The sequence below is a fragment of the Rhinichthys klamathensis genome, unplaced genomic scaffold, assembly GCF_029890125.1.
Source record: "Rhinichthys klamathensis goyatoka isolate OS25496 unplaced genomic scaffold, OSU_Roscu_1.1 h1tg000123l_1, whole genome shotgun sequence".
In the NCBI taxonomy this organism is placed as follows: Eukaryota; Metazoa; Chordata; class Actinopteri; order Cypriniformes; family Leuciscidae; genus Rhinichthys; species Rhinichthys klamathensis.
In genome coordinates, this window is record NW_026606660.1 from 6,940,001 (window position 1) to 7,056,562 (window position 116,562).

The following is a 116,562-nucleotide window of genomic DNA, read 5'->3' on the forward strand; positions in this document are numbered from 1 at the left end:
CTTTGTGTTCAGCAGAAGAAAGAAACTCATACAGGTTTGCAACAACTTGAGGCTGAGTAAATGATAAAAGAATTTTCATTTTTGGGTGGAGTGTCCCTTTAACATGACAGTTAATTATAATTACCAAGTCGAGCTGCTAGGTGGAGGAGACCTTTAGTATAGTTGCTCCTGAATGAACTGGATCATCAGTAAGCTAAGCGAATGGCAACGCATGTCATGAAGCCAGAGCGTGTGTTACAGTGTGGATGATGCGGCACAGTCGCGGGCCTTCAGGCTCGAGGAGCTCAGTTGTTGTCATGGCAACAGGCATCCAGACCCTTTGCTGCTTCCCATCACATGTTCATAAAACATGCTTCGGTAAAGATAATATAATGTCAGAGGTGGATGGGGTGATGGGATTATAGGCTGCTGGCTGTCATTATATATATACGTCAACATTAACTGTATTATTCAATGAGAGCATCTCATTATGAAATCCTTCCACACATGCAAGATTTTACACAGACACACACACATCATACTAACACGGATATTGTTTTATTTAATCAAAAAAGAGAAGAAACAGCACCGCATTGAAAAAAATTAAGAAATCAAGAAAAAATCAAACGTAAGGTCGGAACGTAAAAGTACAAATTACAAACAAGGTAGGAAGCCTCAATCAGAAAAAAAAGATAGTGCGTAAGAAATGTGTTACTTGTTATTAGGGTAGAGTGGGGGAAAACGCCCCCCTTAAGGAAAATGTGACATTACTGTGAAACAAAACATAAATGTGACTAGAATTGCCATCCCAGTTTTGAGTGACTATGGCAGGAGAATATTACTAAATATTAAAATTGCTCAACCTGCATAATTATACATATTATTGACTGAAAATATTTTTGTACAAAGGGGGCGTTTTGCCCCAGCGGTGGGGTAAAACGCCCCCCAAGGTGGGGTAAAACGCCCCCTTTCTTACCAACCAGTTTGCTTCATAGATCAACAGCAAAATAAATATAGTTTTTTATCTCTAAAAGTAAAAGGCAAGTAATGCAACAACATGTATATATACCTATTAATATTTATTTCAGGAATGAACAAAATAGCCAAATTTCTAACATTTTAATATTTTGATTTCTACACTAGGCCTATATGGGGTTGATAATTGATGTAGTATTTGTTCACCACTATCATCAAGAAAAACAGAAAACCCTAAATAAATATTAAACATAAATTAGTATATTTAAAGTGAAATATATTCAATAAATGCTCTAAAAGTCACTATATTTTATCATTGGGTCACCTAACCACCTTCCATCATTGCATCCACCAAGCTAGCTAGCTAATGCTCACTTGAGGTAATTTTATCATGTTTTGTTAAAATATTTTGATTTTATCGCCTAGTTATACTGCATTAAAGTGTAAAATAAAGACTTTGATAAACAGAAATATGTTACTATAGTAATTATGATAAAGAGAAACTATGCCCCTTGGGGGGCGTTTTACCCCTCAGCATAGGGGGCGTTTTACCCCACAAGCTATGTTTTTTTTTTTAAATTGTTTATTTTTAAAAATATAATTATATTCCTTATAAATAACATATGCTCTCAAACTACAGACTTCACTATTCATCTATCATACATTACTGTGATATCACTGTGAACAATATTCTATTAAACACTTGTTTACTAATATCTGAACATTATAGCATTTTCCATGTAATCCCCTTCTCTTCAAATACGTCGCTGGTGTCTGCTTCTCCATGGAGATTTGTATATCCCCGTTGTCAACGTAGTGCATAGCAATAGTAAAAATGTATCTTGATTCATTCTAGTGGTTATTTTGGGGAAAACGGGTGGGGGGCATTTTACCCCAGGGGGGCATTTTCCCCCACTCTACCCTATTTATGAGTAGCCTATTGAAGAGAGTTTGTGGTATAGGCTATCTTTACTCTTTTTCTTTTTTTTTTAGAAATACAATATTGTTCAGAGAGTAATTATGTTTTTCAGTGAACGATAACATAGGCCTACTACACCTAGGGGGATGTGAATAACATGGGCATAACAAAATGTGAAAATCGCGTTAAGTAGCTAATGTTAACCACAGACTTTATTTTACTTAACATTTTAAAACACATGAACAATTATTGAGGAAATTATCATTCTCTTTCAGGGTTTTCCAGTTGTAATGGCTACATTTAAATGCATGTGTAGCTTGACAGGGGAAGGCCGTCTCAGTTTATGAATATAAATTAGGTCAATCTGACGTTGTTCGCTGGTAGAGCGGAGAGTCACGTCAAAAGTTAATTATTCATGAGTCGTACGGCCCCTTTCACAAAGGGGCCACGCCCATTTACACTGTTCAGAGCGCCCTTTCAATAAAGCTTCCGCAGTTTGAATCATCATGGCAGCCGGTGAAGCGTCCTTGCTGGCGCTTGGAGTTCAGTTCTGTATGAAAAACAAGCTACTTTCGAAGTCAACTTTGCCTAGTATTATCAGCTGTATTAGAAGAGGTAAGGGTTTTCGTGACAAGTGAATGACAGTAATGTTTTTAATGATAAATGTCGTTATGTTGACTTTTGACACTGACAACCTGACAAGACAAGAACACCCAGTTTTTAACTTTAGATAAATAAGAGACATCTAAATCTATGTATGTATGTATGTATGTATGTATGTATGTATGTATGTATGTATATATGTGTATGTACAGTACGTATGTACGTATGTACGTATGTATGTATGTATGTATGTATGTATGTATGTATGTATGTATGTATGTATGTATGTATGTATGTATGTATGTATGTATGTATGTATGTATGTATGTATGTATGTATGTATGTATGTATGTATGTATGTATGTATGTATGTACACTACCGTTCAAAAGTTTGGGGTCGGTACGATTTTAAATACTTTTAAAAGAATTCTCTTCTGCTAACCATGGCTGCGCTTATTTGATTAAAAATACAACAAAAATCAGTTATAGTATTAAATATTATTCCTGTGTAAATCAGCTGTTTTCTGTGTGAATATATAGTAAAGTGTAATTTATTCCTGTGATCAAAGCTGAATTTTCAGCATCACCAGTGTCAGTGTCTTCAGTGTCAAATGATCCTTCACAAATCAGTATAATATGAGGATTTGATGCTCAAGAAACATTTATTATTATTATCAATGTTGAAACAGTTGTTGGTCTGTCAGTTGTACAGTTTTTTTTTTTTTTTTAGGATTCTTTGATGAATAGGAAGTTCAAAAGACTTTTGTAACATTATAAATGTCTTTACTGTCACTTTCGATCAAATTAATTATTCCTTGATAAATAAAAGTATTGATTTCTTTCCTCCAAAAAATAAAAATAAAATTCTCACTGACCCCAAACTTTTGAACGGTAGTGTATGTATGTATGTATGTATGTAACGTTATGTGTGTGTGTGTGTATGTATGTATGTAACGTTATGTGTGTGTGTGTGTGTGTGTGTGTGTGTGCTACAGTTGTCAGGTACTGTTTACTATTTTTATAATACTCTTATCTTGAGGACGTAGTCTTCTTGAACTTCGAATGTAGTTGAACTTGACTGTCATTAATATGTGTCGGTGTGTTTTTTTTGTGTTTAAGCATTTTTTACAAGTAGTCTTACAAGTTAGTCATCCAATTTTTTTCTTCAAGACTGTTCATAACTTTTTAAAGTTAGTTACATAAAAACGTACATTGGTCTAATTTGATACCGAACAGTAAGACTGATTACCCCTAACTAACTGCTAGTTGGTCAAACTAGTTCTTAAGACACGGTCTTAACATAATGGCTATGTTTATGGAACTGGCCCCTGGTCTCTCCTAAAACTGATGTTAAATAAGAAGAAAGTTAACAGTGTTCCTTCAATATTTACATATAACCAAGAGAAATAGACATGTTGCAGTCATGCAGATCAACACATGCACTCTTGTTTATCTCAATCTCATGAAACACTTTTCTATCCTGAAGGTCTTGCCACAAGTGTGCTGTCTCAGACTGTTGAAGAGCCCAGCGCCACGACCTCTCCAAGCAGCAGCAGTTTTGGTGGACCCTTGGAGCATTACAACAGTCTTATTCGAGATGGACAGTTACGAGAGGATCTGCAGCAAAAGGCTGTTATGGAAAAACTGGAACAGATGCAAAAGAATCTTCGAGGGTACAGCAATGACCGCTCATCGTTTTTTTCAAAGGTAAACTGGCCTAAATCCGCCAAAATATACCCTGCAGATACTGTGAAAGTGTTTTTTTTTACTTATACTGTATATGTTATTGATTCTTTTGCAACAGTTCTTCTCCCAGAGAAAGCCACCAAAAGGTTATTACATATATGGAGACGTTGGTAAGTTTTGCAACGTTATGTCGTGGCTGTCACCGTGTCAGATAAACTTAATTGTACTGGAAATAAATTGCTCGGTTCTGATATCAATGTGAATTTCCTCATTTACAGGCACAGGAAAAACTATGGTTATGGACATGTTTTATAATCATGTAGAGACAGAGAAGAAAAAAAGGGTCCATTTTCATGGATTTATGTTGGATGTACATAAACGTAAGTTTGTTATGACTGATCTTTTAGTTCAGTTTTTAATGAGACTGTAGATATACCTGTACTTTATTAATGTTTGTGCACTGATAATTCTGGTCATTTTTTATTCATTCATTCATTTATTGTTTTTACTATACATTTTATGACTACCCCATACCATTTGGCATATATTAAACTGCCAGCACAACATATTTTCACATTTCCATTAATGTATGATATGGACATTATTTTCACATGGTTTATTTAACGTTTTTTTTGGTGTTTTTTTTAAGCAGGAGCTAGAAATTGTTACAAGGTCCATTATGATTATTTAATATATATTTAAAAAAAATAATAATCTTTGAGGGACTGAAATATTCCTGGAGCCCAAAAATAACCCATGTATGATTAAACTGATGCCAAAATAGTAAAGTTCCCATTATTTGCTCTCACTCAGATAGAGTCATGTTTGTGTAGGAATCCATCGGCTCAAGCAAAGTTTACCCAAAAGAAAAGTGGGTAAAATGGCAAAGGCGTACGATCCTATTGCTCCGGTTGCAGAAGAAATCAGTGAGGAAGCCTGCCTTCTGTGTTTTGATGAGTTTCAGGTGAATGTTTCACTTTGAAATTGTATCGTTGCAATCTAATCAAGCTTTGTGATCGCTTCAGTGTGCTGAGATCTTCCCAAGTTATCTTTTAAATCCACGCAGTGACAATCAAACTGGTACAGAGAATAAACTATTGATTTTTAAGATTTCTTTTGCTTTCTCTGTTCATTAGGTCACTGACATCGCAGATGCCATGATCCTTAAGCAGCTCTTTGAGAACCTCTTCCTTAAAGGGGTTGTTGTTGTTGCCACGTCCAACCGGCCTCCTGATGGTATGAAGCAAATAATCAAGAGTCAAAATATTGATATGTTGTCACTGGAGTGTATGTAGGTGTTATACACTTTCATTCGGGTGTGTATGGGTGACATTACATAGTTGCTTGTACTAATCAAGACTCTTTGGAAAGACTATTATCATTTCGTCAGTGTGTTGCGTTTGCAAGTTTGATTTATGAACCACCAATAGCTATGTTTCCATTTACCTATTTTTATGCGAATTTTGGGATATTGCTTAAAAAAAACGGTTGGAAATGCCAAGATGCACATAAATTCGAAAAATGTGTATAAAAACGTATGCGCTCAATTGAGGCAGATAAAAAAAAAATTATCCGATGAGAATACATACGTATAAACTACGATTAAAACACATTTACCAATTAAATCCCTTGATGTGTAAGAAAAAAAACTCATTGGGGCTCATTCATGAAACACGAGCAGAACGAATGTTTGTGTAAATCGTGTGTAAAGTGGTTCTGGCGTAAATTTTCGGATTCATTAAAATGTTCGTATTTTCCAAATGTTAGTTGGTACACAAGAAATCTACACCTGCTCCCAGCCACGCGTAAATAGTGCGCTTAACACCCGAACGTTTTGCTCATTAATAAGGCTGCATTTTAATTCACCTTAATTGGGTACATATTTGCACAGCATTTTGAAAAAATATTATATATAGTAATTACATACGGTTTTTCTTATTATGAGAGCCAGTAATAGCATCTGCGATGGTGGTCCTTCTCCAGTTTGAATACTATTTTTCCGAAGTGAACTAATTCGTTTTTTGCTCTCAAGCTTAATGTCGAACCATTTTCTTCTCACTTCTGGGAATGTTCGATTAACAGATGAAACTCCATTAACTGCATCTGTAATATGCTGCCAAGCTTCCTTTTTTTTAGGACCCGATACGCCACTATGTACGCTTGAAAATAAAATGTGGCGTTTTGAATGAACTTCTGATAAAACTTCAATTTCTGAATCTGAGAATTTTTTTTTTCGCATTCATGTCATAATTTGATGCCCATATAGTTGTCAGTCGGATTTAATGGGCGGGATTTATGGTAATTGAGAATGAACGTGCACGCGCATCCCATTTACGACTGATTGGAATTCATTAACACACACACATTTCACTATCACATCTGACGTTTACGAAGTATTTGTGAATCAGGAGAAGAGTTTTCGGGAAGGTCTCTTTACGCGCAAATCACTCGCATATTTACTCGTATATTTACGAATGCCTCATGAATGAGACCCACTGACTTTGACTCAACAGAGGAGGATGTGTTTGGACTACAGGACTAACCAGCGGATCAATTTCATCACACAGCATTTCAAATGTTGGTTTGGTCACTCTGAAATGCCCATGTCATCAAAATGATTTTGGTATAATACCTCTCAGAACTGTCTCACACGATTGCGTTCCCAAACATCAGGCATCTAAACGAAAGATAACATGACATTGCCTTTCGTCTGTGTGCTCTGAGCCCCAATTCATTTATGATGTACTGTAGGAAAAAAGAAACACAGTGGCTTCCGCGATTGAAGTGAAGGTAAAGTTTGACAACCTATACTTGGAATTTGTCCTCTGCATTTAACCCATCAGACATTAGGAGTAGTGAACACGCGCACACACACACACACACACACACCCAGAGCAATGGACAGACATTTTTGCTGAAGCGCCTGGGGAGCGATTGGGGGTTAGGTGTCTTGCTCAAGAGCACCTCAGTCATTTCCTGCCAGTGTTTAGAATCAAACCCGCAACTTTCGGGTTACAAGTCTGACTATGTAACCATTAGGCCACAACTTCCATTTTTAATAAAAACATTTTGCACGAATTTCCCTGGAAGTGACTATTTTCTTCAAGAGAACACATCAACTGTGCTTTATTCGCAAATATTTTATACTATATTACAATTTTGCACAATTCGCAACTTTAGATGGAAACATAGCTAGTGACTGTCCTAGCATCACAGAAGAGCAGTTTCTTTCAATAACTCTTACCTTCCAAATTCCAGTTTTTACTGAGAACAATATCTTGTTTTACAGATCTGTACAAAAACGGATTGCAGAGGGTGAACTTTGTGCCATTCATCGCTGTGTTAAAGGTAAGCACTTCAGCACTGTTTATTATCTAATACATTTAACGCAGTGTTCATTGCTCTTACTTGCTGTACTTGATGCCCTTGTTGAACTTAGGGTAATATGATCAGAAAAATGATAATGCCTGTTGATTTTGTTCTTTTGTTGGAAGTACTGTATGTAATTCACTGATCAAATGTCATTTAAACAGGACTATTGCCAAACACTACGTTTGGATTCTGGGATAGATTATCGGAGGAGAAATTGCCCGGCAGCCGGGAAACTCGTCTACCTGTGAGTAAATGCATTATGTTGTACAAAATGAGATGTTTCCACATTAGTTTAGAGCAGTTTAGTTATGCAAGTTGACTCATTCTTTAAACACAGACATGCATCTTTAAATTGATTCCTGATTTTTAAAGCTGTTTAATAAAGTGTAATTTCTGCACCACTAGCATTACCAAACAGGGTTTCAAAAATAATCATAGGCTTCAAACTATCCAAAACATTATATGAGACAGTGTTGCTTGGGCCAGTCAGGAAGCGCCACTTTTCGAATATCCTCATATGAATTGCAATCTTATATTAGTCTCTTTATATTAAGATGGAATAGGAATAAGTATTTAACATCCAAAACATGACATGCTTCAGCCTGAACAGTGAGTATTAGCCCTTTGACCAAGTATCTGTGAAAAAAAAAAAGTTGTAGTATGAAGTGATGAATTAATTATCAAATATTTTTATTTTATTTAGTTCCAGTGAACCCGATGTTGATGCAACCCTCGACAAGCTGTTTGATGAGATGGCCTTTAAACAGAATGACAGTAAGTTGGTTGCTGATGTTCCGGTCTTGTTTAAGTAGCTGATAGTGGATCAGTATAAACACCCTATCAAAAGAATTTCTAATGACAGACCATTAGATGTCATAGTTCTACAGATGTGAATGTGAGTTGCCATTATATATTACAAAGTAATTGCATCCAAAATTTTGTGAATTAAGATTTTTTTTTACCAGCCATGTTATGCATATTTGATTCAGGTTCATTTTGTGTATCACAGTTACCCGACCCAGATCTCTAAAGGTACATGGAAGGATACTGACGCTTGACAAAGCATGTGGGACCATAGCAGACTGCACCTTTGAGGAGCTGTGTGACCGGGTAAGCTTGTGTTTTCCACGCCAACTTGCATTCAGTCATTAAAATGAACTAGAATCAGTGAGTCTTGTGTTGTTTTTAACTCTTAGCCTATAGGAGCCAGTGACTACCTGGAGATGTCTGCTGTGTTTGACACGGTTTTCATCCGAAACATTCCTCTGCTTACTTTGAACAAGAAGACGCAGGCCAGACGCTTCATTACTCTCATTGACACACTATATGAGCACAAGGTAAGTCGTGAAACACTTGTGGTTTTTGTTGAAAGGTCTTAAAGGAACCTCTGACAGTTTGGTGGAATATCTCCACAGGTTCGTGTGGTGCTTCTGGCAGAAGCTCCATTAGATGAGCTGTTTGTTTGGGAACATCACGACGATCATGATCATCATGACACTCATGTTTTATTGGATGATCTGGGCATTTCAAGGGTAATTGACAAATAATTTTCTATTAAAAATCTTTGAGAATGAAAAAAGAAAATGATTTTTTTTTTTTTTGCAAGCTGAATGTTGCCATTAGAATTTTATTATAAATTAAATTTTATCTTTATATATATATATATATATATATATATATACACTCACCGGCCACTTTATTAGGTACACCTGTCCAACTGCTCGTTAACACTTAATTTCTAAGCAGCCAATCACATGGCGGCAACTCAGTGCATTTAGGCATGTAGACATGGTCAAGACAATCTCCTGCAGTTCAAACCGAGCATCAGTATGGGGAAGAAAGGTGATTTGAGTGACTTTGAACGTGGCATGATTGTTGGTGCCAGAAGGGCTGGTCTGAGTATTTCAGAAACTGCTAATCTACTGGGATTTTCACGCACAACCATCTCTAGGGTTTACAGAGAATGGTCCGAAAAAGAAAAAACATCCAGTGAGCGGCAGTTCTGTGGGCGGAAATGCCTTGTTGATGCCAGAGGTCAGAGGAGAATGGCCAGACTGGTTCGAGCTGATAGAAGGGCAACAGTGACTCAAATAACCACCCGTTACAACCAAGGTGGGCAGAAGAGCATCTCTGAACGCACAGTACGTCGAACTTTGAGGCAGATGGGCTACAACAGCAGAAGACCCCACCGGGTACCACTCATCTCCACTACAAATAGGAAAAAGAGGCTACAATTTGCAAGAGCTCACCAAAATTGGACAGTTGAAGACTGGAAAAATGTTGTCTGGTCTGATGAGTCTCGATTTCTGTTGAGACATTCAGATGGTAGAGTCAGAATTTGGCGTAAACAGAATGAGAACATGGATCCATCATGCCTTGTTACCACTGAGCAGGCTGGTGGTGGTGGTGTAATGGTGTGGGGGATGTTTTCTTGGCACACTTTAGGCCCCTTAGTGCCAATTGGGCATCGTTTAAATGCCACGGCCTACCTGAGCATTGTTTCTGACCATGTCCATCCCTTTATGGCCACCATGTACCCATCCTCTGATGGCTACTTCCAGCAGGATAATGCACCATGGCACAAAGCTCGAATCATTTCAAATTGGTTTTCTTGAACATGACAATGAGTTCACTGTACTAAAATGGCCTCCACAGTCACCAGATCTCAACCCAATAGAGCATCTTTGGGATGTGGTGGAACGGGAGATTCGCATCATGGATGTGCAGCCGACAAATCTGCGGCAACTGTGTGATGCCATCATGTCAATATGGACCAAACTCCCTGAGGAATGCTTTCAGCACCTTGTTGAATCTATGCCACGAAGAATTGAGGCAGTTCTGAAGGCAAAAGGGGGTCCAACCCGTTACTAGCATGGGGTACCTAATAAAGTGGCCGGTGAGTGTATATACAGTTGCAGTCAAAATGATTCAACCCCCGGAGACTGTAAGAATTTATAAATGTAGGCTTTTCTAAAGGTACAGAGTTTTAAAAACAAAATTGTATCTATAAGTTTAGTGGCAAATTAAGTGATAATGTCAATATATAATGTAATGCTTTTGAGTTATAGGATTTTTTTTTGTAATACAGCTATACATATGTATGTATAATACAGCTAAATATTCAACCCCTATTCAACGCTGCTGTTTTTGATTCACTTATTTATATGCTATGGTACAAAATTGTGTTAAAACACAATAAAGGCTTTGGAAACTCTATAAGAAAACTGAATTAGCTTGTGCTGCTGTTACACACACACACACACACACATATATATATATATATATATTATTTATTATTTAGCCCATGCATGAGCTAAAGTTCAGAAGCAAATATGGCCAAGTCAAAAGAGCTCTCACAAAAGCTATAGAGAACTAATTGTTTTATTACATTAGAAAGTCTGTGGCTACAAGAACATTTCCAAAATTCCTAGAGACTCAGCTGGCAGCCTTATTCATAAGTTTAATATTTGTTGTACCAGAAAACCTTTGAGGGTGTTGAAGAAAATGCACAATATTATTAAGGGGAATAAAATGTTTGATCAGAGCAACTGAGAAAAACCCTCAATTTACTATTAAAGACTTGCAAGATGACCTCATGAAAGGAGGAAGAAACATTTTAAGAGCATAAGAAGAACACTAGACAAGCACGACCTTCATGTTGGGACATCTTGCCAAATGCCACTCTTGACCAAGAAGAACATAAAAGGACAACTTGAATCTGCTGAAATTCATTTGGATAGGCGTGTGGAGTTCTGGAAGAATGTTTTATGGAGTGATGTGACAACTGGAACTTTTTGGACCCATGGATCAGCGGTATGTCTGGTGCAAAAAAGGCAAAGCTTATTAGCAGAAGAACACCATCTCCATGGTCAAACAAGGAGGCGGTTCAGTCTTGTTATGGGGGAGCTTTGCTGTTGCAGGAAGTGGAAATCTTGACTGTATGAAGGACATCATGAATTCTTTGAACTATCAAGCCATTTTGGCAAAGATGATGATGCCTCCGGTGCAGATACTGAAGCTTGATGATCAATGGACTTTCCTGCAGGACAGCCATCCGTATACATCCAAATCTACTTAAGCTTGGTTCAGGGATCAGTCGTAAGATTTAGTCATAAAGTGGCCTATACAGTCTTCAGATTGAAATCTCATTGAAAATATGTTGTGGAATTTGAAGAAAGCAGTGGTGACGTGAAAACCAAAGATTATCTGTGATCTGGAAGAATGGGCCAAGATTGCAGTAGAGAGGTGACAGCACTTACTGACAGCGTTTATTGGCGGTTATAAAGAATAAAAGATTCTCCACAAAGTTTCAATTTTGGGGGTTGAATAATTTTGAACACAAATGTTTAGAGCCAATTAGATTTTTTTTCCCCTTTTCTCAAAAACTTTACGTTCTCAAGAGTCACTCATGTGTATTAATACAATTTCTATAATAGTTTACTGATGCCTTTGTTGAATTGTTTTTAGCAAATGTTGTTCTTGGCAGCAAAATGTCTTGCAGGTCAATGGGATTGAATCATTTTGAATGCAACTATTTCATTTTAATTTGCTTCTCAAGAAACATTTCTTCTTATTATTTATCAATGCTGACAACAGTTGTGTGGCTAAATATTTTTATAGACACCGTAATGCATTCTTTTTTTAGGATGCTTTGATGAACAGAAAGTTCAAAAGCAACAGCATTTATTAAATAGAAATCTTTTGCAATGTTAAAAATGTCTTTACTGTCACTTTTGATTCATTTAAAGTCCCTGTAAAGGCAATTTCAAAAAAAAATTCTAAACACATTATAAATGTTAGAAATGTGTTGCTAAAACATATTACAAAGACTGTGAACTGTGAGGTACTGATTTGTGGAGTTAGACCGTTAAACAGTTTTTCACCATTGCTATTTTCCGGATTTTCTGGGCGGGGCTAAAACAGGGCTTGATGACGCACTGGAGCCCTTGAGCTCCTGGACACGCCCCTACTTGATGACGCACTGTAGCCGCTGAGGCTGGCCGCTCCTAACAATAATAGAGCACATTCACATCAGTTTGCCGCTCAATCGCGAGTTACTGTCAGCACTATTATTAGTAACACAGCCTACAGATTGCTAGCTACTAGCTATGCCTTCGTCACGGAAATGCGTAGGCCTACTACCTGGATGCGATCACCGGATCACGTACAAAACAGATCGGTGTCCTTATTTAAATTTCCGAAAAACGATTACATCAAGAAGAAGTGGATTAATTTTGTGAAGAGCCACCTTGATGGAGAGCTGAGGATCACCGCCAACACCCGCCTCTGTAAGTGATCATTTTACACGGGATAGTTTTATAAACTTTCGTCGGAGATAACTGTCAGGGATTCACTGATAATCCGCTGTTACTGGTGAGGGGCCGAACCGACTCCCGCCTGGCCTTCATCCTCCCGTCGCGCCGACAACTGGTGTCATCGGCAGTGCGTGTGCCCACTGCCCACCGTGCGAGCATCTATTCCGGCTGTAGAGTTGAGTGTGGCGAGTCGACGGCAGCTTTCCCGCGAGTGGGCGTGGTTTCAGCGCAGCCAGTGGACACGCCCCCAGCGTTTGAGAGCAGAGAATACTGCTCATTTCTTCAAGATTTTGATAGCTTATTTTATGTACTTGCTGGCTTTTTTTATCATTCAAATTTGGCTGGGTGACTAATAACTAATTTTTCTGTGGTGTGACAAACTCAAAACACATACTTAATTTTGACTTTACAGGGACTTTAATGCATCCTTGCTGAACAAAAGTATTATTGGAAATTATTAAGGAAAATCTTACTGACCCTAGTAAAACATGTTTTGACCAAATTCCATCCCATTAACTATAAATATGAACAAATTAGCTAAAATAAAATGAGGCCTATATTCGGTCCTAGTACCTCCAATGCTTCCCTGCGCCCCCCCAAAACCACCATTTGTTTCATTAATGTACTCAAAAATACCTCATACCTGTAATACAACAGTATTTTAATGGTAAAATATCTAAACATCATGTAATTTTATGCTAATAACACTGTTGATAACACTGTTGAGACTGTTCAGATTCGTTACGGTTGGTGGCGTGTGATTAATTGTCATTAAAATGTCACTGCATGAACCTACAAATGGTAGACTAGACTTTAGGAAAAAAATATGTAATTGAAAATAATACGTGTAGTTGATCTCTTCACATTGATTTGATTATCTGTTTTAATGTGTCAGGATTCAGGCAGCTCTCTGGCGATCTTCACAGGAGAAGAGGAGGTGTTCGCCTTCCAGAGGACGGTCTCTCGACTCACTGAGATGCAAACAGAGGAGTACTGGGTTGCAGGAGAGCGGAGCTCTAAGTAGCTTTTATCATTACTAACTCCATATACAGCAGCCATCTCAACTATCATAAGACTCAGCCTCTGGTGAGGTCTTGGGATCAACTCCATTTTGATTTGGTTGAGGATTGTATTTTAATCAGAACTGTTTGGTATAATGCTGCACTTTATAAACGCACATGCAAAAATGAACGTGACACTTTTGAAAGATAGGCAGGTTTTTTGGAGGAATCCGGATGCAAATCTGCCAAAGATATGTTTTAAAATCAGCCTGCCTTTCTGGTTTGTAAAAATGTTTTATTGACAGCCGCCTATATTGTCAGATTATTGATATGCAACCTATTTAAGATTAATGCTTGCATTAAAATTATTTTAACTTTTATTTAACCTTTCTATAGTGCTTCTGTTTCAGGTATGTGAATGAATATGGTTAATTCATTATTGTTTGTATCCATAAGAGAATATTAGTCATGTCTATTTAGGTCTAAGGAAGGAGACATGGTAACTTAGACCTTTGCTCTGCAAGAGATTCATTTATTCATTGGTGATACTTGCTCAAGTCAAGCTCATACTTATAATTTGGGGTTTGTTCAAATACATAATTCTAAGTAATATGTTTTGGTGTTTCTTACCTGTAGCACACATCGTGCATGAAGGATACCTCAAATTGTGTGGCTTGTTGATGAGAAGTGTGCCATTACTATCTTTTGTGATCACTCATGCCTACTACAGACTGTGATTTCATTACAAATCACACTGTACAACATGGATCTAATAAACTTGGGTAAAAGTCGTACCCAGTATGTAGACTGTACGATGATGTCACTTATTGAATCGTAGGCTACGACACAAGTCAAGCTAGTATAGAAGAATAAAACATCAGCATGCACTAGTGGTAAACAAATAGAGCAAGATGAATCTCACTTTGGCAATTGTGGTTTGTATGTGCTGAAAAAGAGGAGGAAGCAAAAAGAGAATATGGACGCGGTCATGGTTAGGGAAAAGAGGCCGATTTTGCAAGTGGAGCTTGAGGTAAGTAGTTTTAAGTTTTAGTTCCATGCCGTGTTGATCAATATGTCATTTCGTGTTGCATTTTAATTGGCTAGTCAGTAGACGTAGGTCGTAGCAGGAGCCACGACCACAGAAATCACCACGTTTGGTCATCTTTCGTCTGGGACAGCCCAAAATCATACGATGTGTACCGGGCATTAGAGAAGCAGCTGCATCGCAATGTCTTGGAAACAATTCTCATTTCTATAACGCACCAAATTATTTTTCATTTACTGTTCCTGTTATTTTAAAGATTATCTCTTTATTTTGAAGGTGCAAACAGTAATTGTCCCCTAATTTACAAAAATACCCCTAAGAAAATAAGTTGTACTTACAGTAGTGCACATTTAAATATGTTTTAAATCATGTAAACTTCTGTGAGACAGACTAGAGCAAAGAAAATGTGTGTGTGTGTTTAATTAAAATAAGCATATTGCAGCAGATGAAATGAAAGGTAAATCTTAGATCATCTTAAAATCATATTAGAATTTTCTTTGCTCTAGTCTACATGCGACTGGGTGAATCTCAAAACCTGTCACCAAAACAGAATCTCATATTTTTAAACCAAAAGATAAGAAAAAATTAATTTGATTGTGCATTTAACAAATTAAACCAGTTTTATGGCCATTAAGAGCATTTGTCAGTCATGTAATGACAATTGTTATCTGCTGCAATATTCTTATTTTAATTAAACACACACACACACACACACACACATATATCTCTCTGTGTGTGTGTGTGTGTGTGCATATATATGATATATATATGTGTGTGTGTGTGTTTTTAATTAAAATAAGAATATTGCAGCAGATAACAATTGTCATTAGCTACATGACTGACAAACGCTCCTAATGGCCATAAAACAGGTTTAATTTTAAATGCACAATCTAATTCGTTTTTTCTTTTCTTTTGGTTTAAAAATATGAGATTCTCTGTTTTGGTGACAGGTTTTGAGATTCACCCAGTCGCATGTTCTTCAGAGAATGAAAACATTTAGTTGCAGTCTGAGTCTACTGCAATGCTCTTAGCCTGTCTAGAAGCAAATTATTGGAGAGAGTGTATGAAATAAGAGCTCTTGTGATGGCATATCTGTGTAATGTGCAGATGACGTGCGTGGCAGTGGATTGCGAGCTTCAGCTCTGCTCTCCGGCCCTTTAAGAAGCAGTTCCTCTGACTGGTTCCAGGGGGCGCATGATCCGTGTGTTACTGTTCTTTTCTTTAGTTTGCAGCGGAGCAGCAGCGCATTAGGGGCTTTAGTAGTGCTGGATCGGCCGGGTTGCGGGACGCAACGTCCTGCTCCGACATGGAACAGGGATCATGGAGGTTTATTGGGAAAAGCGGCGTGTTTGTTAGGACTTATTCGTGTTGATTTGCGGAGGGGCCGATGTGGAGGTATGGCTTGGTCATTTGAGGATACTTTCGCTAACGTACAGCTTTTCTGATCGCTTTAAATCAAAGATTTTTTTTTTTAAGACGGCAGCTGCGTTCTGAAACGAAGTATCTTTTACATCATGATGTAATGTTACAATGTAACACGTTTGCAGCGCGACGTCATGCAACAATATAACAAATTCGAGCGTCCGCTCTGTTACACTCTTTATGCTTTTTGAACCACGGAAGCTTCATTAAACGAGCATTTTCGCTGGTTTATTTGTTTTCCTACGGACTCTTAACACTAACCAAATCGAGCGAGATTCTCATACGAATCCGTCTATATGTTGTAAGCGGACATAATGTACTTGAACGCATTTGTAAATATTCCTAAACATCTCATAACATCAATTCGATTCTCGAAGTGTCCCGCATTGAAATGTGGACTCTAGAAGTGATCCATTAATGGCATGCACGAGGGCACTGCTGCCGTTGTGTTCAGAAAAGCCGTCCATTTATCATTCATTTGAAGGAGTCGAGGAAATATGGCAGATGAGATAGATAAGCCCTCGGCTGTGGACGTGGACGTCGACATAGACCCTGATTTCGAGCCCCAAAAAAGGCCCAGGTCTTGCACCTGGCCTCTACCCAGACCAGAGTCCAATGCTGGCAAAGCAGAACCAGGAGAGGTGGGAATCATTCCCGAGGAAGAGGTGGATGAAAATGGCACTGATGATGCGTGTGCATCTGGTGACATTACAGGCGCATCAAAGCCAGTCAGTGTCACAGAAGGAAAGGAGAGTTCTGCTGCTCTTGGCATAGAAACCAATGCTGCTCTCAGTGATAAAGACACCTATGGCTCTCCTGTTTCTTCCCAGCATGCTCTGCCCTCCGCCTGCAACGACTCAGGCATCAATGGTCTGATTCCTCAGCAGCCCAGAAAATCCTCTGCCCGCAGGAACGCCTGGGGAAACTATTCCTACGCAGACCTCATCACTCAAGCCATCGAGAGCACGCCTGAGAAGAGGCTGACTTTGGCCCAGATTTATGATTGGATGGTCCGGAATGTGCCATACTTCAAGGACAAAGGTGACAGCAACAGCTCTGCGGGATGGAAGGTACGTCGGGTCAAAGAGACGGGCTGGATTTTAACCTTGACTTGCTTATCAGGAGTGTTTATGTTTGTAATATGTGTGTCCATTTGTTGCAGGCAGTCTTTTGTAACACAGAGCTTCATGGCCTTATCAAAACAATGCTTATATTTTTACAGGGTGGTAAAATGGCACAGATGCTGGAAATGTGGACTACTAGTCATGTCATGTGTGGTTTGCTGATTAAGTGATGCTGCATTCATGCCAAAGGGCGTAACAGCAGATGCATTGAGAAAGGTGCCACTGATAAACTGGACATTTTAAATGGCCCCTTGCCTTATCATTTCCAAGTATTGAAGCTTGATAACAAACATAGTAGTCATAGCCAATATCTATAATATTTGCAATAATCGTTTATTGTATCATCAATATGATCGCACTTCCATGAATTGATTGTATATCATCTCTCTTTTTTTTTGAGCGTTGGCATTTTCAACGCTCTCTTCTCTTGTCAATGTTTGATTTCAGGGATTAGCTTGGCCTGGATAAACATGGAATCAAGTCTAATGAATGCTCTTGGTATAGCTGCGTTTGAATTAGAGAAAAACCTCAGGAAATCCCTGTGCAATCCTGCAGATGTAAGGCTGGTGAACTGCTGTTGTGCAGATATTACATTTTAGAAAGACGATTCGGCACCTTCACAAACAAGCTATGCCAAGTGCATTATAAATGCTTGATATGTTGATTCAAATGATTCATTCACTTGAATCATTTGATTCAAATGATTACTTGATAATCATTTGAATCCGTTTTGAGTCAATGTTGTACGTTTCATTTGAAATTTGGTTTTCAAATGAAATGACTACAGTCATTCTGTAGTCCATACTAACATGCAAGTTAGTCAGCAAAACCGAATGTTAAAATCCTTTCAGTTTGCTAAAGCATACATTTTGGTTCTTCAAAGAAAAAAGGTCTGTTCTTCCTACCAATCAGATTTTACGAACAGCCAACCTGTTCAGTGCAGATAAAGCCATCCTGCAGAGTGTTTGCATCTGCCTGCCACTGAATGAGGAAAAAAGAGAAACCATAGGCATATCATCAGTTGCAGGGTTTCTATTGGCTGTTTGGTCCCCACCTCCACTTCCTATTGGCTCTCGGGTACAGCATAAGAAGCAATCAGCTGACTGGAAACTATGTAGGTCAGTGTGTAGCAACGTGTGAAGAGCTTTGGTGTTTGACTCTGAGATACAGCATTGTGTGTAAACTGGCAGTGCTCCAGTGCTGTTCTGAGTGGTGCTTTGCTCAAAAGGGACTGCATCATGGCTTTCAGATGATTTCAGCCCTTATTTTCATCCATTATAGTTATTCTTCATGGTCCTGTGTGGATTTAATTCAATAGAAAGCGGTACCACAGAAGTTTTAAGATGATTTTCATTGCTAAATTCACATACCCTGACACTCTATTTAATGCAATGGGTTACTAATATGAGCAGTTTATAAGCGGGTAAATCTGTTAAGAATGTTTTTATCTCACCTCTTTCTGCTCAAATTCATGTTATCGTAATGCTGAACCCTCATTATATATCAATATTGACCTAATTATTCATTGTAATGTGGAAAATGTGAATTATTTAAATTATGAAGTGCATTTGTACAATTGTAAGTATGCACCATGGTGGTATTTGCTGAACTGAGTTGAACTTATTCTGATTTTGAGAGTAGGTTTTCCCCACATTGCTTGTCTGTAAATCAGGGTAAAAATTGTTAATCGTCACAATGCAAAAATAGGCTTAATTTTGTTCATGAAATTATTTTCTTCTTTTGAGGTGAATTATGATATCTGCAATTTTATTTATCTCTTTATTTGTGTGATTTACCCTTTGGCTACATAAAGTCACAGGGAATAGGGGGTTCTGGTGGCCTACTGTTTAATGATCAAGCCTCTTAATGCTAAACTTACAGATTTAGTGCCCAATGGGGGTGAGCCGTGTCCGTTGCACCTGTGCCCTTGTTCAAGTTGCTTAACCTTAAGGTGATTGAGTAGAGCTGTAGCTGAATTTGCCATTTCGGGAGATGGTTTTTGTCCATCATTATAGTCAAGGCAGGTCAGAACAATACTACTTCATCTCGATTTCTTTTTGAAGCCTTAGATGAGAATTTTCATGAACATTAGAACATTATAAACGTAGAATGCCTTTTGATTGCATCTGCAGAAAAAGCTAACATGGATAAAATAAACATTGAAACTGGTTTGATCACTGATTCAGTTTGGCATTGAAGATACTGTTCTCATTGTAAGCCTAGTTTGTAATGATCTGTTTTGTAATCGATGTAGCTATGATTGTCAACAAACAATCCGATGCGTGTGTCTTAGATTAGATTCTCAATCCAATCAATTCAGTTAGCCAGCTTAACAAAGCAAAAAAGGAGAACTGCTTACGTACTTTACGAATGTGTTGGGATACATGTTGTTCTTAGAATAGGAAAAAGTTCTGTCACGGATTAAATCCAGTAATCCAGTAGGCTTGAAGCAAAGGCATTAATGGAAGTGTAGTGTCATGAGGTCTGTCCATTCACTCTTTTGAGAAGTTCAAAGGTCAGTAAAGTGATGTTCACAGGACAATGTTGAGTAGAGACCAGCTTTCTTCAAGTTGTATCAGGCACAGCATTGGTAAATTCACACCATTTTGTCAGACTGCTTGACTATTCATCAAAAAGGAAACCCATTTCTCGCTTGTGAGTTTTATCACATCTCCTGATGCTGCATTATGGATTGCTGTACCTTCTGTGCTGCAGTCCACATTAATGCAGCTTCACTGCGCTGCACTCTTAAACTTTGTACATGATTGAGGAATTCTCGCATAGCTTTCTCTGCACTGGAAAAATACATTGTTAGATGCGAAGCTTGAACTAGAATAATGTCTCATTACTGTCTTGAGAAAATCTTGGTGAGCAAATGTTAAGTTATCCACAGTTTTACATACAGTAGTTGGCTTGTATAGGGTGGTTTGTAAATGTCTATTCAGAGCTCCAAAATGTAACTAGATTTCGTTAGTGATTGCACTGGAGTACCTACAAAATTGCCTGTTTTCTCATGCATGCATATGTGAAATGTCAAAAGCCGAACACTCAAAAGTTACCCAGTTGAACTGCACAGCGCGGACCAATTATCTCGAAAGCCCAATGGACGGTGCAGAGAGGGTTGATTTATTTGAAGTCTGGTCTTGACCACACAGCCCAGACCAATTTGAACAGTGTGAGAAATTCAAATGGGCACTGCCCTTCTTCTATTTTCTGTATTTTCTCTGGACTGGTTTCTTTGTTAAAAGTGAGAATTACAATTGAAAATTATTGTTACACGGTTTTCAGCCGTACACTGGTTACATCACTTGGCCACCGTGGCAACGCCCAACAACACCCTTTGTTATTTTTTTAATAGTAAAAAAAAATAATTTAGTTAATTTGGAGAAGAGCATTGCTCAATTCAGCGTGAACCGAACGAGAGTCACAGCAGGAGTCAGATTTAATTTATCATGGTGAATGCAGTGCTTATTCGTTTTGTTAATAAAGCCGTCTTACTAGTTTTGTTAGTAAAAGTTCTGTTTAAAGGATTAGTTCACTTCAGAATAAAAATTTCCTGACATTTACTCACCCCCCACGTCATCCACGATATTCATGTCTTTCTTTAGTCGAAAAGAAATTAAGGTTTTTGAGGAAAACATTCCAGGTTTTTTCTCTGACTTCAAGTAGACTTCAACCACGTTTTGAAGGTCCAAATTGCAGTTTCAATGCAGCTTCAAAGGGGTCTACAGGATCCCAGACGAGGAATAAGGGTCTTATCTAGCGACACGATCGGTCATTTTCTAAAAAAAAATACAAATATATATATATATATATATATATATATATATATATATATATATATATATATACTTTTTAACCACAAATGCTCGTCTGAATTTTAATTCTGAAGTGAACTAATCCTTTAATATAAGCGAATTGTCTTTGTACTGTTTTGTTGTGTTTTTCATTTAGAATAATAATGAACCCTCCATTCAAGCAAATGTCGCTCCAAATTGCCACTAATTTGAAAGTGAATGTAAAATGCGCATGGCCGCACTGGCATTCATAAGCGATTTAAAAGCGAGGTGGAAAAGAGGGAAAAACTCCAATGTTTTTCACCCTGTACCCATACCGGTATTATTGGTGTTTCACACATCGATTACCCTATGGAAACCACAAATGCCTAGTTGTTAATTCAACACACTCAACAACAGCATTGACATGGAAATAAGGATTGATTGATTGAGTTGATTTTATTTGTTTAACTTGCATAAACTCATTGAAAGTAATTTGAGTTATGCTTTAACATTTTTTTTTAACAAAACACATGGACTCTATTGGTCAGAGGGGTCGCATGACTCATCAATCTCTGAGTAAAGCAATCAAGTTAAAGTGGCATTGTTCCTTACTCAGCATTATGCACTATTGATTCCAAGATTATTTGGCCATTATATAACGTTAGGCCATTATTCTGCTTTTTAATGGCCCTATTGGTTAATGAATAAAGCTGAGGGATTTAAAACCGGCTGTATATATGTATGTTTCAAGCATGTCTTATGATGCACAGCTCACCATCTACTCTTCTCTTTTCACAGAACTCAATACGACATAACCTGTCACTCCACAGTCGCTTTGTCCGGGTCCAAAATGAAGGAACAGGAAAGAGTTCATGGTGGATGGTCAATCCTGATGGCGGAAAAGGGGGAAAAGCCCCTCGGAGACGTGCAGTTTCCATGGACAACAGTAATAAGCTCATCAAGAGCGCCCGTGGCCGTGCCGCAAAGAAAAAGGCAGCTCTTCAGGCTACTCAGGACGGAAGCTCAGAGAGTTCCTCCAGCCTGTCCAAATGGACCGGCAGCCCGACCTCCCGCAGTAGCGATGAGCTCGATGCTTGGACGGATTTCCGTTCTCGCACTAATTCCAATGCCAGCACCCTAAGCGGACGCCTTTCTCCGATTCTGGCCAACCTCGAGATGGACGAAGTTCCTGACGACGACTCTCCCCTGTCGCCCATGCTGTACTCCAGCCCTAGTAGTATGTCTCCATCCACCGGGCTGACCGAACTGCCCCGTCTAGCTGACCTTGCAGGAACCATGAACCTCAACGACGGCCTCTCCGACAACCTAATGGACGACCTTCTAGACAACATCAGCTTGACTGCTTCCCAGTCTCCAGGTCAAGATGAGAGTGGGGCCAACCTACAGGGAAGCCCTGTGTTTACCTTCAGCTGCTCTGGGAGCAGTCTGGCAATTCCCACTGGCAGCTATGGCACTAACTCCATGTTCAGCCCTCCGTGTGTCACCGCCCTGAGGCAGTCTCCAATGCAAACAATCCAGGAAAACAAGCAGGCTACGTTCTCCTGCGGTTCCCTCTTTAGCGAACAGAGTCTGCAGGACTTGCTCAGCTCCGAGTCCAACAGTCACAGCGATGTCCTTCTTACCCAGTCTGACCCGCTTATGTCACAAGCCAGTGCCTCCCTTTCCTCCCAGAATGCCCGTCGTAGTGCGCTGTTGCTGCGTAATGATCCCATGATGTCCAACCAGGCTGGGCCTGGAGGACAAGCAGGGCTCAAGAAGGCGTCGCCATCGGGATGGCGGATGAACTGCAGCGAGTCAGACTACCAAAGCTTGATGAAGCAACATCTCCAACAGTCTCCCTTCAGAAGCACATCTATGCAGCTCAACTCCTCTGATTCATTGTTGGCAGGTCTCAATGGCAGCGTTTCCTCGGTTCAATTGGCATCTCAGGACCGATTCCCATCTGAATTGGATCTTGAGGCGTTAAGTGGGAGTTTCGATTGCGACATGGACACCATCACTCGCAACGATCTGATGGATGCCGATGGCCTGGAGTTCAGCTTCGATTCCCATCTTATCTCCTCTCAGAATGCTAACCTGACTTCAGAGAGCTTCTCCAGAACCAAACGAACCTCCTCCCAAAGCTGGGTACCAGGTTGATCCGGCCAGGCCCAGGAATGTAGGGACGGACAGAACACCGCATTTGAGCCAACTGTCCACTGTAAAGCAACTGTACATTATGCTGTAGAAAAGCTATTTGACATCCATTGGAATCAGTTTGAGTTAACGTCAATGATTTACCCAGTCGGTGTTGTAGTTGTGTGTTTTGTATTGTCATGATTGAGGCTGGTTTAATGGACGTTGTAAAGTGTTTCACCCAATTTAACCTTGAAGTGCTTGCAGGTTAATCTAATTGCCAGTGACTAGGTAATGAACTCCGCTGCTGGAATATGGTAGGTGTAGTATCGTAAACAAAAGGTTGTCTATATATGAAGACTTGAAGGTCAGTACTTCCCTTAGTCCATCTACAAAACAAAATCCCTGAATCCACCACTGTGTATGAGGGTGCCTGCACACTAGAGAAAGCTCTTACAAATGCATTTGAGAGTGCGGAAAGAGTTGGGTCAGTTTGACAACCAAGTAAGAATCTTGAATTCTCTAGTACCTACGACAGAAACTGGTACCTGCGACTGGCATTGCAGTGAAAGTTAAAATATTCTCAACTTTTGGTCGTCACTTTAGCAAACCCTGGCATTTTCTTTGTCGTTGCGATAAGTTATCCCAATTGAAATCAAGTCTAGTCTGTACTCTAGTCTGAAGGTGCCCTTAGTTAATTTATTGTAACCGTAATCAAGATTAATAGATTTCCAGTCCTCACATTGAAACAAACACTTGCCTTTTGCCAAACGTGTCCTCTACTGGACAATTGCAACAATGGCCTGTTTACAATATGAACTATTGAGAATGTTTTTCGTTGTCCGAAAAAATGGCCATGAAAAATCTGTCTGTTTCTCAGATTATTTTTCATAAAACTGAAAAGGGGAAGTTATTGTGTTTTTGTGAAACCAGTGATCATATTGTATCCTTGACTCCTTTTATGGAAAAGTGAAATATGATGATGATAAGCTATGTATTTAGTGTTCTGCTGTATGAAACTAGTTTGTCAGTGTTTCCCATGGATTTCCTAACAAAACCTGCATTTATCCTGCTCGGGGGTTCTTGAACACGAGCATCTCAATCACCCCTAAACCGCTTTTACTTCCGATGTCAACCATTTTAGAATAGATTATGAGCTATATATTTGTATTTTTGTATGTGTTTATACACTCACACACATGGGGCCTCATTCATGAAGTAATTGCTGTATAAATGATTTATAAAATCTGAGTAGTTGAACAATTTAGACATTTGTAAAACAAAATTTTGTTCATTAATTGATACTTTCAATTTGATTAGTGATTATGTGTGCATATACTGTACAGTCTGTATACATGCATGCCACCATTTACTTTAGAATGGGTTTACAATTTCTGCCTAAATCATAGATTTCTGTTGTACTTGTATTTCATAAATGAGGTCCATGGTGCATCTGTGTATGTGCTGTACACTGAATATGTGTGCGTGTGTTCACACATAAATATTGGATTTATTCTAAACATAAGGTATATTAACAATTATAAAATTTGGAACGCTGATTAAGGACCACTAGATGTTTGTGTATTTGTAGCAGGATAAAATTAAGCTAAGCATTTGGTGCTAAGTGAAATTGTGTTGGGTCAGTTCATATGGCTGGCATGTTACTTTCTTAGCATTTATGTGTACATTTCTACACAATGGCTGGTGCTAGTAGAACGTGTCCATCAGTTGTTATGGCAGTGTGTTTGAAGCATCCTAACAGTTTTTAAATGAAAGGCAGCCACATTGTAGTATATGGATAAGCTATGTAAGAAAGCACCTACGTTGTACTGTATTTCACTGTTGGTCTTGAACATGCCAGACAACCAAATTTGAGGCTGGTGAAAAATAATGCAACTATTCAGTCTGATGAAATAGTAGTGCCATTCAGGGACAACTTGCAGGCGGTTCAATAGTTGTAACCTAATGTTGTTTTAACATCACAGTCGAATGTACCTTTTGTTAAGGTCCGTTTCACACCCAGAATTTTTAAAAGCCTCTTATAAGCAATGATTTTTTATAATCTGCTTTTTATAATCAGCTGGAGTCACAGAATTTAAGATGACTATAAAAAGTTGATTGTGCTGTGTTTACCTTTGTTTACTTACTGTAGTTTCACATTGTGTAATCCGTTTCAGCATCATAAATGGCATCCTCAAAATCGAAATGCTTTTAATTCTTGGTTTTCATATTCTTTGGGTAGGATCATCGTACTTCGCGAAAGAACTACTACAATTTTTATTCATTTTGAATTGTAATCTTTAAGAAGGAATTAACATGAATTGTGAAGACGAAACCTCCGTGTGTAGCACCTCACACCACAGTTGGCCGTTAGTTAGCATCCACTCAATGTTTGCTTGACTTTACCTGTGTATTTCCATTTTGGATAATGTAAACAAGGTAGTGCAAGGCAAGGTGCATGTAAATAAAGCTTGTATTACACAATATATATTTTTGTCAGTCTTTATTTTAATATGTCATAGAATAAGCAACTGATATAATGCGTGTGCGTCTGGTCACTAGATATTTGCAAAAAAACATGCAATGTGCCCTAAAATTCTGAAGCCACACACACAGTATATTGAAATTTTGTGTACAATTTAATCTGGATATTTTTGTTATTCCAAGTGAATGTATTAATTTAATCACAGCTACTGCTTTCAGTGGAGTCCATATCAAGGGGCTCTTGTTGGCAAACCTCCTCTCATTTATTTGATTTTAGTGGCACAGTTTTCTGTGGATCATGACTTAAAGATATTTTTCATCCAAAAATGATGACCAATGATTCACCCAATATTCATTGCATACTCACCCTCATGTGGTTCCAAACCTGTATGAATTTCTTTCTTCTGCTGAACACAAAAGATGATATTTTGAAGAATGTTGGTAATCAAACATTTGACGGTAGCCTAGCCATTGACATCCATAGTAGTAAAAAAAATATTATGGAAGTCAATGTCTACGATCAACTCTTTGGTTTTGACCATATCTAGCAGAGGGGCATAGAGATCCATTATTTTTTCTGGATGTGGCTAACTGCTCCTATCACAACTTTTTTGATTATATTTTTCTAATATATATTAAAACATTATAAAATACATTGAAGTCAGTATTTTTGTGAAAGGTTAGAATTTGTTGTTTGAAGTGTCTGTTTTTGCAATAATGCCATACAAATTTGCAAAAATATAACTAAAATGCCACAAAAAAACTAAGTGTCAGATTCTATTCACAAATTATTGATTTCAATAAACCAAATCACTAATTTTAGAATAAGAAATTATAAAAAAATCTATGTAAATAAAACCAATAGCAATTAGCAGAAATGAACAGGAGTTGTGTGTGTGTGTGTGTGTGTGTGTGTGTTAGGTCTCACCCCCTTCGTATCGGCATTTTTTTCTGCATTTGTGGCTGATTTTGTTTGCCAAATTCTATACAAATGCTGTCTGTTGCAGTCACGTGTGTGTGTGTGTGTGTGTGTGTGTGAGAGAGAGAGAGAGAGAGAGAGAGAGAGAGTGAGTGTGAGTGAGCATGTTTGTTCCACACTGCATTTGTGCTCTAGAACCAGGCCTTCATTTCTGTGTGAAAATTTTCAGATTATTCTAGATTGATTGATTATTGAAAAATGAAAAAAAAAAAACTCGAATTTTTTGCCTTTCCCATTCATTTTCAATGTGGGGTCTGTTTGGAACAACCAAATCAAGCTCAGTGTGTGTGTGTGTGTGTGTTTAGATAGATAATGTAACAAAAGTCACAAAATCTTATGCCACTGAGATGAATGGAATTTTTTTTTATTTTTTTTATGAGGAAACATCAAATGGAGTCCTAACCCTATGAGGGTTAATGAAAACCCTGTTTACTTTCCAGGAGAATAGAGATATAGCTAAAATACACTTGAAAAAGAACAAGTCCAATCTATGCTCTAGTCTAGGTTATTTGGCTTAAAGGAATAGTTCACTTCAAAATGAAAATTCTGTCATAATTTACTCACCTTCAAGTTGTTTCAAACCTGTATGAATTTCTTTCTTCTGCTGAACACAAAGGAAGATGTCGGTAACCAGACAGTTGATGGACCCCATTGACTTCCATAGTAGGAAAAAAAAAAAAAGACTATGGAAATCAATGAGGTCAATCAATTGTGTTCAGCAGAAGAAAGAAATTCAACTAAAACAGGTTTGAAACAACTTGAGGCTAAGTACATGATGACAGAATTTTCATTTTGAAGTGAACTATTCCCTTTTTAAACTTGTTTATCAAAGGTCATAAAGTTATCTTTGGTTTTCGTAAACTCATATTTGCTCGAAATATCATGTACATTCACTCTGATTTATCACTCCATTTTCTTCCTGTTACGCCTTAATTTTGTCACTTTAAAAAATAACCTCCAGAGCATGATGTATCCAACACTGTTCTTTTACAGTAAGCATGATGCAACTGAGGTGTTTGATTTACACTGAACAGTGTTTTGCTTTCCGATAATTTCCCCCAAAAGGTTTTGGGTTTTGTAACATGGCTTGGCTTCTAAACACTCGCCCAAAGTGACAAATTCTGTGAATGACAAAAAAAGATTGTTGGTTTCTGGACAGTTTCATTTCAACCCAGACTTAACAAGAGGGTTCAAACCTTTGCCAGTCTTGTTCTTTTTCTAGCTTTCACCCCTATGAAGGGCATCCAGATTGTCTATGGTAACCAAGGAGATGTGTCTTTTGAAAATGTATGAAATGTTCTCTTAAATAAAGTCCCTGTTGTTGTTTGATTGCTGATCTTTTTTTTTTTATTAGTGTGTATTCATGCACGTGTAGCAATCACGCTCATTCATATTCGCTGTACAATCAGTGGGATTGATTGTGTTAAGAAAATCATTCATAATGTTTTACTGCTCTCTGCAGGGAGGAAAACAACCCCCTAGTGACAATAGCTGTAAAATGTGGCCCGAGTCCTTGTGCACTCATTGGTGGGACGGCACCTTGGTGATGATCTCTCATTGGCTACCGGCTGCTTTTACCACGAACCAATCGGAGCTCCTGTATCCAAGTCAACTTGGAATGTTGTGCTATTTAAATCCAGAGAAGGTAAATCTGATTTATTAAATTATACATTGAGAATCGACTGATTGAAAATGATTCTCGCTGTATGGTTTAAAGTGACAATCTTATAAATGTCTATATGTCTGTCTGTCAATCTGTCTTTAAATATGTCTGTCTGTCTAAGGCTTGACTAACTCAGTCAACCCAGACGCTGTTTGGGGTCTTGCAATTTACAAGATCAGTATAAGGACTATTTCATGTGAAATCAAGTAGGCCTAATTTAAAAAGATGCTGTTCATGACTTCAGGTAGAGCTTACATGTCTGTCCTCTTTGTGTCAGCACAATACAAATGACTCACTTGCCTGCGTTTTCATCGCCATCTGCAGGTTAAAAGCCACATGTAGGCCTATAGCTGTATGTAGACAGACTAACACCTTTTGATACAAGCAAAGATATTTGCTGCACAGAGATGTGACACAGTGACACTACAGTACCTACTACATACACACAAGTTAATTTTAACACAATAATATTATTTTGTATCAAAGGAATGCTTATGGAAAAAATAATCAAATAATAGCCTACTCGTTCATTCTTTTGAGGATTCTAATTTGAGCCCTATAATAGCCATATACTAAATTTGTGTGTGTGTGTGTGTGTTTTAACAAACCTAGCTTGGGTTCAGATTTGAAGCTTTGATTTACCGCCATTCATTTGAAGTGCGCGTCTGTTTCTATAACAACTGCGCAACCACCGACCGACACAAACACTGAAGCAAACGTTTGGAACGTATCACACTTTTTTAAAGTTCCAAAAGCTTTAAAAGCTTTTTTTCTATCTATTGAATCAAACTGCTCTACATGCAACCACTACAGTCAGCTTTACAGCTGCAAGGACAGAACGGAACGACAGCATGAGTTTCTGAGCACAAACGGATTGTGAATTGAAGATGTCACAGACATATAGACTTGGCTCCTCGGTGAAGGTGGAGCAGCTGCAAGAAGAACTATCCGCTCAGATTCAGGCTCTGAGGACTGAGATCGAGGACAATGAGATGTTACATAAAATATCCTCAAAACCATACAGGTAACGTTAAGACTAATACAGAGTATAGTTCACCCCAAAATGAAAATTTTGTAACTACTAACTAACCCTCACACAAATAAAGATGTTGTGAAGAATGCCGATAGCAGCTAACAACTTGACTTCTATGGTAGCCTAGGCTACTTTTGGGGTAACAGTTATACGGTAAGCAAGCTTGTTTCCGCCACAGAATAAATATAAAAAAGGTGCGAGTTTTTATCTCACAATTTTTGCTGTTTTTCTCGCTGTTTTTCTCGCAATTGCGAGTTTACATCTCGAAACTTTGACTTTTTTTCTTACAATTGCGCAAAAAGTTTTTCTTACAAAACATACTTTTTCTTACAAAAGGTCGCAATTATCTTTTATATTGTTTTATTCCGTGGCAGAAAACAGCTTTATGGCTACCATCAATTGTTTGGTTACCCACATTCTTCAAAATGTCTTCTTTTGAGTTAAAGAAGAAGAAAGAAACTCATACAGGTTTGAAACAATTTGAGGGCGAGTAGCCTAAATGATGACAACATTTAAAAATGTTTTGGTTGAAGGTGAACTAACCCTTGCTTTCACTCCTATAACTTAAATGAGTCATTAACAAACATTATAAATTCAATTATGTAATGCTTAGCATTAATGTTCATTCTCAGTTAAAAAAATGCCATTGAACTTGATTCACCATTCATATTTTGTATCCAATAGACCAAACTATTACTCTTGCCAACTTTTTCAGCTCTGTCCATATTCCAAAAGATGCGTCTTACTTTCGTATGGAGAGGCAGCAGGTGCTCCTTAAAGCTCTGCAAGTGAGTTTGTACAGTTATTTGAGTTCTTAATTCGTTTTTTAAGCCCCTGCATCTGTTTATTTGACATCCCTTGTTGTCGTTGTTGCAAATGACCTGTGACTTTAGGTTTCGTCCACAAAGCCTGTTGTGTCACAAGCAGAAGTGGCTGAGAGAGAGATGGAGAGCTGTCTGACACAAGAGCACACACCTGACGGTCTACCCTTACTGCTGCATCAGGTCAGTTACGAGCTGTTTTATTGTGCTTCTTTCATAACTGATGGACTTTACACAGTTAATGACATGAACTGATTCAACACTGAACTGACTGAACTCAACACTGGACTCTTGTCTTTTTTTTAGAGCTGCTTTGCATCAGAATTTGAGTTTGCATCTGTTATTCTCCTGTTTATCACTGTAAATCTGCTTTGAACGAATCTGTATTGTATAAAGTCATATATAAATAAAGGTGACTTAACACAATTATAATCTTGTATTAAAAGCATTTCTGAAAATATTGGCTCCTTTCTTAACAGTTTTACACAGATCAAACGTATAAACTGGCACGGTGCAAATACCAGCTGATGCTGAGATGGAGGAGATTCGGTCGCCATTCCACTGTCTTGGAGAAACTATATCCTCAATATAAAGTAATCTAAAATTCTGCATTTTAGAATATTTTCATGCATTCAGTGGCAAAAGGAATCTATTAATCCTGTCCCCAATGCTTTGTGTAGAAACAGATCACACATTTAAGCAATGAATTTGAAGACTCTGTGCACCGGGCACGTCGTCTTGCCGTGTCCAGAGAGAAGGTCCTGGCAGGTGTGGAGAGCCCCGTCGCTGTGCTCACACAGGAAGATGTCATCATTTACCTCCAGTGGCTTATTTGTCATCTGCACTCCATCAAAAGCATCTTCAACTTTCTGCATGTGAGAATACATCAGAACACTGGGTAACACTTTAGTTTGAGGACCAATTCTCACTATTTACTAGTTGCTTATTAGCCTGCATATTACTAGCATATTGGCTGTTTATTATAATAATGTGTGCTATAAAGCACATATTAATGCCTTATTCTGCATGACCTTATTCTACATCCCTTAATCCTACCCAATACCTAAACTTAACCACTTACTATTAAAGGGATAATTCACCCAAAAATGAAAATTGTGTCATCATGTACTCACCCTCATGTTGTTCCAAACCTGTATGAGTTTCTTTCTTCTGCTGAACACAAAAGGTTGGGTTTACATCCAAACGGGAAGCAAATCTTTTCAAAGTTAGCAAAAACAACAACAAAAAAACAAAAACAAATGTGTTTTCATCAAGTTGTTCGAGCTAATGACAGTGGTATTGGTAACCTAGTAACCAACAGTAAATAAAACACCATCAGCAGAAACAGCCGCTACGGTGAAACAGTATGAAAACAATGGCTACGGTCAACTGTTTAATTACCAACATTCTTTAAAATATATTTTGTGTTCAACAGAAGAAAGAAACTATTACAGGTTTGGAACAACTGACAAAAATGACACATTTTTGGGGTGAACCAACCCGATCTCACGGCAATTCGTACGAATTTTACGAGGTGGCTAATTCGTACAAATTCGTACGATTTTTGCTAATTCGTACATATTTTACGACTTACCAAATTCGTATGAATTCGTACGAATGACCTACCCCTGACCCCGCCCCTAAACCTACCCATCACGTGGGTTTAGACAAATCGTACAAATTCGTACGAGTGAGGTCGTATGAATTAGTACGAATTAGCCACCTTTTAATCACTCGTACGAATTCGTACGAATTGGTCGTGAGATAGCGTTGGGTGAACTATCCTTTTAACAAGCAGTAAATTAGGAGTTTACTGAGGCAAAAATCATAATTAATAGTGAATATGTGTTCTCCAAACTAAAGTGTGACCGAACACTGTAAAAAGTGGTAACTTGCAATTTCTACCTGATTTAACCACTCAAAATGAGTTTTGTTGGTATAAAAGGTTCAGATATTGGTTGGTTCAGTGAGGTTATATTATACTTTTAAAACCAGTTCATTTACCAATTTTCAATGAACGTAACCAAATCGTCAAGACTGGGTGTCAGGATTCAGAGAGGGGGGACCCAGACGCAGAATGAGCAGGGGAATGATATTTATTAACAGAAGACACAGTACAAGATAGGTGAGGTGGGAAGTCCGAACAATAGGCCAGGGCAAACAACTGGAGAACAGGCTGGTCTGGGAAGAGACAGCTCCAGACACGACAGCAACAAGGCAGCAGCTTGAGGAGCTAGAGGCTTGGCACAGAGAGATGCAACTGCTGAAGCACCAGAGCTGGCTGCCAGGCCAAAGAGAGTCAACGACCAGGGAGGACACAGGAAGCAGCGCAGGAACCAACACAGGACAAGACAAAGACACACAAGGAAACATTAAACAAAGACAAAACAGACAAGACTGTCAGGGCAGAATCCTGACCCTGGGGGAGAACAAATGTAAAAGCAGTAAGAATTCTGAGTCCTAATACACTGTAAAAAGACATTCAGTTGACCTATAACTTAAATAATTGCATGTTTTTTTTAACATTATTTACTTATTTAATTACAAATTTAAGTTGCAAACATTATTTTGATGAGTTCTGTTGACATAATGTTGATCACTACATAAAGTTACATTTTTACATTTACATTTAGCTGACGCTTTTTATCCAAAGCGACTTACAATTGCTATATATGTCAGAGGTCGCACGCCTCTGGAGCAACTAGGGGTTAAGTGTTTTGCCTAGGGACACATTGGTGTCTCACAGTGGATTCAAACCCGGGTCTCTCACACTAAAGGCATGTGTCTTATCCACTGCGCCATCACCACCCCCCCACATAAATGTAATATTATATCATTTAAACTCAAATTTCTGTGTCATTTGATTTTTTTAATAACTTAATGAAATTGTCTTGATTTCTAGTTAGCATACTTTGCATAGATCTGATGAGGAGAGTAAATGTTGAAATGAAATGTTATTTTATGTGTTTTTTAGGAAAGGGAAAGATCTGTTAGTGTTTCATGCTGTTATGTTTCTGCTATGTTGTGTATGTTTTCGAAGAGTAGTTCTCATGGTTGGGTTGTGTGTGGCTTCATGAAGGTTTACACTACACTGAGCAATGACTCTGCTAATGCCAGTAATAAGTAATATCATACTTGTTCATTAAGTTTTCTTTTCATGCTAAGCTACAGTTAATAAGTTACTGCATGTGCTATGCTAGCTGTTGGTTATAACTGAAATGTAGAAGCATAACTGGTTCTGGTTCTTTTTTGTTTGTAATTAACTTCCTCTAACTTAGTGTAATTTGTTGAACATACAGTAATTACATAAAACATTTTGTTTAGAGTCAGTGTAGGGAGGACATGTCCATTTCAATGTCTATGATGTTTGTCAACTAACAATCAATGATAATTGATAAGAACAATCTGGTTTTCATTTTCATTATATTGTAGGTTCTTCATTATCTCCCTTCGACCGAGTGGAATGAGGATCAGATGTCCAACGCTGTAGAATTGACATCTCCTGCATATTTTGCTGGTAATGAATGTTATCTATCTATCTATCTATCTATCTATCTATCTATCTATCTATCTATCTATCTATCTATCTATCTATCTATCTATCTATCTATCTATCTATCTATCTATCTATCTATCTATCTATCTATCTATCTAGATCTTTTTCATGCTCAGACAGCAACATTACACACTAAAAGAAAGTTTAAAATGTGAAAAAGCATTATAGGTTCTGCTTAAATAAGTTTACATGTACTTTAGATAGAGATCTTTAACTGATAGCTACTGTACTCTGTTTTTGAGTCATCAGGGGTATTTGTATCAATGTCAGAAGTCCCCTTGCACTCGACCAATATAGAGGATTTTAAAGCACAAATGGACTTCCTCCTGTCACATTACAACATCCAATATGATATCAGCACCATCAAGACAGCTGGAGATGAAATGGAGCTTTTTAGTCTGGTAATCCTTACCTTAAAATCTTAAAATGAATTCTACAACATGATGAATTATTGTGCATCATGAAAATTGTTCCTGTCGATAATGTGATTTGTTTCTATTTTTTGTAGGTTAGTTACCTGTTTCAGACTGTTTTTAAAAATCAGGAGGAGATGAAGACCTTCTTGCAGTACGACAGCACTGAAGCGGCAGACAGGAAGTTTGGGAGAAAGAGTCCGAACATGGCGCTCAGAAAAGAGTCCAACTGGATTCCTCATATACAGGTGAGACAAGCCAACAGTATTTTTTTTTTATATGTGGTAATTTATGAACTATGTGATGGAATATGATATCTAAGCTCTATTGTGCCTCATGTGGGAAACAAACAGATGAAACCAAAGCGAGATCCTTGGCAACGAAAACAAATAGCCAAACTCATGGAGCTCAGATCAATGGATGAACTTCTCCAGATGCACAGCAAGTTCTTGGAGGTGAATGGCTGAATTTGCCACTCATATATTAATTATTTCATATATACTCCACTTTTTGTTAGGTTTGCTTTGGTTAATGTCAGTATTAGTTCAATCGCACTGAAGTTTGTCAGAGCACATTATATTGGCAACACTTTACAATAAGGTTCCATTTGTTAACTTTAGTAAACATGCACTAACAATTAAAAACTTCTAAAGCATTTATTATTTTTTTGTAAATGTTAATGACATTATTTACTAATACATTATTAAAATGAAATGTTGTATCTTTAAATATTATTTTTATTGGACCTGAGCTGAAATGAACTAAGAATTGTTGTATTTTTATTAACTAACCTTAAGATGAGTAAATTCTGCAACAAATGCATGGCTCATTGTTAGTTAATATTAGCTAATGAATTTACCAAAGTTACACTACTATACTCCAACATTACAATAATGGTCTTGTTTTGCACTTTCTTTTAAAGGAGTCAGATCTTCATAAAGTGACTGATGCTTTGAAGCATTACACTGCATCTGTCCATCAGCCAGAAAAACCCTCAAAGCCTCCATCCATCAGCACAGAAACTCTCAAAGAATCTTCTGCTATATGGAAAAGCATTTATAACACAACAAACAGGCCTCAGGTGAACATCTGTGTGAATAGTAAATTATATTCTCCAAGTCAACTGTTACGCAACGTAGAGAATTTATACTGTACGTGCGTCACGTTTAGGCGATAAAACTCTTCCGCAAAGGATACACCCGTGTATCCTCACTTATGACTCCTCAGGATGCCTCCTCACTCCGCGTTCCTCGCGGTGCAATTAGAGAATTGAGATGTTAAGATGGCTGAGCTCGATCGGTTTCCTGGTCATAGGACGGAGGACCGAGGAGGGATATTGAGAAGTACCTACAGAGCAAACAAAAATAACTAAATGAGATAATTAACAGGAGACAGGTGAAGGAGATGACTAATTGGATAGACTGGGGAAAACTGGGTTACAGGACTAAACCAAAAACACTATGAAACAAGGGAGACAGTTCATATAACATCAACATGAATCTTACTTTTTAAATACGTGTTCCTGGTCTTGTTATGAACAATTCTTCGGTGCACATTGTTCACAAGTTGGGAAGCGTGTTTTCACCACAAAACAAAAGATAAAAAAGGTCATTGCGACTTAAAAAAAAAGAGTATATTTCTCCCATTACGAGTATATATCTTACAATTGGCTTTATGCACAGCTTCACTACTTCCTGAACTTCAGCCAGCCCTTTGTTTCCTGTCTGACATTATTGGACAAACTGATTAATCCAGGTGTGCCTGGCCTCAGTAACAATAATCAGGCACACCTGGATTAATCAGTTTGTCCAATAATGGCAGACAGGAAACAAAGGAGCTGGCTGAAGTTCAGGAAGTAGTGAAGCTGTGCATAAAGCCTATTCTAAATTTATCTCTTGCAGTTCAGAATTTATAACTTGCAATTGCAAGTTTATATCTTATATCTAAATTCAGATTTTTTTTAAAAAAAAGAGAGTAAATATATAAATTATATAAATTTAAATTAAATTCTAAACTCGGAATTGTGAGAAATAAACTCGTAATTGTGAGAAAATTGTGAGAAATAAAGTCAGAATTGCGAGAAAAAAGGCAGTATTGCGAGATAAAAACCCAGAATCGTGAGAAAAAAGACAGAATTGAAAGAAAAAAGGCATAATTTCGAGATGTAAACTCGGAATTGCCAGAAAAAGGCAGATTCTGACATATAAATGGATTTGCGGGGAAAAAGGCTGAATTGTGAGGAAAAAGGCAGAATTGCGAGATATAAACTGAATTGCGAGAAATAAAGTCAGAATTGCTAGAAAAGGGTAGAATTGCAGGATTTAAACTTGGAATTGTGAGAAATAAAGTCAGAATAGTGAGATATTAACTCTGAATTGTGAGATACAAAGTTGGAATTGCAAGAAATTAAGTCAAAATTGCGAGAAAAAAAGGTAGAATTGTGAGAAAAAGGCAGATTTGCGAGATATAAATTTGCAATTGCGAGAAAATAAACTTGCAATTACCGTTTTTTTATTCTCTATTGAAACAAGCTTCCATACAAAAGAATACAAATATATCTTTCATATTCATTTTAAAGCAATGAGTCTATTTTTTTATTGTGTGCACATTATTTTCCTTTGTTTTTCTCCAGGTGGCCACTGGACAGGTTTCTCATTTATCTAAATATGCAGATCAGAAATGCTCTGAGAAAAAGAATAAAGGGTAATTTTCCAAACGCTAAAATGTGTCTATAATGTATGTTAGGGTTTCTTTTAACAACTCTTTGTCTCCTAACTGTTCTAGTCAAAGTAGCAGTGCTTTTCAGCGTGAGAAGTGTGAAGACACTGAAGAAGTTGCCAAGGAGCCTGTAACAGTCAGAGGAGCTTATGAATCTTTAATCTACCTGAGACACCTCAGGATCAGAGAACTCAAGGTAAAACTCATGAACTGTCATGAAAGATGTGAAAGGTTTGAGAGATTTTGGTCTTTCCTACAAAAGCACCAAAATGTAAATGTAAGTATTACCGCACTTTTTAAGATGTGTACCATGTTTTTTGGGGGTTTTTTTTTTGGACATGTACTATGGTAATACAATAATTTGTTGAAAGTCTATCATGCAAATACATAACTGCAGCCGTTAACGCCGGACAGAAGGGGGAGTCACACTACCATATGGAAAGAAGCGTAAATGGATGGAGAAGCATAGTTTACTGTAAATCTACGTCTTAGTGTTGCTTATCTTGGCGAAAGCCGAGTACAAATCAGCATGAAGTTTTAACATCTACTCTCGTGTAATGGAAATCATGAAGATCTGGATACGTCCAGTGACTGCGGTGAATAGTGCTGCTGGCAACAAGGGAAAGACCTCGTGACAGCCTGGAGAGACAGCTGACAGGTGGAAAGAGACCCCAATGGGGCTGGTAAGGGTTAGCTACCCTTGTCGGCAGTATCCAGCTCCGTGTTTACAGGATGCTGGAGACACCCGCCCAAGGCTTCTGAAAAATTAAAGAGAAAAATACCCCTAGAGTCTGCGAGAGCGGGGGCGGAAGATGACTCAATGTTGGACAACATGGTTAACGACTTAGGAATGGAAACGGATATGAGTATGGAGAGTAAGACTAGTTCAAGATCTGCAGTAAGTAAAGTCATTGAACTCCAAGTTTGTGTCTGTGGCTGGAGTAAGGCGACAACGGTCAGGGGTTTGAAGGTTCATCAAGGGAAAATGAAATGCTTGAGGGAGAAGGGACAAGGGCCTAGCATTGATCAGTACTTCTTACGAAGTCAGTCAAGTCAGTCGAATGAAATCCAGCGACAGGAAGCAAACCACAGCTCGCAGGATATCAGCACCCCTGTCATAGAGGAGAGGAGGGCTTGCACAGTTGGTGATGAACATATTCATACTTGTGAACCTGGTCAGACTAACCAGCATAAGAGAGAAAAGAACCTCAACGGGCATAGGCCTGGAGTTAGATGGCCAAGAGCTTGTGAGAAAACTGCATGGGACACGGTAAACACAGATCTATGCTTTGCATTGGAAAGATTAACTGGTACAGTTGAAAAGAAGCTGGATAAATTTGGGGACATCATTTACACATATGGAAGTGAGAGGTTTGGTGTGGAAAAAAGGAAGGAAAAAGTACAAACTACTCCTGGAATGTCTAGACGGCAGCAGAAAATTGAAGGGTTAGTTAGAGAAAGGAGACAGCTGAGGAAGCAATGGAAAAGAGCTGAACAAAGTCAGAAGGAGGGACTCAATCTCTTACAAAGGGCCATAAAAGATAAGCTGGCAACATTACGCAGAGCTGAGCACCTACGGAAACGCTACAAAAAGAAGGAACGTGCGAGGGCTAATTTCTATAAAGACCCATTCAAATTCCTAAAGAAGTTATTCACCAGGGAGAAGAATGGCACTTTAAAAGCATCTAGGGTTGAGCTAGAGAGATATTTGGAGGAAACGCATACAGATGCAAAAAGGCATGAGCCTATGTCAATTCCATCAGACATACCACCTATCAACCCACCAGAATACCAAATGGAGGTCTGTGCACCTAAGTGGAAAGAGGTAGGCTTCATCATCTTCAGGGCCTAATGGAGTTCCGTACAGAGTGTACAAGACTGCTTCAGGAGTTCTGCGAATTCTGTGGAAATTGATAAAAGTGGCATGGGAAAAACAGGTTGTACCTAGAGCATGGCGCAGAGCAGGTGGAGTCTTTATACCTAAAGAAAAAGATTCTACAAGCATCAGTCAGTTTCGTCCTATTTCACTATTAAAAGTTGAAGGTAAGATTTTCTTCAGCATTATTGCCCAGAGATTATCCACCTACCTATTAAAGAATGGCTTCATTGACACTTCAGTTCAAAAAGCGGGCATTCCAGGGTTCTCAGGATGCTTAGAACACATCAATGTTATCTGGCAACGAATTCAGTCAGCAAAAAAGGAGAGGAAGGAGCTCCATGTGACATTCCTGGATTTGGCTAATGCATATGGTTCGGTGCCACATGAGCTTCTTTGGGCAGCATTTGATTTTTTCAGAGTACCAATGTCAATAACAAATTTAGTGAAATCCTATTTTGGAGATTTGCAATTTAGTTTCTCAACTCCAAAATTCAGCACTGCATGGCAATGCTTAGAGGTTGGAATAATGGCAGGATGCACCATTTCTCTGCTGGCTTTTACCATGGCAATGGAAGTAATCATTAGGGCATCAAGATGGGTAGTAGGAGGAGAGCGCTTGGCTTCTGGGATGCGACTACCACCAATCAGAGCATACATGGATGACATGACAACCATGACTACAACAGTAGCCTGCACTAATCGGTTATTGGGGAAGTTAACAGATAATATTGAATGGGCACGAATGCAATTTAAGCCCTCTAAATCAAGGAGCATCTCGAAAGTTAAAGGAAGGGTAGTAGATAAAACATTCTTCATTAATGGTGAGGCAATACCAACAGTTTCTGAGATGCCAGTGAAGAGTCTTGGGAGATGGTACTATGGGGATCTAAAGGACACAGTTCGAGTGGGAGAAGTTAGACAACAAACAGTGGAAGGGTTGAAGAGCATAAACAGCTGTGCTCTACCAGGCAAACTAAAACTCTGGTGCTTTCAGTTTGGTCTACGGCCGAGGTTGCTGTGGCCACTGACTGTGTACGAGGTTTCTTTGACAACAGTGGATAAGCTGGAAGCGTTAATAAGTTCATACATCAGAAAATGGTTGGGAGTTTCGCGCTGCCTCAGCAGAGTGGGACTTTATAGTAAAGGAATATTGCAGCTGCCAGTCTCTGCTTTAACCGAGGAGTTTAAGTGTGCCAAGGTCAGACTGGAAATGACCTTAGTAGAGTCACGCGATAAATGTTTAAGGGAGGCAGCCCCTGTGTTAAAAACAGGTAGAAAGTGGTCAGCAAAGAAAGCTGTAGGAGAGGCAAAGGCTGACCTTCAAATTGGGGATATCGTGGGACAGGTACAGCATGGAAGAGGGGGTTTTGGGGTCAGTTTAGCTCCTCCTAAATGGCACAAGGCGGGCCCAGCTCAAACGAGGAAGCTAGTAGTCAACGAGGTGCGAAAGCAGGAGGAGAGGATGAGGTGTATAAAGGCCATTTCCCAGGCCAAGCAGGGAGAGTGGATGAGATGGGAGAGTGTGGAACAATGCAAGATGGGCTGGCAAGACCTTTGGTCAATGGAAGAGAATAGGATCAGTTTCCTTATTAGATCAACATATGATGTTCTCCCATCACCGCAGAACCTGAACCTCTGGGTAGGAGAGGATCCCTCTTGTCCTTTGTGTTCATCACCTGCCACATTAAGGCACATTTTGACAGGATGTAAGGTGGCTCTTAGCCAAGGTTGGTTTACTTGGCGCCATGACCAAGTACTGCGATGTTTGGCTTTAGCATTGGAAGGCAAGCATAGTATGAGTTAACAGTGCCATGGGAGGATGCGGTAGATGAGGCATATGAGAGGAAGAAACTGCGGTATGCTCATCTGGCCACTGAAGCAGAACAGCGAGGATGGAGAGTCCAGGTTTATCCAGTGGAAGTGGGTTGTCGAGGTTTTGTGGCACACTCTACAACCCGGTTCCTCAGAGACATCGGATTCAGTGGCCAAGAGTTGCGTCGCACAGTAAATAACTTATCTGAAGCAGCAGAAAGGAGCAGCAACTGGCTGTGGTTGAGACGGAAAGATTCTAGCTGGCTGTGTACAGTCCGCCACGCTACGGTTTCGTAGAATTATTGAAAAACTTGAAAAGTCTGTTGGTTTATTTGTATAGGTTTTATAGTATTTACAGTCATTACGTTCCTGTGTATATTGCGTGAATGATGGGTGGTTGGGCAGAGATTGTGTTTTTGCGGTAGGTGGTATGCCATTCGGAACCGTTGCTACTGAAACTGCATATTAATGCACCAGTGGGGCTCGACAGCCTTAGTCAAACGGGTTGGCGCGTATGGTTGGGTTGCGGAGAGATTGTGAGATTGTGGATAGGTCTCAGCAGCAGGAGGGATGTAGAGGTCAGTAAGCTGGGCTGAGTTGAGTGGGGGACGGAGGGGGGTGACTCTGGGACGCCAGAGTCACTGTCGAGCCCTCTTGAGGTGTCGTGGGCTAGTCGACGAAACACTGAGGACGGAAGGTGCCCACTTGAAGACCCTAGAGATGTCCCCTACTCGGCTCAATCCAGACGGTTGTCGTGCTGGTCCACTAGGGAGACCACACTGTAGTTGCAGCCGTCGTGTGTGCTGACGCGCCAAGTACACTGCAGCCGTTAACGCCGGACAGAAGGGGAGTCACACTACCATATGGAAAGAAGCGTAAATGGATGGAGAAGCATAGTTTACTGTAAATCTACGTCTTAGTGTTGCTTATCTTGGCGAAAGCCGAGTACAAATCAGCATCTACTCTCGTGTAATGGAAACCATAATACATAATAAAACTTGTTTTGGTTTTGGCACTCTACTGATACTATGGTTTCCTGCTTTTTTTTTTTGGTAATATATAATTTTATTATTATTACAGACAAAACATACAAATGAGTACTTTCTGAGATAGGAAAAACATTATTTAGTATATAAACTATGAATTATTATTATTATTAAGCTGTTCAATAGGTTGGTAAGATTTTTTTAATGTTTTTAAAAGAAGTCCTCAATCTCATCAATCAGTTTTAATTGACTGCTTTGTATTGTAATTTATTTTAAATTGTAATTTATTCCTGTGATCAAAGCTGAATTTTCAGCATCATTACTCCAGTCTTCAGTGTCACATGATCCTTTAGAAATCATTCCAATATGCTGATTTGCTCTTCAAGAAACATTTCTTATTATTTATCATTATCAATGTTGAAACCTATGTAAGCTTTTTTCCGGCATGGAATAAAAAAATTTCTTTTTATTTGACGTGTTTATATCTCCAGAACTGCATTTATTAGAAATTGAATTCTTCTGTAAAATTATAAATGTATTTATTGTCACTTTTGGTCAATTTAATGCATCCTTGCTGAATAAAAATATGAATTTATTAAAAAAAAATATTACTGACCACAAGCTTTTGAAAGTAGTAGGTTTGTGGCTTAAAACTAACGTAAATCAGGAGAATTATGACCATACCCTACTAAATTCTTTGTTTTGGTCAATTTTTCAAGAGGTAAGAAACTTTTTCTGGAGCCACATTTTAAATGCTTTTCTGAAAATGTGCCATATAAATACCAGGGTAATACCATCACAGTACTGTTTTGCATGTGTTATTTCTCCTGTTATAAGGGTTTTACTCACTAAAATACTGTGTTTTATTGAGTCCTGGCCTCTTGTTTGTGTAGCGCACTTGTTTGAGCATGCTGAACTACCTGCGCTCAGTGGAGAGGACTCTGGCGATGGACGCCGCGGGTCTGGAGTTGGTCGGAGGAGATCTGGTGAGAAGTATGGAGGAGACGGGCTGGATGAGTGCTGCTAAAAGACACGATGGCTCTACTGGAGCTCTTGGATCAAATCACTTCATCTACAACAGTCCGGTTGATCATAAGGTTCCTTACTTGCAGATTTACCCAGTGCTTTATGGAAAAACCAATGCAATGTGAAAGGCAGAGAGGGTAAATCTCTGTTCTGTTTAAGGTTCACTTTGCAGAGTTTATGGAGTTTCCCGAGGTGGAAAACCTCCATGATTACTACAGCACAGATGGGAGCTGCATCCACACGCAGGACCAGCGGGGTCTCTACATCATCTATGACGTGGCCCTGGTGGACCTGCAAGAGTTGGAGCAACATCTGCTGCTCACTGCGTCTCATTTCATACAGAGGAGCAGAGGTCAGGGCTCCCCTTAATTATGCTCATTTTCCAATATCATATACAATTCAAGTCAAATTTATTTGTATAGCGCTTTAACAACACCCAGGGTCCTATTTTAACGATCTAAGCCAGGGATAGGCAACGTCGACCCTGGAGTGCCGCTGTCCTGCAGAGTTTAGCTCCAACCCTAATCAAACACCTGAGCAAGCTAATCAATGTCTTCAGGATTACTAATGCTAAAGGCAGGCGAGTTTATATCAAGGGTTGGAGCTAAACTCTGCAGGACAGCGGCACTCCAGGATCGACGTTTGCCTATCCCTGATCTAAGCCCATGGTCTAAAGCGCAGGGCTTTGCTATTTTGACGAAGTGAAAAATTATCTTAATGAGTAATGGGTGTGTTTTGGGCGTAACGTTACGTGATGAACCAATCAGTCTCATCTCCCATTCCCTTTAAAAGCCAGTTGCGCTCGCGCCATGGCGGATTTGCTATTTACATGGCGGAATTTGATAGTGGAAAGACTAAACGCGTCTCCAGAGTGCAAACGGATCTGCTCGTGCGCGAGGTTAAAGCACGCAGACAGACCATCTACGGGACAAGACGGATTCCACCATATCTTTATGTACACAATAATAATCTTTTACAATGTAATCCTTTTATTTTTAATATTTGGCATGTTTGTGTGCCCTGTGTGTGTATAAGCAGAGTGTACGCGTGTTATGGACCCGCCTAGAAGGTGATGATACACAGGGCAACTTTTTGAGCAATGTTTATTCTGTCCTAGATGCGTGTTCCATCTACGCAACACTGACAGATAGCTAACAGGAGTCAGAAAAGGGGCAGACGCAGGAGTAAAGTTGAAAGTTTTACTGTGAAATTCTTTCCTCTTCTTTCTCTTTTTTGTAAAACTGAAATATACAAAGGTTACAAATGTCTTGTTACAAAATGTTCTCAAAATTAACACAAATAAATTTCCGAATATTCTCTGAGCACATATACCAAAGGCTACAATCAGCTCTGCCTAGTGTTATTGTTAACAAATTGCAATCACTACTAAATAGTTCGTTTTTAAACTCAAACTATTGAATTTCAAATATATATATAAACATACATGCATGTAAACACTGAAAAAAGGTAGCAAACTTACAGGCAAAGCCTTTCTGAGGCACAAAAACGTAAAGAAACAGAGAGATGACTTATTGTCCAACCGCATGGAAAGATACTGGAACACTGCGATTATTTCCTGGTTAACCTCTAACCCAAGAGTCATATAATCTCAACCAACCACTAAGAAAATATCTAACAGTCATCAATTTCTTTGTTGTAACGCCAAACTACCACAAGATGGTGCTAAGAAATAAAAAACAAATGTGTGCCATGACACTCCCCGTCTGGTATTGTTCAGATACCACTTTTTAACCTGAGAATGTTCACATAAGACCTCACAAAATATCAGTCCTCTGTTGGCATGAGCAGAACTGTTTCCGATATAGGTCTGAGGAATGTCTTGATTGTCCCATTCCTTGCAACTCTTAGTTCGACTGTTCTGACTCTTTTGTCACTGCTGGTGAAAATCTTGGTTACAAGAGCCATAGGCCATTCATTGGGCTTACTTTGAGCATCCTTAAGAAGGACAAGATCGCCCTCTCTTAGATTTCGCCGTTCTTCTTGCCATTTGCTTCTGCTTTGAAGCGTTGCGAGGTATTCACGCCTCCATCTGCCCCAGAAAGTGTTGGCGAGATGTTGCACCCTTCTCCATTGCTGTCTATGGAGATCGGTTTCCTGGAAGTCACCTGGAGGTGGGAAGAGTGTATGACCCTTTTGAGTTAAGAGCGTGGCTGGTGTCAACAAGAAAGGTGAATCTGGGTCTGTGGAAATAGGAACAAGGGGTCTTGAATTGATAATTCCTGTAACTTCTGCCATCAAAGTAGACAACACTTCATGTGTCAAACAGGAAGGACTGATCTGTTGGAGCATGGAATCTAGTATGCGCCTGGAGACTCCTATCATTCGCTCCCAGGCTCCTCCCATGTGGGATGCGTGAGGTGGATTGAAGACCCATGAACAACCTTCTCCACCCAGGTACTTCCTCACACTAGGCTCTTGAGGATCATTTAGCACAATTTCCAGCTCCTTACAGGCTCCTACAAAATTGGTCCCGCAGTCAGACCGGATTTGTTTGGCAGGTCCTCGTAGAGCAAAAAACCTTCTCAAGGCGTTTATAAAGGTGGATGAATCCATGCAGTCAATCAGCTCAATGTGTATGGCACGAATACTCATACAAGTGAAAAGAACAGCCCATCTTTTGCTTTGAGCTTGTCCTCCCCGCGTGCGCCTTGCGCCGACTGTCCAAGGTCCAAAAACATCCAGACCAACATACGTGAAGGGAGGTTCAGTGCTCAGGCGATCGATGGGTAAGTCCGCCATCTTCTGCTCAGTTACCTTTCCTCGAAGCTTGTTGCATATGACGCACTTGTGTACAATGCTGTTGATAAGCTTCCTAACACCAACAATCCAATACCCTGCATTGCGGATAGCTGATTCAGTAAACACACGACCCTGATGCTTGACTCGATCATGGTAATGCTCCACAAGTAGCTTCGCAGCATGACTGCGTCCTGGAACAACCAAAGGAAACTTCTCTTCGAAATCCAGAGTTGCATTTTTAAGCCGACCTCCTATCCTGAGAAGACCTCTACTATCTACGTAAGGGTTCAATTTTTTCAGAGCGCTGTGCCTCGGAATGTCATTTCGTTTCCCGATGCATGTAAGCTCTTCTTGGTAAGCTTCCCTCTGAACGCTCTTGATTACAACTTCCTCTGCTTGTAACAACTCTTTCACTGTATGAGGCTTAGCACAATAATGCCACGATCTACAGGCACTTTCTCTATCGTCAGACGACTTGTAAGTCTGGGCGACATGTTTGAGAAAAGCTATGGCTCTGACTAATGACCTCCAAGAAGAGAATCGCTCGAATCGTTGACATTCAAGAGGAAAATCACTGGATACAGTAGTAGCAAGAGGACGAACTTCTGTGTCCAACTCTGGCCCGAGGAGGTCAAATTCCTTCTCCTCCGGAGACAGATTCTGATCCATTTGCGACAGGAAGGCAGGTCCTGTAAGCCAGGTAGTGGTGCCCAACAGAGCTGCTGGAACAGAGCGGGTGGCGTGGTCTGCAGGGTTATGCTTAGTAGACACATAGTGCCATTGCATTGGGCTTGACACTCTGTGGATACGCTGCACTCTGTTGGCTACGTATACGTAGAAGCGCCTTGTCTGGTTATAGATGTACCCCAGGACGACTCTACTATCCGTGTAAAACTCCACAGCATCTAGAGTGAAGTCCAGTTCGTTCATGATTGTCTCTGCTATCTCTGCAGCTAAAACCGCAGCTCCTAATTCCAGCCTGGGAATGGTATGAGCAGCTTGTGGAGCTAATTTCGCCTTCCCTAGGACGAACCCGGTGTGGCATGCTCCTTCGCCATTGATGACACGAAGATATGCCACTGCTGCAATCGCTTTGACAGAAGCATCTGAGAAAATATGGAGTTCCTTTCTCAGAGCTGTTGAGAGAGTAGAACAAACATATTTTCTAGGAATCTCCAGCTGTTTGAGATCTTGTAGGGATTTCCTCCATGCATTCCATGCTTCTTCCTTATCTTCAGGGAGAGGAGAGTCCCAGTCAAAAGCCTCACTTGAGAGTTCTCGTAGCAGGAATTTTCCTTCAATGATGATAGGAGCAACAAACCCAAGTGGGTCGAAGAGACTGTTGACAGTAGCAAGTATCCCTCTGCGCGTAAAGGGCCTCTTAATGTCGGTTACATGAAAGGTGAATGTGTCCCCCTTTACATCCCAGCTAAGTCCGAGACTACGTTGGATTGGAGTAGGGTCAACTTCCAAGTTGAGATCTTTAAGTCCTTTCGCATGATCTTCGGTCGGGAATGCGTTCATTACTTCCTTGCTATTAGAAGCAAACTTGTGCAGTCTTAAATTCGAAATGGCCAGCATTTTCTTTGTTCGAGTCAAGAGATCAATTGTTCCTGCAGCTGTGGGTGTCGCCAAAAGTCCATCATCGACGTAGAATTCTCTTTCTACAAAGTGTTTCGCGTCTGAACCATACTCCTCCTCACCATAAGCCGCTGCTCGTCGGAGACCATAAATGGCTACAGCAGGAGATGGACTATTACCGAACACGTGCACCCTCATGCGGTATTCGATGATCTCTTTGCTGGTGTCGTTATCCTTGAACCAAAGGAAACGAAGGAAGTTTCTATCTTCCTCTTTCACAATGAAGCTGTGAAACATCTGTTCGATGTCCGCAGTTACAGCTACCAGCTCCCTTCTAAAACGCAGTAAGACTCCCAAGAGGCTATTATTTAAGTCAGGACCAGAGAGAAGAACATCGTTCAAGGAGATGCCCTGTTTTTGCGCGCTGGAGTCGAAGACAACTCTGATCTGATCAGGCTTCTGTGGGTGATACACCCCAAAGGTAGGTAAATACCAACATTCCTGGCCTTCTCGGAGAGGAGGGGCTACTTCGGCATGGTCACGATCAAAGATGTTCTGCATGAAGGTAACAAAATGAGACTTCATTTCAGGCTTCTTTTCCAACGTCCGCAAAAGGGAGGTTAGGCGTGTTAATACCTGTTCTCTATTATTAGGGAGTCGTTGTCGAGGTGTTCTGAATGGGAGTGGTGCGACCCAACTATTGCTCTCGTCCATGAACATCTCTTTATCCATGATGTCCAGAAAGCGCCTGTCTTCAATAGACAACCCAATTTTATTATCCTCCTTTGTCCTCTCGAAGATGGTATCCCCTATGGCATAGTCATCAAAGATGAAGGTGCCGTGCGCCAGAGATATCTCAGGCAGAGGCTTGATGTCAAACTTCTCCCTGACGTTGAGTTTGTTGGGACATGGAGGAAGTAGAGAAGGACGTCCATTATCAAGTACATGGGTGCGGTAAGCACTAAGTGCTGCAGACCTGTGCACGGCTCCTAAGCAGACATCTCCCACTACAACCCATCCAAGGTCTAGCTTTTGCGCGTAGGGTGCGTTATTAGGTCCATTGCGTTGCTCCCGTACTTTATGAACCTGAAGGATGTCACGACCCAAAAGAAGAAGAATTTGGGCTTCTGGATCCAAAGGAGGTATGCAATGAGTGATGGACTTTAGGTGAGTGTGCCAACGTGCTGCGTCAGGTGTTGGTATCTCAGCCCTGTCGTCCGGCATATTGTTGCATTCGATCAATGTTGGCAATTTCACCTTCGTCACTCCATCTAAAGACTCTATAATGAAACCTGTAGCTCTTCTTCCTGCGGTCTCTGTCACACCTGCACAGGTACGTAGAGTTTATGTTGAGTTCTCTCCTTTGACATGCAGCAAGTCGAAAAACTTGGTTCTAGCAAGCGATCTATTGCTCTGGTCATCCAAGATCACATAAAGCTTGATTGCTCCTTCTGGGTGGCCTTCTGGGTAAACCTTAGCCAGGCAAATTTTAGAGCAGGACCGTGAACATTTGCCGTAACCACAGACTTCTGTACACTTGGAAGTAATAGCAGGTTGAGGTTGTCTATCTCTCCCTCCCCGCCATAATCAAATAAATTTGAAGGCGGCGGTCCTGGATGAAGCGCTCCGATATGAGCATCACTGCCACATTCCTTACATTTAATAGCTGCCTTGCAGTCCCTGGCCAGATGAGTGGTTGTTGCACAGCACCTGTAGCAAACACCTTTCTCCTTTAGGAAAGTCTTGCGCTCATCCAAAGGTTTGATCCTAAAACCTCTGCAACGATTGAGAGGGTGGGGCTTCTTATGAATCGGGCAGGTCTTATCCACATCATCCAACTCATAATTTGAGCTGCGTGTCTGACTCCCAGTCCCTAATGACACTTCTGTCTTGTGAGTGTAGACTGGGCTTTTCATTTGTCTCTTAAATGGCTCCTCTGGTTTCAACACACTATGGATTCCTGAAGACAGAGCAAAACTTGGATCGTTGCGTGTTCGAGCCTCTCTGCAGATGAACTCACAGAAGAAGGAGAATGGAGGAAAGGCGACTTGATGTGCTGTTTTATACTGAGAACCCTGAGCCATCCACCTCTCCTGAAGACTATAAGGTAACTTATCCACGATAGGAGCAACACCACGAGCGGTGTCAAGATAAGTAAGTCCGGGTAGGTAGCCTTCATGTTTCGCAGACTCCACTTCCTGTAGAAGATCTCCAAGTTCTCTTAGCTTTTTTGCATCTTTGTTGCTGATTTTTGGAAATCTATCAATCCTGTCAAAGAGGGATTTCTCAATCATCTCTGGAGAGCCATAGCAATCTTCCAAGCGCTCCCAAGCCCTTCTCAAGCCTGTGCTTGGATTACCTGTGTGCACAGCTCTGATCCTTCGCACATGATGTGAAGATTGTTCTCCCAACCATTTCGACAGAAGGTCCAACTGCTCAGCAGCTGACAGCTGCAAACCTTCAATTGCGTTGACAAAAGATGACTTCCACGCCCAATAATTCTCAGGTCGATCGTCAAACTTGAAGAGACCTGAGTTAACAAGCTCTCTGCGTGCTAAGTACCTGGCGACCTCACTCACATTAGTGTCATTGTTGAACGATGGTTGTGGTGTTGTCTTATATGGAGTAGAAGTGAACGACGGAACTTGGTATTCATGACAAGTTGTTTGCACTGACTTCTGAGGATGCTGTGTTATACGCTCAGTATCAGGTTTATTGATGGAATCTCTGACATCCCAAACTACTGAGCGATGCTGCCTTGGGGGTGTTTCTGGCCCCAACACATGGACAATAGGATTTAGAGGTGTTTGACATGGTTCATCTCCAGCAGAAGACAATAACCTCTGTTGAGACTGATTCATGACGTAATCACGAGTGCGATCAGAAACTTCCCTCACATCAGAAATCCTTTCTCCAAGCTCACTATCTGCTGCTGCCTCCAAAACCTTCGTCTCAGCGATGGCTGCTGCCACCTCACTTTCATGCTTTATAGCTGACAGAGACGCTTCCATGCGTGCCTCTGTAACTTTCAGTTGAGCCTTTTCAATCAAGATTTCAGATTCTTTTTTAAGGAATTCAGTCCTGGCCCGTGCAGCTTCCAGTTTAGCGCGAGCCCTGGCAGCAGCTATGCTAGCCGATGAGCTTCTAGATCTATTAGTCGAAGCAGAGGCTATAGATCTTGTTTCTAATGCTTGACTTCGCTCTGTAGCTTCCTCAACCTCCGTAGCCTTCTCAACCTCCGTAGCTTTCTCAACCTCCGTAGCTTTCTCCGCCATCATGAATTGCTAATACCGTCCAGGAGTACAGAGCGTGATGATGAACGAGGAATGATGGAGTTAGAGCTTGCTTTCCTTGAACTTTAGTGCCCACTGTGCGGCTGCCTTTTTACTATTCTGTCCTAGATGCGTGTTCCATCTACGCAACACTGACAGATAGCTAACAGGAGTCAGAAAAGGGGCAGACGCAGGAGTAAAGTTGAAAGTTTTACTGTGATATTCTTTCCTCTTCTTTCTCTTTTTTGTAAAACTGAAATATACAAAGGTTACAAATGTCTTGTTACAAAATGTTCTCAAAATTAACACAAATAAATTTCCGAATATTCTCTGAGCACATATACCAAAGGCTACAATCAGCTCTGCCTAGTGTTATTGTTAACAAATTGCAATCACTACTAAATAGTTCGTTTTTAAACTCAAACTATTGAATTTCAAATATATATATAAACATACATGCATGTAAACACTGAAAAAATGGAAGCAAACTTACAGGCAAAGCCTTTCTGAGGCACAAAAACGTAAAGAAACAGAGAGATGACTTATTGTCCAACCGCATGGAAAGATACTGGAACACTGCGATTATTTCCTGGTTAACCTCTAACCCAAGAGTCATATGATCTCAACCAACCACTAAGAAAATATCTAACAGTCATCAATTTCTTTGTTGTAACGCCAAACTACCACAAGATGGTGCTAAGAAATAAAAAACAAATGTGTGCCATGACAATGTTGCTGGGCAATGTTGCCGTCAACGGGCAACCAGATGAGACACAGGGCCCACGACCGATCGAAATTATCCAGATAGAATTTTATTGCCCATTTTCAATAGGAAAGTACCCAAGCAACAATCGCTTGGCAAGATTGCCCAGCAACATTGCTCAAAAAGTTGCCCTGTGTATCATCGCCTATAGACTCATTTGACTATAAAAAAAATAAAAAAACTGCACGTAGTATTTTTCAGTTGCCTCAAAATAGCAACGCGCCAACAATGCGCCTGAACACACCTCGTTTTCAGACCAGCACGCCCATGGGCACATAAATGGGCGCAAATGCATTTGCTATTTATACAACGTGGTGCAGGACGTGAAAATGATAACTGCGTCAGGCTGAAACGAGCAAAAAACACTTGCGTCGCGCTTGGCACTGCATTGCGCAGGGTGTATGATAGGGCCCTCACTGTTTCAAACTAGCTTTACAGAAAATCATGATGTTGATGTTTATAATCTTAATATCTTTGTAGTTGCATTTAGCAGATTAGAGCTGGGCGGTAATATAGTTCACATTTTGCAACGATACAAGCAATCAAGCAGATGAGATTTGCAACAAACTATACATTGATTTATGTGAGTGTACTGTACAGCTTGTATGCGGATAAAGTTGGACATACTAATATATCCAACTTTTTAATAAAGAGCCAGGTGATAATATAGTTACATTTTGCAAGGATATGGATATATAATATATATCCAACTCTATATATAGAGCTGTGCCATATAGTTTATATTTTTTGATGATACAAACAATCACGCAACCAAGATTTGCTATATAGTATATTGCTTTACATGAGTGTATTGTATGTATGCATGTAAAGTAGGATGTACTATATATCTAACTTGTTTCAACTGTTTATAACTGATATGTTCACTTACATTGCAAACATAAAAAAATCAATTAACTTAAACTTATGACAACTTATCAATTTTACTTGATAACCAGAAAAATGTCCAAGTGATAAAGGATATTTAACAAGAAAACAATATAGGTCGGGTCTGTTTTTTCATCCTTTGGGAATTCATGGTGAAAAGAGTTTCTATAATGTATGTCAGGTGATTGAAAAGTAAGAGCTGTTTCTGATCCTATACAGGTTGAGGCGACTCATATTTTAATACGATGACACAGAGCTGCCATAACTAAGATGTTTAAAGACACCTTTAGTTTGTAATCTGTGTTTCACAATTGTCATTTCATGTTGTTCTGTCAGAATCACATGCGTCTGATGGATCTGGAGGAGAACTTCACTCTCTGGCTAGAATGGATGTGGATCGGTTGGCTGTACTTTTAGACATATGGACATGTGAAACAGAATTTCTGGAGCACAAAATACAGGTATGTGATGTGTGACTGCAATTCAGTGTAATTTTAATGATAATGTACTCTACCGTTCAAATGTTTGGGATTGTTTCATGTTTTTAAAAGGAGCTCAGCCAGGCTGCATTTATTTGATCAAATATAGATTAAAAACAGTAATAATGTGAAATTGTTTTCTATTGTAATATATTTTAAAATGTAATTTATTCCTGTGATGCAAAGCTGAATTGTCAGTCACATGATCCTTCAGAAATCATTATAATATGCTGATTTGCTGTTCAAGAAACATTTCTTATTATTATCAATGTTGAAAACAGTTGTGCTGCTTCATATTTTTGTGGAAACTAAGATACATTTTTCCAAGAATATTTGATGAACAGAAAGAACAGCCTTTATTTCAAATGAAATATAAAATGTATTTACTGTCACTTTCACAATTTAACTAAAATTAGAATTATATATGTCTTTCAAATGACTTACTTCCCCAAACTTTTAAACAGAAGTGTATTTCAATGATAAAATGGCGTCTTGTATTTACAGCTCTTGAATTGCTATTTGGAGGCGTATCAGCATGTCACAGATCCAGAGGAACAGTTCAGATTGGCTCAGGTCATCACAGATGTCATGCACAGAAGGCCACAGATTGATTTTACTGCTGGATATTTTGTTCAAGCTTACAGGGACACGATCGTCTGCCTCCACAGCCACCAACAGCTTATCAAACTAGTGCTGAACAACCATGTAACCAAGCATTTGCTGTTTAATCATGTTTAGCCCACCTAAGATGTCAGATTATTTTATTCTCTGATGTTTCCTGAACGTTAGATCGATGAGCAGCGGCAGTATCTGGAGAGAATATGGAGGGAGGGACAGAATGGTTGTCCTAGTGAATACGGCCTGCCACCAAACTGCATCCCTAAACATTTGGTATCAGTCGGTGGAAGCAGGTAAAGATCAAAATAATCAATCGTAAATTCAGCATAACTCAAATGTTGTCACTGTTTACTTTATTAAAGAGGACCTATTATGCTTCTTTTTTTAATTTCTTTTTTTTTTTACGATTTCAGCTTTCTATAGTGTGTAATGTTTCTGTTTGAGCATGAAAACAGTCTGCAAAGTTACAAAGCACAAAGTCACTCCAAAAGGAGTTATTACTATATCAGTAAGCACTGTTTCTGAACTTCCTGATTGTAGTCTTGAGTTTTCATCTGGAAAGTTTGTCACAATATTCCTCATTTAAAGAATTCTTGTCCGAGGCCTTCGCAAAATAAATGGGGTGAGGGCTGGTTGAGTTAGTTAGTAGTGTGTTGAAACTTGCAGTCATGGTACATTTCTGAAACACGCTGGAAGAGGTTGACCAATCACAACACACTGGTTCAGCCGACCAATCAGAGAGCATAGACCAATCATATTGCCCTTTTCAGGAGGAGGGGCTTCATAGAGTCCGAAACTAAACAGAGTGTTTCTGACAGACTGGGAAGAGATAGCCTGGGAAAACCCAGACAACTTCCGGCAAATTTAGATTTGCTCTGAAAGTTAGTCTGGCAAAGAGCTCATTCAAGCCCATTTCCAATCCGTCGAAATCGAGGCACCAATCAGAAACGTTGGGGCGGGCTTTACACGATGACGACAGCGCTGGGATTTTGAAGCAGATTTTGTAGCCTACATTACCAAGATGGATGCCGCCGTCGAACATCACTCGTTCGAATCAGCTATCGCGTCTGTTTTAAGCGATTTGAACGTTTCCTTTTAGTTAAAAACCGAGCAAAGAACAACACTCGGAGAAGTTTCTCCGCCGCTCTGCATACGTCATCTCCTTCATCGCTCTGATTGGTTTTAGGTCTATCCGCGTCGTCCGTTGGTGACGCCCCTCTGGAAATGATTTGTCTATGACGCTTTGCCAGACCATAACTCAGTTACAACTGAGAATGGTCTGGTTTTAACCAGGCTAGGGAAGAGAGGTACTACAACAATGTAAAATATGTGACAAACAATGTTTTTTGAACATCTAAGCATGAAAACCAATTCTAGTAGACCCCAAAACAAAATCAAGACTTTGGAAAAGGGCATAATATGGCCTCTTTAATACTTGTTTCTAGTCTTATTTAGCACAATACTTGTAATTCCTGTACTTTAAATAATTGAGCATGGCGCTAGCCATGCCAAATTCATGTGTTCGATTCCCAGTGAATGGGAATGCAATGTAAGTACAGTGGATAAAATCGTCTGCCAAATGCATCATTTTAAATATAAATGACTGCATGTAATGGATAAAAAAATGCAGACCTTTTATTCTTGTTAAATATGACATCACATTAAGGGATGCATTACAAAATGAATTGCAAATGTTGTTTTAAATCTAAATCTAAAAGCATAAAAGGCAAACACTTGTTTTAGGGTGTGTCTTTGTGCCTTCTTTGCAGGCCTTCTTTGAAGAGTGTGTATTTTTTAGAGATACACCCCTCATTGTGTTTGGCGTCTCGGCTGTACGAGGATCTCGAACGGTCCTGTACTGAACTATTTGAGCTGCACAGAGCGAAAACACCATCTCAGAGAGTCAACCTTGAGCAAAGGCTCTTGAAAACGGCCCTGCATCGTTGGCACACGCTTGCAGCTCCTGGCACCACCTACAGTTCTCAGATCCAGAGAGACGTATGTGTCTTTTTTTTTGTTGCTCCAAATACGCTGAGATGCCACTGTCAAACTTGCTGTAACGTTTAGGGGGGGAAATAAAAAGAAAATAAATAGAAGTACTTTATTAATCTTAATGTATTAATGAGAGAAATTCCAGTAGAGCATCAGCCAGACACAGCATGTGTTCTGACTGCAATACTATCATATTGCATGCTCACTATTTATTATTTAAATGTGTGCATTTAAATAAAAATGCATGTTTTATTTAAAGAGAGTCATGAATTGAGAAATAAAAATTTCCATGATCTTTTGACACATAAGAGGTCATTGTACTATTACAAATATCCTGTAAGTTTCAGAACTCAAAACTTCCTTGTTAGTCCAAAAACAGCTTTTATTGAAACCAATCTGCTCAAATGACTCGTTTTACATTTTGTATCAGTATGAACGCTTCTGCTGAAGAAGATCAACGCCTACTTCTACATCATTGCCTCTTTAGCCCCGCCCACCACTTCATGCATGTCATATAGTAGTAAATAGAGACAGACGCAAACACAGGATTACTCCAGCAACATTTTTTTTTTTACCATGCCTTGTTTGTTACAGATCGTTTGATATGTACTCACTTTACTGAAAATGATGAACAATGAATATAAGAACGACAAATGATGGTCATTAATTCATAATTTGTTTACACAAAACACTGTAAGTTATCATTTGTCAACTATAACTGTGGTAACTCCAAGTACTTAAACTTTATTTGCCACATAAACTGGTAAATGTTTCAACTATGTAACTATATAAACAACTTTCTGTAGCGTCTTCGTACAACACTATCTCACAAATACATAAAAAATAGGTTTGTCTTCTGATTCAGGGCCAGACTCTGGCTCAAGCATGTATAGCGAACATCGGAAGTTTTCAAAACAATTCTACAATTGTGATGTTGAAAATAATTTTTAATATGCAAAACTGTAACTCAATCATAGCAATGGGCGTTTACTTTCAAGTCTTTTATGTGACGCCTATCAAAACAAGAGTGTTTCAAAGAGAGGGTCAAAAATAGCCTAATCTAAATCAGGATGTTTTTGTTGTAAAAATTTTGCTAACATTATAAGTGGACCTCAGAGAACATTCAAATTTATTTTTTAAAATGCCGTTCATGACCCCCTTTAAGAGTATGCAATGATTAACATTTTGAGCAGTAGTATTCAACATTGATGTTGCATTTTCAATCCAGCAAGTGGCATCTATTTATCAACTAACAAAGAAATAAATATTGTTCTGCATTATCCAGTTTTGTGTTAAATGTTTATTTGTTCATTCATCCTTTAAGAGGTGCCTGATACAGTCAGTGTTTTATTGTTTCAGTTGTTCTCAGATGGGTTCATGGAAGATCCTGTTCTGGTCAGAGAGCTGGGAATGTCCGTTGTGAGATCTGCCGAGGAACAGGAGAGGAAACAAGGCAAAGACAGACAGTTGTTCATGCTGAAGATGTTCTGCACATTGTTCGAGCTCGTCACACTCCGTCATCGCATTATTGAATCAGCTTCAGAAACTGAACACCTGTCCCAGTTGAGTTGGAAAACAATATTGCTGAACAGTTAAAATTTCTCTTGATTTTTTTTCCTTGATAAGTTTCAGTTATTGCAAAAAATGTTTCATTACTTCATTTCCACAATGAAGGATGGGACAGAAATAGCTTAAGCCTGTTTTGGAGAAACGACAGCATGCAAATGGACTGTTTAATTATTCATTAGTCAGAGAGGTTGGAAAATGATCATGAAAATTCTAATTATGTTTTTACAACATAAGTGGACCTTAGTGAGGAAAAAAGATGAAAAATGTATAATGTGGCTCGTTGCATTTTGACATTGTTTTCATTGTTTTCATGACAGTTAAACCTTTAAATATATATAATAGGCCTATATAAATAAATAAATAAATATATATATATATATATATATATAGTATATAGATATTAATGCTCCTAAAAATGACTAAATAATCGCATATTTGTCTGTAATTAATTGTACCTATAACCTTAATGTTTTTAATATATTTTTATATTGTTATACTTTCACATTGGATCTTCATCAAAGTAATGAAAAAACAACATAAAGATGATAGATTTAAAATATTTTTAATGCCATTTTTTCACTAAGCACTATGAATCACTGATACTGTACTGATACTGTACTGAACTGATAGTGATCACAGTACTGATTCCAATGTCTCTATTAAATGGATGTTTTTCCTCAATATTATCCATTAATTATAGCCATTCAACGTTATGGTAAAATTGAAAGCCATAAATTTAAACGTTTAATAGGCTATTAAAAATAACCTTATTTTTATTTTTTAAACAAATTTAGGTTTCACATAAACCCATTGTAATAAATGTCACATTTAGCTGTACCTTTAATATATCAGTAAGGATTTTTTCTACCTGTTCAGATTTTTGCACAAAAAAGTTATTGTTCCCTTTCGTAGTCACTCCGAGCTACGCCGGATGACGGAGAATGGGGGTTTCGCTAGAAAGCCAATCCTCTTCGAGTATTAAAAAACGAGCCAATGGCAAGGAAATGCCATGGGTCTGCGGAATTTGCATAATGTATCTCCGCCTCACCGCGTGAGTATTTAAGGAGAGACACCTGCAACAGCAGATCATGTTTTCGCTTCGGAGCCAAGAGAACCTCTTCACTCCACAGCCACAAGACCTGAGTTTACAAGTGACTCACCTCTTCGAGACGAGCGAACTCTCCAGTGTTGGTGTGACGGCGGTACCCAGCGAGTCTTCACATTGCCTGCGATCTGTGCAGTGGTCTGCCAGACTTTGTGTTTTCTCCCTGGTCGCCTCAGCATTGCAGAGTTTTCCTCTCCTAAAAGAGCTGCACGTGGCACGTCTTTTTAAAGATGTCTCGCCCGTGTTCTTCTGGTTGCGGTCGATATCTGTCATCTTCTGATGGGCACGAGCGCTGTTTTGTGTGTCTGGGCTTTGAGCACGCTAAAGCAGCGCTCGTGGATGACTCATGTTCCTTCTGTGGGAACATGGCCATCGCAACACTTAGATTAAGACTCAATGATCTTTCAGTGAGAGTCCCCGCGTCCACCACCCGTCCTGCTTCCTCCACGAGAGGTGGTAGTTCGGCTGGGGGACAGGGTGATCTGAGGGTAACGGTGTGGAGCAATCCGACGATGGGTCCTCGGACCACGCCCCCCTCCGCTGTGTTGCAACCCGCGAGTGCCGCGGTGATTCAGGCGGGCGCTTCTTCGGAAGCTCCGCGTGTTTCATTCGGCGCTCCAGAGGAGGACGCGATGTCGATCGCGGCATCACAAGGTGGGCTCGATTCTTCGGGAAGTGAGGATGCGGCTGCGTTGCCTCCCTCGGGAGTCCCAGCGTTGCCCGTGTCGGAACCTGAGATGACAGCCATGCTGTCCCGGGCAGCCGTGAGCATCGGGCTAGAGTGGAACCCTCCGCCCTGCCCCGAGCGCTCGCGGCTGGACGATTGGTTTTTGGGTGCGCCAATTCCTTTCTTCCCGGAGCTGCATGAGGAGTTGTCGAGATCATGGAAGGCTCCTTTGACCTCCCGTGAACGCTCGTCAGCTTTCTCCGCCTTTCCTCCCCTCGATGGCGCAGCTGCCCATGGGTACACTGGGATTCCCCCGGTGGAGCGCTCTGTTGCGATGCAACTGTGTCCTCAGAGCCCCTCCTCTCGTGGTAATCCTAAGCACCCGTCCAAGGCCTGTAGATTCTCGTCATCTATGGTGGCGAGGTCTCACAGAGCTGCAGGACAGGCGGCTGCTGCTCTGCATGCTATGAGCACCTTGCAGGTCTACCAGGCCCAGCTGCTCAGAGACATGCACGAGGGCAGGACTGACCCAGGGACGTTTGACGAACTGCGTGCCGCCACTGACCTCGCTCTCCGGGCGACGAAAGTGGCCTCACGCTCCCTGGGTCAGGTGATGGCCACTAACGTGGTCCAGGAGCGTCACCTATGGCTTAACCTGGCTGATATGCGGGACACCGAGCGGACTCGTCTGCTTGATGCCCCCATATCCCAGGCCGGCCTCTTCGGCGGAGCGGTTGAAGACTTCGCCCAGCAGTTTTCAACCGCACAGAAGCAGTCTGAGGCGATTAAACACATTCTGCCCTGACGGCCAGCTGCTGCCTTCACCCAGCCGTCGGCACAGACGCCTCAGCCTGCTCGCCGCCGAGGGCGCCCTCCTGTGGCTCCCGCCCCTCCCGCACGGCCCCAGCAGCAGCCTTCACCCGGGCCGCGTCGTGGAGGAAGCCGCAGGAAGGCACCCCAGCCCCCTCAGGCCCCGCGCCCCGCTAAACGCCAGGCTAAGCGGCGTTCCTGAGACGGGCTGCTCAGTGATGGCATCGGATCTTTCCCAGGAGGCGGTAGCAGGCCCCCTCCTTCCCCCGGTGGAGGGCCGGGGGAGAATCTTTTGTTCTCCACTTCCCGCTGCTCACCCACGGGTGGGCAGCACCCTACTGTGGTTAAAGAAAGATCTGACACCATCACTGAGCACACAGAGCAGGATGGCAGTGCGCGACGCCCCCGTGCCTCGCCACTCTCGTCCTACTCTGTCCCTGAGGGCGAGGATGACAGTGCGTGCCGTCCCCGGACCACACCGCTCTCATCCCCCTCTATCGCCAGACCCCTGGCAGAGCAGACCCCCGTGGAACGCTGGTCCTTCCCTGGTCTCCTCTGTCAGGGCGCGGAGCTTGGCTGTGCATACGCTCAGGGCCGCTATGCCACCCTTGCCTGTGCCGGTCACTCCGCTTCGCTGCCCCTCCGGGGGGACGCCTGTGGCTCGGATGATTCCACTGGATCAGTTTTTGGGGGCTTGGTTAGAGCTGCCCAATCTGTCCCGTTGGGTCGCCCGAACTATCAGGCTCGGCTATGCGATTCAGTTCGCACGGTCTCCTCCCCGCTTCAGGGGAGTCCGCTTTACTATGGTCGGTGGCAATGCCCCGGTCATGAGAGCGGAGGTTGCTACCCCGTGGCGGAACCTCAGTTTTCTACGGGCCGGAGTTCCCCTAGAACGAGTTTCCAGGCATATTGTTGTCTCCACAGATGCCTCTGCCACGGGCTGGGGCGCCATGTGCAATGGACATGCAGCCGCGGGCTCCTGGACAGGACCCCAGCGCCTTCTGCATGTCAATTGCCTCGAGTTGCTGGCAGTACGCCTTGCCCTGCACCGCTTCCACGCGTTGCTCCTGGGTCAACACGTACTTGTCTTTTTTTCTGATTCCTGATTCTGATTCGCTGATTCTGGTCTGATCGCTGATCGATTGCTCCTGTCTGCCTCGCTGCCTGCTGTCTGTTTGTTTGCTTCGAGGCTGTAAGCTCCGCCTGAGCCTCGTATTTCTTTATGTTTTGAGCCATCATTTACTATCTAGTTGTTTATACTACTAAATACAGCTTACCCAACATCTCAGATTAACCTTACATCTCTAGCTTCCGTTATTGTTAACACAGCACGCTAGTAACTCGCTAACGTTAGCCTGCTAACGCGCCACCCGTGCGCTCATTTATATATTTATTTTCTCTCGCGCGCCCGCGCCTTTTGAGTTCATAAAGTCCAGGTAAGTAAGAAATCAGTCAACAAACACGGTGAGTAATGTCTTCTTGTCCTGTTATTGTCACCTCTGTCACATGTCATATGTTTAGTATAGCCTTCTCCGATGGCAATATAGGATTTATATGTGATAAATGCAAGGAGACAGTCAGGCTGACGGAGAAGATTTCAGAACTAGAGACACGCATCCAAACTTTAATTGAGGATGGTAAGAATGCTAGATCTTTAGATAGTGTTTTGGATGCGCCTAGCATAGTGAACTCTTTACATGATTCAGTTCCGGCTGAAGTAGAGCCCGTGCAGCAGGGCAGATGGGTTACTGTGAGAGATCACCGCTCTAGTCGCGGATCAAAGAACCACTCTTCCGTTCCGATTCCCATAACAAATCGATTTGCCCCACTCAGTGAAACACCCACTGAGAATTCTGTTGATTGTGCCCTGGTAATTGGTGATTCGATCACACGGAACGTGAAAATAGAGACACCAGCCACCATAGTCACATGTTTGCCGGGAGCCAGAGCGCCTGACATCAAAGCAAATTTAAAAGTGCTGGCTAATGCTAATCGTAAATTCTCTAAGATCATTATTCATGTCGGCACTAATGATGTTCGACTCCGCCAGTCGGAGATCACCAAAATTAATATTAAAGAGGTGTGTGAACTCGCAAGTACGATGTCAGGCACTGTAATTTGCTCTGGCCCCCTTCCTGTACGCAGGAGTGATGAGATAGTTAGCCGATTGGCCTCACTGAATGGTTGGCTGTCGAAGTGGTGTCCGCAGAATAATATAAAATTCATAGACAATTGGAAAAGTTTTTGGGGCAAGCCTGATCTGTTGAAAAGAGATGGTATCCATCCCTCCTGGGCTGGTGCTGCTTTTCTCTCTAGTAATTTGGCTCATAGTCTTAGAGTTAAAACATGACAATCTGGGGCTCAGGTCAGGAAGCAGACAGACTGGCTAAACCGACCGTCTGCTAGCGGCCTCACGTCACCAAGGTCAGATAAATCCCATCACATAGAGCCTCTTTCACCTAGATATCATCATATAGAGACTGTGTCTGTTCCCCGAATTTGGAAATCCAAAAAACGTCAGGTTAAAAATTTAATTGATGTTCAACAAATAAAAAACATATATAATACAGATGAGCAAATGATAAAGCTTGGGTTGCTGAATATTCGATCCCTTACTTCAAAATCTCTTATAGTTAATGATATGATTTCAGATTATAATCTTGATATGCTGTTTTTGACAGAAACCTGGCTAAAACCAAACGATTACACTATTTTAAATGAGTCAACCCCACAAGATTACAGTTATAAAAATGAACCTCGTCTGAAAGGCAAAGGGGGAGGTGTTGCTGTAATTTATAGTAATATTTTCAAAACCACTAAGAAATGTAGCTTTAAATATACTTCTTTTGAAGTATTGGTGCTTAATGTAAAAATATAGTGTAAACGATAAATCACATTTGAGAATTCTGCTGGCTACTGTGTACAGGCCACCAGGGCACCATAAAGATTTTATCAAAGAATTTGCCGACTTTCTATCAGATATAGTATTGGCTGCAGATAAAGTACTAATTGTGGGTGATTTTAATATACATGTAGATAATGAAAAAGATGCTTTGGGATTGGCATTTAAAGACATTGTAAACTCAATTGGAGTTAGACAACACGTGTCAGGACCTACTCATTGTCGTAATCATACTCTAGATCTAATATTATCACATGGAATAGATGTTGATGCTGTTGAAATTCTGCAGCAGAGCGATGGCATCTCAGATCATTATCTAGTCTCATGTAAATTACATTTAGCCAAGGCTGCAAAGCCGACTCCGTGTTATAAATACGTTAGACCTATAACTTCTGCCACTAAAGATTGCTTTATCAATAATCTTCCTAATCAGTTTCATCATCTCAGCATCCCGGATAGCTTAGAAGAACTCGATATTGCAACAGAAACGTTTAACTCTCTCTTTTCCAGCACTTTAGACGCAGTTGCTCCGTTGCGCTTAAAGAAGATTAAAGAAAATAGTCCAACGCCGTGGTACAGCGAGCACACTCAGGCCCTAAAGAGAGCAGCCAGAAAAATGGAGCGCAACTGGAAGAAAACTAAACTAGAGGTATTTCGGATTTCGTGGAAAGAGAGCTCAATTGCTTACAGAGAGGCTTTAAAAGCTGCTAGATCTGCTTATTTTTCAAACCTATTAGAAGAAAATAAACATAATCCTGGGTATTTATTTGAAACAGTAGCTAAACTAACGAAAAAGAAAGCTTCAAGCTCAGAAGTGTCAAAGCAACACGGCAGTGATGACTTTATGAACTTCTTCACTTATAAGATTGATAATATCAGGGACAAAATTATAACTATGCAACCGTCTACCACAGTATCGCATCAGGAAGTGCATTGTAGTCTCCCTGAGGAAAAATTTGATTTATTTGTTGCTATAGGAGAGGAAGAATTCTGCAAACTCGTTAATTCATCTAAATCGACAACTTGTATGTTAGATCCTATACCGACTAAGCTACTGAAAGAGATGTTTCCAGAGGTCATATATCCTCTTCTTAATATCATTAATTCATCTTTGTCTCTAGGATACGTACCAAAAACCTTTAAACTGGCTATGATAAAACCGCTTGTTAAAAAACCACAACTTGATCCTACAGAATTAGTCAATTACAGGCCGATCTCGAATCTGCCTTTTCTGTCAAAGATATTAGAAAAAGCAGTATCTTCACAACTATGTTCCTTTCTAGAAAGAAATGATATCTGCGAGGATTTTCAGTCCGGATTTAGACCGTACCATAGCACTGAGACCACTCTCATTAGAGTCACAAATGATTTGCTCTTATCATCCGATCGTGGTTGTATCTCTTTATTAGTGTTACTCGATCTTAGTGCTGCATTTGACACCATTGACCACAACATTCTTTTAAATAGACTAGAAAACTATGTTGGCATTAGTGGAATTGCATTAGCATGGTTTAAATCATACTTAACTGACCGTTATCAGTTTGTAGCAGTAAATGAAGAGATGTCTTATCGATCACAAGTTCAGTATGGCGTACCACAAGGCTCAGTACTAGGACCGCTGCTGTTCACTCTGTACATGCTACCATTAGGAGATATCATTAGGAAACATGGAGTTAGCTTTCACTGTTATGCCGATGATACTCAGCTGTATATTTCTTCAAAACCCAACGAAACTTACCAATTCACAAAATTAACGGAATGCATAGCTGATTTAAAAAATTGGATGACTAGTAATTTCCTACTACTAAATTCTGAAAAGACAGAGATTCTAATTATTGGACAAAAAACTTCCACACGTAATAACCCAGAATACTGTCTAACACTTAATGGCTGCTCTGTCAAGTCTTCGTCGTCGGTTAGGAACCTGGGTGTGCTATTTGATACCAACCTTTCTTTTGAAAGCCACGTGTCTAGTATCTGTAAAACTGCATTTTTCCATCTTAAAAATATATCTAAATTACGCCATATGCTCTCATTGGGAAATGCGGAACAATTAGTCCATGCGTTCATGACCTCAAGGCTAGATTACTGTAATGCTCTACTGGGTGGTTGCCCTGCACGCTTAATAAACAAACTACAGCTAGTTCAAAACGCCGCAGCTCGAGTTCTTACCAGAACCAGGAAATATGACCATATTAGCCCGGTTCTGTCAACACTGCATTGGCTCCCTATTAAACATCGTATAAATTTTAAAATATTGTTGATTACCTACAAAGCACTAAATGGTTTAGCTCCGCAGTACTTGAGCGAGCTCTTAACGCATTATAGTCCTTCACGTCTATTGCGATCTCAAAATTCCGGCCAGTTGATAATACCTAGAATATCTAAATCGACTGCTGGCGGTAGATCCTTTTCCTATTTAGCACCAAAACTTTGGAACAGTCTTCCCACCATTGTCCGGGAAGCAGACACACTCTGTCAGTTCAAAGCTAGACTAAAAACACATCTCTTTGACCTAGCATACACATAATACATTATAGACTTCTATAAATTCAATGTTAGGCTGCATAGATTAGGTCAGCCGGAACTGGGAACACTTCCCTTAAATCTTGATGTACTCGCTACATCATAAGAAGAATGGCATCTACGCTAATATTAGTGTCTTTGTTTATCCCGAGGTTTTCCCGCAGCCTGCCGGATCCAGGCCGTGTCCAGATCTGACGAAGGAGATTCGCCTGGACCCGATGACAATGCAGTGCTGAAGTATCCACTATCCTCTCCCTATGGAGGATCCCTTTCCCACTCTACAGATAAAGCGCTATGAATTCCGGCTCGCGTACCCCGAAGTGATAAAATAAAACAAAATTCTGTATCAAAATTTATAGGCAAGAAAAGTAGTTTGTTTAGGCTGGGTTGTATGAATTACAAACCTGCGCACATATTTTAAAAAGCACATAACTATAGAATTCTGAATGAGCATGTGAACGCCGTCAGCGTTAATCACAGGTTCGCGTTTAAAGTCTGATCATTTCGACGGAGGTGAATCAATCAAAGTTAACTTTAGCTGGAAGTAACATTATTCAAGAACCGCTATAACGGCAAAACAATCTGTTACCTTAAATTATATGTTTATCTCTGTAAAGCTGCTTTGAAACAATTCATTGTTAAAAGCGCTATATAAATGAAGATGACTTGACTTGACTTGACTTGTCCGCTCGGACAATACCGCGACTGTAGCGTACATCAACCGTCAGGGTGGTCTACGCTCTCGCCGTATGCCGCAACTCGCACGCCACCTCCTCTTATGGAGTCAGAAGCACCTGAGGTCCCTTCGTGCTATTTACATTCCAGGAGTGCGGAACCTTGCAGCCGATGAGCTGTCACGGCTCCGGCCAACCTCTGGCGAATGGCGACTCCATCCCCAGTCGGTCCAGCTGATATGGGACCAGTTCGGGGACGCACAGATAGATCTGTTTGCCTCCCACGGCTCATCCCATTGCGCCCTGTATTACTCCCTGACCGAGGGCACGCTCGGCACGGATGCACTGGCACACAGCTGGCCGCAGGGCCTACGCAAGTATGCGTTTCCCCCAGTGAGCCTTCTCGCACGTACTCTGTGCAAGATCAAGGAGGACGAGGAGCAGGTCATTTTGGCCGCCCCATACTGGCCCACCAAGACCTGGTTCTCCGAACTGATACTCCTCGCGACAGCACCTCCTTGGCCAATTCCTCTGAGGAAGGACCTCCTTTCTCAGAGACGGGGCACCCTATGGCACACTCGTCCCGATCTTTGGAGACTCCACGTGTGGCTCCTGGACGGGACGAGGCAGGTTTGAGTACCCTGCCACCAGCGGTGGCGGCTACCATCACTTCCGCTAGAGCATCGTCCACGAGACATGTCTATGCGTTGAAGTGGAACCTCTTCGTCAACTGGTGCTCTTCTCGCCGAGAAGACCCCAGGAGATGCTCGATCAGTGTCGTGCTTTCCTTCCTGCAAGACGGGTTGGAGCGAAGGCTGTGTCCCTCCACCCTGAAGGTGTATGTGGCCGCTATCGCCGCATATCACGATGCAGTTGAAGGTAAGTCTCTGGGAAAGCACGACCTGATCATCAGGTTCCTGAGAGGAGCGAGGAGACTGAATCCTCCTCGCCCTCCTCTCGTTCCCTCTTGGGACCTCTCAGTGGTGTTAAATGCCCTGCAGAGGGCTCCCTTTGAGCCTCTGCAATCAGTTGAGCTTAAGTTCCTGTCAATGAAGACAGCGCTCCTGGTTGCACTGGCCTCCATCAAGAGGGTAGGGGACCTGCACGCATTCTCCGTTGACGAAGCGTGCCTGGAATTCGGGCCGGCATACTCTCACGTGATCCTGAGACCCCGGCCTGGATATGTGCCCAAGGTTCCCACCACTCCCTTTCGGGACCAGGTGGTGAACCTGCAAGCGCTGCCCCTGGAGGAGGCAGACCCAGCCTTGGCACTGCTCTGTCCAGTACGCGCCCTCCGTGCTTACGTAGACAGGACGCAGTGTTTCAGGACCTCAGACCAGCTCTTTGTCTGTTATGGTGGGAGACTGAAAGGAAAGGCTCTCTCAAAGCAGAGGTTGTCTCACTGGATAGTGGACGCCATTGCTTTGGCTTACTAACAGCAAGGCCGACCGTGCCCCCTTGGTGTGACAGCGCACTCCACCCGGAGTGCAGCTTCCTCTTGGGCTCTAGCGCATGGCGCCTCGCTGGCAGACAACTGTAGAGCTGCAGGCTGGGCGACACCCAACACATTCGCCAGATTTTATAATCTCCGAGTGGAGCCTGTGTCCTCTCCTGTACTCGCTTCAGTTAGCTAGTACTGGACCCGCTCAGGTGTCTTCGCTTGCTCGCCATTCCACTCCACGGACTGGATACTTGCGATATTTCCTCAGGTGAGCCTTCCTCTCTGAAGCCCTGAGTTCCTCCAGCGCTGTTGACGCTGGCGCCAGTGTCTATTGCCTGTGCGCCGGCTAGGTGCCTCCGTGTGCATGGTTCCTCCTCTGAGCAACCCCCACATGTGTATTTCCACTGTAAGCCTCTTTGAGCATGTGTCTTTCCCTCGGCAAGCCACCTTGCCACTCCTGGAGTTGAAAGTAGATGCCACCCCACGGGCTGGTCACTCCAGTGTTCCTCCATATGAAGCCCTCCTCGGGCCATATGTGTATTCTTAAGTCCTCCCTACGGGTAGGCATGCTGCGGCATATCTCCCCTGAGATATGCTTCCCAGTGTACCTTGGTATTCCTGTGTTAAGTAGGACTCCTTCGTCCGTGCCTATATCACGACAGGGAGGTCAGACTTCGCAGGGCACTGGAAGACAGCTGTGAAGGTGGCGTGATTACACGGGGACCCCCATTCTCCGTCATCCGACGTAACTCGGAGTGACTACGAAAGGGAACGTCTCGGTTACGGATGTAACCCTCGTTCCCTGAGTAGGGAACGGAGACGTTACGTCTCCCTGCCACTTCCGCTGTACCGCTGGGTAGACGCCTGAGTTCAGTCTCGGCTCCTCAGCGAAGACATGATCTGCTGTTGCAGGTGTCTCTCCTTAAATACTCACGCGGTGAGGCGGAGATACATTATGCAAATTCCGCAGACCCATGGCATTTCTTTGCCATTGGCTCGTTTTTTAATACTCGAAGAGGATTGGCTTTCTAGCGAAACCCCCATTCTCCATCATCCGACGTAACGTCTCCGTTCCCTATTCAGGGAACGAGGGTTACATCCGTAACCGAGACGTTTTCATTGTTTTTGACCCATGTAACCTTGTAAACAGCACTTATTAGGTTTAACCGGTAAATATACAGAAATTGAATAATCAAACACTGCATAAATTATAAATTGAATACAGATTAATCCTTATTAAAGCTTAATAAAGTTATTCAGTCCAGAGCAGTGCTCGTTGCGGGTGTTTGTTCACAGACAGCCCTTTTTTGCATCTTATCGGGCTTGAATTGTTTAATACCACTTGAAAGAATAATAGCGTTGATCATATACTGTAGTGCTGCCAAAGGATAACAGAAAAAAACAGATGCTGTCTTAATTGCGTTTAATATTTTCAACTCGTTAAACTGAAAAAATTGTGTTATTTTTGACTGCCCTCTAATATAATATATATTATTATATATATATATACACACACACACACACAATTATATTTATATTTTATACAATTATATATTAACAACTGAAAAAACAACTGAAATGATCTAACTCTCAGCTGAATGTCTTTTGCTTTCTGTCATGTCGCTCTAGATTATATAAATCAGTGGCCAGAGTGATGGGCTTTGATGATGTTCATTTGTACATGCGGCCGGTGCAGTTTGAGTTTGCTGTGAGGAAAGAGACTCCAAAACAACTTCCCGTCTTCATCACCGCCCTTCAGGACGACAAACAGAATGCGGACAGGTAAAAGTCTGTATATTATAGTCCAATATTGACCTGTCATGCTCATCATCAGAATCTGTTGATAGCGATGACATTGAACGCAGTGTAGTGTGTGTATAAGGTTTGTTGCAGCCTAAATGCTGTAATTAGCGGTTGCTTTTAAGGTTCGCATATCTATTACTATTTATCAATATATTATTAATAAGTTCTCTTGCACCATTGGTTCCGAATGTGTAAAATCTAGTTGATTTTAGTTTATCCCATTCCCGTCCTGTTTCATAGGTTTGTCCCAAACTGCCTGCCTCTGTGTGTTCAGGAACTTGATGAGAGTCATATTGGCAAATTTAGCTTTCAATCTAACGAAGCAGTTCTACAGGTAATCACATGATTTATAATTGCTATGCACATTGTTTTTGTTCAGCATATGAATCCTTTGACTTTTTGTCTCTGTGCATCAGCTCATGAATCAGTCCAGCTTGGAGAACCTACATGTGGTTCTGATGTGTCAGGTGGTTCAGAAGAATGCTCTGATTGGAGCGCTTAAACAAGCGTCCTTGTGCTATAGGATAGAGAAGCTGGATCAGTCCTCAGATACAGACCTGCCACTGCAACATGAGGGATCGGCTTCCTCTGAAACCAGGAGACGTGCCTTAGCTACTAGAAACAGGTCTACATGCATGAAGAAAATTAAACTTTTCAGAAAGTTTTTAGTGTCGATTTAATGCAAAAGATATTCTGATTTTAAATACTATACATTGTTTTATCATTATGCTCGTATTTGTTAATTGAAATAAACAGAAATCACTGTTCTTACAGTTCTTAATCATATTCTTAATAGAAAATACAATGCAATGGTTTGTGAGATTCACCCATGTGTAAAGTAATTTGGATATAGTTTTTATTGAAGCCCTGTGTCAAATGGTTGTTGTAATTCAGGCTTGCAGGTGCTTTTGTGTCCATTCAGCTGGAGAAAGTGGGATTTCGAGATGAAATGCTGAATGCATTTATAAAGAAGAAAGAACAGACGAGTTCGCTGAAGCTAAGCTCTGTATGTAAACGTTAGAGCTGCACGATTAATTGTTAATAATCACAATCTCGATTCAAACACCCACACGATCTTATTCCTAAATGACAACGCTTTGTGTCTATTAAACCTTTGACAAAATCGATTACATCGTTACACCAGTAGATGCTGATAAAAGAAATGTGTTTGTCATTGAATCATTCGTTCAAGAGATTCGTTGAAAAACGCTGATTCATCCAGTAATGAAACAAGTCAAGTCTTTATGAGTAAGTCATTGAATCATTCATTCAAACCATTTTTTTTAAAATATATTTTTTAATATTCTGTAGCAATTAACATTTCGTCAGAACCTCTAGTAAATTACATGTTATTTTGTTTAGTTGTCTATTCAGAATTGTGGGAGAATCGTGATCTCTATTTAAAACTACAAAAAAAAAACATGATTCTCTATCCAGAATCGTGCAGCTCTAAGCGTTAAGAGAAAACTGATTTTAATTGCTCAATTAAATGGAAATGTTCCTTATTCTTTCATTCTTCTCTCAAAAGGAAGAAGTGGCCAGGATCAAGAGGAAACTGATTCTGGAGTTCTGTCACAAGTAGGCTTAGTCACAGAATTATGTTTCCCACATTTTATTTTCTATAAAAGGAGGAAATGACCCCAAATCTTTATATTACAGTGTTCTTTGCTCTAGCACTGGTTATGTCTCTTTCAGATTTAACATGCGCATGTCACAGAGTTGTGTCCGAGGGCAGGTTGTAGCTCTTTGCCACAGTTTCACCTCACTGCTCCACGAGGTGCCACATATCCGCGACCATCACTTTGTGATGGGAACACCCAACGAAACCAGATCAGACCTGAAGGCCGAGGACAGATTGTGTCCTGATCCAAGGTGAAGCCTATAGAAGAAAATACATTCAAAGAGTTCCAGTTTAATGTGATATTGAATCTTAGACGAACGATTTAGACACTGAATTTATGTGCTTAATGACCTTAAAAACCTTTTGAGCTTCTAAACATTTTGATAATTTGGCTTTTGCTGAAATGCTTGAACATTTAGGTTTGTAGACAAATAAATTGTTTAACAAGTCATTTTGTTAATGCATGAGTTGGGCTGAATAGTGAATGATAAACAATCAAGTGTTAAAGGATGTCAAAATGACAAACAGTGGTAACTATTAACAAAAATAAAATGTAAATGTATATGTATATTTCATAGTTTTGATGGATTTTGTATCATAAAAAATTTGGAAAATAGTCAAAATAAACAAACAAAGAAAAAAAAAAGCTCAAATAAATAAATGCATGCACGAAAAAATGCATAAATGCATGCAAAACTAAATGCACAAATAAATACATAAATAAATAGTCATTTCTTTTCACAATGTAAATGCCTTTTTTAAATCAAAACTGCTTCTGGCTGTTCAGGACATTTCAGCCTCGTCCCAGAAGACTGCTATCAGCCGATGGAAAGACTCTAGTAAACCTGTGGTTCATCCCTCATCATACAGAAGTGCTGCTCATGTTCAGGACTCTGGAGGAGAAGGTGAGAAATGCATCTGTGACTAATAATAAACATGGCATAGTGTCCCAGTTCTCATTAAAACACAGGGGCCCCAAAAAGTGTTTGCATATTTAAAGCTGCAGTCCGTAGCTTTTTTTGGGTTAAAAATTATCCAAAATACATATTTGAGAAAATACATAACCAGCCAGTGTTCAAAACTATCTGCTTGCCGTAGCTCAATTCAAAGCGGTAAGCTTGTAATAATGTTTTTAACTCCAGTGGTACTGGTGGATTTCCGCGGGAGATTCGAGCATGTCTTTGCGTCATTATATCACATCTGTACATAAAGAAGAGTCTCGGCTAGTAGGCTATATTGCGTGTGAGGATGTTGGAGGTGGAGATTTATAGCCTTTTCTCACAGCACTTGATATAATTAAACTTATCAATTTGATGGAGGATCCAGAAAGGTTCAAACGACAATCACCAGTGACAACTAGAGATTCACCCGTTGTAAAATGCAAAAGACTTCGTTCGGACTTCGGAGTGGCTACAGAAAAAAAGAGACTGCAACCGGACCCATGCGAAAACAAGGAGACATATCGGAAGGACATTACATGTAGTCACGCAATGCTGACGTTGTTAACATTAACAATTTGAGAACAAAGTATAATTTGCACAGTTTTGCGTGATATGATAACTTATAAGCGATTGTTAGATTTAATCAGCGTGATTTACTGCAATGTCAGAACCAGAACAAAAGTGGATGTTACTTACTTGTTCAGATGACATTTTCCGGTGAAAATTATTATGTTGGTCATACTTCCAAAAAGAATAATCTGTGATTCTGAATGCCAGTATCCACACCGCCGCGGCGACTGACAGCCTCACAGTCTCCTCAAACATTGTATTCATCCGCGCTGTGCCGTGTCGAGGGGGTTGAAGTACTGATAATTCCGCGAATGTCTGCAATTGCAGATTTCGAACAGAGATGGCGACAAAGAGGAAAAACGCCGGACTGCAGCTTTAAAGTTGAAATATGTATTTTTATTAATTGAAAAAAATATACTTTCTCTTAATCCAGTTTATTTTTCATTGTCCATTGACTGCTATTAGTTTGCCATCCATGGGTTTATCCCCCCCAAAATTGTAAACATTGAGGCTCCCAAGCACCATCAGAACATTGAGAGTTTGGGGCGTGGCTACTGTAGCAGGCAGAGTCAGAGGGTGTTTAGCTGGTGTGGGACCACGACTGATGTGTGTTACATGAGAAAAGACATTCAGCTCCGGTTACAGAATTGCAAGCAAAAATGTAAAGATTAAACAGGTCATGAACACGTCAAAGTGAAACAAGGCATTGCAATACTGTGCGCTACAATGGATGCTTCAATACATCATCATGCAACCATTGTGTACCAGTTTATAATGTTTACGTGTCCAGTGTAGAGGTAGAGAGCCTTAAAAGTTGTGGCTCGTCATGTAAAAAATTTTGCCCGGTGCAGATACATACGTTGGATGGGTTTATTATAAGCGAGATGCTTGCGTTCACTATATATATAGAGTTCTAGTCTACTTATTTACTTACTCAGGACACATAGCAACACAGCTACAAATATTTCTAATATGTTGGACCTTTATTGAGAGTAGCCTACTTTTACCTGTTGAGTCATGCCTTCACAAGCACCTGTAAGAGTTGTATTTGTGATGTTTGAGTTGGGGGAAGCGTGATGCGTTTGCAAAATAAGCTGTATTTTTGTAATTCCGTTAGTGCCACTAGTGTCACGGAAACTACATAGTTCACCTTTACACCACAACTTAAAGTGTAACTACAGATTATACTTCCGCATTTTTGTATCCCTGCCCACTGACAGTCAGATCAACAGAGGGTTATTAACAGAACAGTTATTGTAAGGGTAGATTTATCACTGAAAATGTTATCGTACTATGTCTAGTCTTTAAACAGCGTTATGGTAAAATTTAACACTATGACAACCGCTTTCTTACCTGCACACGACTGTCGAGTTATTTTTGGATTCCACACGTCAGTTCTGCCACTAACCCAAAAAAGAGCTCAGTCAACCACGGACACAAGGATCAAATCAAAACTGGCCTTTACTTTAAGTCTTCAATAAACTTGTTGCAGGGTTAGTTGGTTTACAGTGTGTTGACATCCATTCCATTCAATTTTACAAGTGATTAGAACAGCTTTCCAACAGGTGAATGAACTTAGTTTTAAGTTAGATAAGTGACTTGAAACAGTAGTTAGCCATTTCAGTAGAAAAAGTTTGCTTAGGTTCAAATTAGGTTGATAACCTTTAAAGAAATCAGAATAAAATACCTGATTATAATCAAACATTTGACATCATATGCATTAACACATGTATACACACTTTTAACACACTTTTAAGTACACATATGAACCGGATCCACTCTAATGCAACAATAGCATACTCAATATGTTATACATGTCTCTTATGGTTCAAATAACACACAAGATGGCATTTATCTGAAATGGGCAATTAAGCTTGTTCAAACACTGTCACCCTACCAGCAGCGTCTCGGGTTGACTAATCACTGATGTGCATCCGATTTCTGTCATCCTCATTCACTCATAACTCTCTTCAGCCACGTAATCCTTTCCTCAGAAGAGACATTGTGCAATTGCACACTCATCGTGCTGGCTGCTTAATGTGTTTGAATCAGCCGGTGATTTTTAACGGATGTATGGATGTTCTTTTTACAGGAATGTCACCAGGCTCTTCAGAACACACTGCAGATTATTTCAGCTCTTCATGACATTGTCTATTACTTGGTGAGCTTTGCTCGGCTGGGGAATCCAAACACTTCCTTCAGTCCCGACAGCGCTCAGAGGCTCACAGCGGACTGGGGCGGCTTAGAGAGCATCGGTATATGATAATTCTGTACAACAAACAGTGTGGCTCGTAATCAGCTTAAAGGGGTCCTATTATGCTTTTTCACTTTTTCAACATTAGTTAGTGTGTAATTTTGCTGTTTGAGCATAAAAAACATCTCCAAGGTTACAAAGCTCAATGTCGACTCCAAAGGGAGATATTCTATTTAACAGAATCTACTTTCCAAGAACTACAACGAACGGCTCAATTAGACTTTTCTGGAATGCACAAAAAGGGGACCAGGCCTAAGCTGCATTAGAGAAGACAGTGTTGTCATTGCTATGTCAAAGAAACACTGTTTGTTTTTTCACAATATTTCCAAAACTCATTTGTTTGACCTTCCTAAGGCTGACAAACTTAGAGTGGTTAAATTTTATTTTAAACATTCTTCCTGAACATATTAACCCCAATATTTATCTGTGCGCTGCACATTTTATGGAGAACAGCTTGTTTTCTGTTGCTTTTGTTAGCTCTCGCTTTTGTACAATGGTTCAACACTCCTTAGTAAAATGAACCATGGTTTTGTGATCTCTTTGTATTACCATAGTTTTCCGACAAATATCACGATTAAATGGCGGATAACATCGTATTTATAATGTATAATGTATAAGTAAATAACAAAAAACATACCACTCTAAAACGTCCTGTGAAATCCGTGCTTTTGTCTGTGCATGAAATCCGTTCTGCACAATCCTCTTGTTCATTAACATTGTCAGGGTCTGAATCAGACGTGAATTGGTTTGAAATTGACATCATCCTTATTCATATTTACACTAGAGCAGAATTTGCAGTTATGGAGGGGCTGGACATTCGCCAAACATCCGCTAAGCGGTGCCAATCACAACACACTTGGCCAACTAACCAATCACAGCACATTTCGTATTTCAGAAGGAGGGGGTTCATCAAAACCGTAAACTAAACTGCGCGTTCGAAACAGACTGGGGAGAGAGGTGCTGTAATGTAAAATATGTGAAAAATAAAGCGTTTTTTGACCAATCAAGCATGAAAACATGTACACCTACATTCTAATTCTAAACATTCTAAACAAACGCCGTCGGTGTATGAATGAGTGAGTGAATGGGTGAATGTGAGGCAAAATGTAAAGCGCTTTGGTGGCCATTAGGTCTGTGAAAGCGCTATATGAATGCAGTCCATTTACCATTTACATTCTAGTACACCCCAAAAACAAAATCAAGACTTCGTTAAAGGGCATAATAGGACCCCTTTAAAATATACACAGTGCAGTTTTTAGCTGATATTGTGCGACTTCCAGCCCAGTGTTTCCTTACGCTCTGATGTTTGTCCAAAGGGGCTGAACTGTGGGACGTCCAGCGACAGATTGACTCTCTCTGTGAGCCCAGAAGTTCAGAGAATGTCGGGCGGCTCCTGCAGCTACACAGGGATGTGCTCTTCCTGCGCTTCGATACCGCAGTGCGCTACATGATCAGGTGCTTGTAAATGACAGATTTCACAGCATTAGTCTCAATGGCAAATAATAACGTTTGACATGATGTAGAGGAGAACATTTGTGAAAAATCTTAAAATGGACGTTTTGAGTATTCAAGTCTGTTTCTATGTTGGTTTTCTTGTTCTTTTAGTTCTGTTCCCTGTCAGTTTGTCACCATGGTGTCTGATTTGATTAGAGTTTGAGTTCAGGTGTTTCTAGTTAATTAGCCTCATTAATTCCTCTGTTTCCAGTGTACTTAAGCCCTTTGTGTCTTTCTGTTCATTGTCAGTTCTATGTCGTGTTATGTTCGTTGTCCTGTTCATTGTCCTGTTCATTGTCCTGTTCATTGTCCTGTTCATTGTCCTGTTCATTGTCCTGTTATTCTTGAGTGCTCTGTGAACATTTTAGTTTTTTCTTGAAAATTAAAGTTAAAGCTCCGGCACTTAGATCCTGTTTCATCTCTGTTGCAACCAACGCTGACAGTTCAAAATTACAGATGTAACTTTTGTATTCATGTTGGTTTCATACATTTAAAAAATGTTTTTATTTTATTAACATTTTTTTTACTTCCACTGAAGAAATATCCAGTGGTATAACCATAAGGTAAAAAATAATATTATAAAATAATATATAATCACATTTTAATGTATACAGTATTATTATTACAAAAACATTTTAAAATGTTTTCAAGGTAAAATTATTTGTAAAAATATAATTAACATTAGTTGTTTTTTCATTTGACAACCTGAATTAACACTATTCCCCCCCCCCCCTCAATTAACAGTCTCCAGGTAGTTACAGAAGAGAAGATGGTGTTGTTATTTTAGTGTCATTGAGATACATAGCTTTTATTTTTATATTTCCTTACATTTTAATTAGAAAGTTTTAGTAATTTTGTTGTGTGTTTTTGTCTTTTTTTATGTTTTATTTTTTAAAATGTTGGTGTAGTTTTTGCTTTTATAAAGTTAAACTAAATGAAAACAGTATTTCCGTTCTTGTCTCTTCTTCACAAGGGAGGCGTTCCTCTCCTCTGGAAACCTCTCGGCCTATCAGAGCGTGAGTGAAAACATGAGCCACGCCCTCCCTATCATGAGTGACAGCGCGCTGAGAGGAGCCAATTTCCTTCCTGTTCCTCAGCCGTTAGAACCGGCCTGCCTTCAGGTGAGAAACCTCCAGGCCTGTCCAGCATGTACATGCTCATCCATCACTAGTGTTTAAAAGCATCACAGAATGTATTTCATGAAGCTGGTTCTGCTTCTTTTATATGTGGTTTCAGGCCCAAAAATGGTATCCATGGAGATCTTTTCTAGCAATCCATGGATCGCACCCTTTCATCATATGGGACGTCTCGCAGATTGAGCATTACGTGCAGGTGTGTAACTTTGCAAATGCTTTTTTTTTTTTGTCCTCCTCTGTTTTATTAGCATTAGGATCATGCAATCCTGTGGTGTTTTTTTTTTGTAGCTCTGCCTCTGTGATCTGAATGACCGCTGTAGAATGGAGGCTAATGGGGCGATACTGGGCGTATCTTTGATCATTGATGATGTGCTCAGTAGTGGAAGAGATGCAGCGCCCCTCCGGCTACAGACCACAGGAGACCCCGACATCACCGTGACGTCTGATAGAGAAGTACTTAAGAAAAATTCAGAAATTGAAATGAAGCCGAACGCTACAGGAAGTTAAATTGGAATGACAGGCAGAGAAATTCAAAGAAACAAAATAGCCTGGAGATATTGAGATGTTAATCCTGCATTTATGTAGCTCAAACACTAGAGCATGTTTTTAACAACACCGAGGTCATGGGAATGAATGAACTAAAGTAATGTATACCTTAAATGCAATGTAATTCACTTTTGGATAAAAGCAAATACAATGATCTGTGTATATTCAGTTTGCTCATACATCTCTGTTTGGTGAAGCACATTTATCTCATTGTCTTTCAGGTCCTTTATGAAAACATGGAAAATGAGGAGAGAAAAATGGAAGTTGCGTCTAAAATTCAAGACCCCATGCAGTCCCTGATGAACCAGCGGGGATTTTTACTGCTCTGGAAGCAGATGGAAGTTTTTAAAGAGAGCTGGACTCAACGACAGATGGGTGTTGAGACAATAAACAGCCCTGCACAGTTTAAACTCTTCTCTCAGCTTTACAGGTCATGAACATTTCATCACTATTTCAAACACTCACTCTTTCATAATAGTTTGTGGTGAAACAAATATGTATGTGTTATTCTGCCCCATGATCTTGTGTTTTAGGGTGGAGATTTACTTTCCCAGCATGCAAGCTCTGGCCCAGCAGATGGATAAGGAGAAGGAATATGAGATTGTGCTATCTCAGACTCAGTCTGTCCTCCCACCACCTGGAGCAGCAGAAGTTGACGTCAAAACATGGCAGGTACTGTATGTGAACCAGGGTTATTATCATTTACTAAAACCAGCAAGCTGAAATAAAATAAAATCAAATATACATATTTGATTCAATTTGGAAAGGATGCCTTGGCAACTGGAAATAAAATGAAATAAAACTAGTAATATTAAAAAAAATCGAATAAAAAGGACAAAAGAACATTAAAATATTTAAAAAAAAATTACTAAAATGAAAAAATAAATACAAGCTAATTCTAAATATGAATAAAAACTATAATAGTATATTATTATAAATTATTATAGTATATAAAGTTGACTAAAATTAATAACTGGAAATTAATAAACACTTAACTGAATTAAAATGGAAATAAAAATAAATCAAATCTAAACAGTAATATTTTAAAAAAGTAATAAAAATGACAAAAGCACAAAATAACTAAAAAGAAAACTGAAAATATTAAAAATATTCATAAAAACTATAAGTATAAAAATTATAAATTATATATAAAGTTGAAGTACTAAAATTATTAACTATAAATACAAAAATAATAAATTAAATCTAAATAGTAATATTTAAAATACCTAATAAAAAGACAAAAGAACATAACAAAATTTCTAAATGTTAAACTAAAATTAAAATCGGAAAATATAAAATTAAAATATACTATTATAATTATAGTAATAAAATGCTAAGATGATGTGAACCTGCTTTTTTTTTAGTTTGGGATCTATAAAGCAAAGATCTGAACAATCATCAAATTAATATCCGGTGGCTATGAAACCAACAGCCATGATGCGTTCTTAAAAGTAAAAAAATATATACAGTACATCCTTAATTGTCAGACCGCCTTTGACAATTCAATGATGTGATTATTTTGATTGATATCTTTGGCATAGTCCACATGAGACCGGTTTGCTGTGTTTGTTGTAGTTACTGAGACTCTTGGAGATCACGGAGTGTGACATGATCCGAGCGCTTCAGAAGAGGATTAACAGTGAAGTGACTCTAGTGATGTCGGAGCGATCTCGGCACGACCCGGGACTCCCCACAGGTACACAGCAGCCTCTGCATGAACCCAGAGGAGATCACAGAGCACTATGGGAGGACTGGGGCTGGGCCTGATTCTCCCTGGAGGCTGTCTCTAGAAAGACAATAAACTTCAAAACAGCTGTCCTATATTTAGGATATTATAGTATTTTCATCTCAACAAAACAGTAGTCCTTTCTGGAATGTGTTGCTTTGTTCATCCCAAACTTCTTCTGCTGTCTTCACATGTAATGAAGAACTGTGGAAACGGCCTTCAATGAAGCACAGTGTCTCTCTAGAGAGACCTCAGATTGTGGAGGATTTCATCCAGCGGTTGATGAACGGTGCTGAGGGTGAGACCGATGGAGAGGTAAATATTTCTCACTAAAAACAAAGGTTCCAAAAAGGAGCTTTTCGCAGCCATGCCATTGAAAAACCATTTTTGTTCCCCAAAGAACCTTTCAGTTAATTCAGTTATTAAAAGAACCATTGTTTTCTTAGTGTGAAGAACATTTTAAAGTGCCTCTATTTTAGTTATTTTAAAGGTTCCTAATCTAAAGGTCTTCTATAATAGGTTTACATGCATCCAAGAAGAAAAAAAAAAACTTTAAATTTCTCATAATATACATTGCAGCATCACCTCTTTTCTCACAGTGTCTGAAATGGTCGATAAAGGATTCAGTCTCTCTAAACTCCTACTTTCCGAGAGCCTCCTGTGATCTGATTGGTCAGATGGCCCAGTCTGTTGTGACTGCTCTACTGCTTACAGCATGTGTTGGAAACTAAACACCCATTACCATTTCTGAATTTCAGCCTTGGAATTCCAAAATTGGACAACGAAAAATTGGACAGTTGAAGACTGTGAAAAATGTTGCCTGGTCTGATGAGTCTCGATTTCTGTTGAGACATTCAGATAGTAGAGTCAGAATTTGGCGTAAACAGAATGAGAACATGGATCCATCATGCCTTGTTACCACTGTGCAGGCTGGTGGTGGTGTAATGGTGTGGGGGATGTTTTCTTGGCACACTTTAAGCCCCTTAGTGCCAATTGGGCATCGTTTAAATGCCACGGCCTACCTGAGCATTGTTTCTGACCATGTCCATCCCTTTATGGCCACCATGTACCCATCCTCTGATGACTACTTCCAGCAGGATAATGCACCATGTCACAAAGCTCGAATCATTTCAAATTGGTTTCTTGAACATGACAATGAGTTCACTGTACTAAAATGGCCCCCACAGTCACCAGATCTCAACCCAATAGAGCATCTTTGGGATGTGGTGGAACGGGAGCTTCGTGCCCTGGATGTGCATCCCACAAATCTCCATCAACTGCAAGATGCTATCCTATCAATATGGGCCAACATTTCTAAAGAATGCTTTCAGCACCCTGTTGAATCAATGCCACGTAGAATTAAGGCAGTTCTGAAGGCGAAAGGGGGTCAAACACAGTATTAGTATGGTGTTCCTAATAATCCTTTAGGTGAGTGTATATGCGATATATATATGCGATATGGCTCTGTATCAGCACGACATGTCGACAACACGCACCAAACTCCTCCAGTTTCTGCTACAACTACAGTGTTTGAGGGCAGGTCAAAGTAAATGTTGTTACTGGGCAGCCAATGAAGACCAAAGGCTGGCATTATCCAAATGTGTTACACACCTACGTAGGTTCGTGCAGGAAGTAAGACTTGACTTACGGATGACTAATTTCACGCAGTTCAGAATCGATTCTTTCTTTTAGGAGACAGTCTAGGAAAGGGAAGGATAAAAGTGGAAATCATGTCAGTCGACAGAAAGAAGAGACAGAGACGGAAGATGATTATCTACAGGCGTATCAACATCAGATCTTACAAGGGGAAGAGACTTCTGGGAAAAAGACGGCACGGAAGAAAGCTGTCGAGAAGTTTACGGAGAGCCAGATGCTAAACAATGAGCTTGAGAAGAAAAAGAAGAAAGTAAAACTTTGCAGACCTTTCACATTCACAGACAGCTATATTACCCAATACACGAAAGATAATATCCAACAATCATAATAGGGGCACTTTAATAATCTAAAGAACACTTTTCTACTATAAAAAACCTTTTGTGAAATGGAAAGTTTCTAGGGATGTTAAAGGTTCTTAATGGAACCATCAATGCCAATTCAGAACCGTGATTTTAAAGAGTGTAGCATTATGACAGCGTTGTTAAATTCCATGACCGATTTGCTGTGTAATAGACTGAAATATAAATATGAATTGTTTTCTAGCTGACGCTCTCCAGCACTCATCTGCAGGAGTGTTTGACTGAACTGGCTTGTGCTGTGATGAGTCGTGAGCGGAGCGTCTTCCAGAGCTATTCTCAGTTTTATGAGCACATCCTTCAACAGCAGGAACAACTACTCTACCAGAGAGAGCAGGTACGTCTAGAAATGTTGGGGTCGGTAAGTTTGTTAAATGTATTTGAAGTCTCTTATGATCACCAAGACTGCATCTATTTGATCAAAGTACAGTAATATTATGAAATATTATTACAATGTAAAACAACTGTTTTCTATTTGAATATATTTTAAAATGTATAAATATTTTTTAGGATTCGTTAATGAATAGAAAGTTCAAAAGGCACAGAATTTATTTGAAATAGAAATCTTTTGTAAATCTATTTGTGAAGTGAGAGATTCAGCAGAGCTGCAGCAAGATACACATATCTTTCTCAACTGTGAACAATCTGTTTCCGTAGGACATTAAAGAACTAGAAGCCAAAGAAATGCAGGCCAGTGACCCCTACAGAAAGGTAAACTCGGGTTTGTGCATATAGTATCACCACCATCCTTCTCTGCATGATCAGTAAACATGTCGAATCTCAGGTGGCGGACGTGTGTCGGGGGATGATGATTGACATCACGGCTCTGCGTGCCAGAGTAAGTCAACTGGAGGAGGAGAAGAGAAGCTTAGATCAACATCTCAACCTCAGACACAGAGAACGCTATGACACGCTGGTCCGCCAGCTCTTTTCCTCATGTGTTCTTTTGAAGGTGTGTAAGCCTGATCTGAAGACCCCATCAAATGCTCAGACATGCATAGTTTTCAGTGTTGACATATGGACTAAATCCATTTAAGTTTGATTTTTTTATTTAGTAAAATCATTAAAACATGGTTTGCTTGACGTCAGCTGGCTCAACTCTCTGTGCCGCCCACAGTCACGTCTTGACAAATACCACATGAATATGGACCAAGATGTGCGACAGCTGGTGAGCAGCGTGAGGAAGGAAGGCGTGGACAGGATCATCAAACTGAAAAATAAATTGTCCTCCACTAATGATAATGAGACCCTCATTCACACACTTCAGGAGGTGAACTGCTAGAATGAGCTTTGTTGTAAAGGAGTTGTTGTTGTTGTTGTGTGTGTGTGTGTGTGTGTCTATATACAGTATATATATTATATACATATATATATATATATATATATATATATTTATTTATTTACTTATTTATTTATATGATCATATTTTCTTGCCATTACTGTAATGTGAAAAAAGATCACTTTAAATTGTACATATATAAAGTACAGTTGGAAATATAATGGTATATTTTGTAAAAAAAAAAAATATTTTACTAGTAATAATTATTATAATTAGGCAATGTTCTGCTGGGAAACCCGAGGTTTGGCCATTCATGTGGACGTGAGATGAGTTGTTGTGTAAAATCAAAATTGGTCTATATAAAATCAGTTTGTTTTCTTTATGTAAAAATATCATTTCCAATTTTTCTCTGGTTTTTAGGGTGAAATGTGACTTGGAACGTTCTTTGCGGCATTGATCCTACACTATTATCTTTGTTTTATTCAGAAAGAGGTATTAGAAGATCTTCATGCAGAGAATAGCAAGCTGGCTGGACTTCTGTGTAAACTGAGAACTTTTAGCCACTGGAGGCTGGTGATCGGTCAAGAGAAACTGCAAAAAGAGCTGCTGCAGTGGCAACTGGTATGAACAACATGTTTAATAATCCCAGGCATTGGTTCATTGTTTCTCCTCCTCTTTTGCCTTTTGCTGAATGTTGCTCCTGTGTGTCCAGAATGAGGTGTCATGTAAAACTGAAGCACTTAAATTGAAGATGATCTCAGAGCAGCAGGAGATTGTTCAGAAACAAGAGCTTGATGCTGTGAAGGAGGCCATGCTACAGTGTAAGAGCGACTATGAGCAGATCAGGAGACAGATCATTCAGCAGGTACGGCCCTGAGCCCTCTCATCTACATGTCCATTCTTTGGTGAAGACAAAGACAGGTATCTGAAATATACTGTAATTATGATACTTCCAGAGTGATGTGGATTAAAAATGAACTTAAGTATAATTTCTCAGTACTTTTTTCAATCCCGGACTGAGATCATAACTAAGTTAAAGTATAGTTACAAATAGTTTACTCCGTTAAAAAAGTCTAAGTAACTGCCCCCACAAAAAATCTTGAGTGAAGTAACATTTAATTGTACTCTGTAGTCAATCATTTTATCCGTTAAAACTCATCTTTGATCACCAAAATTACATATTTAAAGTTTTTTTCCTAGAAAAAAGATTCTTCATGCCTTAAAATAGCTTGAATGTAACTCTACAACCTTGCGTCATTTAGTATACACGGTTTTATGAATATGCAAATTAGCCCCGCCTCCACTCACACCAGCGCAGAGATCCACTGGTTGGCGACAAGGTAGTTTGTGACATCAGAAACACCAGGGATTTCAAACCGCATTTCTGAGACTGTCTTTTGAGAAAATACTCAGCAATGGTGTTGACTTATGAATTTGCAGATGGTTTGTCTTAAAGCATATCAAAAACACCACATAGACATATATAAGCAACAATAAAAGCTTGATCTTTACCACAGGGGGACTTTAAGTGTTTAAAATTTGAAAAATTAAACAGATTTCTAAGCTTTTTAGGTTTTTGCCAGACCTGCCAATGGCTTGGTGACTTAAGAAAATGTACTGCCCATAAATATTTTTTTACCAGCCTTGAAACTATTTTTTGCAAAAACAGGCAAGTATGACACCAAAATTGTAGATACCAAATTCACAATTTTCAGGCACAGAAATGAAGAAGTTAGAAAGTAATCAAATATAAAAAAACACTGCACAGTCTTCACTGTATAAATGCAAAATAGATTGATCCTTATTAAAGTTACAAAAGTTATTCAGTTAAGAGCAGTGAGTGATTTTTCTTTGTCTTTAGTTGTTTGATTAAGGTTAAGGACACAGACGGCATCGGGTTTATTAGGCTGCTGTCACTTTAAGAGCTAATGCACAGATCTAATTTGATACACATGCACTTTCGTTCTCAACTGTTTATGTTCACTTAAGACATAACTGACGTATTTGCGTGCTGTCTGAGATGCTTTGGATGTTTGGAAAACTTCCCACACAGCGAGTAACGAACTGAGTTCCCTTTTGTGTCTTATTGCGCTTGAATATTTCAATTGGCGAGGCTTAAAGTTACGAGTTTTGAATATAGTGATTTTTAGACTAACAATCAAGGCTAATCATGAACTCAAATTCATCCATCTATAGCAGCAATGGTTATTATAAAAACACATTACTATACTTCAGAGTGTGTCTGAAAGGAATAGTTTAGAATAAAAAAAATTACATTCTGTCATCATTTACTAAGCCTCATCTTTTGAAGTCATATTAGGATAAAGAAAAATACTATTTTCAGTTTTAAATAATTGAGAATGACTTTCCTGTAGCTTAAACAGTAGAGCATGGAGTTAGCAACACTAAGGTCATGGGGTTCGTTTCTTAGGGAAAGTAAGAACTGATAAAAATGTAAATGTGTACCTTGAATGCAAAGGTGCTTTGGAAAAAGGGTCTGCTAAATGTAAAATGTTATGAGAAACAATTTAAGTCTAAATTAAGTCATGTAGACTTAAGTCTACATGATATTGTAATAGAGTAAAACGAATTATTTTATCTTGTAAATGTAAAAGTTCAAGTATTCTGTCTTAACAGAACTCAAGCGAAGTACAGATTCCCCAACATAATACTAAGTATAGTAGTGAAGTATATAGTAGACACCTCTGTTTCAGTCTCAGAAGCTGCAGGACGTGGAGCATCGCTCTACACGAGACGCACAAAGCCGACAGGAGCTGGAGAGCCTGAAGAGACAGAGCCTGGAGCAGCTGCAGGAAGACGTGGAAGACAGAGAGAGTCAACTCAGGACTCTGAGCGCACAACTCGAGAAAAACAGCAAAGAGACGGAGCTACGGCAACAGCGCAGACACAAGCAAATCAAACAAGTGAGTCCATAAAACCAACTTCACCGTTTCATCATCAAAATGAAACCATTTAAAATATTGTTATATAAATATTTACTTGATTGTAAAAGAGATAAAAACACTTAGAAAAAGGTTCAATGGGGTTCTAGGACCCACCCTAGGGTTCTTGAGATAGTTTTAAAGAACCTTTTATGCCAAAAAGGCTCTCTATAAAGAGAAATGTCTCAAATGATTGCATGTTTAAAGGGTTATTTAATTTTTTTTCTAATTGGTGTTTACAATCTACTGAATTCATAAAAATTTATTAAAACTAAATTCATAAAATGATCCCATGATGGGAACCCCTAAAAAGTTATATATACTGTATGAAGTGCCTGATAGAACCCTTTTTAATTTTATATAGAGCCATTTCTTCAACGAGTTTGGCGCTAATAGTGGGTCTGATTCACAGGGAATGTATGAACTGATGAAATGTAAACCTTTACAACAATATAAGTCGTTTTGGATAAAAGCGTTTGTCATATGCAAAAATGTTAATGATTGTATTTTGAAGGTGAGAGGTCAGCTTCATCAGGAGCGGAGCCTGAAACAGGAGGCGTTCCAGCAGGTGGACAAACTACAAAGTCAGATGCATAATTTTGAGGCACCATTGTGCAAATCTACATTTGCTTCAGGTGCTCACAATAATGTATTTATTGGACATTTTTAGAATTAAGGAAACATTTTAATTCATATCAATTACATTTTCATGCTTCAGGACACCAAAGCTCATCCTCGAGAAGGCTACATATAAGAAACGCATCGGCAGGTAAATTAATTTTATTTATTTATTTATTAGTGCTGTCTAATCGATTAATCGCATCTAACAAAAAAGTTTGTGTTTATATATACACACATATATATATATATATATATATATATTAGTGCTGGGCCGTTATCGGCGTTAACGTGCTGCGTTAACGTGAGACTCTTATCGGGCGATAAAAAAAATATCGCCGTTAATCAAAGTTGGGTTGGGATCATGAATAGCTTTTTCGAATATCGTTATATTTTCGCGCAATTCTAATGTGTAGTATGATGCCGCGCCTACTGTCACAGATCGCGCAGTAGGGTATTTTCCTGTCAGGGACACAAGGTGTACTCTTACTTTGTTACGTTGGGCGACGTTCGTCTCGTTACTTTATTTTAATGCAATAGCTACGTTGTTAAATGAGTTTATTCCAAGCGCGCTGTGTCCTTTGTATGGGCATGAGCGATGCTCATTTACAAATGAATCACTCTTTTGAGTCGATTCTGTTCAAAGACTTCTTCAAACAAGTTGTCAGATGATCTGTCTAAATCGGTTCGCGAATCAGTTGATCTGTTCAATTCCTCGCGCACTGAATCGTCTGAAGCGCTTTCAATTCACACTCGGAGTCGAAACAGGAAGATTTAAGAGCATCAAGAGCGTGTGAAGTGGCCGATCTACAGTCTAGTCTAGTGAAAGCAAATCTGCAAATGCATCATATTTTTGCCAGCGATAAAGATCTTTATTAGTTGAACATCTTCGTATGCTGTCTGTGAATGAATGATTCCACAGGACGATACATTCAATTTCATTTCATTCAGGTATTTACAACCAAACAGATTATTACGCCACGATAGCACTAATAAAAAGTGTGACATTATCCGGTTTTTGGTCATACATTAATTTATAGGCTATAAAAAAAAAACGCTTCAGAGCGTCGGCGCACTGGTTAACAGGTTAAATTAACAGGTTAAATAAGCTACCATTGTCCACAGTTTATGAAATGAACACCCGCCATCCCGCGGTATATGTGTGTATTGCGCGTGTATTGCGCAGTGGCATAATCACACGAATAGTTTACATTGATTGAAACTAATTTGTTTAAAAATGAGGCTATTGCAGTAACAAGGCAGGTTCACATAAAATCATTATGACATATGATGACATTATTTTTTGATCTAACGAGCATTGGCGATGTAAAAACGGACTGTCGTGCGTATTGTTTTTCTTCTTCTTCCAATTAGCCTACTATGTTAAAAAAAAGGACGAAAACATGTTACTTGTTCAATTAATAAACAGTTTGTTTGATGACAAATCGCTAAAGATGAAATTGGCCTCCCTTTCTGTCATTGCGGTTTTTTTTGTTTTTTTTTTAGATATTCGACTTTTGCTCCTCGATTGTCGAATGGCATTTTTGGCAGAAATGCACATCCCTACGCGAGGCGAACTATTCTCAAAGACTTACTTTTAGTCATTATTTGGTAGCACACATATTCTGAATGCCTTCGGGAGAATTCAAATGAGCCATTTTAATCTAGATTAATCTAGATTAATTTCAATATTAATCTAGATTAAAAAAATTAATCTATGCCCACCTCTAATATATATATATATTATATATATACAGTTGTGTTCAAAATAATAGCAGTCCAACATCCCTAACCAGATCAATCACTGTTTTTGGTAGAAATTATATTTCTACATGGCAAATAATTTACTAGTAGGTGTAGTAGAGTGATAGAAAAACAACAGATCCAACAATCATGACATGTATGTTGCTAACTCTGTATAATCGAATCATTAATTGAAAGGGGTGTGTTCAAAATAATAGCAGTGTGGAGTTCAATTAGTGAGGTTAATCATTCTGTGAAAAAACTAGTGTCAATAAGTGGCCCTTATTTAAGGACGAAGGCAGTACTGGACTGTACATGGTGGTTATAGTGCATTTCTCTCCGAAGATCTTAATAAAATGGGCCGTTCCAAACATTGTTCAGAAGAACAGCGTACTTTGATTAAAAAGTTGATAGGAGAGGGGAAAACTTCTAAAGAAGTGCAGAAAATGATAGGCTGCTCAGCTAAAATGGTATCAAATGCTTTAAAATGCCAACCAAAACCAGAAAGACGTGGAAGAAAACAGAAAACTACCGTTCGAATGGATCGATGAATAGCCAAAATGGCAAAGACTCAGCCAATGATCAGCTCCAGGGTGATGAAAGAAGATCTAAAGTTACCCGTGAGTACAGCAACAATTAGAAGACGCCTATGTGAAGCCAAGCTATCAGCAAGAAGCCCCCGCAAAGTCCCATTGTTGAAAAAACGACATGTGCTAAAGAGGATACAATTTGCCAAAGAACACATTGACTGGCCTAAAGAGAAATGGCGCAATATTTTGTGGACTGATAAAAGCAAGATTGTTCTTTTTGGGTCTAGGGGCCGCAGACAGTTTGTCAGACGACCCCCAAACACTGAATTCAAGCCACAGTACACTGTGAAGACTGTGAAGCATGGTGGCACAAGCATCATGATATGGGAATTGTTTCTCATACCATGGTGTTGGGCCTATTTATCGTATACCACGGATCATGGATCAGTTTGAGTACATCAAAATACTTAAAGAGGTCATGTTGCCTTATGCTGAAGAGGAAATGCCCTTGAAATGGGTGTTTCAACAAGACAACGACCCAAAACACACCAGTAAGCGAGCAGCATCTTGGTTCCAGACCACCAAGATTAACGTTATGGAGTGGCCAGCTCAATCCCCGGACCTTAATCCAATAGAAAACCTGTGGGGTGACATCAAAAATACTGTTTTTGAGGCAAAACCAAGAAATGCAGAGGAACTGTGGTCTGTAGTGCGATCGTCCTGGGCTGGAATACCTGTTTACAGGTGCCAGAAGTTGGTCGACTCCATGCAAAATCTGTTTTAAAGCTGCAGTAGGGAGTTTTGAGAAAACGTTGACTTAGCCTGAAAATTTGAACAAGCACAACTTACAGGTCCCACCCCCTTGCTCTCTGCTGCGCTACAGCCCTCCCTCCACAGCGGAGCCTGTCGTGAATGCGCAGGCTAGTAAACAGGGCCACCGGTAACAGCGGATAAAAAGTTATATGGCACATTCACTAATAGGGACTAAACGTCAATAATATGCTTTACATTGACTATGGCCTGCCCATACTTTGACTACAAACTTGGTCCTCAAATCATTATGTATTTTGCAATAGCCTACATGTAACTTTATAACGTTGCACTCTTTCTATAAGTTATAAATAGCTAGTAAGATAACGTTAATATAACGGTAACTAACGTTACAGTATGTAAGTAATTATTCTAGCGATATATAATGCTAGATAAGGTGTGCTAGTACATTATTTCAGCAACATGACAAGCCAGTGAATTAGCAGGTTTCAATTGTTGCTTAGCAGAGTGCGTGACATTTTATCTACATGTTATGCGGCTAGAGTTTTGACACCGATCAATGGGCTCTGTGTAATTCTTTCTTTTTCGCTTGTTTATCGTCATCAGTCTTTTTCCTTTTACCTCTTTGTTTTATGAGCAGGTGTCACTCGAGAATTGGCAGTTTAGGTTGTTTCTCCGTCATAAGCACAGCTGCAGCACGCCGGCAATCTTGAGTTTAAACGACGGCTCGCGCTGTGCAAGAGAGGGGTGTGGTCAGCGCGTACACGAGCGTGATTGACACTGCTAAGACATTCCTCCTGGCTCTGATTGGTTGTTTCTGACCGGGAGCGTGTATTTCTTGCAAATGGCAATAGGACCACTGGGGAGGAGCCAGAGGAGCTTGATTTTTACACAGATTATTTGTCTCATATTCTACTGTCAGGACATAATGACAGTTTTAGCAAATACATTTTTTCAAAAGTTACCTACAGCAGCTTTAAGGGCTGTGGGTCTTTTCTATGGCCTCTGCTTTTTCCACGTGACCACATTTTTAACAGCAATAAAACCAACTTATCTGATCGTAGTCATGGTAATCAAGACCCTTCTTGCCCTTGTTGGGGGGGATGGGACCATGGATCCCAGAGTGAGTTTTAAAAATTATTTGTTAAATATAACAAATAATTGTGTCTGATTTGTCTGTCGTTACATATATATATATATATATATATATATATATATTATATCTTTACATGTACACACACACACATATATATAAATATATTTGTGTATATATACAGTATATATATTTTATATATATATATATATACATACACAAATAAGCACAAACTTTTATGTTAGATGCGATTAATCGATTAGACAGCACTACTATACTATATATATATATATATATGCACGTAGATGTCTGATTATATTGCTCGAGTCATTTTCTCTGTATCTTTTTGCATCTACACATGACGTGTTCATCTCTGTGGCTTGTTGTATTGCAGGATTGCTCAGGAACAACTCAGTTATGTCTACAAACAGTAGCTTTATAAACACAACCGATGACCTCAACACTGTATCTGGTTGGATAGAGTCTTGGACACCTCTGGAGAGACCCAAAACAGTGAGTTAATTGATTCTGTAGTAAAAGTCATTTAACATGCCAACCATTACAGGAATAGTTCGCCTAAAAGTGAAATGATTTCTTCTTTATTAACTCTTCTTTCTAACCCCTCTTGACTGTCCTTTAAATAAAATTCTGATCATATAACAAAGAACATCAGTTCCCTTTTCATAGTCACTTTGAGTTACGTCGAAATGACAACGAAATGGGGGTTTCGCTTAGAAGCCTATCACCTTCGAGTGTTAAAAAACGAGCCAATGGCAAAGAAATGCCATGGGTCTGTGGAATTTGCATAGCGGACACGTCTCCTCGACTCCCCTATGTCACAGGCAGGCCTTTTCGGCGGCGCGGTCGAGGACTTCGCCCCAAAAGTTCTCGGCCGCCCAGAGACAGACTGAGGCTATTAAGCACATACTGCCCCGGCGGCCAGCTGCTGCCTCCACCCAGCCGCCGGCTCATTTCACTCAGTCTGTTCGGCGCCCCCCTGCGACTTCCATCCCTCCCGCTCGGCCCCAGCAGCAGCCTTTACCGGGCCGCGCCGCGGAGGTGGTCGCAGGAAGGCGCCCCAGTCTGCTTCCTGATGCGGACAGCTCAGAGATGGCCTACAGTTCTGCCAAGGAGGTGGTAGCAGGGCCACTCCTTCCCCTGGTGGAGGGCCGGGGGAGAAACTCTCCTTACCGCTGGCCGGCTGGTCCACTGTAAGCCTCCTTGAGCATGTGTCTTTCCCTCGGCAAGCCACCTTGCCACTCCTGGAGTTGAAAGATTCCACCCTACGGGCTGGACACTCCAGTGTTCTTCCGTATGCTACCCCCTCTCAGGCCACACATGTATTCCTAAGTCCTCCCTTCGGGCGGGCATGGTTGCATATTTCCTCTGAGGTGTGCTCCCCAGTGTACCTTGGTATTCCTGTGTTAAGTGGGAGTCCTTCGTCCGTGCCAGTCTCACGACAGGGAGCTCACACTTACGCAGGGCACTGGAAGACAGCCGAGAGGTGGCGTGATTATACTGGTACCCCCATTTCGTCGTCATTTCGACGTAACTCGAAGTGACTGCGAAAGGGAACGTCTCGGTTACGCATGTAACCCTTGTTCCCTGAGTAGGGAACAGAGACGTTACGTCTTCCTGCCACTTCCGCTGTTCCGCTGGAACGCCAAGCTCAGTCTTGGCTCCTCAGCAGGGAAACAGGTCTGCATTCTGCCAGCGTTTTTCCTTATATACCCACGAGGTGGGGCGGAGTTACGCTATGCAAATTCCACAGACCCATGGCATTTCTCTGCCATTGGCTCGTTTTTTTTAACACTCGAAGGTGATAGGCTTCTAAGCGAAACCCCCATTTCGTCGTCATTTCGACGTAACGTCTCCGTTCCCTACTCAGGTTATATGTAACCGAGACATTATGTGGAATGAATTTAATTGTTTTGTTTTTTTACATTCTATTGTTCTAATTCACAGAATTCCAGTCGTCTTCGTCTGGACATTTCAGAGGCGCTGTTACCCAGTCTTCCTGATGGAATCGCATCTTCTAACCACCAGTCATACCATAATCTTAGAATGGGTCACAAGTAAATCATCTGAAACCACACAAACTGGCACCTTTTGAGACTTTTATTGATAGAGATTGTAGAGAGAAGACAGGATATTAGTGGAGAGAATGGAGGTAGTTGTAAGTTGGATCTGAACACGTCTTCCACTTTTACTTGTGTTCAGCTTCAGTCTAACCTAAATGGCCCTGACAGGTCTGATTATTTGTAATTAAAACTGTGCATTAATCAAAACGTAATGTTTAACCATTATTGGGTGAATCTCACATTCCACCACAAAATCCATATACATTTTTTTTAGCCATATACCCATTTTTACATCCACATACCATGGAGATTGTTTTTATAATTTTCATGACACATTTCAATTTCATTTCATTAACTTTAGTACAAAAATAATTAAAACTGACATAGAAATGTATCGAAACTAAATAGACATTTTAAAAATAATAAAAATGACAAAAACATCAAATTAAAAATTAATGATGTCAACACATTTACATGATTTTTTCTGTAATTTTATAAATAAAAATGATTATATATGCAATATGTTTTATTGCATTACAGTAAAGAATATGAAATTATCATTTATATGACTTTTTTGCATTACAGAAGTTACAGTGAATGTTTTTGCATTATGGCAATGAGCATTGGTTAAAAAAACTCATGCCTCTGAGCCAATCTTACTGTCATGCAGGACAATTACACTTAAATAAATTGATTTTGGACAAATACATTTAAAGTTGTATGTATGTGAACCATTTATTATCTTTAGTCTTGTCATTAACAAATACAAAAAAACAGTTTAATAATGGTTATACTTCATGATCCATATTGCAGCCATTATCTAAAAAAAAGATGTTTTGCTTATTCTCAATCAGCTTTACTGTATTAAAATATAACCATTTACATCCAAAGAGAACAAGCATCAGCACTGTGAGCGAGTCCTAAAGGGTTTAAACGGTTGTGTCGGTTCAGTTTTGCGGGGTCACACTGGTGGTGTAGAGGTACGAGACCGTTCCCGCCTGGATCTGGAAGGTTTGACCCTGGATCTGATGGCTGGGGATCTGCTCGCTGGTCTGGCTGATGGAGATGGGCTGCCCGCTCTGACTGCTGATGTGAATGCCTCCCGTTGGACTCGGCCGGCTGGGATTCTCCGAGGTTTCGGACAGCTGGTGGATCACCTGCAGCTGCTGTGGAGCTCCGTGATGAACCTGCAGTTGCTCCATGGCTTCTTTTGTCAGCGTGAAGACGTGCATCTGCTCCGGCTGCCCGCTGCTCACTTGACTTCCCAAGACGCTGATGGTTTGGATTTGAGGGCTGCCGTCTAACCCGTCCGGTGCGACCAGTGCCAGGTTTTGGACGTGACCAGGAGGTTGGGTGAGAAGCGTGAGACCCGGTTCCACAGAAGCGTCTTCTGCAGTGATGATGCTGATAGCTTGATCCTGACCCAGGTTGATGTTTTCCACCTCGCTGGTCACCACCAGCTGGATTTCCTGCTCGCCGTGGGTGGGAAGTTGGTACGGCTGGAGTTGGAGGATGTTGTGCATTTCTTCGGCCCCTGATGTGGCCTGCACCTCCGCAGGGCCCGTGCTCTCAGCGTCTCCTGGTTGACGCTCTTTGTTGTGAGTCTTGGTGTGAGCTTTAAGGTTGTCCAATCGGGCAAACGACAGGTTGCAGACAGAACAAGTGAAGGGCTTTTTACCCGTGTGAGACGCCACGTGACGCCTCCTGGCACTGGGGTCCGAGAAGGTCTTATCGCAGACATTGCAGACGTATGGCTTCTCTCCTCTGGATGACAAGAAAGATTTTTTTTTTAACATGATAATCTTGAACATTAAAGGAGCTGTATGTAAGAAATGTATTTCAATTAATCATAAAATGGCCCTGATGTGTCTCTAGACATTAAGAAATCATGTTCATTTCAAATACTTATATCACTGACAACAGTAGTCTGGCCAGGATATTGTCATTTAAAAAGTGAAGTTGCAGCCCTCAACTGATGTTGATGTTGTCATCTTGTGTTTTGGCCTGAAGCCCCACCCTCCACCTATCTACCAATCACGAAGTCAGTAATGTTTCAGCATCCGGGTTGCCAGCTCTGCTCTGGTTGAAAGCTCCTTGTAGCAGCCTACGTTCCTGCTGGATCTGGCAACCTCGAGTCAGGGAGGAGGGGGAGGAGATACACCGCTCTACAGTAATTTGAAAGTGATTGCAGTACCAGTTTTGGCCACAAGCTTACATACAGCTCCTTTAAAAGGCAAGACACTACAGGCAAAAACATTGTTTTTTCATGCACCGGTCAGTTTTGAGATTTTGGGCTTTTTATAAGATGTTGTTCCAGACTAGTGGAAAGAAAACATCCACAAATCACTTTAATTGTTCATTTTATTGCACTTTATCTATTTACATCTGCAGATTTCTATTACAATACATATCTTTGAAGGCCGTTCCATCAAAATATTTTTCAGAAATCCACTTAAGCAGCTTTACATACACTAAACTTTACAGGTTTATTCCTATCTATATACTTAAGGTTTTTACAGAGCTGTTTGTTTATATATATAATTTGTCTGATTTATATCAACCTTTTTTTACTTACGAGCCTATTGCAGTTTAGATTATGAGAGGCACTTCTGATTTGGGGAAGTTCCACTCAAAAAGACTGAAACAAATCCTTTCAAAGGATGATCCTTATCCATCAGTTTGTCTGAATGAGCTCAAATTTTTATAATAACAGATAATAGCTTGGTATTTTAATGTGATATGGCATAACAAGAATATCTATGGCAAGAGCTCTTGAGTCACTGCCTTTTTTCCTACTGATTATTTTCTTGTTTTCATTTATATTCTGCTGTAACAACAGTATGAAAAAGGACAACATATACTGCACATTTGTGGACTGTTCTCCTCATTTAATTTACGATATATCCCATAAATAATTCAATGGAATGCACTAGGAATCTCTTGTTTTTCTCCCCAGTGAGTCTCTTTCCAGGTTTGTATTCACACAGATGCTTAAAAATATAATTGTCTCCCCTTTTCACTTCTAATCAATATTAACAGTGTTTACTGGGATATTTCTAAAGCAAGTAAATACAATTTATTGTGTTTACTCAATGTTCCAGTTAATAAACATTTTTGATGTAAGTTACATAATACAGACATATATTACATACACTACAGTGATATTTAACACGCCCGTAATATTTCTGCAGAAATAATCAAGCTTTTGGGGTTATTCGTGGTCTGTTAAAAGAACTTTGTTAATGCCTTTTCACTTTCAAATTTCCTTTTAATGTTCAATGGTTGAAGGGTGAGTAGAATAAATGTCATCTTATTATACCCAGATTTTGAAAATGCTTATTACTGCGTTTATAGAACAAACATTTTACTAATTATTTACAGTTTAACTGAAGTTACTCCCATAATCGCACAAAGCGTCATGGGACTTTGGAAAAAGGTGGATACAATTTTATTACACTGTAGATTTTAATTACAATACATATATTTAAAGGCCAAATATCTCCACTTCAGCAGCTTTACATACACCAAACTTTACAGTTTTATTTCTGTCTATATTGATATTCTGAAGGTTTTTACAGAGGATAACATTTTATTCCTAAAGATATGGTGAATATGTATTCTTTTTCTGGCTGTTGACAGTATTTTCTGATTTAGGGAGTGATAAAGAGATCAAAAATCTGTCATACATTTTTTTTTTTTATATACTTGTCAACACAATGACAAGACTTTATCCAATGATCAGATTTCTGTTCTGAAAATGTATGTGCAAATTAGTCCATATTTCAAAAATATTTCAAAAAACTTAATGTAATCAGTCAACTAGGGAAGTGTGGTGATATCTATCAGTTTTATTTTGTTTCCTCTATTTACCGGCGGTGTCTTATTATGTAAATATGTTGATTTCTGACCTGTGTATCCTGATGTGTGTCTGCAGTGTGCTCTTGGCTGTGAAACACTTCCCACAGATCTCACATGTAAACGGCTTCTCACCTGAAATGATAACACAGGTGTTCATACAGCACAGATATGCAAACTGCTATGAAGTGTGATCTGTTTGTTACCAGTATGAGTTCTCAGGTGCTTCTTCAGTTGAGCTGCATCCATAAATTTATGATGACATTGCGCACACTCAGGTAAAGCTTTTCCTGTGTGAACGCGGTAATGGCTTTTCAGCTGCCGCTTCTGACTGAAGCTTTTCCCACACTGGTCACAACTGAAAGATTTATTCTCTGTGGAAAGAAAATGGAGAATGTTATAGACCATCAGGCAGTATATAATCAGTTATTTGAATATGTACTATGGTGTTTTGGTCATGTACTGTACCATGATATGACCAATTTTTTTTTTTTAATAACCTACCCTCGTGTCGTTCCAAATCCGTAAGACCGACCTTCATCTTCGAAACACAAATTAAGATCTTTTTAATTAAATCTGAGCGCTTTCTGTCCCTCCATTGACAGCTACGCAACTACCACTTTCAAGCCCCAGAAAGATAGTAAAGACCGCATTAATGTAACCCATGGTTACTGCAGTGGTTTAACCTCAATTTTATGAAGCGATGCGAGTGCTGTCGCTAACATAATTTAACTTTATTTACAAAATATTAATCTCCAATGCGCGTTCACACAAAAACGCCTACTCTCGTGTCAACACAACAGGCATGGGTCGTGGTGCTTTCATGAACGCGCGTTGGAGATTATTTTGTAAATAAAGTGGCAAATTGTGTTTTGTTTTCACAAACGAAGCACTCGCATCACTTCATAAAACACTGGAGTCACATGGATTGCTTTAATGATGTCTTTACTATCTTTCTGGGGCTTGAAAGTGGTAGTTGCGTAGCTGTCAATGGAGGGACAAAAAGCTCTCAGATTTCATCAAAAAGATCTTCATTTGTGTTCCAACGATGACCAAAAGTCTTACGGGATTGGAACGACATGAGGGTGAGTAATGTCAGAATTTTCATTTTTGGGTGAACTATCCCTTTAAGTGCCACATGAGCGTCAGAAATCAACTGCTGAAGAAACATTTCTTATTATCAAGTAAATCTTTTGTAACAATGTCTTTACTGTCAAATTTGATTAATTGAATGAATCTTTGCTGGATAAAAGCATTTAAATCTTAATCCCCAATATTGAATTGTCATGTATAAGCAGCATGGCGCAGTGATTTGGTAGATGTGTGTAGTAGTTGAAGTCCCTCACCTGCGTGTAGGTTCATGTGCTCCAGTAGGGAGTGTTTGGTGGACAGCGCTTTGGAGCATATCGTGCAGATGAAGGGCTTTTCTCCCGTGTGCATGCGCTGATGAACCAAAAGAGTGTGTTTCTGGGTGAAACCCTTCCCACAAACACTGCATCTGAACGGTTTTTCACCTGCATAAAAAGAAGTCATTTTATATTGAGATTTCCAATGGACACGTGACCGTCACCACCGCGCTTCTTCGAAGTTTTTTCAGACTCTGATGACGCATTTCCACAATTATTAACATCGTAAATCTAACAAAGTTTTTTGCATTTTATTTTTTATTTATTTAATAAGTTATAACACTATTATAAATGAAAATATCTGACTTCCGGCAACGATCGACGCGCGTTCACGGGTGATGGAAGTCGGAAGGTATGACGGAAGATGGAAGGTATGACGTAGCGTAGGAACCGTCGTGACGTAGAACGAACGCGCCTGCGCAGCCAGAGAGCAGAGCAAAACAACGTCTACGTCACGACGGTTCCTACGCTACGTCATACCTCGTACGCCGACTTCCATCACCCGTGAACGCGCGTCGATCGTTGCCGGAAGTCAGATATTTTCATTTATAAAGTTTTAAATATGTATATTTTTACGACAAAACCGCACGGATTACCCTCAGAAGGCCTTCGTTTATCCCCCTGGAGCCGGATGGATTACTTTTGTGAAGGATGTATGCACATTTTGGGACTTGAAGGAGGTGGACCCCATTGCTTCACATTATATCCACTGAAGGGTCTAAGACATTTTCTAAAATAACTGAAAATGTGTTCGTCTGAAACAAGATTGACAACATGACATCATGACTTTGCGTAAACATACACGCCACTTTCAATTCAAGTGGCGTGCTATCTATACGCATTTTGAGCTATCCGCGTGTATGTCCACGCCGAAATCTTTTGCGTGTATGTCTACGCCATTAAATGTCCGAGTGTTTCCGCGTGTATGTGTACGCCGTTAAATGTCCGAGCGAAACGAAGCAAAATCTATATCTACATCTGTGGAGCGATATTTCTTTTCCTAGGATGGTAGGAGAAGACTCATAAATGGTATTAACCCCAGTGACGGGTAGGTTTAGGGACGGGGTTGGGGTAGGTCATATATACATAATACAGTAATATAACGTTAAGTCAAAGGCGTTGATAAACACGCTGAAAAGCGATTATGCGTGTTAATAGCACGCCAAAAATGGAAATACGAATTGGCGTGTCATACATACGCCATTTCATGAGATCAGTCTGAGATTGACATATGCATCTCGAACGGCTTGAGGGTGAGTAATGCATGTGTTAAATATCATTTTTGGCCAAACTATCCCTTTAAGTGGTCTAAATGTATTTTTTTCGTCGGTGGACCATAAAATGTTTTTCCAATCACATGATGTCCTACCTGCCTGTCAGCGTATGTATTTCCATACCTCCACGTACCTGCTCGCACAGACATCACATCATCAGCGTGTTTCACGTAGACAGACGTCAGTCACAGAGCACCGCAACCGAAACAGCAGACACCTTTTACAGTTCCTCCTGAACCAAAACCATGGGCTTATGCTGCGTTCACGCCATAACTACTGTAATTTGCAACGGTTTGTGACTTGAATTTATGAGTTTCAATGGCAACACTATCAACGCTGAAATGATTCTGCAGCAGTCAGGTGGTAAAGGTCAGTGCTCTTTAAGTTGTTTACGTTCATTATTATTGTAATATTATGGGCTTTGAGACAGAGGTAATTTAACACAGTCTCTCATGACGTTTTTGTTTGCTCAGGCTGTATGTGTTTGTGTTTTGAAGAATGCATTGCCTTTGGAGACGCTCTGAAGGGAGGGTGGGATCTCATGCTTTCAGAGCTAGCTTGCCATTTCGACAGAGGCGGACAGAGTACACAGCTTCATTACTTGAGTAAATGTACAGATACCCCTTGCTAAATTTTACTCAAGTAAAAGTACTACAGTCTGATGTCTACTTAAGTAAAGTACTGAAGTACTTGTTTTGAAAAGTACTTGAGTATCATTTTTTAAATATTGCATTACTAATGCCACAGTGCTTACATTTATGTACAGAAACGTCCTACGTGTAGTTATGAAAAATGTTAATGTTAATAGCTTGGAGAATGTACAAGGAATTGAAAGTAAAATCAAGTCATTTTCATCCTTTTACCATGTTGTTTTATTTAACATTTAAGAAAATTTAAGAAAATTCAGAAAATTTAAATAGTCTGGCGAGGTGGGGCCACGGGTTGGCACATTTCCGGGATGGACGTACTGTGTCTTCATCCATTGTTTCGTCCATGGTTTCGTCTCTTATCTAAATCTGACCATGGAGTTGACTTTGGCGGAAAGCTGAAGGTGATTTCTGATAGGCTGTCCCAATCAGTGGCGCCTGCACAATCCAATCACGTTTGAGAGGGTAACAAAAAAAGTGTTTCCGATAATATTTTTTCCTTTTTTTTTCTCGAAGTAGTAACGGGTACTCACGGTTATGGATAGAAATGTAGTGGAGTAAAGAGTACAATATTTGCCTCTCAAATGTACTTGAGTAAAGTCATGAGTACTCCCCAAAAATGATACTCGAGTAAAGTACAGATCCCTCAAAATTGTACTTAAGTACTGTACTCAAGTAAATGTAATAATAATAATTCATTACATTTATATAGCGCTTTTCTCGGCACTCAAAGCGCTATGGGGGAATCTCCTCAACCACCACCAATGTGCAGCATCCACCTGGATGATGCGACGGCAGCCATATTGTGCCAGAACCCCCACCACACACCAGCTTACTGGTGGAGAGGAGACAGGGTGATGAAGCCAATTGGTATATATATATGGGGATGATTAGGAGGCCATGATGGACAGAGGCCACTGGGCAAATTGGGCCAGGATGCCGGGGTTACAGCCCTACTCTTTCAAAAGACCTGGGATTTTTTTGTGACCACAGAGAGTCAGGACCTCGGTTTAAAGTCTCATCCGAAGGACGGAAATGTACTCCGTTACTGTCCGGCTCTGCATTTCTATTTGTTACTATTTAGTCAGTTATTTAGTATAATAAAAAAAATGAGGTGCACCTGTATGAGTTCGTTGATGTATCTTCAGTAACAGATGGTTTTTATAAACCTTCCCACACTCGTCACATCTGGCCTCTGTGTCCGGGTACTTCCTCTTTCGCCCTCTCTTCCCCGGCTCCTTGCGCTCAGTCAGATTGTCTCCTAACCTGTATCCCTTCAGTTTGACAGGCTGCCGTATTTTGCGCTTGCTGTGACGGGGTCTGTCCTCCTCTCTGGGGTTGTAGTCGCTGTCACTTAAGTCTCTCGGAGGTGAAGTGGGATCTAAGAGAGGTTCTGTGGGCTCTTTAGTCTGTGTTGGTAAAACGCATTCTGGATTCTCTGTCTGGCTTGACTCCTGAGTGTACATGCTCTTTTTGGGGCGCCCTCTTTTACGCTTGATCTGTACGCATTCATCAACACCTTCACCCTCAGCGGACACCACATTTTCAACCGTTGAACTGTCCTTTTGAAGGACCTTGTGGGCTTTGAGCAGATCTGGGATGTCCAGAAAGCGGGCCATGTCAAACAGCTGCTCAGAGCTACTCTGGTCCACCGACACATTTGCGCTGTAGATGAACTCAAGCACGGCCGAGAAGGTTTTCGCAGACATGCCGTCCAGCTTGTACACCGACTGGCTTACCTGATCTTCAGCAGTGAACATCACTGAGAAATATTCACTGCTCGCTGCTAATAGAGCCTTGTGCGCCTTGAAGTGCACGTCTTCTACGATAAGGGTTGTGTCACAGAGCTGTTCCCTTCTTCTGAGTTTGTCAAATTTATGCAGGATAGTGTCCTTGTGTGTTTTTGAATGCAGGGCGAGGACAGGTGACGCTGGCGGGAGAGACGGCGCAGACATGGTCCTGTGAGCTTGAATCTAAAAAGGAAAAGGTTTTAACACATCTTTTACGTTTGCAATAGCAGTGGTTTTAAATGGGCATCAGGTGGTGAACAACACAATACCAAACCCATATTTAATGAAGAGTCTGTGTTTTTCTTTGAATAGTCTTGTTCATGGTTTTTGAAGATGAGGGCATGTCAAACAACCTGTCCACGTTGGCATCTTTCTAATTTGACTTGGACACACAGTCTGACCTAAAATAAAAGATATGGGAAGCATTTTCTTCTTCCCTTTAAAGACCTATTTATTTACATTTATGCATTTAGCAGATGCTTTTAATATTCATAATATATTGAAAAAGCCCAAGTCCAAAAACATTATGACATTTGCACTTTGCAGTATATTCTTTTAGGACTATTATTTGCGTAATAAGTACTCCTTAATAAAAAAGTTAGCTAAAATTAAGTATATTTTCACCCATCAGACCAACATTTTGGGGTTGTGTGAGACCGTTGTTACCAACTAGTTGAGAACCATACCATAGTAAATCATGGTGGTGCATTCTTTGTAGAACCATGTAAATCCTGGTAATCATTCAAAACCAAAGTCTATATTAAAGGACAATGGCATTTCCATCTTTACGCCCAAAACTGTATGAAAGCATTGTATTTTTTTGACACATTAGTAGTTACAGACTCAGCGATGTCTGTCAATGAATCATGCATGCACTGCACGCGGTCTGAACTGTAAACACAAGTATGATGTAGAATCTCACATTGCGTTTCATGCAAAAGGGTTACACACACACACACACACACACACGTGCGCGCACTGTGAATCTTCATATCTATGTCAAAGGTCTTTGATCACAGTAATAAAAGAACAAACTGCTTTAAAACCAGCGCCATGTGTAAGTTAGCAACAAAGAGCTCCTTTGTTCCCCCTTCTAAAACACGCTCATATAAGGCTAAAAGGCTGGCGCGGATCAGTCAATCACAATGTGTATTCTGCGAAACGCACTTGAAATAATAACTATACTAGTCTCTGAAGACTATATTGTACGATTAAGCTTTCAGGACCTTACCTTAAAGGAACCGTTTCAGGACAGCCATATCTCGCGAGAATTAGCCTACGTTCCGTGATTTCAGTATCCATCACAGATGTAGGTAGATTGAAAAGAACATTATTGGGTAGAAAGGCAGCATTGCTAGAATTGTGACCATTTATAAAAGCTCAAGATCTGCTACCATAGATTGCTGCCATAAAAGATGTTCCGTCCTGGGATTTGAAGGCAGGTTCGTCTGTGGGCCTCGATGCGCCCCCTGGAGGAACAGAAACATTTGTCACCCAGTGTTGTGTTTGCAAACAGCGCCTCTGTTCTGATGGCGAAGCATTACACACACGAACAAAAAGAGCCCTTTTATTTATAACTGAAGGAATTAAAAAGATTGGACTGAAAGATTAACTGTATATAATGTTGTTCCGTTAGCAGTCAACACCAGTTGTTGTACTCTCTAACTATGTTAAATATTCGCATCTGTGCTTCCGCATCCCCTCAAAATAAGACAACTAAAACTCCATTTCCCACGATGCGTTTTAAATAGGACAACCATGGTCTCGTCCAGAGTGTGTAATAATCACAGACTGTTTGTTACCGCAGGATCAGAAGGCTGGAGGTAAGTGTGATCGAAATATGTACACCTGCTTTATGCTATTATGTATTTTAAATACTGTAACTGGAATAGTAGGCTACTTGTTCGTTTTAAATTGTTAAATGTAACCTTCTAAATCTGTATTGAACTTTATTAGTGCAGCTTCTTATTACTGCTATGGCAGCTGTGCCTTATTTATAAATATGTTTAAGCTATGGTTGCTGTATGAAAAGTAGGCCCACGTTTATTATTATTATTATTATTATTATTATATTGGATACTTATGGTTTAAAAAAATTGATTTGTTGGGTAATTTGTTTAGACTATAATAGTCACGTAAGTAGGACACCAGTCTGTCGTTTATTGACTTTGTTGGCACAAAATCAGATTTTATGGTTGTCTTGCATGGTTGTAAATGTCTCTATTTTATGAAAGGGAATAGGCTATATTTTTTGGTAACAATTTACAATAAGGTTAGTTAGTTAACATTAGTTATAACTACATTAGTTAGCATGAACTAATAATGAACTGCACTTATACAGCATTTATTAATCGTTGTTAATGTTAATTTCAACATTTACTAATACTTAATTAAAATCTTGTTAACATTAGTTAATGCACTGTGAACTAACATGAACAAACAATGAACAGTGTTCCATTTTTGTTGGCTTTTAAAAAAACATGAAAAACTACATTGTGAAGGGTAATAAAATCAGCAAGCTTCTTCAGCAACAATTGATCTAAAATATTATATTTTGATGGCTGCTATTAAATGTTTTTAAACGTTGTAAACCTCAAACAAATAGCATTTTAAATGTTAAATATAATAAATATTTATTGATGTTCTGACCAGGGAGTTCATAAGGTATTGTAATTGTATTAAAGTGAATAAATTGTATATTGAGTTCTGCTGTGAATCAATTAATTTTTAATCAAATTAATTACATTATCCCCAGTTTCACAAACAAAGTTTAAGCCTAGTCCCAGACTAAAATGCACGTTTGAGCTGTTCTAACTAAAAGCATCTTGCACTGACATATCTTTAATTAATTAAATTAATCTTTAATTTTGTCTTAAGATACACACCAGTAATGTTTTTTTAAGGCATGTTTATAAAAGCTACTTACATGTCCTAATTGAACTAAGGCCTAATCCTGGCTCAATCTAAGCCCTGTCTGTGAAACCCGGCCTATATGCTGATTTATTAATGGAAATAATTGCAGTAAATCATAGATCAGTACGTGCAGAGGTGCAAAGCATCTCTTCTGGATCTTGTAGTTGAGCTGAGAATGCAGCGTGTGAAAGTGCTGGTGGTCGGAGCAGGTGTGGTGGGTTTATCCACGGCAGTGTGTATCGCTGAGGCGCTTCCACACTGTTCTGTAACTGTTGTTGCTGAGAAGTTCTCGCCTGACACCACCAGTGATGGAGCCGCTGGAATCTTCCTACCCACTGAGTTTCCTGGTGAGATGAACACTGACAGATGCAGCAAATTTGCCATTGTATCATGTGTTTTGGATTATAGCCTTTTTTTTTGTTTTTTTTAGGCCCGTCTATGTAAAAATGGTCAAATTGATTATTATTGAACTCTTTTACTAGACATCCCTCGTGAACGGCAACGGCGTTGGTTCAAGGAGTCATTTGATCATCTTCTGACCATCGCAGATTCCTCACAAGCCGGAGATGCTGGCGTGTACTTGAGCTCCGGGTAAAACCCTAGTGATCACACTGAAAAGAGAATGTATTGATGTGGTTTTCATTTATCATAATCTCAACATTGCATCCTCATAGGTACCACATTTTCAAGGATGTACCCTGCGACAAAAAGCCCTACTGGGCAGATTTGGTACTTGGATTCAGATACATGACGGATCATGAAATGAAGCGTTTCCCTAATCATAAGTTTGGACAAGCGTTCACCACATTAAAGTGTGAATGTCTGAGCTACTTGCCATGGATGGAAAAAAGGTACTAAAAAGTTTCAAAATAAAAATCCTATAATATATAGTTATACAAATATAAAAGATGTATTTTATTGTTTTAAAAAATAATTCACATATTGGACCCTTTTCACAGACTGTAAAAGTTCTCTTATTAACATTGTAAATCTATGTTTTAATATATATTTTTTAAATTATACTAGACATTTGCATTAAATTACAGACATTTTTTAAAAATTTCATCAGATTTTCTGTCCAATCAAATGCTCTCTAGAGTCTAAAGTGTCCCGCCCCCCTGCATTATAAATAGTTGCTGCTAAAATTGGTCATTTGTTCACACATTTACTATTTTCTACATGGCACATAGTGCACTATTTAGGGTATAGGGATTGATTCAGACAGTGTAAATATGAATTGCATTGAATAATGCTGCACGTTTCAAGGCACTTCAGTGGGCCTTTAACGCTGCTGTGTGAGTGTTTCTAATATGGCTGAGGGAGTGATGGAAAATTTCACATCTTTCTCTTTTCTGTCACTATTTTTCGCCTGTTTTGGAAAGTCATAGAAAAGCTGTCATGTATTTTTTCTTGGAAACGCAAAAATTATACACCGTAGAAGATTATATCGAAAATTATAGAAGTTTACCCAACTATGATGACTTCTGCATCTGAGAATCCCAGAAATGAAAAGGGTCCATTTATAAAACAAATATAAAGACTACAGGGTGAATAGTAAGCATATGCTGAATATATCGGTAATGTTCATCTATATTTCCCAATAGGGTTAGAGCAGCTGGAGGTCAGATCCTTCATGAAAAGGTGACTGATCTTCATAAACTGGCCCTGAATTACGATGCCATCATTAACTGCTCAGGTGTCGGCTCACGTTTCTTGGCGAAGGATGAGGAGGTCTATCCAGTTCGAGGACAAATGTTGAAGATTAACGCTCCTTGGCTGAAGAACTTCATAAGAGATGGAGATGGCATGACCTACATCTACCCTGGAATGACGCACGTCAGCATTGGAGGCACGCGGCAGGTGGGCGACTGGCGTATGGAGGTGGATAAAGAGGACAGCGAGGGGATCCTGGAGCGCTGCAGTCGACTGGAACCGTCCCTGCGAGCGGGTCAGGTGATGGGGGAGTGGGTGGGACTGCGGCCAGGCAGGGCTAACCTGCGGGTGGAGCGCGAATATCTGTCTGTACGGGGCCGTCAGGTGCCTCTGGTGCACAACTACGGTCACGGAGGCTGTGGTGTTACTCTGAGCTGGGGGACGGCACTGGACGCGCTCGATCTGCTGAGACAGAGTCTGTACGAAAAACCACCTCTAGCCAGACTGTGAATCTCATGTGTCTAGCACTTATATTGAAGTTTAAGACTTCATACTGATACTGATATCCATGTGTGATATGATTTTCATACTGATATCTTTACATTTGTGCACAAGAAATAGCACTTTCATGTTAATAATAGATAAATCATGAAAAATATTTTTCATAATGATTCATTTCTGTATTACTCATTTCGTTTGATCATTTCTACATGTCATCAGTTTGTTGGATGATTTCAATAAGGAGGTCAAATGCATTTAATCTTGAAGATAAAATGTGTAAATTGTTCGATGTTGAAATTTATTTTTGATATGCCAGTTTTAAATTTTATAAGTGAGTGTTTAAATCGTCTTTATTTGTGCTATTCAAACTTCACCTTTAACTACTTTAACTATACATGAACAAATTGTCAGTGTGACGCTAAATATTTTTATGAAGAATTTTGTCTTACCATTAATGCTGTCAAGTGTCTTATTTCCCACAAAACACAAGTACTCTTCAAAAGCATATCAAATGATCTCTAAATTCATTCATTTTACTATTAAGGGAAACTACAGTTGCAATGTGACCGATATGTTTTAAAATGGTTCAAAGAATCATAAAAAGGAACAAACTATTAAAATGTGTTAAATATTCAACAATCTAAGAATACTGATGACAACATTTAGTGTAATTGTTTTTTTTGCAGATCATTTTCAAGCTTTATCCAGTTGTATGGTTCAATAGGGCCACCTGAATGATTGATTATTTCAGATTATATCTGATCTCAGGTCTGTACGGTCCAGTTGAGTGAGTCTTCTGTTTCCTCTTCCTCCAGTTCCCCCTGTAGGTCCTTCCTTTGAAGCACACTAGAATAATGTCTGGAGGGTTGTGGGCCTGTTCTCAGACCAATCTTCCTCTTGGTGAGGTGGAACTCAGCTTTGACAAAGTTGTAGAATTTGTACTCGTACTCCATGCGCTGATAAAGCACCTGCAGGGCCTCTAGATTAGGAGTCTGTTTGTGGACGGTGCCCGTCATGTTCCCCAGCTTCCTGTATTCTGAACCGAGTAGAGACAGACACGGAGCCACATGAATTATTTTTAATCAAGCTTAAGGGGGTGATGAACTGAGAAATCACATTTTCCTTGAGCTTTTGACATCTAAGAGGTCATCATGTTATAAGAATATCCTGTAAGTTTCAGAACTGAAAACGTACTTGTTAGTCCAATAAAAGCTTTTATTGACACCAGACTCAGCAAACGACTCGTTTTTCAAAGTGGGGAACTATGACGACAAAGAGGATAAAACACCACCCCCGCAGAAGAAGATCAACGCCTACTTCAACACGGCCGGTTTAGCCCCGCCCACCGATTCGCGCATTATGTATTTGAGGTGTTGTTAGTTCATTGTCCTGCGATTCAGGATCGGACTCTGGGTCGAACATGTATGGGCGAATCATTCCGGTTGCCATTTTACAACATTGGAAGTTTTCAAAACAATTTCGCCCACGTGCACCGACGAGTGAGTTGAAACTCATTATAATATGCAAAACTGTTATCCACTCACAGCAGTGGGCGTTTACTTCCAAGTCTTCAATGCAAGACGCCCATAAAAACCGAGCGTTTTTGAGCTAGGCTCAAAACTAGGGTAGAAAATAGCCTATTACTTACTCATTTTGATGTTTTTGAATGTAAAAACCAAGCGAACGTCATAAGTTGACCTCAGACAACGATATAAAAATGTTTAAATAGCCAGTTCATGACCCCTTTAAGAAAAAGTCTACTGTACATTGAAAATACATGCAGTTTTTTAAAACTTGAATAAAATAATATAGCGGACTACACTTGCTGATATACACTAATGTGCAAAAGTCTTAGGCAGGCATTAGTATTTTCACTCAAAACAAAATGGTTTTCAGACAGTTCTTTATATATTTTGCTGTTTTAAACGCAAAGGGTGGTCACACCAAATATTGATTTGATTTAGTTAGTTAACTTAACTGTCACCGTCCCACAGGTGGGACGTTTACCATTATATTTTTAAAACAATAATATCTTAGTGAAAACCTTGAGTAATATTTACAAACTATATATCATTTGAAAGCTTACAATCTCTAGTTTCCATATTTGGTGATTGATTTTCAAAATAAATTACGGAGGAGCCGTAATGTATCAATTTGCAACAAGAATATTTTCATACTCCTAGGCAGGTTCAGACCTTTATTTTGAAATAGCAATGAACATGAAAAATCATGAAAAAAATTGTAGAAACCTAGTTTGTTTTCATACCAAGAGTTCAAAAGATAGCATCCATTCAATTATTTTAGAAAAAAAAAGTCTGAAAATGTTTTAAATATAAAGAAAAAAATAATAAATTCACCATTTGTGATGTGGCAGCGAGCTATGACGCACATGCGTGTTCTTTGTATGTGTTTCTTAGAGGTTGAATTCATATCAAAATCTGCCAAACTTCCCATACTACTTCTGAATAGGATCTCTACTTCATAAATTGTATGAAAATTGTGGAAATAATGGTTCATATCACTCAAAACACATATGGAAATGGAGGCGCCCTTATATGGGCAGTAATGGAGTCTGGTTGTTACCTAGTGAAAAAGTTTGGTACTGCGCCCAAACAAAATCTTACTGAAAGCTCATTTTTTGAGATATCAACCTAAAATTTGAAACACAACTTGTTCAGATTTTTGGCTTTGATTTTTCTGCAGTTTTAGAGTAGCCCAGGTTTTGAAAATATAGATTTTATATAAAATATGAATAATAATTTTTTTTACATTGTACATTTCCATAAACTCAAACTTCTATAACTTTTTTTCTGTTTCACTTTCTTAATTTATTTCACTTCTACATAAATCTGCCAAATGTCTTCTTTAAAACAAGACCAATCTTACGTCTATATTCCAAAGCATTCTTGAATTACAACCATTTATGTTCGAAATGTGCATTTTCATGTCTATTCAAAAAAAGGGGGGTGACAGTTAACAGGTTAATTGATAAAATCTATTTATGACATTATTTTTAAAAGCATCCTCACATCACAGCATTTTTACACAAGTGCATAAAACTGTAGCTTCCCAGATGGACTCTGATGGTGAGATCATCTTCGAACTCACGATTGGTCATCTTTCTTCTGGGACAGCCCAAAATCGTACAGTGTGTACCCGGCATAAGGCTGTGGCTGGAAGTCAGTTATAGTTCTTGTGTTTCTGATCGTCTCTTCTCTTTGTTCTGTTCTTGTTGTTTCTCTTTCCTTCAGTGATTCTGCTTGTTAACAGCAGGTGTTCATCACTAATGTTCAATCATCACTTGATAAATCACTTAATTATCTCATTAACTCACTGGATTTTGCTGTGATTGGTCTTGGAGGTCTGTATTTAACTACACCTCTGAGATATATAATTATATTTTTTAATATTAAGTTGAATTATTTTTTTAAAAATACAACATCTTTTGAAACACTTTTTGTATTTTTAAGTAATTTCACTTATTATTTATTTTTATACAATTATATAATTTATATAAAATTATATATGAATTATATTAATTAAAATGTTTAAGTAATTTTTGTATTAATTAGTATAATTTTTTTTTATTTGTACTTTTTATTAACATTCCTGATACTGCCATGCATTAAATAATTAAATTAATTAAAAGGTGCAAAAAGGTTATTAAAATGGTGGCAATTTGTTTTTTAAATGGTAACCAGTCAAATCATTATGAAAGGTCTTACCTGGACTTTTGTAGATGTTCAAGACGTCAGAGAAGAAGTGTGGAAGGAGTCTCTCCAGCAGAAGCAACACATCCTGAAGTTCCTCCAACACCCCTACCAGCAGGTAATGATCCAGAACGTTCTGCTTGGCCGTTTCCAGCGCCCACAAACCCGGCTCTCTAGGTCATTACAGATTATTGATCAGTTTCAGTGATCACTCATGGACATCTATTGATGCAGAGTTGATAAAAAAAAATCCTGGAACCGTACAGTAGCAGTAATGTCCGGATATAAATGTCACCTGCACTGAGGATGCTGCCCACAGAAATATGGGATAATGTAGAAGAGCCGGGGATTGGAGCATTCTGGGTAGCTTTCCAAGATGCATGTGCTGATGTCCTTTGGTCCAGAAGAACATTTATGCATTTAACAGACACTTTTATTCAAAGCAACTTACAAAAGAAGAACAAAAGCAATCTGTCAAAGAGCCACCATGAACATTTCAGTTAGTTACATCAGTGCCAATAAACTGATTTTGTTGTTGAACTGGAACTGAAGCTCTGAGAACAGTCGTTTGTTTATATATTCATCCACAAGGGGTCTGAACTATGGGGTCATTCATCTAAGTCTCCAACCAAAGACCCACGCCTGGCTATTTCCTGCTGCTATGCAAACAAATCCAGAACATTCCAGAGAAAGTTGCAAAAAAATGAACAAATGAAAATGACTATTTGAACAGAAATCATGCATACCCATGCGCATTGTATGTAATGAATATGATTGCATTGGTATCTTTAGAGTCTAGTTGTGTTTCCCCCGGTGATGTCATTCTGTATGCATACACTGCCTGTAAACGATTACCACATGTCAAACTAATGAGTGACAGCAAAACCAGCAGCACAGTCAGTCTCACACTAAATATAGACCGAGTAAACCATGTTCATGAACGCTGCCTGCTGAGTTGTGAAGGAGGCATTCATGTGTATCACACAGAGCTGTACAGACTTCATTTATGACAGTAATAGTTCATTCAATGCTCATTCACTCAGTTCTCTTTCTCTAACCTCGCTTGGACTACTATTTCTTAAGAAACACATTTGTTTTTAAAGCTCTTACTAAGTATCTTTCGTCGTCTTTCATCGCAGGGGTTCGTACGACGTGATTCTCTTCCCCTCTCCAGTCGCCGAACCGCCGGAAGAAATAATTGGATAAGAATCGGTTGATCGGATCTCTGATGATGTTGATGTGTGCGGGCTCATCCGTTCTAAACCTGATTACAGAAGAGAGAGGAATCATAATAAAATATCCATTATTTTATCTCTGTTAATTAAGGGCCTGTTCACACCAAGGAGGCTAACGATAAAGATATTATTTTACAAATCGTTCTAGATTTAAACAAATAGCCACATCACAACTATAATGATAATAGTCCACATCACAACTATAATGATAATGACACAGAGGAACGATATCGTTGGAATCACTTTTTAGAAAGACATTGACAGCCAATCAGAATCCATCCTGCATTTAAAGTAGCAGACGACAAAAACTGCAGCGCACGCTCATCATAAACAGGACTTTATCGTGCGTTGGTGTAGATGCTAATATAGTTATATAGTTTTCCTTCTTGGTGTGAACGGGCCTTTATACGGCTCTCTGAAATAGTCAGATATTTCCTAATATTCACTGAGCTCCTAAGCACCCACGGAAAAAACGCAGGATATTCTCCATTTTAATTATCCAATCAAAAAACTGATTGAGATTCGGGGACTACTCTGATTGGTGGATCTCACATCGGGCTCCTGCGGGTCGTAAATACACAATTCTACCATAATAGCATTACAATGTAACAACCTGACAGAAAAGCTTGTGCTTCCTGTTATTCTGGCACAATGATACATTGGATTTTACGTAATTAACTCCAAAATCATGGCTCACAGCCAAAGAAGTATACTTTGAAAGGCTCGCATGCTCAACTGTGAAGAAACACTTTATAAAGAAACACGACGCGCCTATAGACTGAACACGTAATACGCATCACGTCACCATTTTCATAAATTCGTATTTTTGTAGTTTACACAGAGAAGATAACAGTATCATAATAGTATAGTATTGGTGATAACTGCACTCCACTGAGGGGTCGGAGGGACACCGGAAGCCATCAGAGGCAGATTATTTTAGGATTGTTTTAATTCCTTTTCTATGTAAAGCACTTTGAATTACCATTGTGTATGAAATGTGGTATATAATTAAACTTGCCTTGCCTAGTGATGTCCAGTTCGCAACAAAAAAAATCATTCTTTTGAACTAGTTCACCAAATTGAATCGAATCAGCACAGATCTCAAAAATTAAAATTGTCATAATTTACTCGGCCTTAAAGGGATACTCCACTTTTTTTAGAAATAGGCTCATTTTACAACTCCCCCAGAGTTAAACTGTTGAGTTTTACCGTTTTTGAATCCATTCAGCCGATCTCCGGTTCTGGCGGTACCACTTTTAGCATAGCTTAGCATACAACATTGAAGTGGACAAGACCATTAGCATTTCTCAAAAATAAATGACCAAAGTGTTTCGATATTTTTCCTATTTAAAACTTGACTCTTCTGTAGTTACATCGTGCACTAAGACCGACGGAAAATGTAAAGTTGCGATTTTCTAGGCTGATATGGCTAGGAACTATACTCTCATTCCTGCGTAATAATCAAGAAACTTCACTGCCGTACCATGAGTGCAGCAGGCGCAGGCACTTAGTCCCGGTCACGTTGGAAGTTACCGAGCTGGGGACTATTTTTTAGGCGCTGCGTCATATCATTACGCCTGCTGCACTCATGGTACGGCCGTAAAGTTTCTTGATTATTACGCAGGAATGAGAGTATAGTTCCTAGCCATATCAGCCTAGAAAATCGCAACTTTACATTTTCCGTCGGTCTTAGTTCACGATGTAACTACAGAAGAGTCAAGTTTTAAATAGGAAAAATATCGAAACACTTTGGTCATTTATTTTTGAGAAATGCTAATGGTCTTGTCCACTTCAATGATGTATGCTAAGCTATGCTAAAAGTGTTACCGCCAGAACCGGAAATCGGCTGAATGGATTCAAAAACGGTAAAACTCAACAGTTTAACTCTGGGGGAGTTGTAAAATGAGCCTATTTCCAAAAAAAAGTGGAGTATCCCTTTAAGTTGTCACCCTATGAGTTTCTTTCTTCCGTTGAACACAAAAGAAAATATTTTAAAGAATGTACAGTTGACGGCAGCCATTGATTTCCATAGTAGGAACAAAAATACTATGGAAGTCAATGGGGCAGGTCAACTTTCTGGTTATCAACATTCTTCAAAATCTCTTCTTTTCTGTTCAACAGAAGAAAGGTAATTCAACAATATTACTGATCTGACTGTACCGACCCTGTTGTATGGGAACTGAACTGAGTTGGGCGACGACATTTTTTTTACAGAACTATTTTATATATTATGAAATGAACTAATTTAATAATTGATGATCTTTACAACGGAACTGAATCAACACTGAACTGACTTCAGCTGAACAACAGCCTGTTATCACTGTAAAGCTGCTTTGAAACAATCTGTTTTGTATAAAGCGCTATGTAAATAAAGGTGACTTGGCTAGACTTGTAATAATGATGGCAATCATGTAATGGAGCAAATAAAGTTGATTTTAGGAGTTGATTTCATCGACTCCTACGGTGGGAGTCAGGAATCGGAGTAGACTGCGGAAAATGCAGAATCGAACACCCCTACTGAACTGAGGAAAAGTTGATTCTTAAAACTATTTTTTTCCAATTGAAATAAATGTATGTATTCTCTTTATACTTACAAGTGCAACTAATACATTTTTTTGAGTGTTTCAGGTCTTATGTGTCATACGAACGAGATGGCCCAATCTTGAGTCATGTTTATCAACTGTCGAGAAAATGACCTCAGATGACTTTAGTGTTAATATTACCATAATATTGTTGCAGATTTCGACTGATTGTTTGGTACGTTGTACGTCGGAAGTTTTAGGATAATATACAGGTAAAATTCAATTCAATATTGTCTAAGTATTAAAGGGGATACTCCACCCAAAAATGAAAATTCTGTCATCATTTACTCACCCTCAAGAATAGATATTTGGAAGAATATTGTCTTTCCTACTATGGAAGTCAATGAAGCCCATAAACTGTTTGGTTACCCATATTCTTCTAAATATCGTCTTTTGTTGTTCAGCAGAAGAAAGAAATTAATACAGGTTTGGAACAACATGAGGGTGAGTAAATATCAATGATGACAGAATTTTCTTTTTTGGGTGAACTATCAATTAATTTGATAAACTGTAGTCATAAGTGAGCTAATGTAGGTACCGTCATTTCACCAGAGTTTATCTTGCAATAATGACTGCACTGTTCATTACCTTATATAAAAGAAGCATCAACTTACCAAAATAATAAATAAAAATAATACCTGCTAAAGTTGAGAAAATGCACATGTCGGGTGTAAAGAAATGGCTGGGGAGTTGTGCTGATGTTTCTAATTAGATTTTCCTACATGGGAATGAAAGGAGAACGGTTAAAATGAACCATTGATGTTCAATGGTGGCTGAAATACACTGGAATAATAATGATGAAATAATTAAATGGCAGCTTATGACACATTCAGAAAAAAAGGAACCTTCAGATTTTTAGGTATCAACTTCACTGGCCAAGCAGACACAATTATCGACCAGAACTAGTCATCTCCTCATCATCATTTGCAGCATTGTTTTACCTGTTCACGTTTGGTGAGTCTGGTCTTGTTGTGAATATCAGAGGAGATGAGAGTGAACTGATGTCTGTCCGCCAACATGCGCAGCAACAAAACTATAGTGCGACTTCCACACTTACCAACCCTGTTATACACAACCTGACTTGGGAAAGGTAAAGCCTGCAACAGAGAAAAAACGTAGTATTCAAAGAGTGTCCGCTTCAGAACAATCTTACATTATGGAGGAATGAAAATGGATTTGCATCAGTTGTGTAAGATATTAGTAACAAATGAGATTCAAGCACTCAAATCTTGTAGTATATGACATGCAGTGCTCTTACTCTGGGTGCTAAAGGTCCATGGCCACCAGAAAATCTTCCTAAAAAGTTTAAAATAATAATCAAAAATGTATCTGTGCAAATATTTGAGCATACTGAACATTACAAATAGCTTTGTGATACATATCAAATGTGTAGTCCACCCGCTAATCATAACTGACAATCTCACATTTCTTAAGTGTAATATTTGTAGAGTTTAAAGCTCGCATGCTGCAATGTAAGAGTGATATCTTTTATTTTAGCTTTGGAAATCCACAGGTTATTCCACCCTTCCATCCAGCTGTCAGTTTTGGTGACTGCTGTCATTGTAGGACGAGTGAATGAAGAGTCCCGCACAATGAAAGGCCTCATATCATCCAGTTAACATAGACTCCTGTGGAATTCACTGTGGGTTTCACGAGCCAAGAACAACACTGTGAGTATGGACTCATAGTGGAGACAGGAAACTTTGACAGTCTGCTCCTTATGAACCTTGACTGATGCCATTGATCTGAACCATTAGGTACATTCAATTAGTTAGAAACGTCATGAAACTGTTCATATTCATATTTCAGTGGAAGCAATAACTGAACTGTTACTGTTAGAGCCAAAGGCTTGTTATATAAGCCTTTATTATATAAGTTCTTTAAAAAAAGGTGTCATAGTTTTAAAAAGTTTTTCTGATGCGGGTGTTTATGAGGTTTTGAGTCAAATTACACTAAGCTTGTTTAGCCTACTCTAGCAGTGCTTTTAGTTGTTAAAACACTGAAAGTAGTTCAAATCTTTAAATTAGGATATTTAAATTCTACTCTCACGTATAACTCTAGAATAAACAAGTGAACAAAAAAATTAGCCTAATTAATATACATTATTGCATTCAATTTGCTATATATTAACTCAGGACAAGAGTAATTTTCTTACAGTAAATCTCAGGTTGGGGAAAGCTATCTCATGTGTTACTGTCGGCTATTGTAATATAGCCTACAATATAACAATAGCCTGTAACACATAGGACAGCTTTCCCTAATAATAGTCTTCTTCATTGTGACAACTTACCCCATGCCTTCTGATTTGAGGTCTTACCTATATAATATCCCACATCCAGCAGGATTTTTGGTGCTCCTCCGTTGAACTGATATAACACAGACCCCAGACAGAATATGAGGAGAACGGTCAGACAGAAGCTCAAATCCCGGCGCGAGACTCGGAGCAGAACCACCGCGAGCCAGTTCTCCCTCCGGCTCCTCGCGCGCATGTAACCGGTCAAGTGTTTATGAGAGGGAGGATTTCGAAAAGTCATCATATTCTCATGATGGTAATCCAGAGACAATTTTACTCATCCATCTGATGATCTGTATTAACACACACCGATATCATTTTGGTCTGAATGCAGCAGAATAGTCTCCATGTGCTCAGGTCAGATTTTCTCTGTAAACCTATCATGATGTGGCGGTGTTTAACCTGCAGGTGTGTGTGCAGTCAGTGCCAGTGCCACGGTCCCACTGGACCCTCATTCGAGACAGGGTTAGTTTAGCTGCAGGTCGGAGGAATGGGCTTGACGAGAGGAGGAGTGAGTGACGAAAGGTGAATTGCTACAAATGATCCCCTAAACCCGGTGGTTCTCAAACTTTTGCGGCCACGCGCCTTTAAAAAAAAAAAAAATCTGGCAACACATGGTAAGATAACACACACATATAAAAAAAAAATCATTAAAAAACGTGCAATGAAAAACACCTGAAATAGTTTTACTTTGTAATGCCTTTGAATCATTGGAAAAATATAACAGTAAGAGAGACTATAATAGATCAGAACAATATTTTTAATTTAAATAA

The 116,562-nt window shown here is 39.7% G+C and overlaps 7 protein-coding genes across 9 annotated transcripts; 5 read left to right on the top strand and 2 right to left on the bottom strand.

Annotated features, from left to right (window-relative positions):
* The first annotated feature begins 2,346 nt into the window (after positions 1-2,346).
* On the top strand, positions 2,347-14,230 carry afg1la (AFG1 like ATPase a). 2 transcript variants are annotated; one of them, XM_056256001.1, is made up of 13 exons: positions 2,347-2,488; positions 3,963-4,183; positions 4,281-4,332; positions 4,441-4,542; positions 4,996-5,126; positions 5,299-5,398; positions 7,452-7,510; positions 7,696-7,778; positions 8,238-8,308; positions 8,544-8,644; positions 8,731-8,871; positions 8,950-9,066; positions 13,745-14,230. In XM_056256001.1, exons 1-13 carry the CDS (start codon positions 2,380-2,382, stop codon positions 13,871-13,873), a joined length of 1,416 nt encoding a protein of 471 aa, XP_056111976.1. In that variant the 5' UTR covers positions 2,347-2,379; the 3' UTR covers positions 13,874-14,230. The 2 variants fall into 2 exon arrangements, with proteins under 2 accessions (XP_056111976.1, XP_056111977.1); XM_056256002.1 differs by lacking the exon at positions 4,441-4,542.
* Positions 14,231-16,004: 1,774 nt separating this feature from the next.
* Positions 16,005-25,842, top strand: foxo3a (forkhead box O3A). The gene is made up of 2 exons (XM_056256005.1): positions 16,005-17,387; positions 22,019-25,842. Exons 1-2 carry the CDS (start codon positions 16,815-16,817, stop codon positions 23,378-23,380), a joined length of 1,935 nt encoding a protein of 644 aa, XP_056111980.1. The 5' UTR covers positions 16,005-16,814; the 3' UTR covers positions 23,381-25,842.
* Positions 25,843-29,310: 3,468 nt separating this feature from the next.
* On the top strand, positions 29,311-34,110 carry LOC130088854 (putative uncharacterized protein C6orf183). The gene is made up of 7 exons (XM_056255829.1): positions 29,311-29,506; positions 30,231-30,303; positions 30,409-30,519; positions 30,816-30,929; positions 31,017-31,211; positions 33,769-33,822; positions 34,093-34,110. Exons 1-7 carry the CDS (start codon positions 29,370-29,372, stop codon positions 34,108-34,110), a joined length of 702 nt encoding a protein of 233 aa, XP_056111804.1. The 5' UTR covers positions 29,311-29,369.
* Positions 34,074-92,115, top strand: LOC130088969 (uncharacterized). Its single transcript, XM_056256006.1, has 40 exons — positions 34,074-34,293; positions 34,401-34,553; positions 34,659-34,760; positions 35,228-35,386; positions 36,938-37,008; positions 37,090-37,219; positions 42,594-42,797; positions 42,886-43,078; positions 52,324-52,448; positions 52,971-53,171; positions 53,256-53,377; positions 54,854-55,082; positions 56,436-56,638; positions 68,400-68,552; positions 68,814-68,907; positions 68,990-69,198; positions 69,468-69,579; positions 70,102-70,151; positions 70,269-70,445; positions 70,982-71,099; positions 73,798-73,960; positions 75,276-75,414; positions 76,427-76,574; positions 76,690-76,785; positions 76,878-77,042; positions 77,357-77,565; positions 77,669-77,807; positions 78,711-78,831; positions 79,064-79,176; positions 81,061-81,210; positions 81,531-81,584; positions 81,658-81,825; positions 81,991-82,143; positions 82,639-82,773; positions 82,865-83,017; positions 84,867-85,076; positions 85,609-85,729; positions 85,813-85,863; positions 90,244-90,362; positions 91,815-92,115. The coding sequence occupies exons 1-40, from the start codon at positions 34,156-34,158 to the stop codon at positions 91,926-91,928; spliced, it is 5,664 nt and encodes a 1,887-aa protein (XP_056111981.1). The 5' UTR covers positions 34,074-34,155; the 3' UTR covers positions 91,929-92,115.
* A 468-nt stretch (positions 92,116-92,583) lies between these two features.
* On the bottom strand, positions 92,584-102,177 carry zbtb24 (zinc finger and BTB domain containing 24). Its single transcript, XM_056256007.1, has 6 exons — positions 102,134-102,177; positions 100,233-101,085; positions 97,132-97,299; positions 95,992-96,159; positions 95,839-95,920; positions 92,584-93,694 (listed from the first exon to the last, which is right to left on the bottom strand). Exons 2-6 carry the CDS (start codon positions 101,065-101,067, stop codon positions 92,878-92,880), a joined length of 2,070 nt encoding a protein of 689 aa, XP_056111982.1. The 5' UTR covers positions 101,068-101,085; positions 102,134-102,177; the 3' UTR covers positions 92,584-92,877.
* A 399-nt stretch (positions 102,178-102,576) lies between these two features.
* On the top strand, positions 102,577-106,118 carry ddo (D-aspartate oxidase). The gene is made up of 5 exons (XM_056256010.1): positions 102,577-102,725; positions 103,985-104,162; positions 104,298-104,406; positions 104,490-104,666; positions 105,420-106,118. Exons 2-5 carry the CDS (start codon positions 103,991-103,993, stop codon positions 105,976-105,978), a joined length of 1,017 nt encoding a protein of 338 aa, XP_056111985.1. The 5' UTR covers positions 102,577-102,725; positions 103,985-103,990; the 3' UTR covers positions 105,979-106,118.
* Positions 106,119-106,121: 3 nt separating this feature from the next.
* Positions 106,122-116,276, bottom strand: LOC130088971 (uronyl 2-sulfotransferase). 2 transcript variants are annotated; one of them, XM_056256008.1, is made up of 8 exons: positions 115,814-116,276; positions 114,755-114,792; positions 114,438-114,593; positions 114,135-114,214; positions 110,790-110,943; positions 109,975-110,072; positions 109,695-109,852; positions 106,122-107,005 (listed from the first exon to the last, which is right to left on the bottom strand). In XM_056256008.1, the coding sequence occupies exons 1-8, from the start codon at positions 116,031-116,033 to the stop codon at positions 106,734-106,736; spliced, it is 1,176 nt and encodes a 391-aa protein (XP_056111983.1). In that variant the 5' UTR covers positions 116,034-116,276; the 3' UTR covers positions 106,122-106,733. The 2 variants fall into 2 exon arrangements, with proteins under 2 accessions (XP_056111983.1, XP_056111984.1); XM_056256009.1 differs by lacking the exon at positions 114,755-114,792 and having other exon boundaries at positions 115,814-115,887.
* Between the last annotated feature and the right edge of the window lie 286 nt (positions 116,277-116,562).

Excerpts from the sequence above, each read along its gene's own strand:
- afg1la (XM_056256001.1), top strand. The coding sequence starts at position 2,380 with ATGGCAGCCGGTGAAGCGTCCTTGCTGGCGCTTGGAGTTCAGTTCTGT. Across the intron at positions 4,543-4,995 it reads TATGTTGGATGTACATAAAC|GAATCCATCGGCTCAAGCAA; the intron begins GTAAGTTTGTTA and ends ATGTTTGTGTAG. Across the intron at positions 5,127-5,298 it reads TGTGTTTTGATGAGTTTCAG|GTCACTGACATCGCAGATGC; the intron begins GTGAATGTTTCA and ends TCTGTTCATTAG.
- foxo3a (XM_056256005.1), top strand. The coding sequence starts at position 16,815 with ATGGCAGATGAGATAGATAAGCCCTCGGCTGTGGACGTGGACGTCGAC. Across the intron at positions 17,388-22,018 it reads ACAGCTCTGCGGGATGGAAG|AACTCAATACGACATAACCT; the intron begins GTACGTCGGGTC and ends CTCTTTTCACAG.
- LOC130088854 (XM_056255829.1), top strand. The coding sequence starts at position 29,370 with ATGTCACAGACATATAGACTTGGCTCCTCGGTGAAGGTGGAGCAGCTG. Across the intron at positions 30,520-30,815 it reads TACCCTTACTGCTGCATCAG|TTTTACACAGATCAAACGTA; the intron begins GTCAGTTACGAG and ends CTTTCTTAACAG. Across the intron at positions 30,930-31,016 it reads AACTATATCCTCAATATAAA|AAACAGATCACACATTTAAG; the intron begins GTAATCTAAAAT and ends TGCTTTGTGTAG.
- LOC130088969 (XM_056256006.1), top strand. The coding sequence starts at position 34,156 with ATGTCAGAAGTCCCCTTGCACTCGACCAATATAGAGGATTTTAAAGCA. Across the intron at positions 37,220-42,593 it reads TCAGGATCAGAGAACTCAAG|CGCACTTGTTTGAGCATGCT; the intron begins GTAAAACTCATG and ends TTGTTTGTGTAG. Across the intron at positions 73,961-75,275 it reads GGGCGGCTTAGAGAGCATCG|GGGCTGAACTGTGGGACGTC; the intron begins GTATATGATAAT and ends GTTTGTCCAAAG.
- zbtb24 (XM_056256007.1), bottom strand. The coding sequence starts at position 101,067 with ATGTCTGCGCCGTCTCTCCCGCCAGCGTCACCTGTCCTCGCCCTGCAT. Across the intron at positions 95,921-95,991 it reads GCACCTGAGAACTCATACTG|GTGAGAAGCCGTTTACATGT; the intron begins GTAACAAACAGA and ends TTATCATTTCAG. Across the intron at positions 93,695-95,838 it reads ACACACATCAGGATACACAG|AGGAGAGAAGCCATACGTCT; the intron begins GTCAGAAATCAA and ends CTTGTCATCCAG.
- ddo (XM_056256010.1), top strand. The coding sequence starts at position 103,991 with ATGCAGCGTGTGAAAGTGCTGGTGGTCGGAGCAGGTGTGGTGGGTTTA. Across the intron at positions 104,163-104,297 it reads CCTACCCACTGAGTTTCCTG|ACATCCCTCGTGAACGGCAA; the intron begins GTGAGATGAACA and ends CTCTTTTACTAG. Across the intron at positions 104,667-105,419 it reads TTGCCATGGATGGAAAAAAG|GGTTAGAGCAGCTGGAGGTC; the intron begins GTACTAAAAAGT and ends ATTTCCCAATAG.
- LOC130088971 (XM_056256008.1), bottom strand. The coding sequence starts at position 116,033 with ATGATGACTTTTCGAAATCCTCCCTCTCATAAACACTTGACCGGTTAC. Across the intron at positions 114,215-114,437 it reads GACTCACCAAACGTGAACAG|GAAAATCTAATTAGAAACAT; the intron begins GTAAAACAATGC and ends ATTCCCATGTAG. Across the intron at positions 110,944-114,134 it reads CATTTTCTCAACTTTAGCAG|GTTTAGAACGGATGAGCCCG; the intron begins GTATTATTTTTA and ends TTCTGTAATCAG.